The following is a 127564-nucleotide window of genomic DNA, read 5'->3' as shown; positions in this document are numbered from 1 at the left end:
TTTAGAAAAATAACTATTTTTAAATGAATTTTACTAAGAATTTAAAATAATTTTCTCAACTGTGTTTACTACTTAATAAAAAATTTTTAGTAACTACAATACTTTATCATTGCATACTACGAATTCGAGAATGAAAGAAGGAGTTTTTCATATTATATTTTATTCTGAAATAACTATACAACTTGAGGTATTACAATCACTTATTTGTCAATCTTTAGGAAAGTTGTGTTCTTTGAAGCCATCTGTTTTTTTTTTCGATTCCTTCATAAATATTGAAATTTTCAGTAAAACTGTAACTCTAAGCAAAAAATACTTAGAAAAAAAACCCATTCATACAATACAATTGCGATGTTTTTAAAAATATTTTTTTATTTATTAATTATTTTACTTACAGTTTAATTTATTTGCAAATTTCATCTTCTACAAACGTTTTCTTCAACCATACAATGTTTAAAACATGGTTTTCCTCTTCTGTATGCTGTATTAAATTCATTAAACTTTTTACTCTGTTAAAATCCTTACTAACGAGAAAGAAAGGTTGGTATTGTTTTGTAAATGAGCTGCTCAAGTTTTAGTTTAGTTTAGTTATATTAACGTCCCATTTTAAAGCAACACCAGGGATATTTTGGGACGATCTCGTGATTTTGAACCGCGGCCAGATGACGTGGATGACACCTGAGATGGCACACCTCTTTCCAGAACACGCCACACCAGCGGGAGGACGTTTGGCTCGGACGGATTCAACGTGCACCAGGCCAGCTTACACGATGGTTCTTCGGTGAACCTGAAACCGTCCGGTTCCGAAGCCGAGACCTTACCACCAGGTCACCGCGGTCCCGTGCGCTGTTTAAGCAGAAGGAATTGAGATTATCATACTTCTGGAACGATAAGCAACAGACCCATTTAACTTGAACGATTCTCATCAAATTTAACGTTAAAATTAAGACCTTTGAAGTGATTTATGAAATTAATAATATAGTATGATCTGATTCTTACCTAAACCAGCAATTATTTCAATTTTAAATCCCCCTTTTTTTTTTGAAAAAAAAATTATGACGATGGAAGTTGTATTGAGCAAAAATTCATGTGGAGGCTAATTACAAAAAAAAAAAAAAAAAAAAAAAAAAAAAAAATATTATCCGTTTGTATCTTTTATGCAAAAAGACAAAGAAATTAAAAAAGAGGAAAATGTTCTTATAACACAGATGAAATTATGAATTAAATGATTATATACTATTACAATATAATATAAATATATTTTCGCCAATCTTATTCATAAACTTTTTATTTACTAGTCGCCTTTGGCGACCAATTGGTTCACCAGATTAACGCTAATTAAAATTTTCAATTAAATATTTTATGTAACTTGGTCTCTTAATAATTTTTTTAAGCAAAATATTTTTAAGCTTCAAGCTTTATAACTTATTCCTTCCTTACCTTCCTAAAAACCTTACGCTGCTCTGTCTATTGTACAATGTATATCCTTAATTTTCTGTCAACTCCAGTAAAATTTGGACTTTAAACTGAAGATTAAATTTCAATTAATATAATGTAAATGTTTATTTATTTCGCTGAAACCAAATATTTTTTGTAAAAATATGATTACAGAAAAGAGAATCGTTTAACATTGAAGTATTATGTGTACTACAGAATATTTTTTTATATTTTATGCCATATCTCAAAGAATAATTCAATAAAAATTTATCTCACTCGTCCTAACATTCAGTTTCCAGCTTTACTTAAAAAAATTAAATGATGTAAATAATAATATTTTATTTTGTTTCAAACAATAAATGTACATTAATGAAAAAATTATGGAATCTAAATTTTATGTGGTCTATTGGTTTTAAGGAGTCATATTTAGTGCAATACTCCTGAAATTTGAACTTTTAAGTAAATAATCATTTCTATCTTTTGCAGCAAAATTTGACCGAATTATGAAGTTTTGAATATTACTATTTTAAAGCAATCAACACATTCACAACTTTAGGCTAATGAGACTTGGAGAAACTCAGGTAGTTGGCGTATCATCTTGGAGATGCCAGTGAAATGGTATAAAATTTTGCGTTTCTATAAGGTAGAAATATTTTAAATTGACAATATATAAAATAGAAAATTTCATAACTCATTCAATTTTAAATGCTATAGAATGGATCTCTTGTATTAAAATGTTAGTGTTTGAAGAATATATTTATAATATAAATATTAGAGCAGATTAGTGTATTATATATATATTTGTAGGACTCAGGAATCACTACTATTTTAGAAGCACGCACATTTAATTACATTTAGGACGGACAATTACATTAATATAAAGAAAATGGAATTAAACAGATTTCGTCGAATACGTCGCAGGATTAATTCATATGTTAATATCACAGACATTGCATGGCAATATTCGTTATTTCGTTAGCTGCATTCATCATCTCACAGCTCTCGTCCAGAACTACGTCGCGTCTTTCGTTCAGAGACCCGTCTGATCTCACACGTCTTGACTTTCGTTCAGACCCGTCTGATATGTACTCAGTCTAACAAGTATCAACACCTGTTGGCCAGCAGATGACGCTCGTCATCAGGCCTTCGTCACTATATATATCATTGCCGAAGACAGTTTGAATTTTTAAGTTCGTTTTATTCTCTCCCGGGAGGCATGATTTTATGTAGAAGAGACTCTGACAAGGCACGTCCGTTCACAGCGCGACAGAAGAGCAGATTAGTGTAAAAGAGAGGAAAAATATTTTTCACAGTGCTTATATACATTGAGATTTTTATAAGGATTTCTCTACAAGTGTCGAACCACTCAAGGGAATCATAGAGATCTTTTAAAAGAATGTGCTAGGCTTGTGCATTCGGAGTGTGTGAACTTGTCGGTTTTTAGCCCATTCAGTAATTTTAGAACTCGTGTTGAATTGATTAAATTGAAAAAGTGGAATGGGAATAAGAGAATATTTTAGAATGAAGTTAATATGTGCTGAATTAAACTAAAAAGTAGAAAATTAATTAAGTTTAAATTAGATTTTAAAATATCATCACACACACACACGCACGCACGCACGCACGCACGCACTCACATATATATTCTAATGGTATTTGACGACGTTCTGCCTTCACAGTAATATTGGTTATATTTAATTCAATTACATCCTTTAGATATACTTTTATGTCCCTCACTCCATCAAATTATCAGGTGTTCAAGAAATGCTGTTTATATGCGTTCTAGTAATTGTGTACGTGAACCTCTCCAATGGAGACCAGTTCCATGACATCCTAGCATCGTTTAAAACATAAATGTGAGATTCATATATCTTCTAAATTCTGCGGCATTGTAATTTCATTTTTTTAATTCATCTTATAAACTGTACAATTATTTAACATAATTCTTCTTCTTTAGCTTTCAGCAATACAAGAAAATCTCGCCATTAAAAATTTACTGAAACAACGAAAACTGCTTTAAATTCAGAACAACGATATAAACTATTGCTGCAAAATTGGTAAAAAATATTTTTAACAAAATTCACATGACTTTTAAATTGGCATCATTAAAAAGTCATTTTTTGAAATTTTGAAATCGGGAAATATTTATTTTTGTGTAATATTGTGGAAGAATATTACACAATTATATTAATATTGCGGAAGAAAATTACTGCAAGTTACTGCAATCTGAAATTCAGCTTAATTTTTAATTAAATTTTTTAAAAAATTCACTCCTAGGCACACATTTTCGCCACACTCTAAAGTACATATCGCTTAGTTAGGGAGCTCTGCATCAAACAATCTGGTCTCTAGAGCACCCCGCTCCCATCTCCCCACACACTATTTACGTCATTTAAATACTTTTGAAAGTAAAGCTCAAAAATGATTTTCATGATGAATCGCAGATATTTTTCTATAGTGCTTATAGATCTTTGAGATACTGCATAAATTATATATATATATAAAAAAATTTTTTGTAATGCTTATATGACTTCAATGTTAAATGATTCGGTTTTCTGTACTTATATTTTTAAATCAGTGGAAGTAGTCATCCGAAAGTTTTCTCTCAAACTTTATTACGAGTAAAAATAAAACCTTTATGACAAAAGAAATACTGAATCTAACAGCAATGCTGTTTTTCCATTATTTTTTCAAATATTTGCTAAACCTGCCATCGCCATCTTACCAGTTATAAAATGATATCATATGGGAAAAAAAAGCGAAATAAAACAAAACCTTAATAACGAATTTGGGGCCCCAAAAATACTCGAAGAGGTTAGATTTATCAAATTGTTGAATGCTTCTCAGCAAAGGAAATTAATGATTAAAAGGGGTAAATATTGTTAGCAACAAAATCGAATATGTTGGGAAGTCACAAAAAACTGTTCGACCACCCCTTAGGAATATCACATTAGTGATATCTTTACTCTCTCTTTGAACTGCTTAGAGGATTATCAGAATCTTTTCATAAAACACGTAAAGCATTAATTTCATTAGACACGTTAACATGAAAAATATTTTTTTTAAATTTTTCTAGCAGTTAGATCGTTTACCTTTTTTAATCTTCAAATCTTTTATTGAAATATTTTAAGATTAAAAAAGGTAAATGATCCTCCCCTCCCTCCTTATGGCTCGAGACCATGAAGCGACCTTCACTGTTCTCTGTGTGAGATACTGTTATTCCTACTGTGTCATAAACGGAAATGGTTTTAAAAGGTTTTCGTATAAATTAATGGTAAGATCTTTCCTTATGATATTCAAGTTATCAAGTTAATATACCAGTCTAAAATTAGTGCAATATAATTTAATGGATCCATTTACCAAAATAATAACATAAATATCAAGTTTACATTAGAAAATTAGTAAAATAAAACGATAAAGTCACAATGAAAGAATTTTGATTTTTAATAGCCTATTAAGTTTTCACAATCATTTTCGATTCTTTAATTTAAAAAAGAATATACCTTTGATCGTTTTTTACAGACAAAAATATAAGTTAAGCCGTTTCGTTCTAATTATTTAAGTACCTACCAAAGAACAGTAAAAGATGTAACTAAAACATAAATCGAGGATAGATGAAATAGTGTTTCACTTTATGTAATTAATTTTTATACCATAAAAAGCTTTAACATTGTCATGGATTTTATGAGAATCATATTTACATTTTAGCTTTGAAAAATCTAATACAAATAGCTATCTAAGTTTTAATGATTTTTTTTTTTTTTTTGCTATTTGTGATGCCGTTTGCTGTCCACAGTTAAAGGAGTGCTTTGTTTAAAAAAGAAAGAAAGAAAGAAAAAAAAACATCTCCTCTCATCTTCCGAAGTTCATGAAAAACCTTGAGCTTCATTATTATATGGTGAGAAAAATCCCTATGACTTTAATGTATGAATAAGGCTTTGGGAACACCTTATGCAATTATACAGAAAGCGTAGATATGAACAGGAAGTCACCTGTGTCAATAAGAATAACGAAAAAAAAAAAAAAATCCTACAGACAAGCTGGAAGATAAAGGTGCATTCCTTTTCATCTAAGTTACTATTTTCAAATTCCATCCAATCCTGAGACAAATACCAACGGGAATTGTCTTCCCGAAACTTTCTCGAATACCGTCCAAATAATTTCCTCCCCTCTGATGATATCGTGTCCGCGTTACCGCGGAAAGGGGGGTGCAGTAGCTTTAGAGACCCCTGAGCACCCGAGGGCATAAGTCTGACTTCTAGCGCATATGAAGATGAAACTCACACATTCGCTTGCACAACCTCTTTTTTACATGAGGGCACATTCATACACCTCACAGATAGAACACAGATGAAAAACAACCAAGCCCGAACCGGGATTCGAAGTTTTGTTTAGTTGTATTAACGTCCCGTTGTAAAGCAACACTAGAGCTATTTTGGGACGTACCCCGTAACTTTGAACCGCGATCAAATGACGAGGACGACACCTGATCTGGCACCCCCCTCTCCACGCCACACCACACCAGCGGGAGGACGTTTGGCATTTTTGGCACGGATTTAACGTGCAACAGACCCCCTTACACGACGGTTCTGCCGTGGAATCGGGTGTCGAACATGAAACCCTACGGCTCCCAGGCCGAGACCTTAACACCAGGCAACCGCTGCCCCAGGATTCGAACCCGGGACGCCCAGATCACAGGGAATACGTGCTACCTCTATGCCAGGACGCTGGCATTTCCTCCCCTCTCCAAGCATTAAATTACGGATGTTGGATAAGGCTACGACTATCTTGAATGGTGTTCACCAATTCCACGTAAAGTAGTTACAAACTACAGATCTGGCGATAGCTACAAAATATAAATCTTTTGCATGAATAACTTTTAGCGAATCTCTTTTGAGAATATGCGTTTTGGGCGACCTATTGTCGGCCGATTCACACCAAAATCTGACACGGAATTACAATAGTAGTCACAAGATAAAATGACAAATTTCATTGATTAAAGTCCTGACATTTATGAATGATCGCATTTACAAGCATGAGAAAGTACGGGAAGATAGATGGTTAATCGCTAGACAGATATGGTTGTCAATTTATTACGAACTATTTAAGATTCCAATCATGTATACTAATTTTATTTACATAGCTCTTTACGTTTTGTAATTACTGAGTCCAATTGTATTCAAACAACCGAACAAACAGACTTCCAGTTAACAGATTTTGCTCAGTATTTGAAAGAAATCTACAAATTTGGAGAAAAGGCAGCATATGAAATTTTATTTGTCTACCTCAAAGCATTTCTGAGTTATCTTTGTTACAGACAGACAAATTGACTGACTGACAGATAGCAATAATGTCAAAAATACATTTTTCGGAATCAAGGTGGTCAGAAACGAAGAATTTCATGAAAATCTGGAGTTCGAATTTTTTGACAATCACAAATCACAATGCTTTCTCTATACTTCGTTTACGATGAAGTAAAAATGAAATATTACATATTGAAGAAAGCATAGATAATGTTTATACTGCTATCGAATTATTTAGAATTAATTGCAAATTAATTAATATCAAAGCACAAATATTATAAAAATAATATACAAATCTACACATGTTACAAAATTTGTAATATCGAAGTTCATTGCCGAAGTCGAGCTTAGAAGTTTTTAACAGATGCCAAAAGTTTGTATTAGGTGGCAAGAACTATAAATTTATTTCTGCATCTTAAACATATTTCAAGAAATTAATTATTGTTAGAAAATATTCTTCTTTCAATTAAATGCAAACAATAACATTTTATTAAGGAGAGTCCGAATTTATCATTTGATTTTTCATTGATATTGGAGAAAGGAAAAATCGTCTGCTTTTCTTAATTGAAATTGGAATAAAGATCTTGAAACTCGAAAGAAATAAGAGGTAAGGATTTCTAGCAACAATGGGTGTTAATTAAGATTTATCTTATTTTCTTTTAAATATTTCAATAATAACTATCAATTGGAGTAAAAGGAAATTTATCAACAGATTTAAAAAAAAAAATAATCTTCCTCAGTTGTGTATTAATTGCATGCCGTTGGCAAACTTTAGGCCTAACCACATGTCATTGGCGATTTGTCAATAGACTAACACGATATATTTGTTTATACTTTTTTGGCGATTAATTGCTACTGATCAGTAAGTAAAAATACCCATACTTTGGTTAAAGCCATTAGGGTTGTCTTTTATTATTACAGTATTTTTTTTAATGCAGTATACTGTCAGTAATGTGGCAGACATCATATCAAAGAACATTTATATATATATATATATATATATATATATATATATAACTAAAAAACACACAACTTCCGGGAATTTTTAAGCTGATAGTTTTTATATAAAGTTGCCATTAAACCTTTTTCTTCTTTATTTTAATTTAATTAGCCTTATTCAAGCGCTTAATCTTTACATCACGTACACTTAAACCATTTCAAACTATGGAAATAAAAGAAAAGTAGAAATTTTATTTCATTTCTTTTCAAAACTGGCAACATAAATTATTGATGCTAGAAACAGTCAAAATTAGAGCTTGAAAATCACTTTTTAGCCTCTAACTTCGAAGTAATTGCAGCTATTGAAAAGCTTTAAGTATAAAAGTTATTCATTTTAAAGACGCACTAATTCGGTTAATTTCATTTTTTTCTCAACCTTCAATACTAAGAAAGTTATAGCGAAAGAAAATTTCAACTCTCAACCATTTGCACACCTTTTGAACTAGATGGTTCATCTATGAACTCATAAGAGGTTTTTAAATTCTTTACAACATATTGCAAGTCGGTCAAAATGTAAGATAAATTACTCGAGTTCACAAGATAACGTGGGTAAAGCATTATACGCCCACACAAACACAAAGTATTTATATATACACAAATGAAACTAGGTGATTCTTTTAAATGAAAGGTGGTTTTGGCTTCTAGGGACCAGAATTGGTAAAGAACTGAAGAAATTTCCCCAAAGATTGTCGGAATATAACAATAAAATGGAGAGAGCTAGATGAATGAAATTTGGTACACACATTTAAAATCTAAAATGTAGATACCTACCCCGACTGGACTCAAATACATTAAGAGTTTGGCTTTCTATCTTTCACACAAGCAAGTAGCGCGATAACTCAAAAATGTAATGACTTATATATGAAATTTATTATGTGGTTCTGTGACTACAATTGTAATTTTGCATCAAATTTTGGTTTCAATCATGAATTTGTGTTTAGATGGCTGGAAACAACGCATCTAAAACATAAATTCGATTTTCGGGTGTTTTTTGTTAAATTCCAGGGATTTCTGACTGAAAAACTCGCCTAGTGCATAATAACTTTAGTAAAAAAAAAGTTAAATTCATAGAGATCCATATTTCGTAACTATTGTTTGCCAATGCCATACAAAGCGATTGTGTCCATAACCGAAGGACCATAATTTTATGCAGGGTGATCACACCTTTATTAGGGAGTATGTGAGAAAGTTTTGAGGAAATCACACTTGCTGGTTATGTCCTTAATTAACATGAAATTTCGTACATACTCTATAAGAGGATCATAGATGGAGCTTGGACATAAGAAGTGAGAATGCCTTAGAAGTCAGTCACTTGGAATGTCAATTGAAAAACTTCAATACATTTATTTAACTTTTTGAAGCTAAATAGGTTGTGAGACAAAGTGAAACCAGCGGAAGTAGCCTCCCCAATACTTTCTTGCATGTTTTTTAATAAAGTCGTTTTCCCAGAGAACGTCTTGCATGAGGTTGACGTACAATAGTTACGAAATATTTACTTTTTGCATGAATGTAGGGATCTAACGTGTATTCCTTGGCGAGTTTTTTGGTGATTTATCCCTTGCATATGGTTAATAGTATCTGAACATCAAATTTGTGTTTTAGACACGTTTTTCTCAACCAATTGAAACAAAAATTTGACACAATATTACACTTGTAATCACAAAATCCCATACCAAATTTGATATATTTAAATTTTTGCATCTTTATGCTATCGCGTTTACATGTTTTCGAAAATACAGACCGACAGACGGCCAACCCTTGTTTGGCTCAAAATATGGAAGGCGTCTAGACAATAGATGTTAATTCTATGTATCAAATTTTATCTATCTATCTCTCTTCGTTTTGTAGATATCGTGTTAAATAATATTCGAACAGCCAGCCAGACAGAGATACTCTGAGCGGAGTTTACTCAAAATTTGATAGAAATCTACAAATTTAGTATAAAGACCGTATATGAAATTTTATCTATCTAGATTAAAGCGTTTTTAAATTATTATAAGCGAACAGACAGACGGATATTTTCCTTAAAATGTGTCTTTTGAACTCAGGGAGATCTAAAGCGTAGCGATTTGTCAAAATCTCGAGTTCGAATTTTTTGACAATTACTATACTTTCTCTATACTATGTATAAGAGAAAATAAAAATTATTGTGGTTCTAGATACCATTTTGCTTAAGCACGTGTTACATTACATTCATCTGTTGACTTGTACAGCAGCAGTTTATGTAAAGATATCCTTCAAAACTAGATGAAACAGGATTTTTTGGCAAATTAAATAAATTTCTGGAAAAAAAAGTGATTTTTACTAACCCGCGTGCTTAGACATTTGAAATGTAATCAGCTGGCTCTGGTGGAAAGAAGGATGATGAGATTATAAATTAATTCAGTTAAGGTTAGGATCATGACTCCTAAAAGTGATTCTGTGAAGCAGATTTATGGCTCACACGGCAACACACTTGACATTCATATCTTTGTAGACACAGCTGGTCAAATGATTATTTTCCCTTCTCTCTCTGACAAAATGTATTAAATTAAATCACTTTAAACAACACAATGAAAGAGGACTTAGCAAGATAAAGCAATAAATTCCGAAACCTTAACCTGAATTTATTGCTTTATAAGTTTAGTTTTGGTACCAGTTTTGTATGAATCAAATTGATTCATTTAACAGCAGAGGTTCCCAAACTTTCTTTTCTCGTGGACCACTTTCAAAGTTTTACTATTTTCGATAGACCCCCTGCTGTTACATTTCTACTGTATTTCCAAAACTCCTAAAAAATATCACCCTAAATTGGGGGTGTTAAAAAGAAAAAAAAAGTAGCACATTTTTTTGTGTCCTATTTAATAAAATAATACTTGTGGTTATACAAAATTATAAACATTTATTATTACAAACAATCAACAATTGACGAAAAATCAGCAATGAACTCTGAAATGTAAATCAACAATAAAAAAAAATAGCCATACTTTTAATGAGACGGATGTACTTGATGAATTGACAGCAAATTATCAATATTTGGCTTCAGTTTTGTCAGAAGTAATCTCAAATCTCCCCGTTCTGTGATGTTCAATCTGCTCTTTTTTTTCTTTTTTTTTTGTTAACAGGTTGGTAACGGCATTAAAACTTCTTTCGACAAGATATGACGAGGGAAACGCTATCAAAACTTTTCTCGCAATTTCCCACAGCCCAGGATATTTTTCGGGGATTTCTGCATGCAGCCAAAATGTCTGATAGCCTTTTTTAAATTTCACCTTCAGTTCCTCGTTGGTGCTGAGCTCAAGTAGCTTCTCTTGTAATGCCACATTCGCCTCTTCCGTTTCATCAAATGGGGTTATGATCCATGGTGGTATTTTCATCGTCAAAATATCTTGAAATCTATTTTTGTAGTCATCATGCAGGGTATTTAAATGTTGAGCGTATGTCTGAATATCCTCATCAAGACATTCTATCTGTGACAAGTGCGGAAACTGGGAGAATTCGCGCTGACAAATATTTTGCTTCATTAATTTCAATTTACTAAGAAAATCAGAAATTACACCCTTTGTTTTCATTAAATTAAGACGGTTCCCTTGTAACTGCAAGTTAATGTCATTGAATTACGTTGATAGGTAAATCCAAGCCAAAATTTTTGTTCTTTATTATGAAAACCAGAAAATTTTTCGTGGATCCCCACTTACAACTTGTGAACCCCTGTTTTCTTTTCACGTCTACGTGGACCCCCGTGTGGTCTCCTATGGACCCCTGGGGGTCCACATGGACCACTTTGGGAACCTATGATTTAACGCATTTGCAAGAAGATATTGCAAAGATAAAGCAATATATTCAAGAAAAATAAATCAAAAAATTGGTTTTGGTACCAATTTTTCTTTAAATCACAATTTAAGCCTCATTAACAATGATTTTTTTTTTATTTCAAAGAAGTATGACTAGAAAGTGATGAATTTGAATATAAACAGTGACAGATATAGCGACAAAGGTTGTTATCGCATAGGAGCGAAAAAGTTATAGTTAAAAGATATCAAAATACCTGAGGCCTTGAATAAAAATGCTTAAATGACGTTTGCTTGCGAGAGCCTGAGACAGAAGAAAAGCGAAAGAAATGTTCGGCTGTTCGAGGTTAAGTTTTTTCCAGAGCGCCTCTCTGTGGACTGTATATTTTGAACATTTTTGGAAGATGTGGGAAATGCCATTGTCTTCGTTGCATTTAATGCACAAGGTGTTGTCTGAGAGCTTGAACCTGTGAAGAAGACTTGGCGTAATGATCATGGCACCCTACTTCTAGTTCAATTAGTGATTGTGCTGATGTTTGGGATCTATTGATATATTTTTGATCTATCTGATCAAAGGTAGATTATAACTATTGTAGTTATAATAATATATATCACCAAAATAAGGTGATATACATGCCACTCATTGGCTAATCTCTTGCATGAGTACAGGACTTATTGGTCATCTTATCATGATGAAAGCAACCAGAAATACTTGAAAGTATAGTTAGTTTACGTCTGTTTGAAGTAACACTACAGCTGCATCCGGTTGATTTTTGAAATTTCATCAAATGTCAAAGCAGACATCTGTTTCAACAATCCTCTTTTCTAATATTCATACTCATCTTTACTTATAATAAAGATGAATGTGTGCTTGTGTGTGAATGTTGACGCTTTACAGGATAAGTTTCTTGACCTAGGGCTATCGAATTTAGTACACACATACATATTTTGGAGAATGGAAAATGTGAACTTCGAGCAATATATTTTGAAGTTTTAGTTAATTAAAAATAATGCGAATTTTTGCCCTTTCTTCGCGATTGTATCCAAAAATATAGCACTGCAAAAATAGTTTTTATATCATGTTTAAATATAAAAATTATCTTTACAATGATATGGAATATTTCACATATAAGTTTAAATTTATTTTTAATTTAAAAAAAATATATATTAATTACATTTCTCATTCTAATTTTCACAAAATAAAAATAAAATTTCACCAGCAACAGCATGTTACGTATAAACGAGAATAATTAGCTTTTAACAATTTGTTGCTATCATGTTGGCAGAAGTTCAAATTAAAAGATTAAATCAACTCTTACTGCAAATTAAAAATAGGAAAGTGTTATTTTCAGTTCTTTAGTTCGTGTTTGGAAGAAATTTTAATGAAACATGACATTTTCTAGAAGGATAATTGCAAGAAAAAGATTTCTGTGAACTCTTAAAATATTTGTATTATTAATTTAATAATTCTGTAGTATTTAAATCAAACATGAATTTTACGTATATGTTATTTACGTCATAAAAAAAAAAACCTTTTAAAAATAAAACTAAAAACTGAATTTCATGGTGAATCATCAATTTTTATTGAATAATTCTTTGAGATATTGCATGAACAATAAAAAAATATTCTATAGTATACATAAGACTTCAATTTTAAACTATTCTGTTCTCTGTAATCATATTTTTAAATCAGCAGTGTAATAATTTTAAAATCAAAATTACGATCGGGACTACATTTTCTAGCATATTCTCTATTAATGATGTCCTCCTTGAATTTCAGACAGGCAGAGATTTTCCAAAAATGTGTTTTTCGGATTGATGGAGGACTAGAACGTTAAATTTCGTCAAAATATCGAGTTCGAATTTTTTGACGATTACAATATTTTCTCTGTACTGCGTATACGAGAAAGTAAAAACACATTTGGTTTCAGCAAAAAAAGTTTTTGAATTAATTGAAGTTTAATCATTTCTGCTTCAATTCAAAGTTCAAAGATTACAAAAAGGAAGAAACCACAAAACAAAAAGAATTAGAAAAAAAATTGCTTTAAAGTTTTAATTTGAAATGTAAAACCGATTGTAACCCTATTTGTCGAAGGATTAACAGTCTTCAGTCTGTTAATTCGTTTTTAATTAAACGTAATCATTCAAAAACGCAACGAATTAGATTAAAGAAATTTGAGATGAGATTTTATGACTAAAATTGAAGTTCAGTATCAAATTTTAGGTTTATAAATTGCTAAATAATGCGTTCAAAATGAACAGAACTATATCTAATGAATACCAAGGGTAAAATAACCGGAACGATGCAAGGCTTCTATAATAGAATGTTATAATACTATCAAAATTTGATATTTTTTGAAGAATCTATTAAGAGACAAAGCTACATAAAATAATTAACAAAATTTTATCTAGCATTAATACTAGTGAATCAGCTAGTCGAAAAGGACGTTAGTATATTATAAAAACGAAGCAACGTTATGCAGCCAAAAGGCTTACAACTTTCCAATCTTGAGGAACGAACTTTCCTCATATGTTTTCCTGGCGTCAATTTCCCAATATATTTTGGAATTTGAAATAATAATTGATATAAAAACTGTTTTGTGTTACTAATGGAAATGAATTTTTTAATAGTGAAAAATTATTTTTTTATAAATATAAAGTATTTTTTTCTTAGTTTATTTCCAATAATTGGTATACTTAATATTTTTAAGTCTTTGTTATTCGGCCTTGTCGAGCCCTGCTGCTTGAAAAACTTTGATATAGCTTCAAAATAGTAAAATATTTTCTTTTAATATATACAGGTGGTTATCAAAATAATGGAAACAGCTTAGATTTATAAAAAAATCCTTTATTAGAATGGTGTAGGAATACCTTTGGCATGTAATACAGCTTGGATTTGCTTAGGTATCGATTCATACGTGTGTTGAATAGTGTTTAGAAGAATATTGTACCATTCTTCATGGAGATATTCCAATCATCCGGTGGAGGATATCGATTCCGCATTGAACGTTCTAAAATAGACCAAAGCGGTTCAATTATATGGATGTCGGATTACTGTGAGGGCCAAAGCAGATGTTTAACTTCATCCTCGCGTTCATCTAACCATGATTGGACAAGTCTCGCTGCATGGATAGGTGCTTTATCATCCTGGAAAATTCCATCTCTTGCAGAAAACAAAGTTTGCATTATAGGATGAACCTGATGAACTAAAATTTCTCTATACTTCTCCCCAGTGATCCTTCCTTTCAGGGTTACGATTGGTCCAGTAGAAAACCACGACATGTCTGTCCATATCATGACAGATCCACCTCCATGCTTGACATTTGGAAGGAGACAATCATGGTCATACGCTTGTGCCACTTACTTTCTTTTACTTATCAATCGACCAGGTTTTGTAAGTGCACCACTATAGGCGATGCTTACTTGGAGTAGCTTGGGTATTGCTTCTCTGCCATAAATATTCTATTTATGAAGGTGTCATCTAACTGTAATCACTGACGCTGGAGAATAAAGATAGGTATTGAGATCTGCGGTCACTTTTGCTGCAGTTGTTCGCTTTTTAGACATTACAATCCACTTCACTACCTGTCAGTCTCTTTCACTGAGTTTCTCTCTCCGCCCACTATTTTGGCTTGACGAGCTTGTCTTGCCGCACTGTGTGTATGCTATCACGACTTTAAACACCGTACTTCTAGAAACGACTAAAAGTTGAGATGTTTCGGTCACACTTGTTCCAGCTAGAGAGACTCCTACAATTTGGCCTCTTTGAAAATCTGAGAGGTCCGACATTTTGCGCTTTTTGAAAAAAAAAAAAAAAAAAAAAATCCAAGAATTACAGAACTTCTATAAAGCTAACACATACTACCAGAATATATACATTGCTATTTATATAAAAAAAAACTGGTAACTATTTTTATATTTAAATGCTTACGAAACGCATTCAAAAATGGCCCTTTTATTCACAGGTGTTTCCATTATTTTGATAGCCACCTATACATATCCATGCAATAAGTATCCAGACATTTGATTACGAAACGCATTCAAAAATGGCACTTTTATTCACAGGTGTGTCCATTATTTTGATAACCACCTGTACATATCCATACAATAAGTATCCAGACATTTGATTTTTACATTTTTACTTTTATATATCCAAAAAGTAAGTATACGGGTGATTATAAATGAATATATGAGCTTTGCAAGTCTATCAAGGAAAACAAAACAAAATATAACCTTATTGTTCATTAGAAATTACAAATAACAGTTGAAAATTTAAATTCAATACTTATAAGTGTTCATTATATGCACCTCCAAAAATATCAAAGATATCAAGAGGTACGATAACTCATCTTATACTTTTTCAGCATCTCTAATGTGATGCTTTGAAAACCTGCTGATATGCACATCTTGTTTATTAACGTCACTTGAAAGCGGTGGAACAAACACCTGCTGATTGATGTAGCCCAGAAAAAAAATCAAGTATTACCAAACACGCATGTTTGTATCTTTTCAAAGTTTCACATCGAGTATGCAGAAGAATTGTGGGATGAGTTATCGTACTGCTTCGATATCCATCGTACTTCTGGACGGATTCCCACTGAAAACTTATAATTGCATGTAGTTCAAACTTTTATATTTGATTTTCGATGAACTATAAGGCTTTAATTTATTTTGTTGTTTCTTATGGCATTTGTGATGGACAAGCCCGTTGACAAAGCCATCGATTTTAAGCCTATGGAGCGCTCTTGTTTTCAGTAGCGCAAGTTTGTTTTCAGGGCCAAGAGTACGCCTTAGCTACTCATGCTTCACAACCCTTTTTACGGAGCTGACTTCATTCATACATTTCATTCACTCACCCACAGATCGAAGCACACACATTCGCTTACACAACTCCTTTTTACAGGGGGTTCATTCACACATCTCACAGATAGAACACAGGGTAGAGAACAACCATGCCTGCACCCGGGACGCCCAGATTACGGGGAATACGCGCTACCCCTAGGCCAGGTTGCCGCCTGTGTTATTGTGTTTAGTTTTAACTGACCTGCAAAGTTGGGAAATTCATTTATAATCAACTCGCATTTAAAAAAAATTCGAATTCGAGATTTTGATGAATTTTTACATTTCAGACCTTTTTAAACGTATTTTTGTAATTATGTTCGTCTATTTATCCGTCTGTGAATGGTATAAATTAAAAAACGGGTTGAGGGTGGACGGATGAAATTTGTATGTGGTCTTCTCACCAAAATTTTAGACTTGCATCAAATTTGGAGAGAAATTCATACATAGAAAGTTTGTCTATCTGTATGCGTGCAAATAAACACGATTAACCACAAAAAGAAAAGAACTAGAGAAATAAAATTTGCTATAAAACTTTAGCTTTTTAAAAATAGAACCGATTCATCATTTTAATCCAAATCGTCGAAAGATTAACACTCTGTCAGTTTATTATTTCGCATTTATTGAAAGTAATCATTCAAAAATGCAACGAATTAGATAAATGAGATTTGACACGTTATATTTTGACTAAAATCGCAGTTCGATATCAAATTTTGGGTTGATAAGTTGATAAATGATGCGTCAAAAATTATTTACTCTGCTTTTTTTTTCTTTACTACGATGCATGAAACGCTCATGTGCGTGATTGAAAATAAAATTCTGAGTATTTGGAGCGTTCTCGACCCTGCATAAGATTTACAATTTTTCTGCGGAGAGATGATGATGACGTGTTTATTTGAGGAATTTGTTCATGGAGAACATTTCCGCTAGTTTCAAATATCTTTAGAAAAGCTTGAATCTTTGACCATCATATGCTTGGACTCACATTTTACTATGAAGATTCGGTCACAGGATAATTTAAGTAACTGAAAAGATATTGATGAAAGAGAAGATGATTTGAATTCACATGTGGAGTTTTCAATCAAGAGTTTTCAACATTCTGAAAATGTGACGATGTGCCATCGAAGTATTATATTAATATTTTATTTACAATATTCGAAGAAATGTGTGAATTCTTAGTAAATAATTTTAATCACACTGTGAAACAAAGTGCATTTTTTTCTTTTATAATTTCAAGATCAGATATAAAGGGCAATCTATATATAAAAATTTGAGCTGAGTTTCTTTAAGATTAAAAAACGTCACCAATACAGTGAGTTGAGTTTCAGCTGTCTTCTAAGAGGAGTTAAATGATGAGAGTGTTTTCACATTGATACTTTTTATATTTGAATTCTCGAGTAGTTATAGTGAATTGTATAAAATTTAGAATTATAATACATGCCTCTGCATATTCATAAATTAGGTACATAATCTAAATTGCTGTAAATCGGACACAATCAATAACATTAAAAGTTATTATTTTATTCCCATATTTAGCACAAAACTTAAATTCATAGCATTATGTTACTTGATATAAACTATATAATTAAAACTGTACGAACATCTTTGGAAAACAGGCAATGCAGTCAAATTTATTGTGTTTTTCAGATTTAAGGAGAACCTTGCACGATCTTGACAGAGTTAAAAGAATTTTAACTAACTTTATGTTTTGTTTATTCAGCAAATGCTCCAATTACTAATAAGAATCGAGGCCATCTTTTGCTGTAGAAAAAACTGTTACTCTATGAGGAAGTTTATGCGCTAATTTCTGAAAGAATTATCTGTCTTTCTAGTAAATGAATTCTGGAACGCTCTGTTACTACTGCAGCTTGTAGGGATTTACATCAATTTCAAAGTTTCAATTTACTTCACGAATTTTCTCTGTGATTCATTTCATATTAATAATTTTCACTTTAATCAGTAGTTGATGTATCTGCGTGGTAAGCAAAACTGAAAGATATTTGGATGCTTTTAATTAGATAGTATATATAAAATCACATTATTCTACAATTCTAATATCTGCACAATTAATGAGAACAATATAATGAAATTTAATGTTATGTATGATAAAATATCTACTACAATTTAAATTACTACATAATTTATAAATATTCAGTTGGTTTAGCAAATGACTAATTCTTATGCATTTCAATATATCTGTATGAATATTTAAAAATTAATTTTAAATTAATTTGAATTAAATTTTAAATTAAGTAATTAAAAAAATGTGAAGACACTCTCACCATTTAACATTTCTTAGAGGACAAATGAAATGCAATTCGTTGTAATGCTGACATCATTCTGAACCTTAGTAGTATTCAGAAAGTACTTTTATGTAAATTAGGTTTGAAATTATGGAAGAAAAAATATGCTATGTTTCGCACAAGCGCAATTAAAAATATTTGGAACCAATTAAAATTTTTACTTAAGTTAAATTTTAATATAATGATGATGCATTATCAGATTTTAAGTTAGTTTCATTTAACTTGATTGCAAACTTTGCCTGTTAGAATAAATAAAAAAAATCTTACATAAAATATTTGAAATCTTTTAAAAATGCTTTCATATTATACCACATATATGTGATATTTTTATGAAACTGCACATAAGTGTTGCGCATAACAGTTAAAATTATTGATGAAAGTTGCAAACAGTTAGCGACTTTAAGTGAAAAGAATGAGCCCAGACTTTTACTTTTTAGCATTTTCTGGTCCGTCCCCTAAATGTCTTCATAACTCAGTTTACACAATAAAATATAAATTCTAGTTTATTCTTTATATGTTCAAAGTTCTAAAGTAGTTTGTTCAGTCATTGTAAAGATATTCTAAAAACACTACAAATCCGAAAGTATCTTGATAGTTTTGATTTTATAGTATATATGTTACATATCATTTGAGAAGGCCTAAGATTTTAGTATGGCCATGGATTTGTCTATTACAGAATATTTTTGGAAATTTTATAGTTTTTCTGCTCATTCTTTAAACCTAAGGCTTAGCATATTTATTTGGAAAAATTCAAATATTTTTGAGAGTTTACTGTGTTGAACAAATTGAGAACGCTGCATTTTTGATGAATACATTTTTGCTTGCAGACGTTCTTAGTTCTTTACAGAATGATTATATACCTGAAATTTATGATTAATTACTCGTTTTATCAAATTGGACGTTATATTCAATGGTTCGCTGACCATATTAATGATCATCTACTTTAAGAACTCCTACATGCGGAGGTTATTATACCGCCATTTACACTCATATTTTATCGCTGAAGGAGTTTAAATGACTGCATCAATATCTTGAGCATAGAGGTCTCATAATAATAATACAACTGTAATTCCTTACATAATAAGGAATTACAGTTGTGATATTACTTTATTTTCATTAAAAAAAGGACATCAGAATTTTCCCTGAGTCCTTCCTGATCCTGATGTCCTTTTTATATTCTCGAATGAAAGGTGTTGAAAAAATCATTGAAATCATCAAAAAAATTGAACAGAGATTTTGATAAATTTCCACTTTTCAGACATGTATGATTTCAAAAAATTCATGTATGATTTCAACAAAATCTTTCTTAGAATTATATTTGTCTGTGAATCCGATAACTCTAAAACGCGAAGAGCTATATGGATTAAATAGGATTCATGATCTGTACACCAGAATTACAGATTTCTGTCAATTTCTGGATGAAATTCGCCTCAATGAAGTCTTTCTAAGAGCGGACATGTGAGCCAAAATTTCAGCGGGAAAGATGAATGCAATTTCTATGGTCAATCAGCATAATTATAGATTGTATCGGGCTTTGGGCCAAATATTTATAATAGAACAGTTTTATCGATCAGTCTATTTGAGTGCAAATAAAAATGATTGCTCACTAATAGTTACATAAACGAAATTTGATATGTAGGCTTGAAATCAAAACTGTAAACTGTGTCAAATTCTGTATCCAGACGACTAAAAGGAAAAGGCAGAAAGCTATTCTCTAATTAATTCATTGCAAAGACGATACAATACGATAATGAAGCAAATGTTTAGATTTAGATTTTGACGCATATGATTAATTAGTTCTGTTGCATGGTGTTACGAATATTTGGTCCGGTGTTTGGTGGTTTAAGTAATTTTTTTGGTGGCGGAGTAAGAAATTGCAGATGCTGCTGCTAAATTGATAGTAAAAATTTCATTGAAAGGCCATGAATGATTTTTTTCTTTTTTAGTAGCTCCACATTGAAATATTCAAGCAAAAATAAATAATCGATAATATATATATATATATATATATATATATATATATATATATATATATATATGGGAAGCGCTGACAGATCTCGTATCCTGTATGGCGCCATGCTGGCCATGTTGCGTCACGTCATTAATCACGTAATGCTTTCCCGCCATTATTGGCAGACGAGAGTTGGGCAGTGAGACTGCAAGACGTGCAGCTCACGCTCATGTATCTTTTATGTTCTATGTAGTAATGTTTTGTCCTTTGAACTTTAATCTTAATAAATATATTTCACATATTAATGCTGGTCGTTGCCTTTTCCCACATTTTTGGGGGCTCGGCCTTTCTCGTGAATACCCCTAGCAAATCCCGCCAAATTGTTGAAAAAGCTGTGGACGTTAGTACAATTTAAGACGTTAAATTGATGCTAAGAATTTTGATAAGAGTGGATTTTTGCCGTGGATATTTTACTGGACGTTAGTGCACGTTTTGGATGGATATGATTCAAGTGAAAACGTTAAAGGTTCAATTACTTCGTGTTCTTGTGCAACTGTGCTGACATATACTGGCTGCTTTAAAAAAAAGGAACTTTTAAGAGTGAATAATTCGACTGCTCCCAACCAGGTAGGCGCAATTTTTTCCCAAGTTTGTAATTTATAGTATAGTACGTTACTTTATTCCATTCTCCCTTTAAATTTTAATCCCGAGTGAATGTGCATTAGTTCTGTTTTAATTCATTACAATGTCTTTAAAACTAGGCGATATTCAATTAATCGCCAACTCCCTTAAATATGCAAAAACTAATTCAGTAAAATTGCTTAACTCTGTGTTAGGTTACAGTAATTTTGACCATTCTTCTCGAAAAAAGAATGAGAAATTTTGAAAGATTTGAAAATTTAGATGTAGAAAAACATAAACAAGAATTGCTGAAAATTTTTTCTTTATCTGACTTTATCTCCGTTTCTAATTTATTACACTTAGAAGTAACTGAGACCGACAAAGATGCTTTGTGTGAAAATATTTTTAAAGCCCTAACAAATTTAAATGAATTTCAGAACTCGCTAGATATTAGTTTTTTATCGGAAACAGAAGAAAAACCTTTGTCTCCTCAAAAGGTTTCTCAAACCGAAACTTCATCGATTAATAACAGCTCTATGAGTAATACGGGTAATAATTCTTCCTTCCCCATCCCCGTAACTTCAGACAAAACATTAATAAATAACAGTCAGGCATTAATTACTGGCGCCAAAAGGGAATCACTCGAAAATGATTCCTCGAATAACCAAACGATGAATGAAATAAACCTTCAGTTTTGTTTTTTATTACGCGATCTCTGTGGTAGTTGTAGAAACTTCACAGGAAATGATTCCTATTCGATTAAAAGTTTTTTTTGTGATGTTGAAGAGAATTTTTCGCTTTTTCCTTCTTCAAGCGAACAACAAAAATTAATCTTTGCAAAGAGGTTAGTTTCCGGTACTGCTAAATCTTTTTTATTCTCTCAAAGAAATCTAAATTCCTATCATGCTTTTAAAAGTGCATTAATTAATGAATTTTCCGATAAAGTAACTTCTATTGAAATACATAAACAACTATAAAGACGTAAAATACGCTCGAATGAAACTTTTATGCAATATTTTATTGCCATGCGTGAAATTGCGAATCAGTCTGAAACCCTTATTGATGAATGTTCTGTTATTCAATACACAATAAATGGGATACAGGGTTCCCCTTATGATAAAATTATTCTTTACGGTGCAAAATGTTATTCTGAGTTTAAAGAAAAATTACGAATTTTCGAAACTATCGTAAGTGCAATAAACGCAAATAATTCAAAGATGTCGTATTCTAGATATGCTAATGACGGCCAAAGACATGATACAATACATAAAATCCCTGTCCAACAAAGAGAATCAAAATCGAATTTTAGTAATCCGACTAACAGTAACATGCGTTGTTTTAATTGTAACGATTTTGGACATATCGCAAAGTCTTGCACTAATCGTAATCGTGGTCCTAAATGTCTTTCTTGTAATCTTTTCGGACATAAATCTTCCGATTGTCACCGTACTACTCGGAATGACAGTTCTACCCCACGTGATAATGTCAACACTTTACATTTATTGCATTCTCCGTCGAATATGCATAAAGAGGTTGTTATTCTTAATAATACATTTTCCGGATTAGTCGATACTGGTAGTTTTTCGGCACTTCTCAAACATTCTGCATGGATTAAACTAGGATCGCCGCCGTTGACGAATAACAAGATAACACTAACTGGATTCGGTTTTTCCCGAACTAAAATAATAGGTTCCTTTGAATCTGAAATTATTATTGACAAACAAAGTTTTCCTGTTTTTATTTCTGTGGTACCTAATAATTGTACTACTTATGACCTAATAATAGGTTGCGACGTAATAAATCAGGCAAATTTGACAATTAAACCTGACGGTATTGTATTTTCCAAAATTTCTAAATCTGATGATCCTGTTGAAACTGACAGTTTTATAATGGCTATTTCTGCCGAAACTCCCACGTTTGATATAGGTCCGAATATTTCTAAACAAACTCGCAATGAGGTTGAACAGATTTTGTTAGCCTATAAACCTAACAAAACTAAAACCACGAACATCGCACTTGATATAACGCTTACTGACGATGAGCCAATTTTCCACACTCCTCGACGTTTACCCTTTGCCGAACGTGATATAGTAATTGCGCAGATAGACGAGTGGTTAAAAAATGGAATTATAGAACCATGTTCTTCACCCTATGCTAGTCAAGTTGTCGTAGTTCGTAAAAAAGATGGAAAACATAGAGTCTGTATAGATTATAGAAAATGAAATCGTAAATTAGTTAAAGACCATTATCCACTACCATTAATTGATGACATTTTAGATCGTCTTCAAAATGCTAAAATTTTCAGTACTCTCGATTTGCGTAACGGATTTTTGCATGTGCCGGTAAAAGAAAAAAGTCGTTGTTACACCAGTTTCGTCACACATACAGGTCAATTTCAATTCCGTTATATGCCATTCGGTTTAAGTTCATGTCCTCCTGTCTTTATGCGATACATAAATGCCGTTTTTCGTGATCTTATTGCAAAAGGCATTGTCCTCCCGTATATGGATGACATCGTCATTCCCGCAAATAATGAATCTGAGGCTCTCGAACGCCTTAACACTGTTTTAAAAGTAGCTCGCGATTATGGACTAGATATAAACTTTAAAAAATGTCAATTTTTGTATAGTCAGATTGAATTTTTGGGTCACGTAGTAGAACACGGCAAATTGCTCCCTTCACCCTCCAAAACTAAAGCCGTTCTTAATTATCCTGAGTTAAAAAAATGCAAAAGACGTAGAACGTTTTCTAGGTCTTACGGGATACTTTAGAAAATTTATTCCCTCATACTCTACTATAGCAAAACCACTTAGTGATCTTCTTCGTAAGGACAGCCCCTTTCTATTTCAAGCTCAGCAAAAAACTGCGTTTTTACGCTTAAAACAGTTACTTTCTGATAAACCCGTTTTAACTGTTTTTAATCAAGGCAGTCCCATTGAAATTCATACAGACGCGTCAATTGATGGCTTGGGGGCAGTCCTACTACAAAAATCCAAAGATGATAACAAATTCCATCCAGTGTATTATATGTCCAAGAAAACGTCTGACAGCGAAAGAAAATACACCAGCTATGAACTGGAGGTACTTGCCATTGTAGAAGCTCTTAAAAATTTCCGAATTTACATCCTCGGATCACACTTTAAAATTATCACTGACTGTAATGCATTCGTCAAAACGTTAAATAAAAAAGAAATGAATTCCCGCATTTCGCGATGGGCATTATACCTTCAAGATTTTGACTACGAAATAGAGCATCGAACCGGTTCAAAGATGACTCATGTCGACGCTCTTAGCCGAAGCCCATGCTGCATGATCATTCAAGACTGTGTCAATCTTCAAATTTTCAAAGCTCAACAGACAGATGAGCATATTACAGCTATAAAAGCATTACTTCAAAATGCACCTTACGAGAACTACATAGTCAAAAACAACATTTTATATAAGAACTTAGACGGAATCGATTTATTTGTCGTACTTGATGATATGCAGGCCAACATTATTAAATCCTGTCATGAACGAGGCCATTTTGCAGTAAAACGCACGCAGGAAATGTTAAAGAATTCTTTATTCCGAACTTGAAAGAGAAAATTGAACGATGCATACGCAATTGTGTAACATGCATTCTAAATAACAGAAAACGTGGCAAATTAGATAGCACTTTGCATCCACTTGACAAAGACGATACTCCCTTTCATACATACCATATTGATCATTTGGGTCCTCTTCCCAGCACTTCTAAGAAATATAAGCATATTCTGGCAATCATCGATTCCTTTACGAAGTTTGTGTGGCTTTACCCGACCAAGTCCACCGACACCGCTGAAGTTCTCAATAAGCTCGAATACCAAAGATCAGTTTTTGGTAATCCTTCAAGGATTATTACGGACAGAGGTACCGCTTTCACATCTACGTCATTCAAAGAATATTGTGAACATCAGCATATCACCCATATTGCTATTACAGCTGGACTTCCTAGATCAAACGGTCAGGTAGAAAGACTTAATTCTACTATCATATCTGTACTCTCCAAGCTATCCATAGAAAACCCTGAGAAATGGTATAGCCATGTTGCTTCCGTTCAGCAAATTATTAATTCTACATTTCAACGAAGTATCAATTCTACTCCATTCGAAATTCTGTTTGGAAAAAAAATGAAATCTGAGCATGATATAAAAATCCTCGAAATTGTCAACGAAGAGATCCAGTCTGCATTTCTCCAACAGCGTGATGAACTCCGTAAAGATGCAAAACAACAAATCCTCAAAATCCAAGATGAAAATAGCCGTACCTACAATCTGCGTAGGAAACGTGCTCAAAAATTTCAATTGAATGATCTCGTCGCAATCAAGCGCACTCAATTTGGCCCTGGTCTGAAATTGAAACAAAAATTTCTCGGACCATATAAAGTGATCAAAATTAAAGCAAACGACACATACGATGTTGAAAAGTGTGATTTCTTCGATGGACCATCAAAAACTTCAACTTGTGCAGAATATATGAAACCATGGTCCAGCAATATAGAACATATCACTTGAATTGTGTTTCAAAAGAAAACACTGAACATTACTTAAAGAAAAAGAGAACTATTTGCCTTCTTTTTCTGTGTGTATATTTGGACGATATAGACTTTGATTTTTTTTCTCTGTTTATTTTGTGTTATTATATTTTTATATGTTCAACACTAATATTATTTTTATTTTTAGTTAGTTATTCGATATTTCCAGTGCACGCTATTGTATTGCCATATACTTATGCTGTCACGGATGGTATGACTATTTTATTTGTTTTATCTTGTGAATATTTCAATTTAACATATTATTATTTTCCTGTATTTGCTGTTTGTTTTATATGTTTACTTCAATGTACTGTATACCATAAGGCGAGGTCGCCTATCCTGTCATGATGGCCGATGTGGGAAGCGCTGACAGATCTCGTATCCTGTCATGATGGCCGATGTGGGAAGCGCTGACAGATCTCGTATCCTGTATGGCGCCATGCTGGCCATGTTGCGTCACGTCATTAATCACGTAATGCTTTCCCGCCATTATTGGCAGACGAGAGTTGGGCAGTGAGACTGCAAGACGTGCAGCTCACGCTCATGTATCTTTTATGTTCTATGTAGTAATGTTTTGTCCTTTGAACTTTAATCTTAATAAATATATTTCACATATTAATGCTGGTCGTTGCCTTTTCCCACATATATATATATATATATATATATATATATATATATATATATATATATATATATATATATATATATATATATATAGTGCTATTTCGCAAAACAATTCTGTTTATTTTTAAAGGTAAAAGCAAAAAAAGCAAAAGGAGTCAAAAAGAAAAGCTTAAAATATTCCTTCATAGATCAAAATTAAATATAAAAATCAACAGAAGAGAAACACGTGCTGCCTCTAGAAACGTCCGATCAATCTCTACATGACGTTATTGTTTCTATATTTTTATTTGTCCGACCGTCCTTTTAGCTTCCAGTTATTAAAGCTCAGCTCACGTGTGTTTAATCATTTTTGAAATAAAAGTTATATAATTTATTTCGCAACAGTTTATATATACCTATATATATATAATGACATATCGGATAATTTTCTGATTTTTACGATCTTACGAATAAGATGCGTCCATAAAAAAAATCCTCTTTTTTAACAAAACATAACAATGAAGAATTATTAAGTATAATAGTAGAAAAAAGAAAAAAGTATATGTAAAAGGACACTTTAACATAGGTGAAATGCCTCATGTCGTGTGCGAACATAAATGAATGGCTTGCGTTGAATTTTCGAGATTCAAAGACTCGGTTGAAAATGCCCGACAACCAACGGAACATTTACCAACGCGAGTGTTCAGTGTTTGCCGTTGGAGTTCGAAGTCCCATCACATGATGCTACGAATATCAAGCGTCCAACATTGAAAGATGTTTGACACCTAGTGTGGTGCTGGTTTATTAAAAAATCTAATACAAATTGAGTAATATAATATAGATATGCAGTTGATAGATGAACATTTCAGCTGATTTCTGTTACGATGCTTACATTAATCATTGAGCAATATAATTTGTTTGGTTTCCTGAATATTTTTTTTCTGTCTGTATTCTGATTAATTAATATTTAAAAATATTTTTAAAAATGTAACAGATTTCAAAGCATTTGAAAATTTGAATAAGAAACATTTCCATGTTTAGATGTACTTATCATGATTAGCAAATACTTTCCAACTTTAAAAGAGCATAGATCAACTGTAAAGTCATACCAATATACCTCTTGAATCAAATATTGAAATAATTACTGGCGGCAAGATATTATCTGAAACATTTTAGTCTTTTTTTTAATTCTTCTTTAAAATCATTTTTCCATAAAATATTTTTTTTTGCTACAGCTGAATGAATCCAAATTAATTTTAGAAATATTCTATTTTAAAATGTCTATGATTTTGCAAAATTTAATTAAAAAAATTCTTGAGTTTCATATTTTTTTTAATATATATATATATATTGTTCTGTTCCACGCACAAAGTTTATAGATGAATTTGAGTAAAAACTGTTTGCTCACAAAATCAATAATTTATTTGGTCAGCTTCGAAGGAATTTAGAACAAAACAGTAGACAGTTGTATTAAATAAACCAATGAATGATCAGTCTTCTGTTTTAATATTTTCTCGAATACTGGAACAGACCCCAAAAAAGCAAATATTTCTCTAACGTTTGTGTAAAAAAATAGATCAAGAGTATCAAGAGATCATTGTGTATCAAAAGAGATGTTTGGGAATTTGATTATACAGAAAGATTTTATTTTATCGTAGTTCCAGCTTTTAACAGATCCTGAAGTTTTGAAAAGGTTGCGTTATATCTCGTATTTCGATTTTATTTCATCATATTTTCTGAAACAATTATTCAATGGATATAAAGTTGTAGATAATATCCTAGTAAAAATATAAACAACGTAGTAGAGTTTGGAATTCATACTTGGAGAATGTGTGCTAATGACAATTCGAATATTAAAAAAAAAAAAAAAAAAAAAAAAAAAAAATTGATGTGAATTAAATGGCATTACATGACACGTATGATTATTAATTCATCGTTACGCCATTGAATAGCTGTCGATTATTTTTATGAAAGCTTTGTAATAAAAATTAGTCAACAGACTGAGTCAATATTCGACTGATCAAGTCGATACATAAATGGGTAAGTTGTGGAACTTGATGAGCTGGGCTATGACAGCAAACATAATTTATAATTGGACTCCCAAATGTAAGAACAATTCATGCAGTTTTAGCGAAATTTGAAATACTATATAATTAGTTATAGTGAAGATATCATAATAATGTAAGATGACGAGGGCGGCTATGAAATGGTAAATCCATTTCTTCAAATTTTCATATTCATCAGCAAAAAATGTCCAATTACATCAATTTTAATGTGTACTAGATACATAAACATGACGGGTATTTAGTGAGGTTAAGTTTTGAACAGAGGACTTCAAGCCCCGAACTTCATAATCTGATCCCATGAGAATGATTGGTGCATATAAAACTTGAGCGGGCTAAATAGTCTTCCCATATTTATGTGAAAAATCAGAGTTTTTCTGTTTAAAATTCACGAATACTGTCATTATTATCAGTTGAATTATCAAATTTTTTCCAGCCGGCCGAAGACTCGTGTGAGTGTGGTGGCTGGCACACGTATAAATCTGTCGTGGTCACAAATGCTTCCATATCGAAACAATATCAATGGGGGTATTGGTTCAGAGGTGATCGTTCTCTGATTCAGGTCTAAATTACTATCTGTAGTTGAGTGAATGAAATGTATGAATGAAGTACGCCTCATAAAAGGTTGTGACGCATGAGTAGCTAAGACGTACTCTTGGTCCTAGATGACGCTACTGAAAAACAAGAGACGCTCTCTCGGCTTAAAATCGCTGACTTCTTTTTACAGGGAATATTAATAGAACAAACGAAATCAGATTGTTTTTAATACAATATCATCCTCAAGTGCTTTCCATACTCACATTTTTCAAAGAAACATTAGAAATTTTTTTTAATTACAAATTATTTTTTATTGCATACTATCTTAATGATTTTTATGGTTCAATAAGTTTTTTCCCAGCAAAATATTTATCTGTAAAAAGTTTGAACAAATCTATAAGTCTGAATTTCTGCTTCTTCTTTTTTTAAATCTTTGAACATTTCAAATTGCTCCGAATAGATTTTTTTTTTTCGAAACTTTCAAACTGCTCAATGTTATGAAATAAAAAGAAGATTTATGTCTTATGGAAAATTCTCATATATTTCTGAGAAAAAGAAAATGTTTCTCTTTATAATAAGGGGGAAAAATAAAGAAGATTCGAACTTCTAATCTGAAGCGTCGTAGCACGATAATGTTTTAGGTTAGTTCATCTGCTTTTATTTTATTTTCGAATCCCAAAACGCAAACATACATAACACAGTAATAAGTTTTATTATTTATTTCGAATAGCAAAAGTCAAATGTGCACAAATCGTCAGACTAGCATTTCCGACTATTTCATTGAATGTCTTTACAGCTGTACTTAATTCAACGCTTCACTTAATTGAAAAAAAAATCAAGATCATAGAATTAGGCATCAATCAGAAAGTTTATCTGAATATGAAAATAGGCTTAACCATCGCCAGATAGGTAATTGCTGCCTTTAGAAAATGATATTCATGTCTGTCTACATCATTGTCCCATAAAAATAACAAATGATTTTTGCAGTATCTTAAAACTTCAATATTTTTATCATGCGAGAACATGATGTTGTTTTGGCTTGAGGTTTTTGAAGCCTCAAATGCGACGGTAACAAATTGTTGAAACCTCAAAATGTGTAGGCAATCGCTTTTATCATCCCGATGAAGCCCTGCAAAGAACCATAGTAATCCTATGGATTTATAAAAGATCCCCCCCCCCCATGGAGTCATCTACTAAGCATGCGCAGATGGTTTTCATTATATCTCGTAAACTATATGAGCTAGAGACATGGGGGTTTCACCATAGTAATCCTACGGGATTAAAGAAGATCCCTCATGGAGCCATCTACTACGCATGCATAGATGGTTTTCGTTATATCTCGTAAACTACATATGTTTAGAGACATGGGGGTTTCACTTAGAAGTACCCCGGGGACACTAAGCTTCCCAAAATTTTGAATCCATTGCACATTCGCAGTACGAATTTTGCTTAATATTGGTCGAATAAATGTCGGATCGATGCCATACAGTTCCTATGGATCAACTTCCGGTCAGACCGGAAGTTGTTATATCTCGGCTTCTATACAACGTAGAGACGAGTGCGACCCGTCTAAGCACTCATCTTGATGAATAGAGTCGAATGACATTGTCACCGAAACTCGGGTCTTGATAGGGTCCGATATCGAGTCTCGAAATTTACAAATTCGAGTTACATTGCATTTACTCGTATCGTTGGATAGCACTTGCCAAAATATACCTAATAATACGAGTTTCACTTTTCTACTCCGAGTGAATCGGGAGATACAGACTATCAAAATTGTAAAAATGTGAATTTTCGAGCCAGGTTTTCGACCAAAAAAATCTCTTTATGACTGGCACCGATACACTCTACTTGATGTCTTCTATCGAACGATACCAAATTTACGTCGATTACATTATTAGGAGCAGAGAAACGGAAACGAGAACGAAAAAAGAACATGATGAGATTTTGGTTAGGGGGATTGAAGCTCGAAATCGCGTAGGCAATGAATAAATCATAAATGGGGTGTCCTAACTTTCTCCCGATGAAGCCTTGCAAAGAAAAAAAGAAAGGCAACGAAACAGAGGCCGGAACAAAACTTTCAATCAAACCTTCAATCAACAAAAACTAGTGAAGAAAATTTAAAATTAGAAGATGATGAAAACATGAACGGTTAAACATGAAACGCTGGTTAAACATGAACGTAAAATAGCTTTACAACGGGAACAAAGAAAGCGTAAACGTATGCAGTGTGTTACAGATTCTCAATTGCAACACTCAACTTCAAACACAGAACGTGTTCATTTGGATTCTGAATCACAACCGTCAACGTTCAACGCAAAACGTCTCCGTTTCGATTCTGAGCTTGAAATATCGCTTTCTAGCTTTAAGCAATTCATCGAAAAAAATGTTCTTATATGATAACTTGAAATTTACGTATTAGCGGATTTCAATTTATTTATTTATTTTATTTTAAAATGAAATTTTGATCAAAATTGATTCAGATCTAAATGCATATTAATAACATAGCTTATATCATATAACTCTCCAAATTGTTTTCTGAAACATATATTTGTGAATCAATTTTTTGCCTCTACATTATTTTTGTTTTTGCAAGTCGTTTGCATTTTGATTTGTTGTTAAAAACAGAAAATGCAGCCTCATTTTCTCATTCTTCAAAAGAATAAATTAATCAATCTAATAGAGAATTCTAAAATTTCTCGAACACAAAAACTGAGGAACTAACTTTGACAATAACAAGAATGATAATGATGCCATCATTATCATACTGTTCATGAGCGTAAAGATAATAAATCATTAGTGTAGCAGCATTGTCAGAAATAGATTATTAGCAGTAAATAAATTGTTTTCTGCAACGTAATGAGAATTTAAAAAATAATCGATAGTAGCTGCTACAGATACACACTACCGCAATCGATTCAGGTGAAGAATGTCAAGAACACACTGCTACAACATTATTTTAGCTTCCATTGTAGGTTTTGTGAAAAGAAAGAGAATGAGCATAACGCAATAACACATACTTAGAAAAAATAATAACGTTTAAAATGTGGTTGCAATGTAATAAGAATTAAATATCCGTCCTAGATTACTTGCCGACGCAAATCTTACAAATATATTCTAAAAATAAAATAACATTTTGCTTTTTATATAAAGGAAAACAATAATAGTCATATATATATTATATATTTCTTCTTTAATATAGAGGAAAAAGAATAATAATCATGTATATATATTAAATCTCCATAATGTTAGGAAAAAGTTCGATTTACATTCGTTACTCAAATTTCTTTGTAAGAGCTTTGACCAGCAGGAGACGTTCAAAGAAAGAGAGGGAACGCAGAGAAAAAAAGAAAAGAAAGTCCTACCAAACATCAACAAAGATGCAACATTAAATGTCTTAGAAATACATTTCATATAAATAATTTAACAAGCAAGAAAGCAATATTCCAGACTTAGAATAAGTTCGCTAATAGAAATTAGCGTTACAATAATTTAATAGAAGCTTATAATCATTAGCTTGTGACAAAATTATTTCTAAATTAAAACTGATATTAATATCATTTGATATATATAGTGATATTAATCGTTTTATCCAATTTTTTAATAATAATTTTTGAGATACCATAGTAAAATTGCAATTTCATGAAATTCACTGTTAATGAATTTTCCCTAAACTTCAGTTTAAAAAAGCATTTATTAATGAAATAACATATTTTTAAATCCAAACTAAACAAAAAAAACTGATTTTTTTTGACGAAGCAATCAGCTGCTACGAATAAATGAGAAATATAAACTCTCTTTATATAACTACTCAATATAACTACCTCAATATAACCTCAAATATAACTACTCAATACAGACTTCAAAACACATGGCACTTGATTCAATATTTATTGTCGGATCTCTATTTTACTCCATCTACGGAATGTTAGTGTTTGGTTTTATATCTTAGAATGTCTTTAAATGGTTTTCAGTCTTATTGTTCCTTGGGAAACATGTTGTTTATATTAAAAAGAAGTAGCGTTCATTTTAGAACTAAGGTGTGTGACTATGTTGGAATGACGTTTTTGGAAAATACTAAAATAGAAATATTTTTGAATTTTTGCAAAGAAAAGATTAAAAAACATTTATGAAACCGAAATATACAAATTAAAACAAAACTTTTTTTGAAAATTGGAAGAAAGTGCTTTTTTTTTTTTTTTTTTGTCTAAAAAGAAATATAAAGCTAAAGTCTTTTAGAATAGAGGTTTATCAAATAAATTGCTTACAATTTTGCAGATATCTTTAAAAATATATTACTTAGTCCCTGAACTAAAAACTAGCGGGAGAGGACACCCCAAAAATTTCTCACATACTCTAGTAAACTTGTTGGGCTAGAGAACGTTTACGTGGTATTGGTGTGCAATAGTTACGAAATATTAACTTTTGATGTGAATATAGCATTTTTTCTGAGTTTATCTTATCATCTTTGGTGAGTTATTTGCTGATAATCCCTAACACGAGTTCGAAGTATCCAAAAATCAAATTTGTGTTTTAGACACATTTTTCTCAACCGATTGAAACAGAAATATGGTACAAAAAGTCTTCACACTTTTGAATTATCGCGTTTACATGCATTTGGAAGTACAGACCGACAGACAGTTAACCTGTAGTTGGATTTTTCTTAAAATATGAGAAGTTTCTACACTATAAATGTTAAATCTGAGTTTTATTTATCTATCTCTCGTCGTTTTGTAATTATTTTGTGTTAACTTATATTCGAATAGCCGGACAGACGGACTTCCTTTGAACAGATTTTCCTCAAACTTTGATAGAAATCTTCAAATTTGGTGTAAAGACCGTATTCAAAATTTCAATAATTTAGCTGAAAATGTTTTTAAATTATCTTTGGCACATACAGACAGACGGACATTTTCTAAAAATGTGTTTTTCGAACTAGGGGAGGCCCAAAACGAGGAGATTCGTCAAAATCTCGAGTTCGAATTTTTTGACAATTGCTATACTCCTTCTATACTGCGTATACGAGAAAGTAAAAATGAACTGTATTTTGATCCATTCTTTAAATATTAGAGTCCAACTTATAAACAAAATTAAATTTTCATTTTTTTCGCATTCGGAAGCATTAAAACAGTTATAGAATGTTTCTAAATGAATAGATTACTATTCGCTAGTTAAGGAACTGCAAAAATTATTGAGAAATTATGAACAAAATATGGACTAAGTATATGCATTAGGTTTTAATTTATTTTTTCGTAAGGAAAACCGCAATTATTAAACTAAACAACCAAACTAAAATAACCAACAACTGAAATTTAAGAAAATAGCTTTAAAATTGTAAAATATCATTGAAGCGTTTATAAATGCAAATATAAAAATCAATGTAACTTCTTAAAAAGAATGAAAAGGATTTAGAAGCGAAATTCAAAAAGTTTTATAAAGAATATACAAACAATAAGAGTATTGAAACAAAAATCATATTTTTGAATAAAAGTCGACTTTTTAATGTAATCATTTACCTTAAAAACTGAAAGAATAAACTTAAAATGTGACAGAAAGAAAAAAAACGAAAAAATTTTGAGTTTTCGATAAAATCCTAAATAGTTTTTTTTTTTGTTTCCTTATATATTTTACACATAAGAATACTTCAACATCAAGCCAAAAGTGGTTGTGCACATTAGGCATTAGCAGCTAAATGTCTTCCATTGCTACATTTTCCGCTGGCAGTTTGATGGTCACATTTTTTCATGACATTCTAAATGCTAAATCTCCATGCTATCATTTTCATATTTTTAAAAAGTTTTTTTTTTAATCGTTGCCACAAACTTGTAAAAATAAACGCTTTTTTTTTTCTCGTTGAACTGGTAGTACGCATGAATAAAAATGCAACTATTAAAATGTATTTAATGTTTTTATGGGTTGCAACACAAATGTTAGAAATAAATCGGAAATGTTATCTTTGTAGTACTATGAAAGGAATCGAGAATATAATTTGAAAAATAGCACCTCTTCTGAGTAGCGGATTTGATTTAAAATTCAATAAGGATGTAGAATTTTATGAAACGATGGAGCGTTGTCAGGGATTCTAAGATACTCAATGAATCTGAATAAATAATATATTTGTAGGGAGGGGAATCTGAAATTTATAATAGTGCATAAATGATAGAGATTTCTGTGGAAGAAACAAAATATGACGGATGGTGTTCGGATGAGACGATAGAGTTTATAAAAATACAAGCAAATGAAGTATGAGAAGTGCATTTTGAGACATACGTGAAAACAGGAATGAAATTTTGGCTGACTTCACGATGTTGTGTAAAAAGTGGCTGATAGACCGAGGGAACCGTGTTAGACTTCAAAAGTTTTAAATGGATTTTAGTATTTTAATCTGTGGGAATTCAATATAGTAAGACAATATCTTGTATTGGGTATAACATAAATATAAATATACCGGGTAATTCAAAAGTCCGTTAAGATCTGAAAATTCAACACTTTACAGAATAATATAAGTGAAGATAAAGATTGTCACACATACTTGAAATGATATGGGGTTTTATTGAAATAAAAAAAAGTGCAAAAAACGACCAATAGATGGTTCTTTATATGATAACAAAAGTAATAATTAGCCTAACAACTGATTTTTAGCAAAGACTATCTTTATAACAAAGGCTCAACATGCCGGAATTCGAATCGACCAACAATACCTGTATTCGAGGAACAATGTTGTAAACAGTACTGCACAGCATGTCTGTAGATGTGGTGAAAAATTGTCGTCGGAAGCTGTCTTTTAGCATTTCTAATGAGGTCGGATGATCATGTTAGACTTGCAACTTCAGGTAATGCTCATAATCAACGTCATACAATGGAGTTTCTATGACAGGTCCAAGATTTTCGGTAGCCCAAACTCTGTGTTTGTGAGAGTTGATAGACTCTCGAAGTGTAAAATGGGCTTCGTCAGTCCACAATATATTAGACAAACAATTGTCATCTTACCCAATTTTTTGCACTCTTTTTTTTAATAAAATCCCATATCATTTGAAGCATGTGTGCCAATTTTTACTTCTCTACTTCTGTAAAGTATTGAATTTTCAAATGTTAACGGACTTTTGAATCACCCAGTATATAAATTAGGAGTAGATTAGTCTGTAATTTAGCCGTACATTAGTTCTGTTTTAAAATAACAGCACGCCACCGGTGGATTCGGCTAATTTATTTGTAATATTAATTAGGCTTTAAGTAATTTTATGCTCTTGGTGAAAAAGACGTTCTTTATTCAACAGAGATGAATATTTTTCTCAGTCACATGTGTTATCGAATAAAATATATTGTATAATTTTTGAATGTGTTAATTTGACTCAGTATCGATTCATATATTAACTCGGTTTTTCAAATGGCTTATTTTTTTAATGTTCGTGTAAAGTCAGGAAAGTACTAAATACTAAGTACTTTCCTGACTTTATAGGATATACTAAGTACTTAATACTAAGTTGTGCTATATAATGTATTTTGATTTACATGTTTTTCAAATAACAAAACTAAGAATAAATTAGAATAATAATTATACAAAAAGCACTTCCTACTTTCAAGGTTGTTTTTAGAACCATGTGATTTCTTCAAGTTAAAATCAGATGAGTGAATGTTGCTATATTTATTCTATGTTCAATGCCCTCGAGATCAAATTAAGTATCAAAAAAATTTTGGGGGGGGGGCTTTCTGAATTAAACCACTTTGATAAAGATTGCTTCTTGTAGCTTTTTGAATAAAGGAGGAGGGAGAAATCTTTAGATATTTCGAAGTGCTGTTGTAGGTGTTATACGACAGCATCCCGAATTTTTAATCGAAAATTTTCCTGGATTGAATCGAGCCGTAGCGAAAGAATACACTTAGAGTGTTGGTAATCAACGGACTCCACTTTCTTACATCGAAAGTAGAGTGCAGTCTATGCCTGAAATCTTTATTTTGTTCCTAAATAGATTCTGATATCTTAGTTAAATTTTTATTTATCTATGTTTTACATTCTGAAAAATCATAATCGATTTCAGTTTTTCTTCAGTTGTGTTTGGTTACACATTTAAAAGAATTTTTTTCTTTACTATTTATTCTATCTGCTACATTGAGGCACTTCTCTTTAGTTGTCGATAAAGAGATATGATGATTTTTCAGTGGAAACAGAGAAATTGTGTTTATTCATCCAATTCTTGAAAGGAGAAAGAGCTGGATAAACGTTAATGAGATTTTAACTTATGAGGTTGCTGATTCTGAAGACAAGTCCTCTGCAAACTCTGGTAAATACCCTTTTGTTAGTTATTCTTAAGACATAATTTCATTATTAACCAGGTTTCATAAAGCTGGATACATAAAAATTTTATTCGAAATATGCTGTTGCTGCCAGAAGACAGAATCTTAAATTTGTTTACATGATAATCTGCCATTCTGTAAGAATGTTTCTTTTTAAAGTTTTTTTTAGTAGTTGTATTGAAGTGTAAATTATCTGACTCTTTTCGAGGGTCAGGAATATTGATGATGATAACTTAGATAAACAAACAGATGGATATTGGCTGAATTTTTCTGTTTCTGAAATCGTATATTTTATCCATTAACTGGATATCGTCATCTACTGAGGGACTCTTTTTGAAACCAAATTGATTTGGATGTTAGAGTTGGGTTCGAAAATTTGGTGTTCTAATTCAAATAACGGGTCAAAAAAATACTAATTTTATTTTTAAATATATATATATATATATATATATATATATATATATATATATATATATATATATATATATATATATATATATATATATAATTCTAAGTTTCTAAGTGTTATTACTTTATGAAATACTGAGGACTTTATGGCTTGCCGGACATGGACATGTTCAGGATTTGCTCGAATTTGATACTTTTATTTCATGAATGAAACGATTAAACTTACAAGAATTCTAGTTCAGATGATTGAGGGGTTTCTATGATAGTTCTTAAAAATACTAATTTTACTTACTTCTTCCTTTGAAATATCCTGTTCTCTCGATTGACGGGTAATACTTTTCAAATAATCAAATAAAATGAAGGCAATTCTAAGGAATCTCTATTATTTATTTGAAATTAAAAATACAACAACAATGTATTATATATACAAATAATTTATAAAGCAAAATCGGCTTGCGAAAAATGAATTGTGCCGTTTCTCTGCAGACAGTTTAAGCAACTCTAAAAGAGTTTATGCCTTTGCATTAATTGATTAAAATTGCAAAACAATTGATATCTAGCAAAATTTTACATTTATTGATTGGAATTATGAAAATTTAATCCATGTTATTAATTGTTTATATCCTCGGGCTGGACAAGATCGACTCAGCCTTTCATCCCTTCAGTGGGTCGATAAACTGAGGACCAAGCATGCTTGGGAACTAAACACTAGGGGCTTCACGTTAGGCTGACCACCTAATCGGGACATATGCCTTGCACCCCAGGGCTCTCGGTCAAGAAAGCAGATATGAGCACTTTAGGCCTTGGCCGCATGGGATGTCGTGCCACTGAATTTAATTGTTATTAATTGTTTATAATATGATTATTCACAGTTCCTATATAGTTTTGTGGACATCTATTTTCCGCATTTTATTTTTGGATTTTGATAAAAATGAAAAAAATATTTTGATATATTAGAGATAAAATTAGAAGTCAAACAGTGAAGGAAATGAGGAGCTCTAATACTTAAAAGAAATTTTTACACACCTAAATACTTATCTTTCTAAAAACAATAAAGTATGAATGAAAAAGTTCAAATATTACTCGCGATAATTTGATATTTAGCATTTTGCTACGAATTTCTTAAAATGATTTCATTTTTAGAAACTTTAAAAATAAATAGATTTTATTGAATAATAGTAATTAAAAAGTTTCAAGTATGTGACTATGTTTGGGATTGATTTTTGAAAAATGCTATTAAATTCTTGCATTTATGAACTTGTGAATAAATTAGATTGAAAAAACATTTGTGAAACAGAAATATACCAGTCAAATCCAAAATTTAAAAAAAAAAAAATTGTAAAAAATAGGTTTTTTTTCGTTAAAAAGAGACAAAGTAAAAACCTTCTGATTAGCAATTTATCAAATGATTATTTCAAAATCTTACAGATACCTAAAGAAATACATATTACGTAGTTCCTGAACTTATATAAGTTAATTTCTATCTTTAAATATAGCCATTAGATAGATAAATAATATAAAATTGTCAACTTTTTTTGAATTGTGGTAATTACAAAATCCTTCTGAATGAACAGATTCCTTATTCTGCTCATCAGGAACTGCAGATCATATTCAAAAATTATAAAATCAAATTTGAACTTCAAATATGCATTAGATTTTAATTTCTGAGGTTCATTCTTTCATTTTTTCTTCAAGAAGAGTTTTGCCAAAATTTAGAATTTTAGAAAACGGCATTTAAAGATGTAAACTAGCATAAAAATGTACCTTATATAAAAATCAATGTATTACTCAAAGAATCAACTTAGAAACAAAGTTAATTTTTTTTTGAAGAAAACTGTTCAGAATGAAAGAATATTGAATAAAAAGTAGTTGATATTTTCTTCATAAATCTATTTCTCAATGTAGTCATTTAACTTAACAAGATTTCAAAAAAATTAGTTCCTGTACATAGTTCCTGTTCCTGTACGCTCCTTTTACATAGAATATGTTTCCCCTAATTTAAAGTATAATGGAAGCTAAACATTGAAATCTCTTGAATATTTGTAACTTCCATTATATATCCCTATTAATACAGAATTTTAGTGGATATCTTTACGATATGGCTCGCTACTCTGAATACCGCACAATGTCATGAAGCTATCTTAACAATATTATGAAACATCTTGAGTTAGTAGAGATGAGCTCTTTTTGTTCGGTGATATAGTAAAATAACCAGAAATTCTTGAAGAGTTTATTATTTTTTTCAAATTCAGCTGCTGTTTTCGCCCGTCGCCCAATATCTAACGCGTTTCGAATTGAATCTCCCATCATTTGATCATTTTACCGAACATAAAGGCCATTTTTTTTTAGTCAGAAAGAGTATATATTAACAAGATGCCACAAACAAATTCCCCAAATTTGAAATATATGCGAGTCACTTTCTGTACAATAAAAAATTTCGGAAAATTAGTTCTGATGGCATACATTTCGAAACGTACCTAAAGAAATATTTTGACCATATTCGGATTCCAAAGACTTGAATAAATGTGGCAGCAGCATTAACTTGATTAATTATGGAAGATGGACAATTGTGAAAACTTAATTGCACGAAGAGTAAATAGAAGACAAATTATGACACGCTGTCGACATATATCGTCTTATGATATCATTAAATATCACGTGACTTACGCATGTATATTGCTATTTTATTTCACAAAATTTGAATTGTACGAATGCGTAAGAAGTTCCAGCTTTATTTGGTGCACCTGCAAATAAACGCGACGATCCTAACAGACTGCATGACTTCCAAGAGCGCGTGGCACGGTGTTCCGGATCAAACCAGATGCGAAGTTATGATGCATTCTCGCGCGCATATACCATCCTTGATGTAAATACACTAAGGCTTGATATTTACATATGATTTGTTGTAGGGCAGCACTGTAGCCTCTTTACATCTATAATGCCTTTAATGTGATGATTCAGTAGCATGTTTGTGCAGCTTTAAGGGGGTTGGTCATCTTACGCACCCACCACAATTTTCTTTTCTTTCACTTCACACACACGCAACATGTCCTTGAAATTTCCCTCCACGAAAAGCACATACATTTTTTTTAAAAATTGCAGGAAGCGACAGGATAAATTGGATGTTGCAATTGTTTCATACAATGGTCAGGAGAAACCAGGCCCTTTCTTGAAGAAAGAATCAAAGTAACGCAATGCTCTTCTTTTTCTCATGCAAAGAAGTTAAGTTTTGTTGCTCGTGATAGTTGAGTTGGAATTTGACGAATAAAATCGATTCTGTAATTAGTTCACAGAGTTATATTATTAGGTAAGTTAAAATCTTATTTAAATATAAGACCTTTTTTAATTGTCTTTAAGCAGACTTATAACGTTTTATTTCAAATTCTGGCCATATTATTGAGCTTTGAATAATTATTCAGTTGTGAATAATTATTCAGTTGAATAATATGTGTCAGTTTTTAAAAGACATGATATAGCAAGTGGAATCATTGATAATTGAGTTTGAATTGGTGCATCCATAAAAAAACAAATCTTTAGCAAATGATTTCAAATTACTCCTTTTCATTTCTTGAAAAATGCTTTCTATAAAAAATCATTTAAATCTTGAGCACTTCTTGAATTGGGGGGAAAATGAAATATCAGAATTTGTTCATGCCAAATATTGTATAACCGCTTTGCTTCGAAGGAATATATCTGAAAAAAATATCATTATAGTCAAGAAATTTATTTCATCAGAATTACTTTGTTTAAATTGCCAATTCTGTATAAGATAAGATTTTCTATAAATCAACAGCGACTAGGAAAGAATATAAATTTTTAAATTATTTTTCTGGGAATAATATATTGAAAGGAAGAAGAAAAATTTACATAAAATTCTTTAATATTATTCTATTTTTTATTATTATTAATTCTTTATTATTATTCTATTCTTTATTATTATTCTTATTCTAATATTTTTCTAATTTTATTCTCTTTCCGAATTCTATTTTTTCTAATGTACATTTTTCTACTTTTCTAGAATTTTTTTTACAGACATATAATTAAAAAATTACTACTATCCGAAATTGTACAATAACTTAATGGTTGTCTATTTAAATATGAATATATCATTTTTTTTCCCCTTTAGTTATTTGTTTTTACAAAATACTGTTAACGACAACACATTGTCACGATTGTGAAATAAAATATACATTTTTTACAACTATTTTATGATATCTTCATCGCTATTTCAGGTCGCTTGTTGCACATTTTCTTTGTTAAGCTCATGCAGAAGCATAGGTATAAATTATTTTTGCAGAAATGGCTTTCTTATTTTTAAAATTCTTATTTCTAGATAGAAATCATTATTCATTTTAATGATTATCCTTCATTTTGGTATTATTATTTTGAAGCAAAGTGTTGAAATGTTCCGAAGAGGGATTTCCTTACTGGATTATTACGATAGAATAACAAAATCGGAAAATAATTTTAAGTTATTTTCAAAAGTTTATTAATAATATAAGGGATTTTCTTTTTACTATTTAAAATGCACTCATATAAAGTTACTTTACAATTTAGGAATGTTTCTTCTGAAATGAAAATAGCTGCAATCCTAAATTTTAAATGCAATTGCTGTAAAACTAAGCACGGATCATTTAAACGAACAGTTCGGTTTTAAAAATCAAATTTCAACCCAAAATTTCATAAAATTCCAGGAATTAAAAATATTTATGAAGTAATGCTTTCATATGTTCGTTTGTAATTGTTTCTTTTTTACTTAAAATTTCATATATCATCTTTTTTTGCTGTAAACACATATTTAAATTGTGTCTCACAATGCAGAGGATAACAGTAGTTTATCTTGGGTTTTCACCGTATGCTAATATTAAATATTTTTTTATTACCTTGCATATAACATTTATACTACGCATCTTTCCGTAGCTGATTTAGTATAAGATAATTTTAACTTTGATAATGAATATTTGTTATGTTATATTAACTTCAAATTCTGTTGGTAAATACTGAAAATAGCCACAGATAGAAATTTCCAACCAGATTAAGCATGAGGAAAAATTCAATGCTCCATCTTTTCAGAAAATAATACTTTGTGATCTTATGGGAGGAATTATTTTCTAAGGAGATACATACCTTCATTGGTGATAGGTCATTAAATAGGCCACTTCACCATTGTTCTACCTACTTCCAATTAGAATTGAGAATAGACATACTAAGTCAGGCTGATTTTTATTCTAAACTTAAGATGTTCCTTTCATAAAAGCAAAATTCTTGAAATATGAAAAAAATTTGTGATGAATTTTAAAAAAAATGAAATAGTCAATTTTTTATTAGTAAAAAGCATAAAAATAATCTCATTCCAAATAACTCTGAATGCATCAGCTAATTTGCACATGGATTTTCTATTAATTTATAAAACAGAATCATGAAAATATTTATAATATCAGTGATACAATACCATTGTTGATTTATAGTAACATTGATAGTCATTTTTTTACATAGTAAAAAAAGAATTTATTTAAAATTAATCATTAATATTAAATCCGTACAGATAGTTGTAATCACCATTTTTAATTAAATATATTTTCAAATCTTTTTGTTTAATCAAAAGGCGATGGCATCAGAGATAATTGCGAAAAAGTGATTTATCATACGATGAACCCCCATCGGCGGCACCTCAGAAATGAGTATGAAAAGCTTCCAGTATGGTGGTTGGTTCTCGCCACCTGGTGGGTACCGAAAAGACGGGAATTGGCTACCTCCCATCGATGACGGGACGTACTTCACATGGGAAGTGCTGTATGGTCCTTAAGACTCAATCGCAGTTTCCGTCAGTTTTGCTGTCACGGCTGTACGGTCATTCAGTTTTTTCAACATGCCCAAGGGTGGGTCATAGTAGTCAATTTATGATTATCATATGGCGAAGTTTAAAATTTTTAAGAAGGTTTTGAATTAAAGTACAGATACTCTTCCCCGTCAACTTTATAAGAGAAAAGCATCGTTGCGCTTTCTGGAAGAGAAATGACTTATTGTTGAGAAGGTGAAAATGGAAATAAGTTCCATAAATTTTTGATTAGCATATTTGTAAGTTAAAGGATAAAATACCTTTAATATAAATAAGCAATCAGCAAAAATATTCTTCGCTGGACGTTTTTGTTTGCTTACACAATTGTGTCCATTTCGAAGAAAATCGAATATACATTTTCGACATCCTTCTTTTTGAAGAAAGTTTACCGATTTTGATAGTCATCAACGATTTTGATAACAAAGCCAACGTACGAAATTTCCTTTATCGAATTTGAATTTTTTAATTACCGTCTTCATATGCACAAGAATAGACTGACTGACTGGCAAAAAAACTAATTAATCGAGGGATTTTTTCCAAAATTTGACACAGAAAAATCAAATCTGGTGCTATAGCCTAAATTTTATATACTTCGCTAGTTACAATTTTTATTTTTGGTATATGAAATACACAAATAGAAAGTATTGTAAAAGACAAAAAATATTTAGCTATTAAAATACTTCTCTTTTCCTTACTTCATATATGAAAAAATAACATTAAAAATGAAAATTTAAATGCAGGAATAAATAGAAAAACTGTATAAACTAATTTAAAAATTTGAGCAAAACAATATTTTTTTCAAGCTACACTTTTCAGACACGAAAATGGTAAAAATGTCTTGAAAATTATCCGGTTTTTCCCCCCTACTTTTAATGGTTATTATGGGAAACAATTGAAATTATTTTTTTAATAAAGCAAATAACAAGCTGATAAGATGAGACTAATTAAAGTTTAGTGACCTGCATATATGAAACGGATGTTTTTGCCGTTCTCGACATAATTGAAATCATTTCCAAAGTAATTCTCCGTATCTACTGGACTCATTTTGAATACAAAATGCACCATTCATCGAAACCGCAAGGCTATCGAATGTCTCGGATAAATCCATATATTTAAATGATTGAATATACTACGATGATATTTTTTCATGGTCTGTTTCTGATCGAGACTGTTGACAGTGGTGACGTCATGGAAGCAATAAAAATTCATTGAAAATAAATATTATTAAAGAGTGAAACACGTACTCCATCATCTTCACGATTTTCGTGATGATGTGCGATTGCAGACGAAAATAGCTTCCTTTCACTTCACTGGGGGAAAGATTTTTCCAGAATGTTGCAGAGATTTTTATAGTTTCTCTTTCAATTTTCCCTTAAGTAATCATAATAATTCTTTTTTACCCCATAATCTTCCCTTTTAATTTCCGTTCAAAAGGGATTTAGTTTAGTTTGATTGATGTTCCGTTTTGAAGTAACATTGGAGCTATTTGGGACGGAGTCGTAATTTTGAATTTTGTCTTCCTTGTGTTGACACGTGACCAGCACGACTTGACCTCTCACTTATGGTTGAACGTTTGCCCCTCGATGCAATGAATAGGAAATAAACGGCGGATCTACCATGGATTCGAAACTAGAGTATATACTCTACGATCCTTTGTTAAGCGGAAATATAAAATGATGATGAAAATTAAATATTTGAAAACAAATATAATCAGTTACGTCTTTTCATAATAAATGCTCCTACAAAAACATTGATCAAAATTATCTTAACCAAATCTGAGTTTGTATTAAAATTTCAATGAAATATAATATCATAGACTGGTGTAGCAATCATCATGGAATGCTTCTGTTTTCATATTAGTTGTTTTGAACTCGGCAAAGGTGATTGATTGTTGATTGCAGAATTGCAACTTATATTGATAAAAACAACGGGAGAGGTCTACCTATAACTTTCTCCATACACTTTAATAATGATGTTCCAAGCATGGCATTTGTGTACAGTAGTTACGAAATATTAATCTTCCGCATGAATTTAGCAATTTTACTGAATTTATCGTGTGATCCTTGACGAGGGTTTTGGCTATTCATCCATGGCATGTGGTTAATAGTATTTGAAAATCGGATTTGTGTTTTAGGCTCGTTTTTGCCAAACGATTGAAACAAAAATTTGATGCAAAAATAAATTTGTAGTCATAAAATACCATACAAAATTTAATATATTTATGTCATTGATTTTAAATTATCGAGTTTACATGTTTCTGAAAGTACAGACAGACAGATAGTCAACCCGAAGCTGACTTGACTCAAAATTTGACAGCTGTCTATATTGTAGATATTAAATATGTGTACCGAATTTTATCCATCTAGTTCTCTTCGTTTTTTAATTATCATGTTAACTTATATTCCAGCAGTCGGACAGACAAACATCTTCTGAACGGATTTTACTAAAAACTTGATAGAAATCCAATTTGGTATAAAGACTGTGTACCAAATTTCATCCGTCTAGCTGAAAGCATTTTTGAGTTATTTTTGTCACAGACAGGCAGACGGACATTTTCTAATTATTTGATGAATACTTTCTCTATACTGTTTATACGAGAAATTCAAAAGCATCAAGTTGTTGCCATCTTTAAAAAAATTGTTTCTTATAATTTATCCTTCTGTTATTACTAATTATTTATATTTGTTAAAATTATGTTCCTTATGCGACACCTTTTCACGAAAAACATTTCATATTTTACATTTGTGTCTCTAGACATTTAGCTTTCTTATTAAGGATAGGATACGAGTCTATAATTAAATAGTTCAGAATTGATAATGGAAGTAGTGAGAGATCTATCAAAGTGCTACAGTTTTGGCGAAGAAATCCTACATGTTTCATTCACCTGGAATCCAAGTTCATCGACAGTGAGATTACAGAGGAAAGCACGGGAACATCAATCAATCGTTAGATCGATAAAATCGGACATTCTTTCTCAGGTCAATGGCATTATTCTTTTTACCCTTATTGATAAGGCTTTCAAAAATTCGAAAACTGATTTAATTGTTGTCTTTTATGATTCTGAGAAGGGAAAATTTAAAAAGCTTTTTAAAAATATTGAACTGGGATATAAGCTTCGGTAAGCATTGCTTAAACAAATGGAAGATTTAGTTGGTAAATATTTTAATGATTATCTTTTAAAATCTTCACAGGCTCGGGACCTTCTTAATTATTTATTACGAAAAATATAGAAAATTAGGAATTATGATTGATAAAATCATAGATATTAACTCACTTGAAAAAATGCAATTTTGAATTGCGTACTAAAATGTCTGACATGAAAATCAATCCAAGAAATTAATAACTTTGAAAATAAATAGCCAATCCAATTGAGGTTGCTGATAAACACTTTTTTATATATAAACAGGATGCGTGCCAGATCCCTTTCAAAATGCAGGATCAATTCTATTAACTGGGCTAGTCACGCCACAATGTTTTGGCATCGTGAGAAATTTGACCAAAAGGTGGTGAAATGTTTTCGCCTAGGTTCATTTAACTGTCTCAAAATTGTTTATTGCCATTTATCCTTCTGCTATTATTAAAAACTACTTTGTGAAAATTATAGTTTTTTTTCCCCATCAGAGACAATTAGCACTTTTTACACAATTATTCCCTAGAGTAAAAACGGGTATAGTAACTTCAACCGAGATCCCATCATTGCAGGCAAAGGGAAAGCATCATCCTTCAAACAATATTGTCTGTAGACCTTGTTTGTTTACCATTCACAGCCCGTGCAGTGTCTGCAGTCTCAAGCTCAACAAATAATTTTTCAAATCCTTTGAATCAAACTAAACAACATGATAGCCGTATTTACCTCTACCCTACCCCCTGAACCAAAAAAAATAAAGCCTAGAGCCCCATAGCGCGCCAGTTTAATTTTTTTTATTCTGAAATTGATCGAAACTGTAAAGAAATTAATGAAATATCCGCATATTTTCCGGGAGAGTTTTTAAATTTACAGTTAGATAATCATAAAGTTTTTTAATTTAATTAAAATTATATGAAATTTACATAAAAAATTATGATTCTATGTTTCTATTGAAGATAATTCCATTCCAATGTTATATTAGAAAATTCTGAGAGTAGATAGAAAATATTTAGCAAAGACATTATTTTAGTTTTATTTTAGCCAAACATTTGTTAAGCGAAGCAGTTTCTTTCCATAAGAATGCACGTAAAATAGGATTACGCGTTTCCTTCCGAAAGAAAAAAAAAATACTCAAATAAATTTATAATAATAATGTAATTTATTATTTTTAATATATGTATTTTAAGCAAGAATATTGTCTAAAGGTTATTGCTTTTGGCTACACTTCAAAATGTGGCAAAAATAAGTCAGCATTATCATTAAATGAATTTGTACCTCGCAAAGCCATTGCCTTATAAGGGGATGCATTTCAACATACTGAGCAATAATTTTTGGCACTTTCAGAACTTCCATTATTTCATTGGATGGTTGATGCTCTGTTGCTTCTATTAATTATTTCTCTCTTGAACAAAGCTCCTCCACAGCTTTTTCTTGTGGCACAGAATGCAGCTCCATAAGTTCTTCGGTAGTTTTGGCTATGCATTTCCACCAGCTCATCGACGTCGTTATATATATTTTAAAACCACACTATCCACCTCTCCCTGTCACTATCAGGTGACTATCCACCCATAGTCCCAAAATCTTGATCAGAGATAAAATCTTGTCGATTAATACCGTTCACAATTACTTGCTCAGACCCCTCTGAGTCGCGCTCGACAGCGCTATCCATCCAAAATGTATTCCATGTTGATATAGGGGTTCTTTTAAAACAAGCTTTCAATATAGGCTGATGTATTCTGATTTAGCATGTGACGCCACGATGCTTCCTCGTTACTTGTTCTGCAAGACATCGCACGTTAAGTGAGTCATTTTTTATATATATATTTTGTTTTTCTCTTTGCTTGAATCATTCGTTATGAGAGATTTGACAGTTCATGAAATGATTAAGTCGGAACTTCAGCTCTTATGATGATGATAAAACATCTTATAACAGAGACACATGCCACTAAGGTGGCACTTCAAAAATGAGGATGAGAAACGTCTAGCATGGTGGTTGGTTCTCGCTACTCTGGTGGATGCAGAAAGAAGTGGAGTTGGCACCTCCCATCGATGATGGGACGTACTTTTCTCGGGTAAGGTTTTACTGTGACCGATGATGGCCCTTAGCACTCAACCAGAGCTCCTCCCAGTATTGCTGTCGCAGTGGACCGGTTATTCAATTTTTTCTGTGTGCCTTATGGAGGGTCGGAGTAGTCAATTTGCGATTATGACAGAGACACAACAAAGAACAACCATATTTTTCCTTAAAAGAAAAATTTTTGAATTCAATTGCATTAAATATCGAAAACTCCTTAGAATTTCGCAACTTTTAAATTATTACATCGCATTCCAATAAATTAAGTTAGCTGTAATTAAATGAATAAATAAGAATTGTAATTTACTGCTTTTATTGGAGAAATTTTTATGCAAATTTTAAACATGCTCAATATCGACTTATTAAAGGAAAAGGAAGATTCCACACTCTGTCAGTGCATGCTATAAAAAACTCGGTTTTCATATATGATAATTTAATACTTCTTGTAATGCTAAGGTTATTTTTAAAAGACCTTAAGACTTTATTATGGATCTTAACTACTTCTTTTATTTATAAATAAATAAATAAAATATATGATGAAGCAAGACAAAAAGTTTAGTGCATGGTTTTAAAATATTGCTTACACAAACAAATACCATTAAATCGTGAAAGTTTTATTTCTTAATGATATTACATAAGAGATAAACAGATTCTAATATTTTTGCACGTAAATAGCAACTGCCCCGACGGTGAGATAATCGAAATATAATGCATAAGTTTTGTGCTCATATTTTAAATCCGAAAAGATAAGAAGGCGTTTGAAATACGAGAAAAGAGAGCGAGAGAGAGAGAAAAAAAATGACTCGTTATTTAATCTTCATTTACGCAACATCTTTCGCAATTAAAACAGTTCAGCTGTCAGTGTGTGGGTCTGTGTATGATAGCCCGAAATTTCTTATACTATAATCGTGATTTCGCAGTTTTACAGCTCAGTCGTTGGATAAATAAGTTCTGTGTTGAATTACTTCTAAACCGTTGGTTCAGCTGCGAAAATGTGTAGATCATGAAACTCAAGATGCGTCATCGTAGAACAAATGTGGGAAGTGAAAAAAAATATATAGTAAGAGAGATCATAATAAATGAAAAACACAAAGCGTTACTCAACGTGACAAAGAAGCTTAATGTAATTCTTAAGATAAAAAATGTATATGAATTTGAGACAATTTTTGTAATACTTTTATTTGAAGTCTTTTTAAGTCTATTATAAATCTCCTACGCTAAGTTCTTGGTATATATTTTAGTGTATACGCGAGAATCAGATTTATATTACAATAAATAAAAAGGAATTAATCCAACAGAGTATTACAATTATTTCAAGATCTAAAATTAAATATGGAATAATATAAGGAGATATGTGAATGTACGTATTCGTAGTTCAACGCGTAGCTATTGTGCCTAGCCATTAAGCAAAAGATAAAAGAAGGCGAAGGATATTCGAACCCCTAGTCCGAAATATCATAGCATGACAACGTTTAAAATTTGAAGCCCCACACGAGCTTCTATCACTTTGCCTTAGAGATCGCTGAAATTTAATGGCAAAGTAATTACAAAAATGAAAATGAGCGCTGAGGTGAAGATATGATATATCTCATTAATACGCAACATATGTATCCAGTACACAATACACACTGAAAACATGAGAACTCGTCATCAGAGTGAGGGTAACTCGACCCTACTTAATTTTTTATTCTATAGGAAGCGAAAATTTTCCACTTTACCGGAAGCGTCTCAAACCTATATTTGAGATAATCCAAATGGATTAATCACCATTGCTGGAAACACTACATCTACATTCTAATTTTAAATATCGTAGCAAGATATAGTGTAGGCTTTATTTATTTATTTATTTTGGTATTATTATTAAAATTTGCTGTATACTATATAACAGTGATAACATGGGCATAAAATATATATTTAATACTTTAACAATTCCCATAAGTATTAAATTATATCTAGTTCAACGAAAAGTTTTGTAAAATATTCGTAAAAGTATATTTAAAATGTTATTACAACTGGGGAAATAAATTTTCTATCAATAAAGAGAAGTTTTGTCATCATGCATATGGCAGGACGCAATTTACAGAAAGCATTATTATATTAAACCGATGCAAAACTTTCTGAATGGGCCAATCGGCAATTATTTCAAGTTTAGAGGAACATGATTTTTTGGCAATTGTTTCAAGGGATTTATGAAAATAGGATTTCATTTCTAAAACTTTTTTTTTTAATTTTTTAATATGAGTTAAACTTATCAGATCATTATCTTAAAGAATTGCTTTTATAAGTAAAGGTAGCCTCCCAATTAATGGGAAGTTAAAAATAACCAGAGCTGTTACTAAGAATAAAGTAAAATAAGCATACACATTTAATATAAGGATACCCCAAAAGAGTGAAACAAGCTTTTATTATTGGATGAAACTTTGCAACTGGAAATAGCATATATCTATTGGCAATAGTCAAAGAAATAAACGCTTGTTGCACTTTTGGGGGACATCCGGTGTATGATTATTTTTAGATAAATTAGCTTGATAAAGATGTAATAAAATACATTTAGTACAATTTAATGAAACATTTTGAAATGAAATTTAAATATTATACGGATATACTCTATATAAAGCCTCAGTTCTTTTAAGGTAATAAATATTCAGATGTTTCATACAAAGGAATATTGTAGCTTTGAAATTATTCTGCTCGACGATTATAAAATAAATGTTAAGGTAGCTAGCCCAATACTTTTCGATTTTAAAAACATAAGTATAACTGTCAAGTTCTGTAATAATTGTTTCTTAGATTTTCTCTTTTCATCAAGGGGAAACATCTAAGCAAAAATAAAAGGTGAAAAGGGAAGACCTTTTTTGGCAACTAAACTATCTAAAGTTTAAAGCAACTAAAGTTGGTAAAATTATTAAAGCGATCTTTAATAATTTTAAGGAGAAATTATTATAAGTTTAAACTAGACAATGATTTTAATTTTACCTCAAAAAGTACTTTGAGAATGGCTTTTTCCAAACAGAAGAACAAATTACGGATGTTAATAACTATTTTTTACTTGTATCAACAGCATCGTTAACTACTTTTTATATGTTGATAAACCTTTTAAAGCATACATGAACATACATGATGTCAAAAAGACAAAAATTCAAAATGATAAAAAAAAAACAAAAAAACATGAACTCTTTTTTCTTTAATTTCCTGGTTCTTTTGTATGCTAAAATATTCTTTCTGATAATCTTTCTTTTTAGGCCCCAAGTAAATTTGCAGAAACTTTTGTTTGATTTCAGAAATAAAAGCTTTAATAGTTTGTCAAAAAAAAAACTTGTATAAAGCATATTCAAGTTAGAAGTACATAGATAAAGATAAAACTATTCTCGTAATTACAACTAGAATCTAACGAGATTTATAAAATCTGCATTTTTATGTAGATTATTAAACCCTAACCTCATTTACATTAATGATCTGCAACTGAGACATCGAAAATGGAAGAACTTCCAGTAACTCTATTATTTATTACAGAATATTATATTTATCAGTAAAGTTTAATTCATTGAGACTCAAATGTAAGAATCTACTTCCTTACGGATAAAGAATTAATATTAATTGTGTATAAACAAATAATCATTGAATTTGAATCTATCTCTTTTTCCAGAAAACTGCATTATTGGAAGAAATATCGCCATTGCTTAATATTGAATTTCCTCAATTTTTTGTTGTGTGCATCGTTAAATAAAAATGGATGTTGTGATAGAAGCGGATAGAACTGTTAATAGATTTTAGATTTACTGCTCTAATTATCGAAATTTGAATAATTTATTATGTTGAATTGGATAAAATACAGTTCTTTGTACGACAGAATATTCATAAAATGATGATTAATTCAGCACCAGATTTATTTTTATGTCAAAATAGAAATGTTTCGAAATGCTAATTTTGAAACAGCAGAATTATTTACAGTTATTGATGAGGAGGAAATATGAAATTCTAGCAACTGAATGAAAGCACATACATCTCTATCTGTATGTATCTATTTTAAATGTATTTCGAATTCCCTACAATAGTAGTATGTACCTTAAATGAACTACGTTTTTAAGAAATACCAATATAAGGTTTCGTTTGATCATCATATTTTTTATGGAAGTAAAATAAAAATTGAATATTAAAAACTGAAAAATTTGAACTGCCATTTTTTTATACCAGTAATAATAATGCAAGATAATATCTTTAAGCCGCTATTAATACTGCCGCATTGAAAAGAGGCAGTCGACTCTCCATGGCCGAATGGTCATAGCACTGGTCTCTTAATCAAGAGATCGTAAGTCCGAATTCCGCTATAAACAATGCGATTCACAGTCTGTGTAAATACTTAATTTCTTGATTTTATGTTTTCCTTTATTTCATGTTCCAGAAGATTCTGGACATTTCTTTAGTTTACCAGACAAGTGTTCTGGACTTTTCTTACTGTCTCCAGAAAAGTAATCTGGAACTTCCCTTCTAGTATAAAAGCAGAAGATCTGTCAGTCACTGTGTTTTCAGTTCAGAGTTGAGTTAATAAATTGGTTTATCTCTACTTCTTGAGTGTGTCATTGAGTTCCACACTAAAGAACCTACGTGGCAATACCTTTATACCTCTAATTGTAATATAAGAGAATGTGTATATTGGTGCTTTACTACTCAAATTATCAGATAGAAATGTATATTAAAGGATAAAAATTGTAGAAATTTATTTAAAAAATTAATTAGGATTTCAGTTAATTATAAAATGAACAAGAAATTGTCGTGCTTTTTTTTGCTACAAAATAACGTGCTTTTATTTGCTACAAAAATAATTTTTACACTGTTTTAAAGATTAAAGAATTTTAAAGATGCTAATTTAATTTCAATGCAATTATTTCTGAATTTTGACAATATCAAAAATCGTGTTGGCATAATTTTCGAAAACAGTCTCAACAGTATGTTGCTACTTAAGTCTATTAAAGTAAGACTGTTTATTCCAATTTGATCCTTAAAACGTTTTTGTTGAGAGTATCTATTCAAAATAGATATACTTGGAATTACATTTTTTTATAAGGAAACCAGTATTCTCAATGAACCAGCTGGTCACCATAGATAAATAGTTTAAAACATTTGGCAAAACCAAAGAACCAACCTTTCATCACTGACCCTATTTCGCAAATTTTTATTTTATGTGAAAGCTCTATGACCGGAAAAAAATCAATGGGCGACTACCGCATCCTTCAATAATCCATTTTAGAAAGAAATCTCAAAAATACTCTATGAATAAAGATTTTGGAGATTGCTTTCACAACAAGCATGATACCCATCCAGCAATTTTTATATTACAGGAAAGTTCATAATCTGTAAATATGCCATCAAGGATCAAGTGCCCTTCCCTATCGCCCTCTAGTTTCAAGGGATATCGGAAATTCGTTATTACAAATAACGTATTCTTAGAAAATTTCTTTCATTTCTCTCTCTTTCTCTCTCCTTTTTTTTTGCGCAATTTTCAACAACTCTTAAATTTAGACAGAGGCCTCAGCATCAAATATTGGACTGATTTTACTAATTAAATATTCCATCTTCCATAACTAACCAATCCGAATGCTTAACGCGTTTCGTGAAAGTATTATTTAAAGTAGAACTTATGTTGTGATGAAATGACTTTCATCAAAATCGGTTGATATGACAAAACTAACTATATTAATATGATTAGCCGTCTTCTACCACCAACTGTGGACATCAGGTAGCTGAAGACAGCCAATTTGAATGTAATAATATTCCAAATCACAGAATTTTCTAACTGATAAGCAATGATCTGGAATAGAGTAAATGGAAGTTCCCAGAATATGTATCATGTCAATTTATATTTTAAATTCATTTCGCAACTTGCAAAAAGGAAAAGGATTTGACTTAACAGCTCTGAGTAAAATTAACACAGTTGATGACATAAATATGAGCTGAGCATATTGGATATTTTATGTAAAAAAAAAAAAAGATAGGAGTTGAATGCGCAAAGAAATAAGAAATGGCAACACGAAAAACATTATTTGAATTATAATCGATCAATGATAGAAAAGTCATCCTAGTGGAGAAAATATTTTGCTAAGAATAATCATAATAATTTTTATTGTAAAGAGGATATTTTTACTCTTAGAATTTCGGAACCCCCCTCGCCATTTTAAATATTATATATATATTAATATAATAATATATATATATTTATTATTATTATTATTATTATATTATTAAATAATAATGATATAATAATATTTTTAAATATTATATATATATATATATATATATATATATATATATATATATATATATATATATATATATATATATATATATATATATATATATATATATATATATATATATATATATATATATATATATATATATATATATATATATATAAACATAATTTTTTTAAGCAGAGGCCGAAGACAGAGAAGACACGTTGAATTTTTAAATTTCGCTTTGATTCCATCCCGGGTGGCATAATCTATTTACAAGCAGGAGCGACGAGGCACATCAACACAGAATGACACAAGAGCGGAAAGAGTAAAGAAATATTTATACCCATAAGTATATACTGTGAGATTTTGATAGGGATTTCTTTACACGTGTCGATTTAGGAAAGGGAACTAACTGTAGGGATCTTTTAAAAGAATGTGTTAGCTTGACAAATTCTTATCCCTTCACTAGGTGTGTGGGAACTCTTGTCGATATCAGCAATTTTATAAAGTTTCTGTTGCATTATTTTTTTTTAAAAAAAGAAGGTGTAATTAGATCAGGAAATAAGAGAATATTTTAGAGTGAAGATAATATGGGCTGAATTAAGATAAAACTTTGGAAATTAATTAGGATTAAATTAAATTTTAAAATATCATTACATATATAAAATTTATTTTGCCTGGCAACTCCAGATCTTTAATTTATGAGATGATATAAATGTTGAAATAGAATTTATTGCAAAACTTGTACTTTCATTTCGAGTAGATAGGTCATGAAGAGTGCATTCATTCCGTTGCTATGATATATTTTACTTCGCTTGCTTTTCACTAAATATACTTATGATTATTTTTACAATGAGATAAGTGTGGATTCTTTATTCCTTGTGAACAAAGAAACAAAATCCATTCTTAGATGAATTTCAGCACAAAAAAGAATCAGAATGTTTACGGAAAATTATTTGTTTTATTTCACAACAGGAGTCATCAGGAAGTGTAAATCAATTTCCGTCGGTTGCATTTTTTCGTTTCCAAGCATCCTTGGACATTGAAACACGTGTTATTAACCCTGATTCAACCTGGGGAGGGAAGACGCACCCTGTGCCGTGTATTTCGCAGATCTTTTTATTACCCCCAAGAAAATTCCGAGCAATATTTATTATCTTTCTCGGATTGTTTCCTTATCTTTTGAGACGTCTGATTTCATGTGACGCGTTTTAGAATAAAACAAAAAGGACCCACACATTCCCTGAGAAATCTTTTTTCAAACGCAATCAGTCAACTAGAAGACCCCCTTAACTATTTGAATTTTCAAAAGTAAGTCGTATATATATATTTTTTGTTCTGATTTCCTTTTCATTCAGAAAATAATTTAAATTTTATATCAAAGATATAAAAAAAATTTTTGGTGGCAAATTTTTATTGCTTCATAAGAACAATATCATGCATTTGCTTTTTTTTATTGTTTTATTTGCTAATAATCGTGAAAAGGATGATAGTTTAAATTTGTATAAAATAGATATTCACTACGAAAGAAATATCTATGCTAATTAGCATCAATTAGAAAAAAGTGATGTTCTCTTGACACCCATTTAGGGGTAATTTTAAATGTGAATAATGTAGTGAATACTTACGTTAATTAGAATGAGTTTTTTAAAATTCCTCATTCTAACCAACAGCTTTTATATATGGTTTCAGCATCTGATAAATTTTGCTATCATAACACTTTTTATAAATAAATATTTTCGTCAATATTTAAAAAAATTATTTTTTAAAGGAAGAATTGTGATATATATTTCTTCATATCAATAACAAAATGTTTGAGTATATTTATATTGGACTATAGCATATTCAGCACTAATTATGATAGTCATTATTTCTAATTATATTAGTTTTTTTTAATTCTTCGCACTTCATACTTATTATAAAATCTTGGGCGATTCAAAACAAACAAACTCCAAAGTGATAGTCTGCGAGAAAAGCTATATTATGTTTGTTCATTAAGGGGGAGGAGATCAAGTATTAATTCAGAAAGCGCATTCAAACTATTAACAAGCTTTTAAATGTGTGAGTTTCTTCAAAGCATTTATATAAGCTTATAAAAATTTTAAAGAATTTAAAATTTTACAAAATATTGGGATATTCAGAATTCTGCATCATCAATACCTCCTCCTATCTATATTATTTGTGATATTTTACGAGGTGACATTTATTTCAAATATTGAATGTCGATTTTTACGGTATTTAATAGAGCTCTCAAAGTATGAAGGATTGATGTATATATCAAAAGACTAATGTATATATCTATAGTTATTCAGTATAGACAATATAATTTACAAGGCTTCCGGTTTAATCATGCTTTAATAGGTAATTTCAAAACTCTTAAAGATTGGCTTGTACTTCTAAATAAAAGCATGCTCTTAATTACATGAAGAAGTATGCTTTTTGTAGCTTGAGCCAATTTAAGTGTTGCCAAAAAATTATGAGGTCTAAATATTTTTAAAGTCTTTTGATCCTATTTGGCATACCTAAAACGTTTCACTCATCAATAAACAAAACTGATCGAACTATGAAGCTGGGAATTCCATTATTTTAAGTCAATCAACGGCCGCCGCTTCTTCAGGCCATTTCTTGATTGGCGAATCTACATCGAAGTGATTTCCTGAAACGGTTTTAATTAGATTAAAATGCATTATTATATTCAAAGTTTCACAACTCACTCAGATTTATTCGCAAAAGGAGAGAAGCATTTTTTTCGTATAAAATATTAAATGTATCTATAATATTTTACTAAATGAGAGTAATAAGATCACTGGATTGTATAAAGACACATATTTTGTAATTTTTTCAGTAGCCTCAAAAAATGCAAAACAAAACAAAACAATTTCTTTATGCCATATAAGCTTCCATTTAGAACGTTTCCAAATGGAAGCTTATACTTATCTCTAATGAAAGCGATTAAAGTGGATACCTGGTATTATAAAACATATCGATAATATTTTCCCATCATTTTGATAATAAACCTTGCTTGAACTTTTAATGTACTGAATCAGATGGTGGCCGGGTGTGATTTTATCTGTATCGCCATGCGTTCAATCACGTGATTATCATAATAAGAAATGAAATGTAATTCGATAGTGACTTTTGCTTAACTCTTTTTTTTCTTCTCCATTTGACACGTCCTTTCCTGAGTGATCACAGGCTTTATCATTAATCTGAATAATGCGTAGGAACTGTGTAGCTCCTCAGAAATTCTTTTTCAATGTTTTACAACTCATGCCGTCTGGTAGCAAGAAAAAATAATTATAAAAGCATTCACAAATTCTTAATTCGAATCATCATAGCATGATAAGGTTGTAGAATTTAAAAAAAATATCAAACATCAAATAAAATAAAACTGAGGCCACTTAATATCAAAAATATTAAATAGTATTCACTAGAATAACGTTCCATAATTTGGGCCGTTTGAAAATGCATTCAGATATAATAATCGAGATAAAAATTTAACTTAAAGCTTAACTATCAACACTCTTTCTGAAAATCGCTTTTTATAATGCGGTTTGAAATTGTAGAAAATATTTTTAATATGATCTTTTTTTCTATTTCAGAATTCAAATACAAATAAGAGTACTTATAGACATTTTCCGATGGTTCTGTTTTTCAAAATTTTTACCAGATATTCCTTTTTATGTAATGCATAAGTAAATGAATTTTCATAAATATATCTAAAATTAAAGGAAAAGAGAAAAAAAATTAAAGAAATCGAAAGAAAGAGAATAACGGTGCGTAATTTGGGCCGATTGAAAATGCGTTCAGACATAATAATGAAGACAAAAAGTTAACTTAAAACTTAACTATCGATAATCATTCCGAAAATCAGTACTTATAATGCCATCTGCAATTACGAAATTTTTTTTAAATATGATTTTTAAATATGATTCTCGAATCCGAATACATAAAAGTACTTGCAGACATTTTCCCACGATTTTGTTTTTTTACTGTCATGCTGTAAGAGCTTTTCAAAAAAAAAAAAATAATAAATTTTGAAATTTTTACCAGATATTCCTTTCTATGAAACGCGTATGCAAGTGAAATTCCAGAAATTTAATTAAAATTAAAAAAAAAGAATTTGAAATAAATTTTTGATATTTTTGAAAATGAGGCTGAAATTGAAATTATTCGTAGTATACCATATCGTTGCAAGTGAGTGTTTTGCCGAAAGTAAACATTTTCCACTTTTAGAAGGGATTATTGACCTTTTATAGAATTATTTATATCTGAATATAAATCAAATTCATTATAGCGATATGTTCAAAACCTCTTATCAAGACATTGCATATTACAATTCTTTGTCTTCTTTAAATATTTATCTTCTTTAAAGATCGTGATTTGCATTTATCATCAATTAATTATAATCATATGCAATTTATTTTTCTGTTTTGTACATGAATTTTGGGTTCCATCTTTTTTTTTCCTTCAATCTTTATGAATGCGATGAAATTCATAAGTGAAATAATCGCAAAAATATTACAGCACTTCTTGTAAGTCATTTATTTACGTTTGAAGCATGACATTTCAGAATTAGAATATGAATAATTTATCGATTTTAGTTTTTGTCACAAACAACTGATAGAGAAACGATAAAGATTGAATATTAATTATTCATAACACAGCACCACTTTTTTATTAATTACTTCTTCAGAAACTGCAGTCTGTAGTCATATTTTTCAGAAGGTGCCGTTATTCTTATCTGTAATTTTTTGCTCTATCATATATTTTTCTAGAAATAATGAATACAGAGAAGAGAAAAAAAATTAATAAAAATATAAATTCTGAAAACATATCAGGTAAGCGAATTCAGAGAGTTGAAAAAAAAATTCTAAAATAGTCAAAAATCCTTTCTTCTAATTATTTTTTTTTATTTTTGCCCTTGAAAAATGTTTTATCCATTCTCAAAAATTACGTAAATTGTGGTTAATTTTTGAGTACTTGTGACGAAAAAATATTTCGTAGCAGCATATGATACAATTAATAAAAACAGTCGTGCTCTATTTTTATATTAAACTAACCTTTCATCACTGTATTCAAAAATTCTTTAAAAAAAAAGAAAAAAAAAAACTTTCTCTCATTACTTATTAAATAAATAAGTCGTACCCAGTTCAAGGACGAAGCTCACATTGGATAAACACAATCAGAGAGACAAGCAGAGTTCACAGTATTATTTAAAAAATAATAAAAGTAATACATTTATCAACAAAATATTTCAGATAATGATGAAGAAATAATTATTGGTCGTGATTAAATTTGTTATGAAAAATCTCAAACAGATACATTTTTTCCCCTTCAATGCTTTAATTTCTAAAAGACAAAGGCTTTTAATTATTTTATTGGGATATATAAAACTTAACGTATTAGAAGAATCCACTAAGATTTTCTTCTATAAACTTTTCTAAATGTTATTTTTATCGTAAAAGCAAACAGTCTCATTTTCAACCAATTCATATTAGATGTTGAATGTGCGGATCAGTTTTAACATTGCTAGTAGTAATTAAATCTTTACTTTTAACGGAAATAATAATATTCAAAGGCATCAACAGACTGTATTCCCTTTATTTATTACAGGAGGGTGATTATATTTTATTGATGATAGAAGAAAGTTGGAAAGCAAACTTTTCAGTGAAGTTAATTTCTTAAAATTGAATCGAGTAAATATTAAAAAAAATATTTCAGTGAGGTGTTTATTTAAAAAAAAAAATATTATTCAAAGAAGAAGGTTTTTTTCTTAACAAAATACCAAACGATTTCTTTTTTAATACGAAATTGAGATTCAAGAATGTAGTAGATTTTGTTCTGACCTTTTCATATTTGGTAACATTAGTTGAGATCCTACAAACCTGAAAACTGATATTGATCGAGAATGATTCACGTTATACATGTCAAATATGTCACATGAATTTAATTGTGATGCATTTTTTTTTCTATTGCATGGTTCAGAGAGGAAAAAGGCGCTACATCACGGCACAACTTAAAAGAAAATGCACTTAAATGTTAGATGACGTACAAAATAGAATGAGTCAAAGAAAAAAAAAAGGTTTTTCTTCATGTCATTGTGCAGCAGGATAGTTCCGAATTGCTGAGGAAATAAATGAAGAGAATTAATATATATATATATATTTCATTCATTTTTATTTATTCATTTTTTAAAATTTCTTTTAATCTGCTATTACATATATTTCTATTATATTATATAGTTTCTTAAAAGCAATACCATTTTTATTACGACCGATCTAATATATTCGTTAGCATATTCCCTTTACAGTTAGCAAAGCATGTAAAATTAATTCAACAAGCAATTTTTTTTGTTTTGTTGTGGCTTATGTCACTTTATAAGACCGCCAACAGCGTCTCTGCCAGCGATTTAAGCCGAGTGAGCGTCTCATGTTGTTTCAGTAGCGCCAATTAGGACCAAGAGTACGACTCAGCTACTTCAAGCGTCATATTCGCTTGCACAAGTACTTTTTGCAGGGGGGGGGGGCACATTCACACACCTCACAGATAGAACACAGAACAACCATGCCCCAACCGGGAAGCCAGATCATGGGGAAAACGCGCTACCCCTATGCCAGGACGCCGTCGTTTGTTTCTTGCCATCACAAAAACAAACATCACCTTGTTCGATGAAATGCAAAAAAATTAAAAAAAAAAAAAAAAAAAAAAAAACGCTTTATGGGTATAGCGCAATTTATTAAAAAAAATTCATTTATTTTCTTTTTTATGTTAATATATTTGAAAACTGAAGTTGAAAATTAGAATAGTATTTTTTTACTTCATGATGAATGATAAGAATATAGAAAGTGACAAAAATTGCATAGAATTTTGTTTCTTGCCTAGGTTTTATTTTAAATTTGAGTTAAATGTCTTGAATGACTGCGATAATCTCAGTTTTATACATTTTGTTTGAATAATATTTCTATTTTTTTCATGATTTGTCCGTACCAAATTATTCAAAATAAACAAGAAGCGTCCTTGACTCTTATCTCGTGCTCACAACATTCGGTCAAGTGCCTCGGTTTGAAGTTCAGAAAATGGAGTCACATGAAATTAACTAGTTCCAAAACAGTATTTGACTATCAAACAAATTAAATCTTGTTTATTGACTAGCTTTCTTTTTTACACTTCGTAAATGAATGCCGAGAACAAGGATCTTTTTGAGTACACAATTATTTGGCAAACGTAAAAGCAAGAGAGAAGTACATTTTCTATTCTATTGCAGGTAAAATCAATTTTCTGTTCAGATTTCCGTTAAATAAAATTTGTATATTTTAATATGATAAAAAACCTAAATTATTTTAAAGGTAAAGCAATTTCTTATATATTGCTTGAATTATTTTTTTAAACTCAGTGATCAAGTTTTTAATAACTGATTGAAATCAGCGGGCGTTGTCTCCCTTAAACGTTCTCGCACAGTCTCCAATAATAGTCTGAATCTACTCCTCCCCGTTTAAAATTGTGGACTTCGGGTAAAACCGCGAATGCCTTGCATGACAATGGCAAACAATAATTACTGAATATAGCTTCTTTGGCATGAATCTAGCATTTATATTAAATTTATTATACGAAATGTATTTTCGACTCCTTTTCTCCGATTAATTGAAATTAAAATTCGGCACTGAACTACAGTTGCAGTCGCAAGATCATATACCTAATTTCACAGCTTTAAATCATTGCTTTTGCATGCATTCAAAAATACATACCAACAGATAGTCAACTTGACAGATTTGGCTCCACATTTGATATTGGACTATAATTCAGATACCAAAATATAATATACTATACTCTGTGTACCAAATTTTATCCATCTAGATCTTAACCTTTTATAGTTATCAAATTCCTTCGTACCCGAACAATCAGATAAACAGATTTCCGCTGAATGAATTCTGTCCAAATTTTGAAAAATCAACAATATTTATAACAATGGTGAAATAACATTTAATTTCAGTTTAAAAATGTTGAAATATATTTAAAGCGAGTCAGTTATCTAGTTCCAAACAACATATCTCGATAATGTTTTAGGATTAGTTAGGCAGCTTTTTCTTTCTCATATACGAATATATAAAGAGAAAGTAATATAATCACCAAAAAATTCTATTTCAAGATTTTGTAGTCCCTGAGCTCAAAACACATATTTTTGTAAAAATTATGCCAGTCTGTGAAACGATAACTTAAAAAAGGTTTGAACTAGATGGTTGAAATTTGGTATATCGAATAACGACCAAATTTGTAGGTTTCTAGCAACGTTTAACAGAATTCATTCACAGAAAGTGTGTCTGTCTGGCTTTTCAAGTTATTATAACTACAAAAAGCAAAGATATCGGTAGATAAAAATTTCGTTCATTTGTTTAGCTTCTAAAATATAGTTGCTTATCAAATTTTGAATCAAATTCATCAAACAGTTGACCGTTTGTCGGTCTGCACCCTCGCATGTATGCATGTCTGTTGCTTTGTATATCTGTCGATAAACATGATAACTCTAAAACGTTTTGAGCTAGATGGCTGAAATTTGGTATACAGACTTAACACTACATTTATAGATTTTTGTCAAAGTTTGAAGGAAATCTATTAATAGAAAGTATTCTTTCGGGCTGCCCGAATGCAAACGAACATGATAACCACAAAATGTAAAGAGCTAGATTGACAAAATTTGGTACATAATTTTAGAATCTAAAGTGGGGATTCTTATCGAATTTCGAACCAAATTTATTTGCGTATTAACCTTTTGTAGCTCAGTACTTTAGCATGCATATAAAAGCAACAATTTGAAAGCGTACTGATTCACTTAAATAAAATATAGTATATGATCATCTGATTACACTGTAGCTTTAGGTCAAATTTTGGTTTGAATTGGTTTTAAGAATGCAGCTTCTAAAGCAAACTTCTATTTTCGTGTACTTGTATATTAACCGCATACATAGATTATTTGCAAATCCCCAAAGATTACATGTACTTACAGCCTCACTCTCAAGCATTTGTAGCTTTATTTAAAATCCATAATTTTATATTGGGGGGGATAAGTATTTTAGTAGAGAGTGTCCGAGAAAGTCTTTGGGAAACCATTCTGGCTGGTTATTTTATATTTTTAATAGTTACTCTTAATTATATAATAGGATAATGCGCATACACACAAAAAATATTAAATATCGTGAAACATCCGCTAATATATATTTAGTAACTAAAGCAATGAAACTGTAATTGTAAATTATATTTAAAGAATATTCTTAAAAACGTATCAAAATTAGTCAAACATTTTATGGTACTAAAATATTTATCAGTAGTAAATTTTGCAATTATTTTTAAATTTTAAATTTGTATAGAAATTGTATTTCTATACTATTACATGCGCAGAAATTATTTGTGAAAACATCATAGTTTTGATTATTTTTTAATTTTAAATTTGATTAAAATTTCGAAAAATTATTTCTTAGTAAGAAGCATTTACTTTCCACGAAATAACTATGTACCAAATTTTTAGATACAATGTTCTGCATTTACAGAATTTTAAACGATTTGATTTTTATCACGCATGATAGAATTCATGGATAATATACCAACAAATAAATATTATGATGTTGTTAATGCAATTATTTAAAGCGGAAATTTGTAGCATTCTATAATTATTTTTTTAATTATACGATAGAGAAAGCGAAATTTAAAAGTAAAAGTCAAAAGAAGTTAAAATTTAAAAAAAAGAGTAGAAAATTTTTCTTGTATTGCTATATAGCTTAAACAACTCTATTGAATTATGAATTATCAAAAATTGCTTACCTTAATGAAATTCCTTTCTTCTTTTAAAAATAGAAACGAAGCGCATATTGAAAACAAATAAAAAGATTTACTTTAGTTTCGCATGGAAAAACTGTATATTTTCTATGGATATGCTTCTTTATCCACTACAAATGTTTCATTTATGGAGGAAATATAATTCATAAATTCGAATGTGCTTGCCTTTTAATTCTTACTCAATCATTAATTATTATCACTTCCGAATTATTTAAAATGATGCCAAATTAAATACAGAAAAAATATTTCAAAATATGTTTAGTTTTAAAATGCAAAATATTTTTTAAAGAATTTAAGACAAATAAATAAATTTATCGTCTGATGATATAAAATGTGAAAATAAATTGCTCTCTCAAAGTATCTTTTTTGAGTAATTATTAAGCAATTTCTAATGAAACAGCTCTCAACATTTTGTTAATATTCAATATTTTGATAATTTCATTCAAAATAATTAATTTTGTTTTGAAAAAGAAGAAATAACGTTAAAATATTTTCTTTGTTCATGAAAAGAAAAATATAGAATGAAAAATATCTATTACTTACTGAAATAATAGAATGAAGTACCATTTGATAATTTTCTATTTCTTAGCATTTCAAATTGACCAACTTTTTTCCAAAAATTTTTTACTCCAGTTTAAACGATAATCGTCTGCTATAAATGAAGGGGGAAAATCTTTATATTGGTAATTTTAACTAAAAATATAAATTTATAACAATTTATTGTATCCAATCTGTTGTCAGAAAATGGCTTCAAAAATGCCTACAAAGCTTAGGATGATACCAAGACAATTAATTTTAAATATATTATAACATTTAAAGATTGTTTAAACCATTTGATATATCATGTAAAAAGAAGATTGATGTTTGCCAAATCCGAAATTGTATTTACAACCATATTTATGTAGTCACGTGTAAAAGCTGTTCATAAATACACTCTTCGACTTTATGCTAACAGATAAATGCATAAAATAATTAATTGTGGAATATTCTTTTAAAAAAATGGCGATTGTTTATTTCTGCAACTGTTATCACAATTTATCTTCTTTTCGGTTGATGCGTTTCAAATCAACATGAAGAATGATTAGTTTAATTAGAAATATTCAAATATTAAAAGCTTAAAGTTCTTAGCTCTTAATTTTTTTGAAATATGATGCCACAGTAAAAGAGCTTGTAATTTTATTGAGCAAAATTTCTGCTAATTTCAAACAATTTCACATTCTATTGAATGAAAATATGTTACTCGGAATTTGCCGGCACCATTTATTATTTTATTGTTATTTGCATAACAGATGCTTCTGTCTTATCATTCAAATCATATAAATTTCATTTCATTAATAAAAAATTGTTTTAAAAACACACTTTTATTAGAGATAAAATCATAAGAATAAGAGAACGCTGTTAAATCATTCTAAATTAACTATAAGTTTAATCAGATTTAAGATAAATATTAATTTTTAACGTATATTTAAGATTTTTTTTCTTAAGGCTCAATTTCTAAACCATTTTTTCCAGCACAGCTCGCTTTTATGATTTGGCTTCGGCTTCCATATTTTTAGCGTATAGTTCTTTACTTTTTAATAAACTAATGAAAGCAAGCTCTAAAATTAAAAAAAAATTATTACTTTCTTTTTTAATCTTAAATTTATTTAAAAATTTCATTTAAAATGTTATGGAAGTACTTTTTTAATTCACTACGAGAAGGTGATAATCCTATGAGGTAAAACAGCGAATCATATTTAACTGATTGCGAAGTTTTGAAAATATTATATTTCAGCATGATCAGGTTTATACAACAGTAAATCAACTGAAATAATACTTCAAAAATTAGTTATAAAATAATTATGGAATTCCATTTCTATAAACATGAACAAGTTAAATAAAAGCGTGAAGATATGTACGCTTTTATATATTTTCACGATTTTATTTAAATTGATTAGAGGAAGTATGTTTCCTGAAACTTTTTGGCATAATCTCTAACAAAGGTATTGCCCCCCCCCCCTTCACTCCATAAAACTTTGGATCCTCAGCAAAACAACATAAGTGGTCATAATTTTATTTTCAGATTCCTATGCATAACAGTTTTTTGCTTCGTAATTTAGCGAAGAAAACGTTTGTAAAACGGCGGCCGCACTCACACCCATCCAACATACATATTCACGAGCACACACACGCACACGCATGTATACATACATGCAGAGAGAGAAAGTATCTAAGCATCAAAAGATGTTCAAAGCATCTCATCACAATCCCTAAAGATGAAGAGGAAATATCGTCTTTAGTAAATAATGATAGTAGCAACTCTTCACTTATAGAATCTGCAGAAAGGAATTATTTGAAATAACTGAAGGCTTTTTTTTTTTTTATCTTGATCTGTTTATGAAACGCGAAAAATAGATTAAAAAAATTCTTATAAACTTATTCATGATCATTTAAAACTTATAATTTGTTTTAAATCTGCATTAAAAATCATCGAATGGATTAATTATATAAAGAAATTAGCCTTTCAAGGATAAAAGGAGAGATGAGAAGAACAGCATTTTTACTATTTTAAAGTTTTGCTTTTCTATACGCATACAGAGAAAAATCATTGTCGTTATTTCGAATGACATGTTCGAAGAATTTTCTACAATATTAACAGCCTTTTCGGATATTTTCGTAAAATGAACTTGCTGTTTACTTTTGCTTGAAAATAATAGTTCGACTTCACTGGCAGCAATTATTGTTTGTCTGTACAGAACTTATTTTTAGGTGTTTTCAGAAGTATAATCAGGATGTTTTTGACAAGGAAATTCGATTAATGTCTGACCATGATCGACCTCGTCAGCTTAGGAGTTCATTGTTTCCTGTGAACCGCAAAAGAATCTAAGAAATCAGAAAAGCTTTTTGACTTTTCTTGTTAGAGATTTCATCAGAGTATACGAAGACGTTTATTAGGGCTGAAAAAAAACGATGAATCATTCAGTTTGAACAGAAGAACTTTTAATAAAGCAGTTTCGTTCAAAAACTACAAGGTAAAATTAAATGTGCTCTCTTTGAGGACATTTTGATCTTTTAATCACAACTATTTTTTTTATTTAAAAGGAAATCGTATTCATATCAGATTAACAAAACACTAGATATTTAGTTCCTTTCCTAAATTCATATAACTAAGGAATTGACACTTTTACTTCATCATCAGAATTGTAAAATTGCAGCACTTTTTAAAATTATTTTTAAAACTTTTTTTAAATAAAAAAACTTTTTAAAAAAAATCTTAATGCTCATATCTGAGTGATATTTCGGAAAGAGGAAAGCAAACTTTCTCGCTTTGAATTTAACAAAGACCGAGCTGAAAGTTTTACAGTTCTCGATTGACACGTTTTCTTACTTTCTTATAAACGAAATTTTAAAAAAAACTATAATAGTGAAAAAAAAAATATTCGAACCACTTGAATTTGTCGAATCTCCGCATTTCAGACTTTTTTTGAGTCCAAAACCAAATTTTTGGAACTTTGTCTGTCTGCTTGAAATGTGATAACTCAAAAACATATTGAATTGGTGCGATGAAATGTTGTAAGTAGGTCTAACACCAAATCTGCATATTTTCCGAAAATTTGGATGATATTCATCAAAGAGAAATATGTTGGTCCATCCGTATGCACGTGAGTAGGATATCTCAAAAACATACGTATCTCTAATTGTAGACGCATATTACATTTTGGATCAAATTTGTCAAAGAAGGGGGCAGTCTATTTATAGATTAGTATATTCACGTGCAGTCGAATACTCAAAACCCCAACTCAAATTTGCGCAATGATGAACTTAGTACATGGTATATTATAACTAAAATTATAGATCCGTGACAAAGTTTGGGCTAAGTTGAGAAAAGAAAGACGCCTAAAATTAAAATGCATTGTTACAGAAAGAATCCGGTGAATTGCACAGTGAAATGTCTAATAGTCTCAGTAAGGGATGATGACGCTTTATTCTATGAAAAGAAGCAACCACATAGTAGTAGGGCACACAAGAACAGCACTTGCAGTAATAGCACAAAAGCAGTTAATCGCTATTAAATAATTGCAATAGCAATAGAAGTTTAGAGAACTCGCAGATATAGTCTCCAAATAAATTTATCTCAACTATTCACTTGAGTTCAATTTAATTACTAAAACTAAGGTTCAGCTACTGATTACAGACTTTCATCTGTGAACTTCGGTCTTTTACATCCACAGAGCATCGAATGCTCTAGAACAAATACTGAAACTCGAATTCTATTAGAACTATCACCAAGATGCTCGAATATTCGAGTTCTTTTATTTCTATAACCAGAATCGCTAAATAGTCGTTACGTTATTGATTCGACACCCATTACTATAACTATAAAACTATCTGACTTACTGCACAGGAAAGCAATGTAAAAAATTCTTAATAGTATATCCAGTTAGATTATATTACGAAACGAAAGACGTTTCACATTGAATCATGATAAGCAGAACTCAGGGACCGGAAGTTACTCATACTTGAAGATTGCTACGACCTTCGAGTATTTGTTACTTTTCATTTTACATTACCCCACCTCCATTATATGTTCAGGGGATGCAATAATTCTGAAGAATGATGAATAGAATTCTGAAGATAGATGAGTAATTCTGAGAAACGCTTTGAGAAATATAAATTAATTTTTAATACATTTTAAAAAATTATATTTTTTATTTCAATATCAAAATTGTTTGAAATTATATACGCATACATGTATGGGTAACATCATACATACACATATAATTGAGCACAGTAAATTAATTTGATTGAAATTGTCAGATTGTTATTCTGCGGTAGTTTTTTTTAAAGATTTTTGAAAATGGTTTACAGTTGTATCTAGTTAAAGAAATAAATTCAAAAAGCTAGCACCCAATTTGCTTTGATTGCTTTTGACAGCGCACACAAGTAAACAAAAATATTATAAAATAATGAGTAAATCAGTTGAAGACATTTCTACATCATTTTCAATACAGCCTTGAACACTGAAATATCCGTTAATTAATTTCGACGCTTCATGAAATAAACTACCATTTCTTACGTTTCTCTAATTCCCCCCCCCCCCTCCCTTCTTTCAATGAATCTTCACAATAACTTCTGTTATCACTGATTGGCGATTCGACAATCGTTAACGATGTTTGAAAATCACGTGATAAGACGAAGAATAAAAGGGTTTGGGTTACTCTAATTTAGATATTTCCGTTCATCTGAGTAGAATTATGAAAGGGAATTGATTTCTTAAATGTAAGTACATTAATTATTTGCTTTTTTAATGATTCGATATTAGATATTCAGAATATAAATAATAAAATAAATAATAAAAATTAAATTCTTAATAAAAATTAAGAAAAATATGATTTTAAAAGTAGAATAAATATAAGGAATTTAAATTACTTTCTAATTCTTTATTTGGGATCTATAATTAATTATTTACTGTTGCATAGTGATTAATTTGTTTACTCATATTTAATTTTTTATTAATATCTAAATTTTTTCTTGACTTCTTTTTTTAAGGAGTTTGTATGGAATTTATATCAACAAAAACAGTCTATATGGACATTAACCTTACAGAAAAGGGACACAATCAAACTGCCAAATGGGTTTCTAAACCGCAAAATAGATATCAAATGATAAAGAAGATCATATATTATTTTTATGTCAACATTCTTTTTATATCTATGAATATAAATCTTATATATATCAATGGACTGTACACAGTTTCCTTTAAGACATACTGCTTATTTAGAAGTTAAGTTAAAAGAAAAATTGAAATAATGATATCTAAATTAAATCAACGATGCTTATGCCTGTATCAAAACAACCGTATAGTTCTATGTAGCATTTCTATTGTCAATGTTCCCTTTTCTCATCTTATACAAAGCTTAAAAGAATGAATAAGATATAAGATTTTTATATTATAGACAATTTTTTTTACCCAATTATGCGATTGTATTTAGTTTACTTAAAACACGATGTATGTTTAAAATTTTAATTGAAGAAAAATAATGCCAATAAAATTATATCAACAATGCCAACGATTTTATCACAATTGCCATATGATCTTATATTATTTCTGCTGTCATGCGTTTTTTAATCAACTTTTATAAACTAATATAAGACCTACAACGATGAATAGGGACTTTTGTCGAAATGCGATATCACATTCAGTTTATTTTAACAAGCATTTGTTTAAAATTTAAGCAAAAAATTAATTGTATGCATTGCGATATATCGACAACATAGAGTAAACAAGCTTAATCATCGAATGCATATCTTTTTTTCGAGTGCATATTTTCTTTATTCTATTTACGTCAACGGGAGCTTTAGAGTAGAACATGAAATCTGTATGGGGTATGTATGGTATTTTCAAGATGAGTATTAATTTTAAAATTTACTTTTCCCCCATGAAAAATCTTCCGTTTCCATTTTTTAAAAACCCACAGTCATCATGGATGCGAAATTTCATCTCGTATTTTTTTTTTCTGTTTTACAAAACTAATTAATATAAATAAAGCATCTTCAGTAGCCTTTTAAAGAATCACCAAATCTAACAATGTCTTTGTTACAATGAACGAAAATGATAAGCAAAAGTTCCAAGGTGTTTACATTCAGATACTAACTATTATTTACAAAGATATATTGCAAACATCATTATATCGATGAATTGCTTTTGCTATTTTGCATGGACTCTTCGCTGTATATTTTATTCAATAACACAATAAAAAATAATTTTATTGCCGTGAGGGAGTTGAACGTATTATAGTTTCCCCCCTGTTTACAGTATATTATTTAATAATAATTTTAAGTAAAGATATTGAAAAAATAAAAAGAAAGTTATGTATTATATTTAGAATAAGAAACAAATTTTGCTTTAGAATTAGAAAAAAGCTTTGTAATTTATTGCTTCACAATTTTTTTTCCTTCGAAACAGTAGCGAAGAATAAATCATAAAAAGGATAAAAAATATTTGAAATTAAAATTATACTTGGAAGATTGGAGAATGTAACTGAAGTCGACATATATTAAACAAATCCGCCTGTTTGAAATAATTGTTTACTGGAATCAAATCGAATTTTTTTATTGTTAAATATCAAATTTCCTATACTTTATCAATGCTAGATTAGCAGGGTTTAATGTGCTTGCAGTTTGCTAAATTTTAAGTTAGCTCAAAACAACTGGTCTTAAAATATATCATAAACATTTTTATTCTTCTTTGAAAAACAGTATGTCTGAATAACTAATTCAAAATAAGAAATAATATGCATTAAGCAAAAATTATCTTTTTCTATAGAATATTAAAAAGAAATAATTAAAAAACTAAGTTAATATACACAGCTAAATAAAGGGAATTAGCTAACAAAAGAGACAAAATGAATTGGCTTTTGAAGAGCTGAATTTTGATTTGAGGGTAACTCGTCCTGTCTACTTATATTTAAATTTTCTATTCTTTCTGACCATCCCTAAATGTTTCAGGGTGTTTCTGGACAACCAAAAAAGGGACAGAGTTTAAAATCGGGATTACTTAAGGCCAATAAGATTTGGATACAATATGGATGGAGTGTTGAATATTGGTAGCAGCCAGCATTTACCATCTTTCACATAATTGAATTATTTCTAATTTTGAATTTTATTAGCAATCATAAACTTTAATAAGACACAGCATAATTAACTTGTATCTCTATGGCTTTGCCATATAAGTTGTAGAATAAAACTAATGTATGTTCAATGTTGATCTTGTTCGTGCAGTTGACTATATATAAGATTGAAAAAAATTACTACAATATATTCAGATTCTTCAGATTTCTTCGGTGATACTTATAGGCTGGCATACTATTTGTAAATTCTTACATATGTATGACACTGGAAAAAAATCGTTGAAAACGCTCAATAGGACAAACTATTGAGCATTTTTAACATTATATTGATCTAATTTCTAATATATTGACCTAAAGTTACCATCTTGATATTAGGTATTCTCCAAGAAAGTATTTTTTAGGAATGTTAATTAAAAATAATAAAAAAAAAAATAAGTGCCATTTTGAACAATTTTTTAACCAGTTTAAAAATTTAATTCCAAAATTTTCAATAATTTTAGAACATATTATTGCTCAAAAAAATTTTTACGCTGCTTTAAAATTCAAAATAATTACAAACATTTTCGTAATCAATTTTGTTTCCATTCAAAATTTTTCTTTAACCCTATCCCATTGCTGTCAAATATATTTCACTTTAAAACAAAGTGAAATATATTTGACAGCAATGCTTTTCGTTGATTTAATAACATTTTTTACATTTCTATGATATTAGATACATTTTTTACTTGCATGTTATTCTGCTACATAATAAATAGTAAATTTTAAAAATAAAATACAGATAGAGGAATCAAAAAACATCATTATGCTACTTTGCTCGAGACTACAGGTTCGAATTTCCTTAAATTTATTTTTTGCGTGATCAACATTTTAAGAAAATACTCAAAATTTATATCAAATAGGAAAAAATTATTAAAAGATAAGAAAGCAGACAGTTCACGTGACATAACAAACACATGACAAACAAACTTACCTGCTCTGATGCCATTTCGAACTACACAAATCCCCAATTAGTTTGAAAATTAAATGAACATATGACATGTTATGAAATAGGAACAAATTGATTCTATAGTTGTTCCATTTTTTTTGGCAATATTAATTATTCTCAATTGTTATTTAGCTTATTTTGAAGACTAAGTTTGAAACATAAAAAGATTATTGGGAATACAAGAGAGTGATCACAAGGTTTAAACGTGCTACTTTTATGTGGCAGGTGTGTTTAAAGATCAAGTGCACAAACAAGGAGTCACTAAATTAAATAAGATGTTTTAGGAGATGTTTTGAATAAATATTATCAAAATATTTATCAGAGGTTCCTAAATAAGTCCGAATCAGCTAAACTGCAAACATATTTTTTAAAGATAGAAATCCAATAAAAAGTTAACTTCCAAGTTATTGTCAATGTTTTTTCTTCCTTCGACTTTCTCGTATGTTCTTATAAAAAAAAAAGTCGAATCAGAAAATCATTTATAATGAGGCTATGTGTTAAGCAATCAAAAATCCACGTTTCGTAATTATTAAGTATCTAAGATTTCCTTTTACTTTCTCTTTTAAGAAGCATACAAAGGGAAAATATTGCAATCGCCAAAAAATTCGAATTTGAGATATGGACGAATATTTGCGTTTTAGACTTTTCTGAGTCCGAAAAATTGATTTTTGATATTACATCTCTCTGTGAATGCGATAATATATTGGGATAAATGAATAAAAATGTTATATATGGACTTGGAATTATATTTTTAGATTTCTATTAAATTTTGAAAGAAATACGAAACATGCAAGTTCAATCGTTACAGAGCAAATAGAAAATATAGAGAAAGATTCTATGAGACCACTCCCTCTGTTCCCTTAATGATTTGAATTTTCCACAACACAATTTTAAAATAATTTTGTAAAATGGCATTATATCTATAAGTTATGTGGTGCGATAAGCAATTGTTCAAAATGTTCTACGAATCAGACCATTTGACTTCCAATTACAACATTTGGCATGAAGTTACGTTTAGATGCTCCATAAAATCGTTTTACAAAATCTTAACTAGATTTTTAATAAAGATTAATAAAAATTATGATGTTTCTCCTCAAGACCTTACAAACGTATAATTGTATTAAAAATTAACTTGATACGTCTTTGAGATTAAAAAATAAGCCTTTCTTTCATAAATATCAAATTTGAATTCGAACATTTTTTCTCGAATTAAATAGTTAGAATTAAGAAATTTTAGAAATAAAATAAATATAGATGATTCACGCCTAAAACTTACGATAATTGGAACTATAGATTTGTAAATTTTAGCTATTAGATCGAATATTATTATTTAAAAAATACTTTTACGCTATTTTACAACTAAAAAAGAATTCATTAAAAATTCATTGATAATGATTTAATTAAATAACTAAAAATTTACGTTATATATTCCTTGAACCTGAGAAGCATCATGTAGATGAAAAAAAAATTATAAAAAATATGATATTTTCATTAAATATAAATAGTAAATATTGTACTAAATTTTTTCTTAATTCTGGCATTACTTTTTTTTATTTTTATAGTATAATGAAGAGAAACAACTGTATTAAAGATCACTTTTTATTGACATTTCTACATTTTTCTTTGCAGGAGTATCCAAATTTCATTCATTAAGTTTTTTTTACATTATTATCATGTTCCTATACCCATGAATTATCCTATACACATTCCTATACCCATGAATGATAAGAGAATTTCTTATCATTCATATTCAATGAAATCAGAAAATAGAAAGATCGATGGTTTTTCCTCTTGTTTGGATTTGTTCCGAATTTCAACACAAATCTAAAAGTTTAGACTCAAAGTGAGACTCAAAAAGAGATCTCAAAGTGAAGTTATTTTAAAATTTCGATGTGGAATATTTTCACAAAATACGAGAAATTAAAAATGACATAAGATTTATGATGTTCTTCTTTTACAAACGTAGCCCGATGAGTCAATTATGAAAAAATGCCTGCAGGGGACTCAAGAAATAGTTGAAGTCATGACGGGCCAATGAATTATGGGGCAAAAATATTTGCACGTAATAACACGTTTCTGCTTAAGAATCACGATTTCTTATCTTAAGGAGCCATAGAGTTTCATGTCGAAATAAACTAACTTTAAAGAGATAGTTATATTTCTCTTGAGTCTTTCAATGAAAAATAAGAAAAACATTATTCTAGAAAAAAACTTAAAAGTCAAGTGAAAAGAAAGCAACAACGAAGGATTTCATTTATGACTTACTTTTATAAAATATCTGAGGAAAATATATCTAGTGCTGCTAATATGACCACTTGGCGATTCCAATGATAGTACAATCTTTTACCAAAAAAAAAGCTCTATTATCTTGAAAAGAAAATTAAGAAGATACTACAGCAGCGATCCGAGTTCAATTAATCCAATAATTTATCCTGTGGATTTTCTTAAAATCTGCGTTTGATAGTCTTCCAGAGTTATCGTTCTTATTTTGATTTCGAAAATTTATCCCCCAATCATGTTGTTACGAATTTGAAGAACTGTTAATTAGCAAAAAAAGATATTGATAAGATTTTTAATGCAAATAATTAATATGAGATAAATATTCTCAAAAAACCTATTTTCTTGCATGCATCACAAGAGATTTCATTAACTTAGCTGTACAGAAGTAAGGCCATTAATGATTGTAGTACTTGAATGGTATTATTTTTCCAAAATTCAAGAAATCTTTCGTTCATATTTTTATTTTGTCTTATCTTATGTTTTTTTTTAAATAATAGTTATCAAATCTGTGATTGTTTAAATTTTTCCATTTTAGAAAGTTGTTCTTTTTTTTTTTACATTCTGATTTTTTATCGGTTTTTTTTTTTGTTTGACTGGAAACTAAACAGAGCAAAAATAGATTTATTGAAAAAATATAGGAAAATAACTGAATTATTTTTCATAACCTTATAGCCTGCGGAGATAAATTTTAAATTTGGAAATGAAAATCCAAAAATTCTTTTATGGAAGGACCAATAGCACTAAAGATTTATATGCTTTTAATTTCTTCAACGCTGCTGCAATAATCACAGTTTTAATTTGTAATATGACCGTATTACCATAAAGAATGGCATGCTATCTAATTGCTTAAATAAACTGGCGTATTCTTTTAGCATGCAGTTGAAGTAATATTTTATTAAGCTATTGAAATACTATTGAAGCTATTGAAATAATTAATAAAAATAAATATTGAATACTTTAATATAAATATTAAAAATATGGGCAATATACGGATTTTAAATTTCTATGTAAAATTTAAGAATTCCAATAAATGTGAATATTAATCGAATATATATTCAATATAAGCCCTCTCTAAATTACCTTTCGAATTTGGCAACAGCCTCTGTAAACATCGGTACCAATGTTGCAGCGATGTTTCCTGGCAAACACTTTAATTTTTCTTGAATATCTCAAAACGTCCTCTGTTTTCACACTACAGACTTATATCAAATTAAAGAGTATAAATTTCCTTATATTTTCCAGTTTTTATTTTTTTAAAGTTTTAATATTTTTGCAGATAAGAGTTCTAAACTACTTTTTCGTTTTCAATAATTTACAACCCCCTAGTTCATCAAATTTACATGTTACTTAGATGAAAAATAGTTTTTAAGAATTTGCTTTCACTTAAAAAAAATTCATAGTTGAAACACCATTTGTTATTTTGTTATTAATTTTTTACAGTTTTCAAAAGTTCGACTCCTTATATTTTTGCGATTTTTACCCCCTAAACGTCGTTTGGGACCCCATGTGGTATGGTAATTCTTTATCCTCTTGATGCCTACTACCACCCTCTGAATTTGTCGGTTGAATTCGGAAACCCTATTTATAATAGCAAATTCTTTCATTTCTATCTTACTAAGCATTTACAAGAGAAAATAACTATAAAATGCATTAATTATTTCATAACTTACAAAAAATTCGAATAAGGAAAAAAGAAAGATATTATTGTCGCACATATACCAGCTGTTAAAAATGATTAAACGTTTATCCTGTAGGAGATTTGAAATATTTCTCGCAACTGAAAACCCCGACAATATTATATTCTGAGCTATTATTTCTACATTCAGATACAAAAATACGCTTGATTCCAGTTTTCAATAGCTATTTTCTTCTTTTGTTATTGTAATAAATTTGAAACATACCTCAAAACTAAATAGAAAATTCGTGTTCTAATTGTTGCATAACTTGTTCCATAAATTCACTGTCTTCTATAAACACAGCGCACATTGATGGTATTTTGACTGTCTGTATCATTGTTAGTACCTATCGTAAAGAAATTGTATTTATAAAAGAATGACTGATGTTGCTTTTATTTTCAAAACGCTTATATAAAATCTTATATAACAAAAAAAAAACTGTCTTTCAAAAATAACATTTTACAATAGATTCAATCCAAAATCTTAAAATCTTTTATGACTGCTATTTTAATATTAAATGTATGGTGGCACCTGCTAAAGAAAATGCATGTCAGAAAATTCTGCATAGCAATTTTTATTTTCTCATATACATTGCATAGAGAAAATGCTGTAATGGGCAAAAAATTCGAACTCCAGATATCGACGAATCCACGTTTCAGATCTCTCTGATTTCAAAAAACACACTTTTAGAAAATGTCCGTCCGTCTGTCTGTGACAAAGATAAATAAAAAATGTTTTGAGCTCGACGATTGATATTTGGTATAAGTTTTAACACTAAATTTTTGCTGTTTTCTATCAAATTTTTGAGTAAAAATTGTTCGGAGGAAGTCCGGCTATTCGAATATAAGTTAACAAGACAATTACAAAACGAAGAGAGCTACATAGATAAGATTCGGTGCAGAGAATTAATATCTATAGTATAGTATGACCCAACTATGGGTTGACTGTCTGTCGGTCTGTAATTTCAGAAATAAGTAAGGATATTTCAAAAACGCAATGACTTAAGTGAATTAAATTTGGTACGAGAATTTGTGACTACAAGCGCAGTTTTGTGTTAAATTTCTGTTTCAATCGGTTGAAAAAACATGTCTAAAATACAAATTCGATTTTCGGATACCATTAGCCGCATGCCATTAATCGCCAAAAAACTCGCCAAGAATGAAGCGATAGATTCAGTAAAAATACTAAATTTATGCCAAAATTTAATATCTTGTTACTATTGTATACAATGCAAAACGTTCTCTGACGTGACAAATTTATAGTATGAGAGAAAGTTTTTGGGAGACACTACTGCTGGTTGTTTACAGATTGGGTTAGATGGGACATGAGAATTTATGGAATCCGGCCTATCTGAATTCTTTTCTCTCTCCCGCGTGCCCCCCTCCTTTTTTTGCTAATTGGAATTGATTTTCCAACACACTAAGCTGAATAAATGAGATATTCCGTAATTTAAAAATCGATTTTTGATAAACATCAACTTTATTTTTCTGCTGAAAGGATTCATTGAAGTAAATTCAGTGTCGAATATTTGGAGAATATTTCGAAACTCTTCCTTGTTTAATATCCATTACGAGATACAACGGCACGAAATTTCATAAGAAAACAGCAAAATTTGCGATAACGGACTTCAAAATGATTCCATTTGCTCATAATATTTATTCCAGTCTACGTATATGTTTTTCTTTTCCATGTTTAATAAGTCAACGAGTTTAATGCAGGAACAATAATACCGAGGGATTTGAAAATCGTGAGATTATGATTATCCTTTTTTACGGAAATACTGATTTTATTGCACGATATTTTAAAATGTTTGGAAAGCTGTAAGCATGTGATTTAATCTAAGCAAAAAGGCAACCCCACGCATTTGAAATAAAATTGTTCTGGAATATTTAAATACAGTATTATTGCATTTGGTTTTAATGTAAGGGAATATTCACTATCGTTGGGATATGGCAATTTTACAGACAGCAGAAGCAATCACTCGTAATGTTTACATCATTCATACAATCAGTCTTTATGTGCTCAATTTTTTACCCACCTGATTGGTACATCAGAAGATATCCTGATAGAAGTGTGAGGATTCTTGGAGATTCGTGGAGATATAATTAAGACAACATTACCAAGTTTGTATATAATTAATTTTTATATGCTTATTTAGCTAATATAGATGAAACAAGCAATGAAATGAACTAAAATTATGTAAAATAGATTATAATATCAAATCTGAAACATGATAGCATAAAACTTTAGGTTTGATTAATATGTATTCATTTTATTTTTGGAAGTTACCATTAAATATATAAGAGATAAAGTACACGGAAAAAATGTACTTAATATTTTTGAAATAATTAAACTTGTAACTAAAGCTGGGAAAGAAATTTCTAGGAAATATATTTAAATTTTTGTAAAAAAATTATTAAGCTTAAATAAAAATGAAATAAATGCTGAAATAAAATTAGTATCAATAAAGAGCTCATATTTTGAATTTTAAAGTGGCGTAAAAAATAATTTTGCTCTTTATCATATGTTGAATATATGGGTGAAAATATTAAAATTTGCATTAAATTTTAATTAAAAATCTAATTAGAATTACCTTATTATAGTGAACATACACAAACCAAAAAGAATTTATTTCCTAATTTTGGGAGTTATAGACTCAACTGATGTTTAATTTTTTTAAATCAACAAGAAGTTCCAGAGAGACAGTGAATAAATCACAAATTCTTTAAGTATGAAAATAATACATGCATGATAATGTACAGATATTTAAAGCTATTAGAACAAGATGTATGTATTTTCGTTTGCTTTTATTGTTTTAAAGAAATTTTATAATACAAATAAAGTTTGAATAAGTTAATAAATTCAAAAAATATTATTAACTTATTAAGCCTTTCAAACGGAATTTTGCAAACCCTCCGTAAAATTATTCTACCACATAGACTGTTACCGTAATGTAGATTTTGAATTATAAGTTTTATTAATTTTGAAATTTCTAAAGTTATATGATATTAGTGCGAATAAAATTTGAACATTTACTATGATATTCTATGCCGAGATCGAAAAGTTTTAAATATTTTTAAATATAAAATAATATTGTTTTATGTTGTATTTAATAAATATACAAAACTGACGTTGTATTTTTGTGTTGACATTGTACTTTTACTTCTTAATTTTCAATATTCAAAGATTCTATTTCATTTCTTTGTTATTTCTCTTTAAATACTATGATCTGATTAAAAGAAAGTTATATCCAACTGCAGTTACAATACTTTGTCTGCAAGTATAAAAAGTTAATATTTTCTTTGCAGGGAGTTAATTACATCTATATTTGTAAATAAATGTAATGAATTGAAAAGTATCTAATTCCTTTCTGGAAATCCTCTAGCTTTTCTTAGCTTCCGAATAAATAGCTATTATTTCCTCGATGTTCTCACTGTAATGAATTGATTATATTTTTGCTGATCCTGATATATAAGATTCAAAACATATGTAATATTAATGTTATTTCTAACACTTTTCTTTGTTTTTATGGAACAATCGCGGCGTTGTTTGGCTAAGACAAAAATACATTCGAAAATTATTTTCGACAGTTGCTTTTTGCTGAGCAATAAATTGGAGTTTTCAAGTTTACACTAAAACTTTTGTCTTCACATCTTGAGAACAAATCCTATGGCAAAATTTCACGTTTGACGTACATCGCGTGATTCACGTAACGGGGTCAAAAACTGAAGGTCACCGTTTGAAAATTGAATAACTAAAGTCAACAAAGCGCACCTGGAAGTAAGACATAAAATGAATTTCATATATCGAGAACAAATAAATGATTACATTTCTCAAGCTGTATAACAGAAACTATAGTCTATAATCTCGGAAAAAAGTACATAGTTGTTAATTTTATTTTTATTTTTTTAACAATCTAAAATGTAATGGAAGGTGCTACAGTTGGATATTTATGTGGTGTCGCTCTGAGTATTTCATAAAAATCCTATCTTTTGTTTGTATTTTCAATTGTTCTTTCGACCTTTCAATTGTTGATGTTGCCACATGATTAGTTGAAAATTCTGACGCATGGGCATTCGACAATTCAGTGCGAATATACCTGAGGAATCCACGCATTTGTTACACTTCATAAATTACTAGCTCTGAGGATATTCAATCAGATTTTGCTCATTTTTTTCTCCAGGTCTTCATAATGGCTGTTTAGAGAAAGTTGGTCGTATCATAGTTTACTTCTATTTCTCGGAATTTTTCCTCAAGTAAGTTTGTTTCAAATAGTTATACTACGTAATGCGATTGTTGGATCTAATTTATTTGGCCTTCGACTAATAATTCGCAAGTTTTTTCTTTACACTGAAACGGTTGGTACAAGCTTTTGTGAAAACCTTACGCTTAAACCGATACAAGTCTTTAACCATTTTTAATTGTTTAGTTTAAAAAATAATTTAAGCAACTAATGTAATATTTCAGACACCCTTTCATAGTTAGTGGCTTTTCAAGATATTTTCTGAAGCTTCCTAATTATGGCACTTATGATGGATGATTGGAATAAATAATTGTTAAGAAGAATGTCGAATCTTGGTGTTACACATTTTAAACTTAGAGAGAAATGAATGATGTGAAAAATAAAGAAGAATTAACCAAAAAAGAAATATATGATAAAAATTATAATTTTTTTTTACCACAAAAATCTACTTTTTAAAAATTTTATTTTATTAGCTATCCGCTTTTGGCTAGCACTGGTTCATCGGGAATATTGGTTTTAAATTAACCTCTTATATGTAACTTGATGCGCATGATTTCTTAAATATTAACCAAAATAATCAAACCAAATATGAACAAACCTTGAACAAAATATTTTCAACAATAAAATTGTGATAAACCTTAAACCAGGGTTATTTTAATAGCTCCACCTTTTGTTCATTGTGTACATGTTAATGTGTACGTAATGTTATCCAGTTCCTTGATAACACAGTATCATTAAAAATCTTAAGTATCTATTTAATCTAATTCAAATTGCGCATTATCTTTTTCTCTACTATAACACCCCTACCTGATTTCTCATGTAATCATTGCAGATATTTGATGCTTCTTCATTAACTTTCAAAAATGGAAGAAAATTAAGAATCAGATATTTGATTAAACAATAAAAATAATATGAACTTCATTTTAACAAAGAAATCTATTGTTGAAGATTAGAAAAAATAATATTTTTAAAAATTGCCAAAATTTGGAAAAAACTTGTATAGCATTTAAACTGATATCATTGGGGTAAGACAATTGCTTAAAAAGGTGTAGAAATTATTTTAGTGCAAGAATATTTTCGCAACTTACCACGAAAAAATTCCAACCTATTAATTAAATTCAAATTAATTAATATTTTACTTAAAATTTCAAGCAATTCGCTCCGAGGTATCCATTTCCATCTTCCAAAGTATATTTCTGCCATATTTGGTGGTTATGGGTCATACTATCTGGCTCGTAAGGCGGCACACATACACAAGCGTATTTTCTTTGATTGCTAGTAGAGACTAGATTGACATTTGTGTATTGATAAGTAATTATTGTGTAATTATGAATTGTAAGTAACATGTTTTATATTACTTACAATTAATAACACTGATTTTATAGAAAATGGCATTCCTCGGATTTTTTTCTTTTTTTTCATTCTGATTCCAATTTGGCATTGTTTTTATAAGATCGGCTCTCTGGTTTTCGAGATAAAGCAAAAATCAATTTTCAACAATAATAAATGAGACAAATTCAAATCGAGTTAAAATGATCTCAGATGTTATTCAATACGATAATTTGAAACAATAAATAAACTTAGTCCTAAACACTAATTAATATATAAATCAGCACATACAAGGGTGTTCAAATAAAAAGGTACGATACGTCGTAACAGCGTAACCGTTAACATATTTGCCTATGCCGGTATGGGAGAACGTGGCGAGACATCTAGGGATGCGATTGGAGTTTCCAGCGTAGAACAGAGCATGCGCGGGGGCCTGCATGAGCATGAGAGAGCAGAGGCTCTTATAAAGAGCGCCGTCCAAGTATGGCTACTTGTTGAATTCCTCGAGAACAGAAGAACCATTAACTCCGATGTGTACCGTGAGACACTCCGAAGACTACGCAAGTTCATCAAGAACTAAGGAACGGGGCTACTCACGCAGGGCGTGGTTCTGCTCCATGATAACACCCGTCCACACGTTTCCAGGGTCACACAGGCGGAACTGGCCAAGTTTAAGTGCGAGCAGCTGACCATCCGTCCTACAGCCCGGGCATGTTGCTCTGCTATTTTCGTGTATTTGGTTCCATGAAAATACATCTGAAAGGGAAGCGTTTCAACTGGGACGGCGAACTCAGGGATGCCGTGAAGGATTGGGAATAAAGAATCCTTCGGCTCGTTAATCTATGGTGTATACTTTGAATAAAATCTTCATTTATACCCATAGTGTCGTTTCGTACCTTTTCATTTGAGCACCCTTTGTAAATCAATATCGAAATCATAAGAAATTTGTGTAAAATCTACGTTAAAGAATCGAACTGAAACAATATAAATCCATAAGATAAATAAATAAATTTCGTGAAATAAAAATTAATGGTGTACTAAAATAATAAGGGTATGCTATAAAATGTATGATGATATTACATTATGTCTAATAAAATGAAAATTAAATAAGTTGTTTCAATTCATTCATGGAAAAGTATTGTTATATCATTTCATTTTATGAGCAATAGAAATTTAGCGTTTGAGGTTGCAGCAATTATCTACTATCATGTATGTCTCATCTCTTTGTTCCTTTGCTTTAATACCCAGGTGGGATTTTTTTCCCTTTCTTCCTTACTAAAATGATTCACATTGTGTGGAAATTCAAGTGACTAAGTATAAAATGTGCCTATGTGCGTATCTTAGCATGCAAGTTTTGAATTTTTTAAACATATTTTACATTATTTCTATATAATTCTTGGCTTTCCGGTTACCTAAAAAATTCTTAATAACTAAGATGAAACATAGCCGAACCGAAAGCTCATGCCAGGCAAAGATGCTGAAAATTTTTAATGTATGAAGAAGTTAAAGAATTTGAAGATCGTCAACAATTATTCCTTGTAGTTTTTCATCCCTCATTCCAGGAAATGTTTTCGATAAAAGTGACCAGGACACTCAATATAGAAATGATGATTATATTCGTCATCTTTATTGAATACCCTGTAGAATAGTTTCATTAGGTCAAATTTTAGATGAAGTATTGGAGAATTATATGTAAAAAAATAACTGCGTAATAATGTTAATTTCACTTACAGTTAGCATCTCTCTTAATTAATTATTTTCCATTTTTCACCTTAGAATTCTTTTAGATTAAAGATACTTTGTATAAACACTGTGTTGTCTCAGTAACAAGTTGACTATTTTTAGATTAACCTAACTAAACATGATATATTGATGGTCCCTATTAGCGGAGGTTCTACAAATCGTTTTTATTTTTTGATATTCTTCTTGAAAATTTATAAAATGTGTAAAGAGTAAGAAAGGATAGTGATTGTCGTTTTGTTGTAATCCACATTTCGAATTTATGGTTGTATTGTCTACAAAAAGTTTCCAATCTTCTGATCTTAATCTGTTTCCATGTAAAAGAAAAAGAATAAAGCTTGCTACAATATACAAACTTTTTATTTTGACTAAAGACTAATAGAATATTTTCCTCCATGGCTTATTATTTTAATTTCAGTCTTTAAACAATTTTTTTCTTTTAATCTAGATGTGAAAAATCTGGATCTTATATTAATTGATCAATTAATCAACTCATTGAATTCTTCGTTTGGGAATTATTATGATATTAATTAGTTTACTTTACATTTATATCCACTTTTAAACACAAATCCTTCAGTCTGTCTAAGGAATATTTGGCAATGATACAAAAAGTGGTAAAGGACTGTATTCAAAGAGTATTCACTCTTACTGCTGACTCCAAATCAGGTTGTTACTCTATAGTTTTTTTGTTTTTTTTTTTTTGTATAAATCAAAGATTTTTAAAATCCCAAAGCAAAAATAACAGTCATCATGGCGTTCAACAAACTTCCTCTGCTCTAATAGTTGATTAAATTGTAACATTTCCTTACGTCCTTTCTTCTATTGCCGTAAGTACACTAGGCAATTTTAGCCGATATCATTGAAATTTTGAGAATACGAATTTTTCAAAAACTAGAGACAGTTTTAATAAAAGTAGGAATTTTGACAAATAAAGTGACATGAATTCCCTCAGCAAACTCAAGAAATACTGAAATTATAAACCTTGACAAATGATTTTTTTTATTGAGCAATATAATAATAAATATTAATTATACATATTGTGAATGTTTATGGGAGCACGAGGGAATTTTGCTCACCATCTTTCCTTATTTTTTCTTTTTTAGAGCTTTTTATGCTCTATTTTTCCATTCGTGTTCTGAAGTCCTCAAACGCCGTCGTTTCCTCTCATGTTCTGTATAGCTAAAGATATAGAAAAAGGCAATATCTATTCGTACAAATGGAAGAATAGATATATAATACTAAACAATTTTATTTATTTTATTTAAATTCTCAAGTCGTATTTACCTTGTTTGTTTTGTTTGTATTTCATTGTAGAATTAATTATAAGAAAAGTTTAAAATTAGAATAATTATATTATGGATAAAGAAAAAAATGGTTCTATACATCTAAAATGGATAATTTTTTACCCTAATGTTATTTTCACATCTATTTGGCTATTTAAATGAATACGTAATCTCTTTCATGCATTTTTCGACACGCTTCAATAGCATTAAAGCAACTGATCTTATGCAGCTGTGTTTATATGGTTCAAGCATTAATATTCTATATTTATTTATTCACCGAATTATATAATGCATGTTTCTAGATTCAAAATGATGCCCTCACAATATAATTGATAACACAGTCCACAGATAGTCTTAAGTGCTATTAGTTTTTTTAAAAACTTTAGACCGAAGGGGGGAGGTGCATAAAAAATATTGGGATAACGAATGTTCACAAACAATTCTTTTAGTCTTTTTGTTATTTGAAAAGTAGAGGAGGTTGTTAAGAAAATCTTGGAGGTATTGAAAAGTTCCACTGAAATTTTATAAATAATGTTAAATTGAAATTTCTTTAAATCATTATTTATTAATGTTTCAATCTTTTATTCACTTTCCTACTTTGAAGTTGAAAAGTCAAGTCACAAGTCAAAAATTGAGGTGAACAATCAAGTCACTTATTTTATTGTTTTTAGACCGAAATATTTTATTTGAGGAACCCATCCTTTATTTCTTATCAAAGGAAACTTGATAAAATTTAATCCGGAGTTCAGATAATTGGTACTATATAGTACTAATCCGGTATATTAAAATAAAATAACAATCAAATATTTAATTAAGCATTAATTATGCTTATATAATGTTTGGAATTTTAAGATTGCAACAAATCTTATTTCGCGGAAAACTTGAAATTATCACTAAAAGAAATATCAAAACTCTAAAATAAATAACAACAGAGGTAATTCGTCAGAGGAAAAAAAGCATTTTTGGGCCATTGTGTAGAAGATTTTAATTGATGACAAACGCGAATGTTTGGTTATGCAACACATAATTAAGATGATTTCTAACTGTGACCGTTATAGAAGTAGTATGCGAAAGAATTCGATGGAAAACACTGTTGATTTTTTCATGCTGCTTTTCGTAAGCGTGTACTGATTGAACTATTCAAACATTCAAAAGCAAATCTTCAAGCTAACATTGGAAAAATATTTAAATCTAATAAGCATTTCTGAATTTTCTTTTACTTATGGGGTCTGTGTCCTCTTTCTTCTGAAATTAATATATATATTCCCAGCATTGTTAAAGAAGATAATAAAGAAGATGCTTTGTTAAATGACGTTAATAACATTAATATTATCTGATTGATTTCTTTTGGTTGCATGCGTCAAATCAGAATAGGAAAAAAAAAATCGAAACAATACTGAGAAAATCTAGATAAATTAAGCTACTGTTCTACGTAGATCTCATAAAGACTGAAAATGAAATGAGAAACATAATTATTGAAAACACTATAGAGGACTGTCGAATAAGAATTAAATCAAATCGACATGTTGTAATACTTGATGTCAATTTTAATAAAAAAGCAATAATAATTTTTAAACTGTTTTATATAGGCATGTACTTCGAGTTTGAAAAAATTGCTCTAATTGGGGTAAAAAAATTCTACGAGTTGGCCATAAAAAGTTTTCCCCATGATTACAAAAAAAAGAAAAAAAGAAAAAGAAAGAAAGAAAGAAAGAAAAAGTTAAAAAATTTGGCTGTTTCGAAATTTGGATGAAAGTTTATAAAATTTTTAATAAATTCATTTACGGCAGGAAATTTTAATGTGAGCAGCTTCGGAGATTGTCAAGACTTCATTCAAATTATCGCTAAGAATTGATATTAGTTACAGTATCTGGGATCCTAATTTTGAGTGTATCAGTATCATCAACTGGCATTGCAAATATTGTCTTTTATGTAATCCCCAAATTGACATTGCACAGTAATCGAATTAACTTCATGAAACAACAAAAACAAAAAAAACATTGACCTCTTTCTTTCAAAGACTCTATTTTAATAACAATCGAATATTAAATCACTATTTCTACACAGATTGCGCTATATGTTGCATTGAAAAATTGTGGAAAACGACTGTTCCATAGTAAAATATATAATAAATAATATAATATTCAATAATATATATAATATAATATATAATATTATAATATTCATTAATAAAATATATAATAAATATATAATAATAAATAATATTCAATGGTTCTTTTTAATAATGTTTTGAAAGTAAAGAAGGAATTTATGACCACTCTGTATTTTATATAATTCTATTCAATAAATGTACTGTAGAAAAATTGCGAAATTAAAATTTGTTACGCTGTCCCCGGTTCTATTAAACACATTTATTAAAATATTTTTGATGCACTGATATTTTAAGTAAAAAAAAAAATTCTGCAATCAAAACGGAAAGAATCATGGAATTTTGAACTTCATCATTTTAGGTCAACGATTGTCGTCTCGAAAAAACGCTATGCATTGTATTTTTAAAAATCTCCAATGAAATAGAAGCCTTCAAAGCTAACTCAGTCAATTTTAGTTGCAAAAGACCAGAATATTTTTTCAAATATATTTTACTAAATATGAATAATAGAATCGGAAACAGTATAAAAATTTAGATTTCTTATTTTTTAGTAATACTTTTATTGACGCAAACAACATAAAATATAATTCCTTATGCCATTATAAAGCACTTTCTAATCAGTAGTACATACCTATATCTTACACCTATATGTCCTTCTAAGAAATTAGCTATTGTGTCACTTTTAGACTAGGTAAACCTGTATATCTCATATTTTACCAGAGAAACATGGAAATTCCGACCCGTTATAAATCATACTGTTATTTTGAAATAAAAAAAAGTCAATCAAAAATATAAATAAATAATCCAGTAAATTTTTCTAGATTGCCTAATTTTTGAAAGTAAAGCGAGTTGTAAAATTGAATGTCTAATTATATAACTGTATATTGTAGTTAAATATATTATACTTTTATGATGTATTTATATAATGTTTTCTTACCTTGAGAAGCTTAGTGAGAACTTATATAAATAATCCTTTCATTCAATATATTACGATTAAATATGAAAGTGTTTCTATAAAAAATATTCGGTTAAGGAAAATTTTGCACAATATTCACCTGAAAAGCAGTAAAAAAAAATTCCTTTATTAGCATCATTTTTAAAAACTTCACTGGTTTGCATTCAAGCTCGCCAAGTGCGCCTTGACGATTTAATTTTGGAATAAAATGCGCATTTCTTGGAGAAAGAAAAAAACATGACATCATCATGATACAGTTTAAGACAACGTGAATTTAATACGATATGAGAAGCGTAGTAACGTTTGTCATGTGATTGTAATGCCATATAACCTTTCATTTCCTCGTAAGACTGTAAAAAATAGAAATGAAATATGCTTTCACACTACTTTACCTTATTTATGACTTATTGAAATTTAATTTATGTTTCATGGCTATTATTAAGCAGAGTGAAAATATGCAAAAAAGTTTTAAAAAATGATTTAAATACTGTGTAATTTATGCTCAAACGAAACATCTTTCAGTTTGAAGCGTGATGCTAAAAATAAATTTCCACAAACTATCGTACCTCGAGAATAAAAAAAAAGCTAATTGTCTAGCTCTATTATGCCAATCATTGAAGCATAGGGTGGTAATGGAAGAAGTTATATATAACTTTTACAGTACAGCAGTTGACCTTTACGAGATATTATAGATTCTTTTTGTTCCAAATAATGCATTTTCCCGCGGGCAGCGAACTTACTTTAAGCTTTAGAATTCGCGCATCAACTCTATCGAATTTAAAAACATAGTCAAATAATTTATACACGATATGTACACGTCAAATAAAGCAATCTCATTTAAGAGCATGAATCTCAGAAATCTGAATATTTTTCTAAAACTGAGATGTCAAAGTATTAAGTAAGTGAAGTGATGATTTTATAAAAAAATACTCTTGAGGAAGTAATGTGTGTTAGTACATAGGCTCAGTGCGGTTTTTATTGGTGTTGGATGACATGAAATGAATTGTTGGTAAGATTTATTAAATGTTTTTTGAATTTCATGAAATGTATACTAATTCATGGAAATAATAGCTAGAAATATGATAATTAGTATTTTTAAAGTAAAATTTTATATGTAATACCGAGATAACTTATTTATAAAAATGTAAAGTAATTAAATGAGGTTTAATTTAAAGAATTAGCTTTGTACACCATTGCAAAATATTACTTAAATTAGTTTTAATCAAAATAATTATTTTTAAAAACGGTTGTTAGAAATTATCCATATTGTCTCAGACAAACATTTTTATAACGAAATATTGAGATGCTTTTATTAAAATACGTTTAAAAGTTTGAAATATGTTTATTAGTTAAGAAAAGCACTTAAAACACGTGCTTAAATGCTTTTAATTGAAGAATTGAAAATGTTCAAGAACAAAGAAATGTGTGGTGTGAAAACTGCATTCATTCTTCCCTTTTGTAATTGTAATTTACGTGAAATGCGTGCAATAGCATATTTGCCACCGCGGTTTACATCTGTGATTCGAATTATTGATCTAATTGTTTGATCCACCTGTTAAATGTTGATGAGAAGATGGTTATATAATTAATAAGCAGACAGAAAATGTGAACACAGGTAAGTCCCACTGCAACTAATGCATTAAAGAGCAACTGGTAAAAAACAAAATAAGAGTCAGTTTTGTTTAACTTAAACGATTCGTTTGTCTAATCTTACTGACCATAGCTGAGTTTCATAATTATTCAAAACAAATAAAACAGCATCTAAATTAATGAAGTAACATTCCAAAAAACATTAAAATTTTAAATAAATAATGCATCAAAGGTAGATTTTAAACTTTCGAATTATCAAGTTGGGTTTGTCACAAAAAATCTTTTTTGATGTTAGATTTATATCTTAATAATTGATTATTGTTTTTTTTATATAATATATTCTGTAAATTCTCTAAATAATAAAACGCGTCTGATAATTTAATGATATATGAATTTTTTAGAGAATATTCAAATATCAGAATATATCCAAAAGAGTGTCCCCGAAAGGTTATATTTATTTGTAAAGGGTTGATTGATCATAGACTTCCTCTGATTTCATCTTAAAAGTTAAACATGATCAATAAGCTATTAATAAGTTGCCAATATAAAAACAAAAATTAAAAAAACAGATAACAATGTAAATTTATAACCACTGCAACATTTCTCAAATTCATTTCTTTTGATGTATTGTAAATGTTGATGTTTCTACATAATTAAACTATTCTCTTGCTTAAAAAATTATGCAAAAATTTGTATTAAAAGCATTGCAGAATTTCACAGGATGAATGTTGCAATTTCAAAACAAAAATTTTCAACAAGTCACTAACACTGAAAATGTTTTCCAAATATTCATAAAAGGTTATTTTATTGATTTGTAGTTATTTGTTTTAATTCTTCGTCACTATAAAGACGAAATTTGAAAGAAATATTATAGTGAATTTATATCAGATATCGAATAGGTGATAAGATTTTCAGAATTTCTTGACTCTCTAAGTATTGGTGGGGAATAGATTTGTGGAAAGAATCAAGCCAGTACAAAGATCAAAACAAGGTCTATTCCATTAACTTGGGGTTCTTGGTCATTTTGTATTAATTTGAATTTCAGTAAGAACCCACAGATAAGATCCGGGAAATTCAGAGCAATGTTTTCAAGTCAAGATAAATTATTAAAATTTGGGATAGTCCTATGTTGCTGTTCACATGTTTCGTCTCAGAAAAATATGCATTTCCGAAAATAAAATGCTTTACAGAAACATATGACTGATAAATTTATGAATTCTCCTACATCTTTCACTTCAAAAATTTATGCGTAAATGTCAAAATACTAATTTTTATTTAATTTGTGAATTAAAAAATAGGAAAATAAATGCATTAAATTTGATTCATTTCCGGGATAAATCAATAATAATTTGGGAGATATTTCGGGATAAAAGTCAAATGTCCCCTCCCTTCTAATTTGGGAGGATTGATAAACTTAAACAAAACTTATTATTATTTTTAATAATCATTTTCAGAAATGTTGTCTTTGTAACATAAGTCAAGGCGTAGGAATCTTCAAATGTGATGTCATTTTTTGAGAAAAGGAAAAAGAAACCAAATGCAACGAACATTAAGGAAATCAAAATAAATATTTAGAAATCAATTTTCTTCCATCGGTATAAGAGACGTGTCACAGCTGAACAGCTGAAATTTGATATCGCCTGACATTGGACATACGTTGAGATTTTCCAGATCTTATGATTTCCGCCTACAAGTTATTTATATAATGGCCATAGCTACAAGAAATCATTAAGGCATGAAGAAGAAAGAGTTATTGGATGATTCTAGAGCGTTTTAAGAGTCAAATGCTGGTTTAGAACTGCGTTCGAGAATCTCGCTTTGGATGGTATTTTCGAGAGTTGGAATACAAGCATTTAGAATAATGACGTACCAGTCATTGGACACTGTTATGATATCGAATGACATATTTTATTGCTTTCATAGTTTCGAATTTCACCTTTATAGTTATAATAATTTATGCAAATACAGGAATTTGTTTAAGTAAATCGCTTATTATTTGTCTATCATGAGAATTAGCACAGGAATAACGTCTGTCTACTCCTTTTTAATGGAAAAAATATTTATCACAATTCCTGTCGGATTAATGTTGGTAGAAGTGATTCATCGTCGTCATGTGAGTCCAAGAAGTCCTAAGACTTGAGGATATAAAAGCATAAGACGAAAATAGTTGTGCTTTATCGTAATTATTTCAAATTAAGAAATGCGTTTTCCATATCTGTGTCTGTTTTTGTGATAGATGAATGGTAAGTGAGTCATAAGAAGTTTCAATGACTGATGTGTCCAATGAGTGGTTGGTTCTTCTATACAACTAAATTTCTTCTAATGTCCTGTTTGCAAGAAAATAAAATGAAAACTGATTGGCATTTACTTTTCTTTTTTATCACTGATTTCCTGTTCAAATCTCATTTCGTTTTTTTTTTTCCTTTTAGATTCTTGCATAAATACAATAATAGACAGAAACCATAATGGATTTCGAAGATATTCTCAAGGATGTTGGCGGGTTTGGCCTTTACCAAAAAATCTTAGTAGCTGGCTTCCTTATACCCTCCTTCATCGTCATTCCATGGTTCTCTATGAACTCCATCTTTCTCAACAACAGTCCTGACCACTGGTGCTACGTACCAGAGGTAGCCAATTCGAACCTGTCCCTTGAAACCCAGAAGTATCTGATCCGACCAATAGAAGACAGGTATTGTACCAGATATGATGTGGATTACTCTGAAATTTTGAACTCTGGTAACATTACCGTCAACCAATCATGGCCCACGACGGAATGCGATAGTGGCTGGCAATTCGACCAGACAAACTATGATGCAACTTCAGTAACAAGGGTGAGTTAATAAATGAACTAAATTAAATTTTGTAATTTTATCAATTTCTTAAATGTCTGATTCGGTATTTTTACACATATTAAGCTTGAAAACCGTTCTAATTCTTTCCAAATACAACCTCAAAAGAATACAAATACAACCTCAACCTTAAATTATGCCCCAATAAAACATTAAAGTAATTGATTTAGAAAAATATAGAATTAAAATTTTTTATAGAAGGCAGTTTTTAATAAAAATATGATTTTATGCAATGCATCCATTTAATAAAGTTTAAATTTTATTTAAAAGTGATACTTATCTATTTCTTGTTACATTTTCCCATTGAAATATTTCCTTACATAATGCTTATATTCCGGTGAATTTTCTGTTTGATTTTATGAATATGAAATCCAGTATCACCTTTTTTTTGTATATTTTACTTAGTCTCTGCAAATATATGATTCTCTTCCCCTGCCTTTATCAAAAAAATGAAGGATTATGTTGAAGGATTAAAAAACGATTCACACAAGATATTCTTTCATTCTTTTGCCTTTAGTTTTATACTATAAGGTAAAATTTTTCAATTTTTAATTCTCCCCTGATTTACAAGTGAACTTAGTATAGATGAATTTTCATTCATTCCAGTCTCGTAGATCGACCAAATATCTGATATAATTGTTTAAAATTGTTTTATATCCTATAAGCAATCAACAAGGTCCAAATCTCATAAAAATAGACAGCTTGAATTTTATAATTTCATTTATTGTTTTTCCAAAATTTCAACTGGATAAAAATTATATTTTTTAATGATATCCTGTATAATCAAACACAAATCTTTAATTAATGTAAAGCTAAAAATTATCATAAATTTTAGGAGAAAGTTTTTGTGAAATGGAAAATTATTTGATATACTGATGAATATTTCATAAATTAGTTAAAAAAAACTATAGTAAATTGTATCAAATTAATTTTAAGCTAAAAACTAGCATAAATTTTAGGAGAAAAAGTTTGAGCCTTAATATTAATACATATTTCGGAAATAAGTAACGAAAAACTGTAGTATTTTTTTATAATTTGTAAAAATTCATGCCATTACATACTGTTTTGAAACAAAATTTGCTCTATTTGAATCGTTATAAACTAAATTATATAAAATGTTATACGCTAAAGTAACGTTTTTTTTTTAAATTCAGAGCAGAAATTGTTCAAAATGAGCTTAAAATATTAAAAATACATTATTAAAATTACATATTTAATTTTACAGTATTTATCGCAATTTTAATAATTTATATGGAATAGAAGAAACTTGTGCTTACTATGTAAAAAATAATATGGAATTCTGTAGTATTTCCGAGATTTTTTTATTTCTAAGTTCATTTCTTTTTTTTTACCATTTTTTTTTTTTTTTTTTTTTTTGTCTATAGCTTATTTGTATTTTTCTAGAAAACCACGTGTTGAACGTATCAAAAGTAATTTCAACATAACTGATTTAGGAGCTAAATTAGATTCTATAAAATATTGTGAAACAATATTGTTGTTGTTCTTTCTATGGAATTGTAAATTTGAGAATAGCCATAAACCATACTGCTTTCTTCCTTATTTTAAACGGAAGTAAGAAGATGTCTTGATATTATCTTCATTTTCTTCTGGAACTTATTAAACCATTGAGATTTATTATCCTTAGAAGTTCAAGAAGCGCTGTTGTCTTTTGTCCGAAAAGTTAGGTAATTGTGCAATATCTTTATCTCGATAAAAAAGAATAATTGCAACGCAAGGAAGAATTACTCTGATAACAAAATATATGACTGAATGTTTGAATGCAAACTGTCTGGGAAGCTTCTATCCGAAACAGAAAACCACTAACGCACTCTGTCTAGGAACTTTAGAATTACTAGAACCGCATAAATTTTCTTTTACATGCACGCAACATAAATGTTTGTTGTGACAGATAAACATTGCGTTATAAACAATATGCTTGTTGTCATAGCTAACATTTCTAAAAATTCTATGAATTTTCTTATTGACTTTCTCTCGACGTTACATCGACACCGGAAATACACAACCGTTTATTGGCATGATTTTAAAACTGTTTTAATATTTTAAAATGACATTTAAAACTATTTATTTTAAAAGGATGCAATAAGTATTTCTTGGACAAATAATATCACAATATTGAAGATATTTTTCATATTTTACAATGTGTGTTTTACTCTTTTACTTTCTGTTGTCTAAAATGGTTTACAGTACTGCTACAGTACACGTTGTAAATGGTTTACAATGTTTTGTAAAAAACCGTACATTAAGTAAAAATAGCATCATAAACTGTGAAATTTTTCCATAAATTATAGCCATGGAGTATACTGAAATTGAAAAAAGAAGGTAAAAAAATATATTAAAGCATCATCTATACATCTTTCAAAACAGTGGCATAATACGGTTTGCATAATAATGTTAAATAATTTAAAAGTAACTATTTAAAAGTTTTTTTAAGATAGAACTATTACATTAATTACTACATAATTTTGAAAATCAAATTTCCTATTGAAGCAAAACATCCTAAATTAAATAAAAGTGACTACGGCTTTGTATGTATATATGCTCCACATACTCTTTCAAAAAAAAATTAGGTTAAATTTAATCAAATTTTGCATAATTATTATATAAGACATAGGAAAGAATAGTGTCAACCTTTCAGAATACAAAGAAATAATTAAATATACAATTAATAAGAAGTTAATAAAAATTATGTCTACTTTTTTGCATTTTGAACTTCTTAATTACTGTTTTTTTATATTATTCTTAATCTTTTTTTTTATATTTTTATCTTCATATTTTTTTCTTATTTATACATAGTTTGACATTGAATTTTTTGGTCTTAAAATTAATGATTTGTTGAAAGATAAGCTTAAACCAATCACTGAATCGAAGACAACATTCATTTCATTTCAGGTTTTCCAAAACAAAACTAGTAGTAAATAAAGTAAATATCAATAACTTAAGGAGAAAATTAACTATCGGCAATTTTTGATAATCGTCTGATTGAATTGATATTCTAATTTAAATTAAAAGCATACAAGAAAACTTTAGACGATAAAAGAAAAAATAGTATAATATTTTTTACAAAAGTAATTCTTTTATTAAAAATATAAATTTAAAACCGAGCAACGTTGGGTATATCAATTAATTCACCATAAATACAGGATAAATCATAACCTTATTGTATTTTGCTAATTATAAATTTCTTATTTTATAAGATTATTATGCATGCAGATAAGTGTTTTTTTAAAAAAAATCTTTAACTGCCTTCCCTACGCGCTGATTATCTAGAAGTAAGTAAAATATTATAAATATAATTAAGTTCATTGGTGTTTTTAGAAATGCTTTGACAAACAAAATAAGTTTTTCTGTATTCTACCTTTCAGCATCCTTTATTTGGAAATGGAAGGAAGAAACAAAAAGTGGTTATCCTCTTATGTTTCTAGCAGAAGATCCACCCTTAATATAATCGGCTGAAAAATGACTAATGCAGAAAACTTACGAATTGTAAAAAGGAAGAAAACGATATTTTGCGTCATATGAAATAAATGCAATGTCATTATAATGACTACGAATGAATCAGAACAGTGGTAAAACACATTATGAGGGCTACGAATGAATCAGAACAGTGATAAAACAAAGTATTAATAAGAAACGGAAAAACGGTACTTAATTGTATTCAGATAATTACATTTACGAATTAGGTGAAGAAGGCATTTTCTGTATTTGACTACATAAAATGAAGTTTCATACTTACTAATAAAGCATGGTTATTCATAGATAATAATATAAAATTTACTACAAAACTGACAATTTTACACAATACATTTTCAATCGCAACTAAGGAATCGAAAATCAGTTCTTCCATTTAAGAAACTAGTATGTTTGGAAATTATCTGATACCGTTGTTATTTTCTTCCCAGTTCTTAATTTTCTGATATTTTCAAATATCGCGAGCTGTTATCGAATACATATTTTATTCCCCCTTTTTTTTTTTAAAAAAAAAGAAGTGAAATCTTTGTGTGAATAAGTTTGTGATCTCACTGGCTGTTTGTGTCTGTGTTTGTAGCAATTACAATCAATCCATTAGAGATAAGATTAACATAGGATTCCCATTTCCAGTGGAACATGGTGTGCAAAGACGGACACTTCAGCAGCCTGGTTATGAGTCTGATCTTCATCGGTGACGTTATCGGAACCCCTCTCTATGGATTCCTTTCTGACAAGTGAGTTTATACCTTAGAATTTTAATAATTTTTTGTATGTTTTTTTTTTACAATAAATCTGTATCTTTCCTTTTGGAAGTCTATAATTACAAATCAAGACCAATATTAGATTGTCAGTTTCGATAAATAGATATCGACAGTGGCGGATTTATATATTTTACGATCCTAGGCATTGTGAGTTCCCTCTTCTAATAAAAGGATCAATTTAATTTCACATTTTTAACGGATTAATAGTTTATTTTTGGTTAATCTTTTTTTGATGAAGGCATGGAGGCAAAATAGATAAAAAATTTAACAACTTATTATGCATCTAGATAGTCCAACATTCACATTTATATGAATATTTGTACACAAGCAGGCGTTTTAATGCATATCTCGATAAGTAAAAGAATGTAATGAAAAAACATATAAAACTTGATCAATAATATTTAACGAAATGTTAATATTATCCAAATATTTTATAATTCATTAAGTTTATATTTTTTTTATAGATTTATTTATTTGCTAATTAGGAAAATAGAGCTTTATAATCGATCAACTTGAGGTCCCTTGTCAGTCTAGCGAACTTAGGCAGCTGTCTAATCGAAAATTTATCACTGTATATTGACGGATTAATTGCCTTAATTTCTATATGTGTTTAAGTTCTTTTTGGGCTCTAGTCTTGCCTTTTTGGATATCACCAAAATTATTGGGTAGTTTATCGATATATATTTTGACACGATGTATAAAAGTATTCGCGAATATCGCACAGATCTTGTAATAGGTATATAATAATTTTATAATAAATACAGCCTAAAGTAATTGCACACAATACAAAAGTACAATGGCTTTTTGTTTTAATACAATTTCTGAAAATCCATACGATTAAAAGTATACCAGACTAACATGAAGAATTATGGAGATTTTCCATCCAGACTGTTATCTTTCATGAGATAAAATCTATCTTAAAGTTGATCTAAAGCATGCAGAATTAGTAACAAAACAATACACATTACCAAAAGAAAGTAACAAATGGAATTTTCACATGTCTGTAAAGAAAACAACACAACAGAGCGCAAATTTGCAAATACACATTATCTCAATAACTTCGATTTAATATATCCAATGTTAATATTGTATTCAAGCGACAGAGTTACAGAGGAAGTTTTCAACAATTTTGAAGAATTTTTCTCTACTGAATGTATAGCCGTAGATATCTTAGGCATTGTAAAAGCAACTGATGGCAAAAGATTTTCATACATGGAAGAAGAAGGTATATAAGAATTGACCGAGAAATTGCGAGTGAAGAATTGGATGATAATGTAATTCCTGCTGAAAGTGGAAGCAGAGATAGTAAAAAGCTCCACGTGTTATTTCTGAGACTGACCCAAATGAAGAAAGAAGAGGATAGTCTTTACGAGATATTGAGCAACTTTGTGTTTCTGATTTCGCAAGTTTTTAAGAATTACGTCAGTCACCATCTGAATCGAAAATAAACAACTGTTTAAAAAAAATAATTATATCAAGTATCAAGTTTATTAAGCACTAGCCGCCTTTGGCGACCAGCCGGTTCGCCAATCTTAATGTTCGTTAACATTTTAATAATTAAATATTTTGGGCAATTCCAACTTTAATAGATTCTTCAGCAAAATATTTTAAAACTTCAAATTTTGATAGTCATATAATTCACTCATAATATTATAAAGGCCTTCAGTCATAACGTGATATGTATCTCTCTAATTTTCTGTTACCCTTCGTAGAATTTATGCTTTAAATTAAAGTGTAAATGATTAATCTGCAATTAATATAATAATATTTTTTACTGAAACAAAGCATTTTTTTTAATAATATGATTACTGATAATAGAGTCACTGACCGTTTAAACTTTATGGGCACTAAAGAATATCTTTCTTAATTTATATAATATCTCAAGAATTTTTCAACAAAATTTTTTCAGATTCATCATGAACAGATCGATTAATTAACAATGTTTAATTTTAAATGCATCAAACACTAAGAAAATAAAATGAATCGTTTAAAATAATCGGTCTAAAACAGGTTTAAAAAAAACTACTTAAAAAACGATGTACTTAAAACTATAAGCATATACAAAAAAATATATAACTAACATAAATACAATTTACTTACAAAAGCATGCAACTAACCTAAAAATAATTTAAATCATTCGTTGATAATGGTTGTCATGACAACAATCAGAACACAATGCGCATGCGTGAATTTTCTTCGCCGGTTACCGTAACGCAAATGCGTGAATTTTTCTACGCCAGTTGGGGTAACGCTATGCAGATTATACATTTTTAATTTCCTTTATTCTGTGTTATTTTAATTCAAAAGCACTTCAGAATGAATCTGAAATATGGATTAATTAACAATGTTTAATTTTAAATGCATAAAACATTAAGAAAATAAACAGAATCGTTTTAAATAATCCGCCGAAAAATATTAACCTTAGCCTCATTACTGTTGGGAGAAAAAAGAAACTGAAGCCTTACTCATTTGGCGGTGGGGAAAATGGAAGATTATTTTGGCGGAAAAGTTGGAGGTGGGGAAAATGGAAGTTTTTTTGGCGGGAAAGTTAGTTTTTAATTAATAATTAAAATTTCAAAAAAGGGACCCCAGGTGCACATTCCCGACCTCTAATGTATACATGTATCAAATTTGGTAGCTGTATGTCAAATGACCTGGCCTGTAGAGCGCCAACACACACACACACACACATTGAGCTTTATTATAAGTATAGATTAATAAAAGTTCTTTCAAATCAACAGAATCAATTGTATTTATACTCAAACAACCGGGCAAATAGGGTTCTTTGAATGGATTTCGCTCAAAATTTGATAAAATCTACAAATTTAGAATTTATCAAATTTCATCAATCCAGCTTAAAGCGTTTTTGAGTTATCTTTGTAACAAACAGAGAGACATAATTCCAAAAATGTGCTTTCAAACTCAGGGAAGTTTAAAAAAGGAAATTCGTTCAAATTTTCGAGTTCAAATTTTTTGATAATTATAATATTCTCTCTAAGCTTCATAAACGAGAAAGTAAAATTCAAATCTTCCAAAATAAATGGATAAATAATCTGTTTTTAAATATATGAGAGCACTTAAAATTAGTAAAACCAGATGTAATTTCCTTTCGAGAATGACCAAATTAGTACGTATTTTGGTTCGCATTTTTTTCACCTTACTCTTTTTTACTAAGCGTTTAAACGAATAATCATATATAGATAAAAATTTATTTTTATCCGATTTAAAATTATTTATAGAAGTTACTCTATGTAATATTGCCGCATTGAAAAGAAGCAGTCGACTCTCCATGTCCGAATGGTCATAGCATTGTCCCTTAATCAAGAGATCGTAAGTTCGAATCCCGCTAGAGACATTGTGGTTCGCAGTCTGTGTAAATATCTAATTACTTGATTTTATGTTTTCCTTTATTTCATGTTCCAGAAGATTCTGGACATTTCTTTCCCTGTTAGTATAAAAGCAGAAGATCTGTCATTCACTGTGTTCTCAGTTCAGAGTTGAGTTAATAAATTGGTTTAGCTCTACTTCTTGTGTGTGTCATTGAGTTCCACATTAAACAACCTACGTGACAGTATATTTAAACCAGTAAATTTATTTTCATCACATATTATTATTTAGCAGAACAATGGTGGATTATATGTGGCATTTCGAACGTTCCCGAAATCACCAACTTCTCTTTAAAAAGAACAAATAATAGTTGCTTTTACTTTTAATATTATTATTTAACTGAACAATAAATGTCAATTTTTGACATTTTCATTTTTTAGGTGGGGCCGAAAGCCAACTTTTCTCTTCATGGCCTTGATACTTTCCCTGTCAGATATAGGATCTACCCTCAGTCCAGATTTCACTTTGTTCCTCGTACTTAGAGCTGTCAACGGGGCTTGTATGTCAACAGTTTACAGCGTCGGATATATCATACGTGAGTACACAACAATTCATCTGATAAAGCGTACACATCTATGGCTATCCGTATATATAGCTGTCTATCGATATCTGTCGCACTCTTTCAGTGTCTATTCAACTTCTGTTTTGATATCTGAGTTTTATTATGTGTGTGAATAATTAATTCGAGCAAGAATGTAGTTAGTTTTTATTATGTAAGCTTGCATCCATAACTAGGAGGTCTTTATAAAAATGTATATAAAAGATAGCAATTAGTTATTTTTTCTGTTAGTAAATTAACATTTGTTTCAAATTGATTTTAATGACTTGTTTTGATTTGAGTGTTTCTGAGCTTAATGTATATGTAGGATGGCAAACTTTACACTGTATGTTGGATTTTATCCAGCATTCCAGAATACTATTTGCTCAATTAACTAGATATGTTAATGCTAATGTTTTTCTTTGCTTTAATTTTTTAATGTTTAGAAATGTTCATGTGTTAATTATTATTTGCTAAAAAGGTTATTTAAAAATACATTGTGGAAAGCAACTTTACTTTTATGAATCTGGCGTGCTAATAGAACTGGTTGAACGGACAAATAATTTAGATTTCGGTTTCGTAAAATGATTAAATACTACAAAATTTGAACTGCGCATTGGGATCTTGAATATTACTTACGGGGTACTTGTAAAAATCCAACTTGCTTCATTAATATTTTTACAATGTTTACAATTGTTAATGAGTGGCTAGATTCGGCAAGTTTCAGAAATCAAACATAGGCTCCTAGTTGATATGTCAAGTGCAAATTCATTCGTACTTGTATTGAATTTAAAACAGGTAAAATATGAGTTCAAAGTAATGATGCATTTTCAAGATTTTAATAGCCGCAAATTAAATAAATCATTTATATGAATATTTAATATATGCTTTGGGAATTCTTTTCAATATGCGTTGTTACAAACTAGGAAGTATATTTGGAATCTTTTTTCAATAGAATATTAAATCTAAACACTTTTTCTGGAGATTTCATTAATATAATTTTTCAGATTTGGATTTCAGCTAAAAGTATATATAGAAAAAATAGCAGATAAAATATCATTTCATTTCCTCTTTTTACTCAGCAAAAGATTAAGTTTGATAAAGCTGTAAATTCATTTAAAGAAAAGAGAAAGATAAAAAGATATCCCTTACACAAATGATGCATTCAAATGTTACATTGGGAAGATGATTTTGATTCATATTTGATAAAGATTCATATTTGATATAAGATAAAGATTTTTTTCAAAAAAATATCCTGAGCTGTAGGTATGATTATTTTATCTCTGATTTTTATCTCACTAAAATTCTATTCTCATCTTTTTCAATGACAAAAAAAAAAAAACACTAACTGCTTATATACAAATAAATCAAAAGGAATTTGAATTAGCCCTTTAGAGGGCCATTTTTTTCTAGTCATATTATGTTAAAATACTTTGGGCTTGAAATTAGAATAAGAAAAGGGATTCATTTAGCTTATTAGATAAATTTAATTGGATTAATTAATTAATTTGGTACTTAATTAATAATTAAGTACCAAACAAGACACATCATTTTGTCTGAGATAAAGAACTGAAGCATCTAAGTTTCCGATTTATTAAAAAAATTTGTCAGAACTTATGCCAACCTTCATAATTTCATACAAAGATTGATAAATTTGGTGGAAAGCATACTTCCCACGGCCCTAGAAAGGGTTAAAGAATCATTCTCTTTTGATAACTGTTTTCGAAAAATTATTGTGTGATTGGCAGTTGTAAAAATTATGCAACTTGACATCTTATATTTCAGAAATAAATATGATTTTTGTTTCATAAACAAATGAGCAGAATTAAGGCTTCTCAAATAACACTTTTAACAAATCTGAAGACTTCTTGGACTTCATTAACAATAACCTTTTATTATATTTTCATGTGACTGCGTCGTGTGATGACAGCGTTTCAATTATTCAAAAAATTGAGGATTTATTTCAGAGAAAACTAAAAGTTTCTCCCGACTTTTTTGAACGATATACGACATTCATTTGCTCCTGACGAACACAGTAACTAATTAAATGTATAATTTCATTGAAAATATCTTAGGTTTAATATTATACTTCGTTGGAACTCCTTCAGATGCGGGTTGAAAATTTTAAGCTATTCATAAGAAAGGTTTTTTTTTCTTCCTTACGATTAGAATGTTGTGATTATAAATTTTCTGTATTAAGTACAATCATTTATATTTTTTAGATTTTTTTTAAAATTACGTCATTATTAAACTAGTATATTATTATTTTATTCAGTTCTCGAATTGGTAAATCCAAGTATGCGGGCTCGAATGAATGGCGTAGCAACAACTTCTTGGACTACTGGCTTGTGTCTTTTACCTCTGATTGCCTATCTGACAAGACACTGGGTTCGACTAAGTATTGTAACCTCTTGTACGGCAGCGTCTTTGTTGCTCTATTGGAAGTAAGCAATCGTTGTTACACACATTAACTGTAAATTTTTGATTACATAATGGGAATTCATAATTTCATGTAAATACAGATATCAGTTGTAGGTTCATGCCTTTTTAACGGAATTTGAAAATGAAAATAAGAAAGGAAGGGATACTTTTATCAGGGTACAATGATCACTATTATCTATAGAAATTGGATACATTCTCATATTCATTTAAACAAGAGAGGAAAAAAAATGAAATTTCAAGAAAATCGCATGAAAGTAAGATGAATTCTATATAAAATGATACCAAACGCACGTATGTAGGATTTTAAATAAATCTGATATTTTGTGTTGAATAAAAATATAATAAATACTGGCAAATCTACGCTTGTAATAGGAATAGTATGTGTTAATGTGTCTATATTATCCAGAAAAGTATATCACAACTACAATCATGAAATATGGCATATAAGTAATCGCAATGATGAAACTTTTTCACTTCGAAACCTGAATCTTAAAATTAAATCAAGAAAAAATTCTTATTTAATATTTTACGTTAATAATCAAGGGTACTTTTGATATATTTGGGTACTTTTTGATATTTATGGCCCTCGTGTTTATGTGGGGATTTTCAAATTACAAGGAGAACGCTAAGTTCCCTTATAAATAATGCAAACAATTTTGGCAATATATCTCGGATGGCGATAAAACCGGGGGCAAAATATATCAACAAGTATCAGATTTTGCACACATTGGTCATTATCGAGCGTAACGATAGTACAGATATCTTTGGTTAACCCTTTAAAGAGCCATTTTTTATAGTCATATTATGTTAAAATATTTTTAGGCTTGAAATTAAAATAAGAAAAGGGATTCATTTAGAATATTAGATAAAATTAATTTGGTTAATTAATAATTAAGTAACAAATCAAGACAATCATTTTGTCTGAGATAAAGAACTGAAGCATCTAAGTTTCTTACTTACGGAAACAATTTGTCAGAACTTATAACAACCTGCATAAATTCATACAAAGTTTGATAAATTTGGTGGAAAGCATACTTCCCACGGCCCTAGAAAGGGTTAAAGAGTACATGTTGTAAAAGGGAAACAATACTCATTTCTCTTATTGCATATTCAATGTTTCAGCCGATTGCCATTTAGAATTTTTTTTTAAAGTTCACACATTTGAATTTTTCCATTATGTTTATAATTTTTTAGTAAAACTAACCAATTAATAAAAGTACTTAAAAAACAAATGTGCCTTGATAATGAGACTTATATATATATTATTTCAGCAATTTAAACTAGAACTTCATACCGTTTTAGGAGCTGGTTTCATAAATAATTTAGTGATCAGGTTAGAATCAGGAAATTATTTTTATTCAGGTTAAAGATTTTATTGATTCGTTTAGCGCAAATAATTTAACTTCATCGTTACCCTTGTTGAAGTACTTTCATTTTCAGTTATTTGTTTCGATTTTTATTCATGAGCGAAATCACTAACGTTAGCACATTATTAAAAAAAGACCCGGCAGAATCGTTATTACTTTTTGCTTTGATTTGATTTAGTGGAGTTTAGTGGCGCAAAAACCATTCTTGATTATGCTACGCCAAACGTATTGTATGAATTAAAACCTTGTTTTATAAACTCTTATATAAAACCTTATCATTTGTCATGACTTGTCAATGTTTATGTATACGCTAAAAAGCAGTATGGAAACCTTAAAATTAAACCATTTTTAACAAGATCAAATGGTAAAAACCAGTTATTTTTAAGAAAGTAAAAAGATTTGGATGATTTATTTTGTGAAAAACGATAAAGGAAGACTAAAAGCAACGGATGCGTTGTGAAATGAATTGTGGGCAATCAATTAGAATGTGCTGAACTGACAATGGTCATTGGCATTCTGTACACTGACGGAAGGGTTCTTTTCGAATTTATTTATTCTATTTTGCCTTATTTTATGTTATGATTTTGCTGATATTCATAATGTCATTTTTTAAACCGTTCCATTTTGCTGATATTCATAATGTCATTTTTAAAACCGTTCCCTTTTGCTGGTTTTAATATACTGAGTCTATTCATATTTAACTTTACATTGTTAATCTTTTCTCATCATCATAAGCTATAAATAAATATCCGCATTGCAGGATTTTGCCGGAATCTCCTAGCTGGTTGATATCTCAGGAAAGGTATGAAGATGCAGCATCTATCATGGGCAAAATCAGTAAAATGAACGGACGAAAGGCACATGAAGGAACCTTCCTCTTAGAAAAAATTCAGGTGAGATAACTTGCTTCAGGTTTTGTAGTAGAATAATATAGAAATTCTTGAGGTCTAAATCAAAAGAAAGGCAATATATAATTTTTAAATTAGATATGCAAAATATAATCGGATTTCTTTTTGTAAATAATAACAGATGTAAAAGAAAAACTATTGTCACATATATCAGATTTTGAAAGGCAAATTTTCGTCCAACCTTTTTATATTATCGTTTCAAAATATAAACAATTTCGCAGAAATGACTAAAAGGACTAAAATTTTTAGAAAAAAAAATGAATTATATGAGGAACAACATGTGAACTCATGTTACCATCTCAAAAATGCAAACCGAAATACCCTTAGGAGGGAAAAATATTTTAGTTCTATATTTCTTTTTCCTTACTGATTGAAAGTTGAGAAATTTTTACAATTTTACATCGCTGCTAAAGGAATGGAGCAAGAAGTATATAAAAATTGAAAAAATTAAGCAAAAAGAAATTCCTATGGCGAAGCAGAGACAAAAGTAGATTTATTTTTCTCTAATTTAAGTGCAGGTAGGTATATTGCTCTTATATGTAACAGATCTTCATTGGGTTAGGTTCTGAACTAACCCAATGACCATAGTTCGTACCCTTAATCCTGCCAAAACATATAAGATTATAAAATGAAATGAAAAATTAACTTTTTTTTCTCCTTCTTCTTTTCAGAGATTTGGAGAAATAGAGAAAAAGAAGAAAGCTTCAGGTGAAGAAAAAGCTTCTCCTCTTGATTTCTTCAGATATCCGACTTTAAGAAAGAGATTCTTGCTAATCACAATTTGTTGGTAAGATTTATTTCCAGTCGCTTAAAAGTACTGAGATGAAAAGAGTTAAATGAAAATAAGACCATTTTTCTAATTGTTTTTTAAACTGCACGAGAATGTCCCATTCTGCAAATAGTTTAGTGCAGGTGATAGCATGAAGATTTGAATTATATTGGTTGCTATATTTACGAAGATCTTCTTTGAAAAGATAATTGATTCGCAACTAGAAGCTTAATCGAATTATAAATTCATTTAAATGTGAACTAAACAAAAGAACTATTATCAAATGACATGAAACTTTTATGTTAGAGATGGGTAGCAGTGAAGAAGTCAAGTACAAATTCTTCACAACATGTAATTATAATTTCTAAATAAAGTACTATAAATCTAATTACACTCAAAGGATTATTGCGATTTTTCAAATGCTTCTACAGCGAATATTGCAAACGACTAGCAATATTTTAAAAATGGAATGTTCAAGTATACTCATTTATGATAAATATATAATGGCAAAATACATTTCTCTTGGATGGAGCTCAATAAATTGTTAGAAACGAGCTAAAAATGTCTTTCAAATTAAAAATTCGTAGAGCAAAAAAATCTCGAAAATTCTCAAATAGAGAGAAAAAACCTTAATGCTTAAAAAAAAGGTTTTTATGCTTAAATTTTTTAATATGCATAACAGAGGAATGTCAATTGAAAAAATAGAAGGATCAAAAATTTTATTTTATCAAAACCTCAAAGTTACATTTTAAACTGCAGAAATTATCTTATCATTAAGCGTTCATGGTATAGTATGAAAATAAACAAAACAGTTCAGTAAACATTCGACCCCAAAGTATTGTATGAAAAAAATGAAATTCGGCTATGTTTGTCACTAGAATTTGTAATATATTATCAGAAGGTAGAAAAGTCAGTTTTATAGTAGAGAGGGAAAGAATTATTAAAAAAATTGCATTATGGTATTGTGTAAAAAATTATAAGGTCTCTATTAAGTTAAAACAGGTATAGATTTGCATTTTTTTCTCTTAAGAGATGGTATTTGTGACTATAATGTTACAATATTTTCATTGATTGTTATGAAAAGAGATATTTTAAGAAGCTAAAGAATTAAATGAAATATAAATTTATCTATTTGATTGCAGGGTGGGCAACTCCATTCCCTACTTTGGTCTCCAAATGAATGTGAAAAATCTGACTGGAAACGAATTCTTCAATTTCTTCTTGATTTCTCTGATTGAAGTGCCAGCTCATTTCTCAACGTGGCTCTTCATGGAACGCATAGGAAGAAGATGGTGTTCTGTTGGCGCTTTCACCTTGTCCACTTTTGCTTGTTTCCTTCCGGTTGTGTTCCCGCCAGGTAATTCTGTCGTTGCAGTTCAATTGTATTAGACGTAACGAAGCACACAAGTCAAACTCTTTTTTTATGAAAGGGTTTTCTCTGTACTTTGAATATATTATCACACTCTTGCAAATATGGGAAGCCGCAAAAGCATTAGACATCATGAAGCACAGAAAAAAAATGTATCTTTTTATGAAAGGCTTTTCTTGGTGCTTTGAATCCATTAATACTTGACTTATCGTAAATCTGGGAAGCCATATAAGCTTAAAAATAACGCTGGAATGGAGTTAAGTCCTGACAGAGATAATTTAGTATGTCGTCAAAACCATTTAACAATTTCACTGTTTGACACAGTTCAAATGCGACTAGCATCTAGCTTGCAGTGCGCTATGAGGCTGACTATACATTTTGTGCACGTTTTTCTTTCTTTCTGAATAGAAAATGCATTTATGTTAAATTTTAAATGAGCAAAATAATAATGTATTTATTTTAAAAGTGAAAGAATATTGCAGTAAAGATATTGTTTTAACTATCAACTTATTAATCTTGAGTTACTAAAGCATAAACCAAAAAGTCGATAAATATTTTTTCAACATACAGAATAATGAGTAAAGGGTTCTTGCAGTCATAAGTTTCAAATCAGTGTACATATTCATTAATTATAAAAATTCAAAAGTAATTTAATTAAACAATAAAAGGAAACTATCCATTACCAATTATAAAGTTATTTGATAAATTAATTTTTATTTAACTATATACTATAAATTTTTAAAAAACATTAAAATAGACCGAGGAGTATTATTTAAGAAAACAAAAATGGTACTATAAATAGAAAATGTATTAAATAAATTAAATAAAATAAAAAAATAATTAAAAATAAAAATCTTTGTTTAAAATCCTGTGTAGGAACTAATAAATCCCAAATATCCAAGAAAATATATCGGAAAATCATTTTAAATAGCAAAAAAAAAAAAAAAAAAAAAAAATCTTCGCAAAGTTATCAAGCATTGATTGCAAGATACACTGTAAAGTCCAATTTCGGACTTAACGGATCATTTATTTTTATAACGTTATTTTAGCAGAATCTATCACCACACACACACACACACACACACACACACACACACACACATATATTGCTAATGACAATCTTTTTTTTTATTTCCTCTCTTTCCTTTTTTTTATTTTCACGTCAAACAAATAATTTTTTGGGGAAGGTATTGCGTATAATGGAAAGACATATTTTACTGTTCAATTTTTTTAAAATGGTGAAAAAACTACCGCTTAGTATTCGTATACATATCATGATTATAAAAGGATAATTTGTAAATTTTTAACTCATCATATTTTTACATAGTGAAGTAAAATGGCTGTTGTTGAATCGATGTTGTACCATAAGCTTTGAAAATACATTTAAATTGAAGAGTGCATTTTTATGCTATATGAAATTATTAGGGGTCTTAAACTACAATCTTGTTTATAAATAGTATTGGCATCTCATCTTATTTTCGTTCAGTTCTAGGACTAAGAATAATCAATATTTTAAGTAAATTTTTTAGAGCATTAATAACGAAAAAATATTCTGTTAAGGCAAATTATCGCTATTCCTTTAATTTGATAATTTTCAAGAAAATATATTTTATGACTTTTCGATACTCAAAACATGAGGAAGATATGAATTGTATCTACTTTAAAGTAGAAGCGAAATGAAAAAATTTCAAACATGGTTAAATGATTTGATGAAACAACGAAATTGGTTAAATTTCATTACAGGAAAACAACTAATACAAGATAAAAAGTATTGTTGTACATTATATAAAAAATTGTGTTTAGAAATTTGTTAAACTTAGGAGGAAAAATTTTTTCAGGGCAATTAAATAACATTATTATTATTAAAAAGGTGTAAAAAATTTTACTCTTTTTTATTTAACGTTTTAAAATAAGATTTTAGGAAAAATATTGCAGAAAAACAATAAAATTAGTAATAAATAAATAATTTTTAATAAATTCGAATTCTAATTAAAATATTACTTTAATTGGCATATTCTGCCTTGGAATATAAAGTCTACACTTTACAGTGCAAAGCATAACGTTCTGCTCATTTAAGTACGAACAAGAGCACAAACATTTGCTTTTTAATTTTTAGAGAATGCTGCTTTTTACTTAGATAATTAATGAATTATTAAAAGGGTTTATTTTATTAATAAAAATTATAAAATAAGGGAAGTCATTCGAATTTTATTTAAAAACGATTTTAATTATTTGTCCCAAAAATGCTTACTATTTGAAATGATCAGAAATATTTTAATGAAATATGAACAAAGTTATATCGAAATACGTGATTTAAAAACAAAGTTGATTAAAAACAAGTAAAATTTTAATGAAAAAAACTTCTTGACATAAATTTAAATAAAAAAAGAACACTTTTAATCCAGTCAAAGAAAGAGAATTTACATCAAAAAATAGAAAGTAAGCATGTCATATTTTTGTGTACTGATTTCCACATACCTGGCGCCATCTATTAACTATTTATATTTTAATTTCTCCTATTATATCTTCCAACTCTTTTATTTATTTTAATAAGGAAAATAAATTTGAACGTATAGTCAATTTTTAATAAAAATTTCTCAATATTTGTAAAATATCTCAAAGTTGGAAGCTAATATAAGATTTTCTGCATATTCTATCTTATGTTATATTTGAAAAGTGAAACTATATTATTATTATTATTATTTCGCAGCGGGAGATATTATTATTTTCTAATGGCAATGCCTAGTTCCTCATGATTCATTTTCTTCTTTCACATAAATTAGGAAAACGAAATTTTCGAATAATGAAATAATAAGTTTTGAAATATAATACAAAAATTAACAGAAAAATGAAGTAAAGAATGAAAACTTTTAAAAATCCGAAGAATGGTTCCGATGAACAGTTCATACTTTTCACAAATATACATAAAATTTAAAATTATAAAATTTTAAACTGTTAAATTATTCCTCTTTAGAGTATGCTAATGTGGGTGTAATAGCATCTCTTCTGGCAAAAGCCGGTACCAGTTCTGCCTTCATGACTCTGTACCAGCAGGGACCTGAGATCTTCCCGACATCTTTGAGAGGCGTTGGTCTAGGAATGGCCTGCACTATTGGAACCGGATCGACACTTTTTGTTCCGTACATTGTTTATTTGGTAAGATATTTAGAACTCATTATGATGCATATATATTATAACTGAATGCAATATTGATATTGGAATAATACAGGAATGAAAACATACTGTGTCGAAACAACAAATGACTATTCTTATCTGAATTCTGGCTAATTTTATTTCCTTCGATTTTAAGCACTGTATTTTATATTTAAAAATATCTAGTACATGCTGATACATAGTAGAAAGAGACATGTATAGTGAGTTTGTATGCACCGTTAATACATATTTTACTTTTTAGGGAAATAATTTCAATGAGATACCTGTTTTCTTTATAAATTTAAGACAGAAGAACCTATTATACTTTTATTACTGTACCATACTCATTTTTATATCACTTTAAATAAGTTGCTAACTTCGATCAATAGCCATTGATCGCTCTTCAAGCTGTATCAGTTTTCTTTTTTTTTCCCTTAAAAAAACAATCGTTCAAAGAAAAAAATAGACTTAAGAAGTAGACTTTTTTAATACTCTGACAACATTTTTTATCCAAAAGCCTATCACATCTTATAATGTTATCTATTAATTTAATTTCGTAATTAATTTTTTTAATCTTTTATTTTATTTATTTATTTATTACCATACGGTTTCATCATCACTCACTTATCGCATTTGAACGTTTCAAGTGACTGCTTTTCGCTGATGTGGTGAAATTTAATACTGAAATGCTGAATTCGTACTTCAAAAAGATATGAATAATGTAGTACTTATTGATTCCATTTATGTATCCAGATGATCACCTTCGTACCCAATTCGAAGAATGATGAAAATTCCTTCTACTGAATAAAACAAAAGATATATTTTTCTCCGACATGTTGTAGCTTAAAACTGTAATGGTCATTTATTTTAGTATTTTGAATTTTAAGATTTAAATGTTTAGCTCTTCAATAATCTTGCCACTTACAAGGTATTTGAGGGGATATGGTCAGAAGTGCGGTTTCAAATAACTCGAGGATTTCAAGCAATATTTTTCTTTTTCTTTCAGTCAAGATATGGATTCTGTATTCCTTTCCTGATATTCGCTGTGATCAGTTTCATTTCTGCCATATGTGCCATGTTCTTGCCAGAGACTCTCAACAAGAAGCTTCCACAGACAGTTGAAGATGCGGAAAGTTTCCAGAGCACCCAAAAATTCTGTTCTTGCTCGTAAGTAAAAATACTTTGTTTTTGTATTATTCATTCATCGACTTTGTGATATCCCGAATAGCTTTCGTCTCTGAATGATTACATTGTTAATATTTAAAAATAAAAACGCTGAATAAAAAATAGGTATTTGTTAGTTAAAATAGTTATATCTTCTGTTTATAAAGATTTACTTAATTGGAATGGAACAATAAAACCGTTATGAAAACATAATATTGAAATAAAGATGCATGAAGAAAAGTTGGTTACTGAACAAATTTTATAGCAACAAAACAAATTTTTGATTTTTTTTTGCAGATAATTCATTTTTTCAAAAAGTTTAATTATTTAATAATTTTTTAATAATTCTTTGTCGATTTTAGAAAAATTTCGTGAAATAGTAAATTACAAAATAAATAAGAACTATTCCTGATAAATATTTTTCTAAGAGGGAAGTCTTCATTAAAGCTTGAATAAAATTTTAAAAAAATACTCATTATTAGGCATGAAGTTGCGCATCCATTAATTTTAGAGAATATCTACATTATTTGTGCATGATATATAATATATATATAATACAAATAAAATTATTTTCTAATCATTCGAAAACAGATTCCATTTTAATTTCTGAGGTGAGGCGCTTTTATTTTTCTTCAGTGATTTTAATACCTTTCAAACTAAACCGTCGTATCAGCAAGTTCCTTTCTAAAAATATAAGTTCAATATATGTTCTCACGGCCTTTTCTTTTCTTCTGTTTGCCTATTATTATTATTGCATCTTCTCCTGCTCATGGTCTCCACAGAGAAATTTAAATATGGAATAAAACATGAATTCTTGCCGTTTTATCAAGAATAATAAAAAAAAACATGGCCGAAGAATTCCATACCTTTTCCTTAAATGAAAGAATGTTTTATATGTATATGTAACTTGGGAAAAGCAATATCGTTTTATGTAAAAGATAAAATATATTTTAACTGATTTATGTCGGCAGTCTTCAGATATTGTTTCTTCAGATCTGATTCATTTTTTCTTTAACACATCATTGATTTTTCGTCTGATTTCACTTTCAGAACCGTAGATACGGATGATGAAGAAGACGTAGAATCTCCAAAATCTCCAAAGTTGAGTACATGGACACCCAGGACCCTCTCTGCTATAGATTTGTATTCTCTCAAGGATATAACTGATCTTAATAATCCCAAGAAATTGTCAGAAGTTACAGAAAGGACTGCTAACGGATCCTTAACCGAAGTACCAGCAGTTATAACCAAACAGTAGAGTTGCAAGAAAAAGTGTCTAAAAATCGACTGCCATGTCACAAATCATTAAACAATGAAAGTATGTGTATGGTTTCATCGTTAACCCATTGTATAAAAATCCTCATTTAAGGCGGCAGATGTCGATATGGAAGAACTATTTTTTTTTTTACAGAAATGGCTTCCAGAGTTTTGTATATAAGTTTATGATGATATTGTTATTACTTAGTTGAATAATGATATCCAAGTTGAGTAATGATGTTTGATTGACACAGATGTATTATTTCGTTTGGACAGCAGTGTAAGAAATAACATTCAATTTGAAAATTAAATTTAACAAAAATGAATTTCAAAGTTTTGTATATAAGTTTACACTAATATTATTATTGTTTAACGGCAGAGCTTGGGTATATCTGTTTTGAATAATGACGTTTCATCGATATAAACTATCATTTGGTTTGGACAGCCATCTAAGAGATAACATTCGATTTCAAAATTAAATTTAATTGAAATGAATTTTAGAGTTTTGTATATAAATTTGCAGTAATGTTATTATAATTGTGCCTCAGAACTTTGCTATATTTCAGTTGAATAATGATATTTGGCTGATATAAATGTATAATTTTATTTGGATAGCCATATAATAGATAATATTCGATTTGAAAAGCAAAACTTAACGCAATATTTAAAGCAATATGTTGGAGATTTCAAGAGAAACAATAAAGACGTTTTCTGCAAATAATTTATTTCAAGTAAATCTGATGTGTTTGCAAGACATATAACGAGGAATTAAGTTGACGCTAGTCACACAATTTAAACACGTAAAGCTTGCTTTACGCCCTAACAGATGAAGGCCATTGATATGCTGATGAATTTTAATTGAGGTAAGAGCGTCTCTAAAGATACGATTGATTATTAAATCAATTATCATGGCCCTTGAAGATGTCATTTACAAGAGTTGTTTAAAATATTCAAATGTTTGTAACGGGCGATGAAATCAAAACATCTTTTCATGGTTGCTTTATAATGAATTGCTGATGATAATAACATAGAGCTTCACATGTTAGTAGGGATATCATGTGCGTGATTAGGAATTTTATACATATATTTGATGCAACAAATGTACCGAACTTTGTGTTTTATCTTTGCTATTGCTGTGTGCTCAGATTCATGATGTGGATGAAAAAGTTTTATTATGTTAAGCGGTAATGAAGGGCGTTCATTTGTTTTGTTATAATTAAATTGTGTTAAATCTTATATTATTTACATGCATGTCCAATAGCTCTAAAGAGGATTTCAATGGTTCTATATATTCAACTTATTCTGTATTCAATGTACATAAGTTAAATAAAATTTTAAAATATATTAAAGATGCATAAACCTTCAAACTGCTTTTTGAACATTTATTTCATATCATATTTTTCTGTTAAACAGAAGTTCATTTCGTGGAATACATGTGTTACTGTTAACCACATGTTTTCTATTTGCTTGAAATAAAAAGGTATTTTGCCTTTATACCTCAATTTCTCTTTTCATTAAATTAAACCAACATCTCATGACATTGCATATATAATTTAATTTAATTTCCATTTGTTTTTTAATTCCACTATGTAGGTAAAAAAACACAAATTAAAATTTGATACAATAAAGAGAAATTCTATATTTTAATTCCATATGTTTTCATAAAAGAATGATGAATGTGGAGGAGAGAGAAATGGAAAGAGTAACACAAGAATTTCAATAAATAAATAAACAATATACGCTGTTCGATGCTATATTATTACATTACACGGACAACAGCACGGAATTATATTGGATAAAAATTAATAATAATCAAAGAATTATGATGTTCAAGTCCAATATGCACAAAAATTCGAGACAGTATTTCATATGCATTATGAATAGGAAATATTTTTTTTAAATCTAACTAATCGTTTGTTTTATTTGAACTCGTTATTTATAATAGAAGAGAAAATCTGAAACATTTTATTGAAATTTGGCGCAAAGTATAAAAAAAACTGGAGCTGCCCTAGCCAGTATGATATCCAGTTGAAAAATAAGCATTTTCGAAAGCAAATAAATATTTCAAATACTTTTTTATTATACCTAATTTTTATTTAATTGATTAGTTTAAAAAAACTCTTTCTAATTATTGCACGTATATGTATAGAAGTATTTTTTTTTAATCTTAAGAAGCACGTAGATCTCTACTACAAATAAAAACGAAAGCGTGTGTGCAGTGGCACTCTACAGGCCACACTGTTTGACCTACAGCTATCATATTTGTCAGATACATATGTTTTACGGTAGGATGCAATCCACCTAGTGATTTTTTGAAATATTTATTAATTAAAAATTAAACTGAATTTTGGCGTTTTTGCATGATAATTTCTGAAAATATGGCTGCGCAAAAACGAATTTTACACCGTTTCAGAATTTTTAAAATCACCTTTTTAATCGCACCAATGTAATATTCGTCCCAATTTTTCTTGAATATTTAGTACTGAAATAAAAATTAATCATTATTTATTTATTTATTTATTTGCTTAATTTCTAACAATATTTTACATAGTTGCCCTTATGATCAAACCATTTTCATTGCTTCATTAACTATCTGATCGCGCAATTTTCCTTCATTGTTGAAAGTAATGAAAGAAGAATTGCGCTTAATATCTGAGCAATTTACAAGACAAATAAAAAAGTGAAGTAACAATACTGCGAAATATAGAAGATAGATGAACCGGACATTTACGTTACGCTATTATGTTATAGCACTATCTTCATTAGAAGGTTTCATAAGAAATAAACAGCACTTAAGTAAGACAATATTACACACCATTAGTGTCAGACAATTTGGCGGAAACATGGACATGAAGTTTTATCTAAACAATTTATCTGAAATCAAATATAACTAATACTCCCAGCAAACCAGCTGGTCGATTGGGGCGACTAGTGAGAAATAATGAATTGAAACTAAGTATCGCGAAAATCAGAAGACAGTTGAACGTCATATTTATGTTTTTAATAGGACTAGGAAGCTATGGGACCTTATTAGAATAGTTCATAAGCACGATGAACAAACAAATCTGAAACTATTTAAACTAATGCGGCTTTAACGTTTGTCAGTTTGACAGAATCACGGACATGAAGTTATGTCTAAGCAATTTTATTAAAATTAAATACATTCAAAATTCCCGGCGAAATGGCTGATCGTCAAAGGTGGATATTAAATAAATAAACATGATCAAAAGCTGTAAGATGGCTATTAAATATTTCTAAAAATATTTGCATTGAATAGATAATTCTTTATCAGTTAACTTATTTCTAAAAAAAATCTGTTTAGATGATATTACTTGCATTTTTATTTTGAGATGATCTAACCAACAAACCATGTTTCGATATTTTCATTATTGTTGAAACGTCGCTGGGAAAATGCGTGAGATATCAATAAAAACAAATGATATCCGACGAGGTCTAGTGAATAAGGCAGGAAGGACAAGAATTCCCAGCCATGGGCATAAATGATGTCTTTGACGTCTACCGCTGTGGGGATTGAAGCGTAACCTTCCTGGAAAACTATTTCCCCAAATCTTACAGCCAAATTTTTTTGCTTTTCAATAAAGAAATGCTTCAATTTAATCATTTGATAGCGGTAAAAGATATTCGTTCTTTCATCTGATTTCAGAAGCTTGTTGTGCATCACATCCTTCTGATCCCACCGAATACAAAGTTTTGGAATCGCTATTTTTATGTCGTCTATGTCAACGCGTTAGGGCATTGTCAAGTTATGTTTTTATTAAGATACAGAGGCTTGCTTTCGCCTTTTTTTTTTTTTTTTTTGAACGAGAAAAGCAGTACGTGTCTCACATGCACTTTGCTTTATTTGAAATGTTTACTACATAAATGCAATATCACGCAAACTCGAGATGTGTTGCATATTAATGGCGTTTTGACAGATACTTTCCTAGCAATAAACTAAAATAATAACTGTAAACCAACCCTTGTTTCCAGCGCCGTCAGGCGAAAGAATTAAGAATTATTAACACACACACCTAGTTTCTAATTCCTATCAAATAAATAAAAAGCGTTTCAATTAGACAGGGGTAATTTAACAATTTTGTCATCTTCCCTCAAGAAACGTTTTTGTTTTCTATTTGGCATTCATACGCATTTTTCCTTATTTTAAGCGATTTTCTTGATCTATATGATCCACAAATTGTTTCATGCTATATTGTACAGGCGCATAGGCATATATAGGTAATATTTTAATGATGTCATCTTTGAAGGATATGCTAGTACAGAAAGTAAAATGAAGAAAAATAAGAAACCTTAAAGCAACAAAAGAAAGAAATTCAAAATGCTAAAGATGTTATCTTTGCTAATAATAAAGATGAACACGGGCATGTTTGTTTGTGTGTGTGTTTGTTGGTCGGACCGTTTGGCCTATAGGTATCAAATTTGGCACGTATATACATTAAAGGATGGTAACTACACCTCGGAGTGATTTTTTAAACATTTTAATTAATAAAAAATTAAGTTGAATGCTGACGTTTTTCCGCATAATTTCGGAAAATATTACCGCATAAAAATAAATTTCACACTGTTTGAAAATATTAAAAAAAAAAAAAAGTGTTTTTTTTAATGACACTAAAGTAACAATCGTGAGAATATTTGCTGAATTTTGACAATTTTTTAAAATATTTTTTAGCCTAATTTATAACAATAGATTGTTATTCTGAAATTCAAACCATTTTTATTGTTTCATGAAATGTGATTTGCTTCCACTGTTGAAAACTAAGAAGAAATATTTTATTCAATATCTATGCCGTTTCGAGATGTATGAAAAAGATGAATTTACAATATCGCGAAATTTATAAGATAGATGAACTACACATTTACTTTTTATTGGTGCCGTAATGGTATTCGTCAGGTTTCTATCGGAAAATTTCATATGCTCAATGAAGAACCATTTGTAAGACAATTAATTAATACATTTTTAATGTCTAGCAAGTCCATTGCATCATGGTTATATGGTTATATCAAAACGAATTAACTTTAAATAAATTTCACTAACATCTCCAGCGAACCAGCTAGTCGTCAAAGGCGATTAGCTCATAAGAAACTAAAATTTGTTTTCTGTAATAAACAGAGCTAAGAATCTTGGCACTCATCCAATTAGCTGAAATTTCCGAAAGTGATGTAGTGCAATTACTTCTTGCATGCTGTGAAATTTATTTTGATTTTCTATCAGGAATATAGGATAGAATATTACAAAAATTATTCATTGGTGGCACAAGGGATGCTAAAAATACAAAAGGGACAAAATTTTTGTTTAATTTTTGATAATAAGTATCGATTTTGAGATCTTATGATTGTGAACTAGAATTTTAAGCTCAATAATGTTTAACTTACATATTATTCATGACAAGTACTTAACTAAATTTAATAAATTAGTGCACTGCAATCTTCTAAGGTTAAAAATGTATTTAATTTTTATTGGGACTATAATTTTGCCCCGAGGTTAAAATCTTCTTGTCCCAATACTATGTTAAAATGACCTTTTATATTTTTAAACTAACAGTCTTTAGTTCACCGAGAATATTGGGCTATTAAGACCTTTAATTTCATTTAAATCGTTTAGATTTAACTTCACGTGCATGATAACGTGAAACTATCAGACATTAAAGGCATCTTTCTTTAATTGTCTGACATATGTTAATTATATCTTGGATAAATTCTAGCTCTTAATGAATGAACATCGCAAAATCGATATTTTTTAATCAGTTAATTCATTCTCTATTCTACTTTTCCATTTATTATATCTCTATATCTATATTGTAACTTCACTTTTTTCTCCGTCTTGAAACGTCACAGATGTTAAACAAAATTTTCTTATTTAGTTTTCAACAATCAAAGCAAATCACGATATTAACTATTTCATGAAACAATAAGAATGATTTGAATTTTCAGGGTAGCGATGGAATCTATTGATGTACATTATACAATTTTTTTTAAAAATTTCCACACAATTCAGCAAAAAATTCTCACGATTGTTAATTTGATATCATTAAGAAAATATTTTTTTAAAATAGTGTAAAATTTATTTTTGTGAAGTGACATTTTCTAAAATTATCACTGAAAAACAAAAAATTCAGCTTAATTTTTAATTAATTAAAATTTAAAAAATGCTCAGAAATATGCACATTTTACCCTTCAAGGTATATTTGTGCCAAATATGGTCAATGCCAAATATGGAAAAGGTCTGGGTTGTAGAGCGCCGACGCGCACACATAAGCACACACATTCATCTTTATTAGCATAGACATTAAAATAAAAATTTATCTAACTAGGTAATATAAGAAAAGCCCATTCTTATAACATATACAAAGAAAAGTACTTCGCCTCAAAAACTAAATTTATTTAAAATGATCTGTTATTAACATTATCAACATGCTTTAATCTCTCCTGCATGAAATATTAATTTAAGAGCCAGATGGTTTCATATTGATCAGGTTTTGCCCTTAGTAACCAGCATATATTTAAAATAACAAATCCAGTTAATCTTCCAGTTTACTAATCTTCATAAATTAAATTAATGTAAATAGCGCCAAAAGAACATATATTTTTCAATTAAATGCAAATTCACAAATATTTAATTTTAAAAAAATCAGCAAAATGAAATTTTGAATTTACCCCTATATAAATTTAGTTTCTGGTTTCAAATTGGAATATTCAGAACTTTTTTCTTAACACTGTTAGTTATTTTAAAGAATTATTTTTTAAAATACCATTTATTGTTAATTAAAATTGATCGACAACATTCCATTGAAAATTCATGCAAATCGGACACATTTTTAACTTTTCCCAAGATTAATATTATTTTGCTTTTTCAAATCTTTCAACAAAACATATTTTTTTCTTAGATATAGATTTTATAATTAACTAGAAAACTGAAAAAAGCATAGGAAATCATTTTTCGAGGACATAAAATCTCTCAATCTTACTACAAATTAGTTTCAATCCTTAAAATCTTTTCCAATAACTTGGATTAATATTTGGGTATAACTAGTAACATTTAAAGATAAAGTTTAAAAATGAAAATTTTACTAAAACTTTTACTAGAAGCTGATATATTTGACATGCTAACTTTTATCTCTCTATCACTCCGATCTTGTTTTTTAATACTATAAAGCGGATTAAAACGTTAAAATCTTTCTGAAAAATTTATCATTTTACTCATAAAATTCATAATTCTAACTGACCGGTAATTTTAAATCGTTGCTGCACGTGAGCAACGTAACTTCATCATCCCCCTCCCCTCCTCTCAAAACAGAAACTGAAACAGCATATCATTTGTTAGATGACCTCTTCGATCCTATTGATTCAATGCAAGCTTTGCACTTTCAAGGCCACTGGGGTATATACTTTATACATAAGTGATGCCATCCGGAAACAGATCGAATAAAAAATTCTGAGGACGTTGAGAACTTTCAAGGATATTTTCATTTTTCTTTGCAGAGAACATAAATAGAGATGAAAAGAAAACTGTAAACAAAAGCTGGCAATTTCATAGTCATGAAAATTAGGTTATATTAAATGTTCGAAAGACAGTGTATTGTATAACTTAGAATATTTGAGAAAGCGTTAATTCACCATCGAATTTGGAAGAGAAGGTAGGTTTTATTATAATTTTTCCTTGTGTTCCACAAGGCATAAACGATTCATATTTATTAGTATTACTGAACTTTGTTTCAAAATTCTTTTAAAAATATTTATTTTTTATTTTATGTGTAATACACATTTGAGTTAATAAGTTAGAACTTACCAACATCTTGATTTTCAAATATGCCTTTAAATCACAAATATCGTAATTATTTCTTAATACGCTGGAAATGGTACAAAAAAGGGATAGATATTAGTAGAATGCTACCACATTTTTCCTTTAAAAACTTATTTTTTAAATTTATTCTCTGAGCTTCTCATAAACATATATATTTTATAATTTATCCTAATCATTTTTTCCCAACAATGTCTTGGCACATTTTAATCAGAGTTGGCTCTTGTTCCAGTACACTCAATTCAAATTTAGCAATGCCTATTTTTTTACAACAATTGTGTAAAAATAAATATAAATAAATGTAAAAATATTAGAAATTATTATAATATTAATATTAGAAATTATTATAATATTAATATTAGAAATTATTATAATATTAATATTAGAAATTATTATAATATTAATATTAGAAATTTTTTAAAAATAACTTTGATTTTAATTAAAATCAATAAATTAAAAATATTATTTTTATTTAATTAATATTTTGATATTATTTTCTCTTACAAATAAATTTAAAGCACATACGATTTTTATAAACCAATTATTATTTCATTGATGAATCATACAAAATTAAAGTAGTAAAATTAATGTGGTACAAATATGCAACAGTATGCAGATTTGTACATCCTGTTTTCAACAACATGAAGTGCCATTTGGCAGTCAAAAAAAAAAAATTCCAAAATCTGAAATTTATTAATTAATTTTTTTTCATATTTAAAATATCCATCTTGATTTCGATAATCAATATGGGTCTTTTAGGTTTTTGATAAGAAATTCACAATCGCATGAAACATGAAAAAGTAAATCTCTAGAATAGTTTGAAATTACTTGAAACAAAATTTTTAAAGTACGAGCTTTTAAAAAATTATCCGAAATTATTATAAAATTAATTATTGTATAATAAAATTGTAATGGCCTGTTGCCAAAGAAACTCGTTCATTATAAGTACATAGTATTTTCTTTCAAGCAAAGCTTTGTCTTAAATTTACACAAACTCAGTTTTTTTTTTTTTCAAATGGCAACAACTAATTTCGAATAAAATACAACCATTTCTAGATTAAAATAGTTTAAATATATGTTTTTAATTTTAAATTACCAATAATAAATTACAAACAATCGAAATTTGGAATACCTATAAGACTGTACGGAAATAAGAGTATATGGAATGTTTGACAAAACATTCCTATTTTATATCAAAATATTTAATAAAAAAGACAAAATTTTCTGCACTTAAAAATACAAAAGTTTTTCTTATAATTTCTAAAATAATAAGTTAACAAATTTTAATTAAAACGCATGAAATATAAAATACCTAAAATAGCATTACTTTAGTTTTTAATCCTTTTAGTCATGCTTTTTTAAATGTGTGGCAATAACCAACTGTTTTCAATACAACATATTTTGAGGGAAAGGCATGGAAAAGCATCTGACGTTACAAAAGGATTTTCTGGCAGGAATTGTTTTTTTTAAAGTGCTACAATAGAACTAAAAACAAAGCATGTCTTTTAGATTTACTTAAGAATAAGTTTTTTTTAATGAATGTAATGTGTAAGAGGACAAATGTGTAAGGTGTAAGAGGACAAATGGATACATATAATAGATTCTACTTCACTCAGATTTCAAGCCTAGTTATGACTGAATGATTAAAAGAATAAATGTGAATGATTAAATTTAAATAACTTTTTTGTGAAATTTATAATAATAAGAATAATAAAATAAGTTATTTATGCATATATGAACGAATAAAGTATAAAATACAATAGCAAATCCTTGTATGTATAGACAATGCAGTACCACTAGACTTAGATAAAACATTTTTTTAAAGAAATGAAGAGAAAATTTAAAAAGGTTTTAGTAATTTAATCATTGCTATTTAATATTCTTTTCGATAAAAAAAATTAAGTATAAAGAACATCAAAACTGTTTTAAAGTATAGTTTTGTTAGAAACCTTCAAATCATTAGTATTATACTATATTTGTGTCAATTGTAAAGGAACATTTCTGAAAATTAGTATCAATCTTTGGCCACTCTAAAATTTATAAGCTTAATCTTGTTTTATTTCATTCTAGTAGGCTTTGGAGACCAGCTGGTTCTTGGGGATAAATGTTTGTTAAATTTTCATTTTAAATATCTAATGTAGCTTTATCATAATGTATTAGTATTTTTAAACTACTAATTTGATAGATGCGTAACTCCTATTATTTTAAAAGCTATACACTTTTCAGTTTATTGTGCAATGCATCTTCTTAATTTTCTGTCATCTCACCTAAAATGTGAAATTCAGGTGAAATTATTATTTTTTTAAAAATTATTTATCAATATATTATATTTATTTTTATAATTTATCGTTTTTATGGCTTTTTCAGTAAACGCCTAATATCAATCAGGAATTCATTCTATTTTATCGTCTGAAAATAAATTTGTTTATAATGAGATACGAATTTTAACAATTTCGATTTTCCAAATTGGCCAATGTAATTGAGTGAAAGGATATGCGCCGGAATTTGTTTGCGCAAAGCAATTCTTGCGAAATATTTGAAATGTTGCGAAAACCTTTTAAAGCCAACATTTCGATAACAAAAATGTTTAAAAGGAATAAAATATTCAAAGAATTTAGAAAATCTGCCATAGATGAATTATGCTCTGGAATATCATCTACTTAGTATCTCATCAATATTTCAGTGAGATTGGGAAATTGACGCTTAATGATAGTCATTTAGCAGTTACAGTTATTATTGAACAAGCTCTATATTTAAAAGGCGGAAACAACAAAAACTATAAAGGAGTAACGTATGGTTTGTAAAATTATAACGCACCTTCTATTTTTTATTATTTGTGAATTTTTGAAAAAAATTCATGAAATACGGCCGTGCAAGCTCCGTATTTACCTGATATGCCATTCTGCAATTTCTTCCCTTTTTCTACGGTTTAAATTATCTTTTCGTGGTCACCATTTTGAGTTCATTAATTATATACAAGAACATTTTCTACGAATAATGAAGGGGGTCAACAAAAACAACTTCAAGGTATATTTTAATGATGGTAGTAAAAGTTTTGAGAAGTTCAGAGCAATTGAATGAGATTATGTGAAGAAGATGCAATAATTTTTGACGAATAAATTGATGTCCTTTGTTTTATCTCACTATTCTAGGCATTTTTTTTTTATCACAGTGGTATATCTTCGGTTATTTAGAGCAAATTTATACTAAAATTTTATTTCTGTAGATATTTTATTATGTACAATATTTTAAAAGACGAAAAATTGGGATTTCTAATAAGAAAATTCAAAGATAATACAAATATAAATATGTAGATGACACCTTATGCGAATGCAGTTTACTTATTTTTAAAGAGAATATATTTTCAAGTTGAATGTCATATTTACCTTGAATTCAACTGTTTTAGATTACAAACAATAATAAGTATACAATTACATTTTTGACGGACTGTGCATAACGAAAAATAATAAAATACGTAAGAATGTAGTACACAAAACACTTAACTTTTATAAGCGTGCTAAAAAGTTTAAAAAAAACCATTTGCCATCAAAAATCTGGTGGTAATAACAAATCACAACTAACGGAAATAGTCTCTCTGAAACTTTCACGCATACTTTGCAATAATAGGTTTATCCCCTTGCCCCAACATACATTTGTATACCGGTAGTGATGGCCGCTAATGTCGTGTATGACGTTGACAAACAATATTTATAATATCTGGATTTTTGAGGTAAATTTAATATTTTTACTGAATTTATCGCACGAAAACATCTTTACACCGACTGATTGACAAAAAAAATGACATGGAATTACAGCCGTAGCTGCAAGATCAGATACCGAATTTCATCGATTTAAGTCATTGTGCTTATGAGTTGTGCGTTTACATGCGTGAGGAAACACAGAACGACAAACAGTCAAATCTTTGACAGATTTTATTCAAAATTTGATAAAACATGGATTGAATTGATAAGATATTATTATCAGATACTTAAATAATATTTGATACGTTTTAATAAGATAATTTCATATTAGATGCAAAACCTCTTCATCAAATTTTTTTTTTTTGTTTATTCTTTTCGCTTCGCAGTTATCGAGTTCAAGTGCATTCAGACAGCCAGACAGACTTTTAGCCAGACAGCCAGACAGAAATATTGAAATAATTAGATTACTATCGGATACAAATAATTGTACAATATTTCTGATTTATACTGCATATGTATATAATTGAAAAGTCGATTATAAACTGCCCTCTTTAAGATGTAAAAGAGATCAAGTTAAATAAAATCATGTAAAAGTAATGTTAGATCCCTAAACTTAGATATTCCCTAAATTATTTAACTTCAAATCAAACTCTTCAACTTTGGATAATTTAGTATCAGATACTCTATTGGAAAAAATTGCAAAACATCAGAAATCACTCTAACGGCATCTCTAGGATTAATTAATTAAACATTTTTTCCTATGCAGTTTAATTCTTACTTCTCGAGCAACCAATCAATAGCGTCATTCTATACTTAGTTTATTGTGCTGTCATGATTAATAGACACTATAATGACATGACATAAGAAGTATGTATCATGACATAAGAAGCGGTTAAAAACTAAACATTTTTTTTTCCAGTTCCTTGTTTTAAGAGATTGTCAAACAGCTAAATAATTAATGTAAGTATAATTGGAAATCTCTTGGTCTGAAACGATTATCCAGTACAGTAAGTGAAAGATTAGAATTGTTAGAAACACATGAACACTTTAAACTTGTATGCTAATTTATTCAATTGTTCTTCGTAACTTCAGAGATGGAGCAGATATTTTTAAAATCAGATTTACCATTTTTTGACTTTTTTTTGACAAAATATTCAAAAGAAAAGTTTTGTAATTCTAATGTCAATTTGACCATGAGATTTTATTGAGTTTTCTTGTTTATGTTTTCCCTGAGTCTGAAAAAATGTATTTTTGGAATTATGCTTTATGAGAACATGGCAAATAGTGCGAACTTATGGATATTAATTAAAACTATACTTATATAAAGTTAAATGTGTGTGTGTGTGTGTTTGTTTGTTTGTTTGTTTGTGTGTGTGTGTGTGTGTGTGTTTGTTTGTGTGTGTGTGTGTTTGTTTGTTTGTGTGTGTGTGTGTGTTGGTGCTCTACAGGCCAGACCGTTAGACCTACAGCTACCAAATTTGGCACATGCATACCTTGGAGGTCAGGAATGTGCACCTGGGGTTCCTTTTTTTGAATTTTTAATTAGAATTTTAATTATTAATTAAAAACTAACTTTCCCGCCAAAAAAATCTTTTCATTTCCCCACCGCCAAATGAGTAAAGCTTCAGTTTTTTTTTCCACACTATAGAGGATAGGCTAAAGAAATTTTTGGCACATTATTTCAAAGGATTTTGTTTATTTTCTTAATGTTTGATGCCTTTAAAATTAAACATTGTTAATTAATCGATCTTTCAGATTCATTCTGAAGTACTTTTGAATTAAAGTAAAACAGAATAAAGGAATTAAAAATTTCTAATCTGCATAGCGTTACCCCAACTGGAGTAGAAAATTCAAGCATTTGCGTTACCATAATTGGCGTTGAAAATTCACTCATGCGCATTGTGTTCTGATTGTTGACAACTATTTTCAACGGATACGGAGTTGGTTTTGAAGGCTTAATATGTTTTCGACAGATTATTTTAAACGATTCTGTTTATTTTTTTAG

General features: G+C 29.3%; 1 protein-coding gene across 4 annotated transcripts; it reads left to right on the top strand.

Moving 5' to 3' along the window:
- The first annotated feature begins 40781 nt into the window (after window positions 1-40781).
- LOC129976123 (carcinine transporter-like) lies at window positions 40782-114191 on the top strand. Of its 4 annotated transcripts, none has more exons than XM_056089521.1 (11): window positions 40782-40988; window positions 93019-93420; window positions 97558-97661; window positions 101456-101610; window positions 103889-104057; window positions 106183-106315; window positions 107002-107117; window positions 108242-108456; window positions 111443-111624; window positions 112628-112788; window positions 113836-114191. In XM_056089521.1, the coding sequence occupies exons 2-11, from the start codon at window positions 93055-93057 to the stop codon at window positions 114041-114043; spliced, it is 1809 nt and encodes a 602-aa protein (XP_055945496.1). In that variant the 5' UTR covers window positions 40782-40988; window positions 93019-93054; the 3' UTR covers window positions 114044-114191. The 4 variants fall into 4 exon arrangements, with proteins under 4 accessions (XP_055945496.1, XP_055945498.1, XP_055945494.1 ...); XM_056089523.1 differs by lacking the exon at window positions 40782-40988 and adding an exon at window positions 56251-56268; XM_056089519.1 differs by lacking the exon at window positions 40782-40988 and adding an exon at window positions 81439-81595.
- The last annotated feature ends 13373 nt before the right edge of the window (window positions 114192-127564 follow it).

Source organism: Argiope bruennichi, chromosome 7 (assembly GCF_947563725.1).
Source record: "Argiope bruennichi chromosome 7, qqArgBrue1.1, whole genome shotgun sequence".
Classification (NCBI taxonomy): Eukaryota; Metazoa; Arthropoda; class Arachnida; order Araneae; family Araneidae; genus Argiope; species Argiope bruennichi.
This window is presented reverse-complemented; position numbering and strand designations above follow the sequence as displayed.

Excerpts from the sequence above, each read along its gene's own strand:
- LOC129976123 (XM_056089521.1), top strand. The coding sequence starts at position 93,055 with ATGGATTTCGAAGATATTCTCAAGGATGTTGGCGGGTTTGGCCTTTAC. Across the intron at positions 108,457-111,442 it reads TCCGGTTGTGTTCCCGCCAG|AGTATGCTAATGTGGGTGTA; the intron begins GTAATTCTGTCG and ends ATTCCTCTTTAG. Across the intron at positions 111,625-112,627 it reads TTCCGTACATTGTTTATTTG|TCAAGATATGGATTCTGTAT; the intron begins GTAAGATATTTA and ends TTTTTCTTTCAG.